This window comes from Drosophila yakuba, chromosome 2L (assembly GCF_016746365.2).
Source record: "Drosophila yakuba strain Tai18E2 chromosome 2L, Prin_Dyak_Tai18E2_2.1, whole genome shotgun sequence".
Lineage (NCBI taxonomy): Eukaryota > Metazoa > Arthropoda > Insecta > Diptera > Drosophilidae > Drosophila > Drosophila yakuba.
Genome location: NC_052527.2, coordinates 14,342,423 through 14,463,842, shown reverse-complemented (window position 1 = coordinate 14,463,842; position 121,420 = coordinate 14,342,423). Strand labels below are relative to the sequence as shown.

The following is a 121,420-nucleotide window of genomic DNA, read 5'->3' as shown; positions in this document are numbered from 1 at the left end:
TTGTGAGCTTGTTTTGGTTTCTTGTTTTCTTGGGGATTGCTTTTCTTATGCTCTAGAAAAGAATGTTCTCACTTTGGAGATATGTTTGAAATAAAATCAGAAAGTAGCAATAAGCAGAAAGTAAAGTATAAGTACAAATGAAAAAGAAGTCTTCATAAAATATATTTTATGTATTTGAATTCTTTTATTTTAAAGAATATGAAGATACATTTCTTTACGTACTATTATATCATTTATATAAAATTTAGTTAGGGATACAGAATCTTCGGATAAGTTCAGTCTCTGCATCGGTTGATTTCTAGTCCCAGCTGTTGGCATTTTGTAAGTTGAATAAACAAAATGTTGTTGTTGCTGCGGCTGCTGGTTGTTTTTTCTGGGTTATACTTCTTTTTTTTTTTGATAAGAACTGAAATGTGCCGCAGAAGATTGCGAGACCCCAAGTCTTTGTCTTGTTGACGCATTATCAGTGGCGACATTAAGTCAAGCCAAAGCAGTTCCGGCTTTATATCAACTTTAGTAATTTATTATGTTATTATTAGGGCTCGTTCGAAAATGAACTGTTGATAACAGAAGCCCAGTTGAGTTAACAGTGCGACTTTTGTGGCAACCTCCCGCAGCGCTGTAAACTAGCATGTTATTTATTTATTTAGGCGCGTTTAAAATTAAAGTCTCCATAACAGCAGCTCTGTTAAGTTAACAGTGCTCAAGCAACAAATTCTCTCATTTACTCTCCAATTATTATTCTCTCTATTCAGTAATGACAAGTTGGCTGGCGGTAACCAGCTAGAAGGCTAATATATTATGAATATTAAGTGAATTTAGTAATAGTCTTTACGTGGAAAACTAAAACAATGTAACACAATATATTTTAAAATAATTCAAAGCGTACTAACTAATAAATCTATATTTTTATAAAATCTATAAATATATTAGTATAAATAACTTTATATTTTAATGTAAAAAAAAGAAAATATTAAATGTAATGAAGATATAAATAAGAATTTACATAGTAACCTTTGCATACATCTAACCCCATAGTAGATATTCAGATTACACAACTTATGTATCATCGAAAACCAAACATAGGTCAGTTTCACGCAGTGCTTCGTTCTTTAGCTTTTGCTTTTACATTTCCCCGCCAGAAACAGGTTTTTTCGCCGCAACGACGCATCTCTGACGCTCGGGGTGCGTTTGCTTTCTGGTTTTGCTTTGCAGCTGCTCCACTCGAATTCGGTTTCTGTTTCTGCCTTTCATTCGGTTCAAATTATCGCGCTTGTGCGGTTGTGCGGAGCGGACGAGTTGGAAAAAACCAGCGAGGTTCAATATTTTCTGTCCGGGCGCATTGTTTGAGGCTCGTTTGGAGAACTGCAGGCGTTCAAAACACGGAATCGAAATCGAATAACATAGCCCCCTCCACAAATCCAATTCAATCCAATTCAAATCGTTCGCGAGTCGAAAGTGAAATTCGTCGCAGCACAACGGTAAATCAAAGGCAGACGCGGTATTTGTTCAATGAATGTTCAATGAAATAGCCAGCTAACACAAATCCCGCTAAAATAATAAAATTCAATTACAATTTATTGTAACCGCTTTAATAATTAGCATTGCAAAGCATCTATGCTAAAGTGTTTAACAGTTTAACAAATAACAGCAATATCGGTGATTTGGTGTGCAATAAGTTGAGAAAACCAGAAACCAAAACAGAGATCCGCTGATTAAAGACGAAAGGAGGTACGAAATATACATACGTATAGCATATGTATGAATGTACATACATATGTATGTATGAATTTGGTCCGTCATAAAGGTATACACATCGTGGAGTTTCTCTTTCCCACCCCTTCGAAAAGCATCAACATCGCGAGAGATGTGAGGGAGTTGTGCAGCATCAAGGATGCCAAGTTGAGAGAGTGTGTGTGCGTGAGAACTTCTGCAATAATGTCCTTGGCAATAAATGGAAGTTGAGAGCGGCAAACGGTTGAAATCTGAGCACAAAAGTGACGGATATCCAAAGAGGAAATTGAATAGTTGTGGGGTTAAAATAAATGAATAGAAGTATAAATGATGTATGAAGTTTGCAGGAAAAGAAGTAACGAAAGCTGTTACATCATGGTCAAAAGCACGTCTTTTTTTTAATTCGATATCAAAACAAATAATATATATTTAAAAAATAGTGCTAAAGCTAGTTAAACATGTGAATACAATTCTGTTACTTAAGCCACAAGCACAGAAATAAACACTTTTGTTTATTTATTATGCTAGTCCACGAGGTATAATCCAAATAGTTTTATTTTAGAATTTTTTGTTTAATAAAAAAATCTACCACAGGGCGCTGAAACACACATAGGAACATATAGGCAAATATACGAGTATTTTGTTATACTTTGTTAGCACGTTGATAATCTTTCGTAGCGATCTCAGCTGATGCTGATTACTCCATTTAAAACAATATAAATTAATTCTGACTTACACACTCGACGAGTACATTGACATTAGGTGTAAATTATCGCTTAAATTAATCGTGTGTTGAATTAAGTATTATATTATTATATCACACTTTTTGACAAATGTTTGCGCTCACGCAAAATCAGCTAATCTCTCTCTTAAAACGCTCTCGAGTGTTTATAAACAAAATTGTAATCCGCCAGCCGGCAGATGAGATTCATTTTTAGAACGAAAAAGTACGTCTGTCCGCACTTATGTGACACCTGTTATCAAATGTGACGAAATCTATACAGCTTTTGCTATTTTGTATAGGTTTTTAAACCTAAAATACCATTAGCATTTTATTCCTAAAAGCAAATATCGATATCGACCTTTTGCCCGGAAAGTCTACTTAAAGATTCTGTTCGAGGATAGACATAAACGGATTTCGTATTCTAATTTTGTTCTATTTTTTGCTTCTGCTTTTCAAAGTCAACATGATTCAAGAACAATCAATAGAGGAATATAAAACAGAGAAGAACACTTGCCAGTAGTAGATTGGTACAAAACGAAGAGCTTCGCAGACCAGACTAATTTATAATGCCAACCAATTTGCGATTGGGCGACCGATAACGATCTGCGGACCTATATGAAGATTAGAACAAGCTGGTTCACATTAAAACTGACCAAACTCGTGGCCCTCACGGAATCGGATTGAGATGCTAAGCGAAAAAATACATGATGCAGAGAAATTTATCGGCAAGCTTATTCGTATCTCTAAGATACTTACCGCAGTCCGGATACTTTTCCCAGATGTATCTTTAAGATACTTTCCTCAGTGGTTGTTGCCCTAGGGCCGGCTAATCAACGTGTGGTTGTCTCAGGTCTCCTAACCATCGCTGTTAATCTTTTCGGTTTTGTTAATCATTTCCAGAGTGTCTGTTCAATTTTTTTTGTTTGTTTGGTTGCCTGGCCTGCATACAATTTGCAACACGTTTCGTGGGCTTTTGTTTTGCTTTAAGCTTTCCATTTCACTAAAGTGATGTTCTGTATTTGCCCGCAGCCCCGAAATATCCGTCCATTCGGGGTTCCGACACTCATCTTTCATTTCCATGAGAAGGTTATCAAATGATCTTTACATTTCAGCATTCGAAAGTTTACGTTGGGTGCTAATTGGATTTGAGAAACGCTATTAATTAAATTCAAATGCTTAAGGCCATGGTGCTGTTTTGTATATAGAAAATTGGTTAGGTATTGCACTTATTTTGAACATTTGACCTCCCTACCAACTGTCTGAGCTATTCCAACTCCAATTTTATATATTTGTAAATATTTACTCCAGCAAGAAGCAAAACTCATCAGCTTATGTAAATTAAGGCTGAAAATTAAATGATTTTTTTGTGCTGGCTGGTTCCGATGAAAGCCTGCTCAGAAATTCTAATGAAATTCACTCACAGTGACACAATTATGCGATGCCCTCAGGTGTGATTCGTTTGTTCCTACGCCAAGTAGCAAAATTTGCATATGGATCTTCATACATTCATATCCCTCACCCGGCCTGGGGTGAAGTGTCATAAAAAAGTAACCCACATTGGCCCACAAGGGGTTTCCTAACGGACCCTAAAATGTTATTATTATAAGTATTTATTTTGTAGTTTTCTTCATTGTTTACCTTGTTTTGCGCAATTTTTTATGAAGTGCGCAAAAGTTTATGCGGCCTCGTCTCAAGAGAAGTCGAGTAAGTTTTGGGTCTGGGCAAATAAACAGCGATAAAGAGCCGTTAGGTGACCCCAACCAACCCTCGAGGGGCCAAACCAATTTGCATGAAATGTGGCAATAAAGAAAAAGAAAAACTATCAAACTGAAAATGCTGAGTGGCTGTTAAGAACGAAGAATATGTGAAGTATGCCAGCTGAGATGTGGGAGGAAATTACTCTAAATAGAAGTGAAGTGATCTCAAAACATAAATACATTGGTTTATCTATCAGTTTATTAGATCAGATTAAATATTTACATAGTTTTATAAGATTCTGCTATGTTTTATACTATTTTTAATGTTGTTTATGTGGAAACGTAAACGGACCTACCCGAAGAATGTTTATTTTTTGGGTCATTGCCTCAATCTAACGCTACCCCCAAACTAAGACGGCTACTTGAAATAATTTAGGTCTCTTAAGTAAACAAGAAAAATTCCGTCCATGGATACTTGACTTTCAAGTACAGACTGTTCAATCTTAACACTTAGACACACATGTCAAATGCCTAAGCATTCACCCTTTTATCAATAGAATAAAATGAACAAACCAAACTGAACCAAAGTACAAAAGTTCCACCTTTCATATAAACATTTTATTGACGGCATTTTGAAAGACTACTGAAATAAACAAAAATGGTTTATTTGTAGTTAAGGAATGATTGAACTCACTGTATCAGATAACCAACGTCTTATCGCCAACAGCGTAGTCGCAATACGACAAAACCCCGATTCCATCTGATGATTCTACGTCATTGATGAGAAATAACATTTGTTATCACGGGGAGTAAACCGGTTAAAGAAAGCTGAAGGCAAAGTCTTTGTAAACTTCTGCCTAAATTCGGTGACAAACTTTATGATTCCAGTGAATTTCGAGATGAATCCCACGAGAAAACCCCACCAAGTTAAGAAATCAAGACCGAAAGAGCAGGTGTCTATGAGAGATGTGCGATCAGCTGATTATTCAACAGAAACTTGTGGGGAGAGACTCACGCAAAATAATAATTGGTTTCCTACACATTAGCTTCTCTATTGTTAAATTTAGCATTGAGCATTGGGAGCGCAGTGCGTCACAGTTCTCTTAGTATTTCCACATGAAATATTTGCTTATAGTAGAATATAGTATATATTGCGCGGCTATGTAGTTATAGGGTTTCATGATCTAGCCTAAGCTCACACTTCTGGAAAGAATCAGCTGATTGTTGCTATACGTCTAAAAACGTGCTACTTAATTCTTATGCTGACTCCCTGCATTTTCTTCCTTCTCTGCCTATTTTTCGCCAGCACTCAATATTCTTATCAGGGTCAATATTATCAGTTCATAGTTTTTCTTTATCTCTGAGCTTGATAGCGATAAAATAAAAAGAAACATTAGTTAATTGCTGTAGCATGTGTCGCTGGGAAGAAATGTGCCTGCAAATATTTTATGCAGAGTGAGAAACTGGATATGTAAATTTAATGCTTGACTTCCATAGAATATCTGGCACTGATTTGATAGATAAACGAACCAGATAACCGTTCGTTAGCAGATAAACTGCTATTAGAGTAAGCAAGTTTGCTGCGGTTTCATTTCACACACTAAACTAATGCATTTTCCGGTCTGAAATAGACACATGACTCTATTAGAGTAGATCTCAGGCAAATAATGAAAATGGCATTTCCTTTAGCACTTGAGTACTTGGTCAAAACAATTAATCACAAATTACTTAGAACAAGATCTTAATTTTCCTATTTTATTTCTATTTGCAGTTTCGGTGAGTCGATCTGTTTGTAATCTGTAACTGTCATTAGGGTTTTGGTGACGGAAGAGTAAGTAGTGGGATTTATCTCGATTGGGTAAGCTTTGAATTAAATCCGAATTAGAATTCTATTTTATTGTCCTAATTTCTGTTAAATGAGGCCCCTTGATTTATCTCTCACTCCACGAAATTCGATCTCTGGGCGAATTTCCATATGGCTAGCAATTAAGTCTGCCTACGTCAGTTTCTATTTCAGTTAGGCCTAGGTTGACACCTTCAATTGAAATTGATTATGGAGACGACATCATCCGCGCACTTATTTAATTAACAAAAGCCTCAGGAAAAAACCAAGACTGTGGCTTGACAACCAATTATGATTTAACACGGTTAAGTGTCTAAATCTCAATGTTACATTTGTATTTTCATAAAAGATTTCTAGGAATTTCCCCCAGTGCTATACCGCAGATAGTTTCGACAAGGGAAAGGAGACCTTCGATGGACTTTCCATGTTAAAGACACATATTTTCGTAGGTGGTACCCCTCAATGAACTACTTCAAGTGCACCGAAGGCAGTGGGCAGAAACATAGGCAAAAGTCCAACGAGATTTGCGTGTTTAAGGCCAGTGTTTTTTTTTAGAAACATATGTGCTCATGTTTGTAGCTTATGTATGTACATACATATAATTGTCGCCAAGATCTTTGCTAGATTTTCTGGCTGCTTTTCAGCCAGCTTCTGCCATTGTAATCGAGACCACGCACAGACATTCAATATGTTGACTCAATGAGAATTCGTTTTCTTTTTGTCATCGAAAATTGGGTCTTGGTCGTGAGAGAAATACGCACGAGGGCGTAACGCACTTGATGAGTACAAGTACACACTTTGGATATTTTGGTTTTCAATTTTATTCAACTCTCGGTTCTCTTCTGACTTAGTCACTCTGTTTGATAAGTGGGTCAAGTCTGAAGCGTTTGTTTTTATTTTTCTGCATTAGAAAAAGTGAAATCGGCAATGTTTTTAAAAGCTGTAATTAACTCTTAATCATCGACGCTCTGTCGACTGCTCTTTGATTTATTTTCCCGTCTCTGCTTCTCTGTCTGCCGTCCTCCCTCTTTCTAATTATCACTTACACTTTTGTCGTAAGATTCTTTGTAATTAGTCGACAATTTTTTCATGTCGGAGCTTGTGATTTGCATTTTCTCCCTGTCAACCGATCAGATGCTGTAATTACTGCTTAATTATTATCTATTTGCAGTTTTTCCTAATGTTAACACCTTGGCAAGCTAGTAATGTTGAGTGACATTGGATTTTGTCTAGACGAGGCGGGAAATATTTTATTAGTTGGGTGAAACTTCTTAGAGTCGTTAAATGTCTGATTCAACCTTAAGATTCTTGCTGGAGGCTTAAATTAATTAAGATACATGAGCTTATGTTGCTTAGACCATTCCTAATTATGTTTTGATTGTCCTTTAAAATACATAATTCATTTTTGCATAAATGTTTCTTTATCTTGAACATCTTTTTAAGATTTCTTGGATTTGTCATATACTTCCTTTAAATTCGCTACCAATTGCAGTCACAGGCCCAAGATTGTTTTGTTTTTAACTTAGCTCAAAAGATTACACAACCAGCTCAAACACACGACGAGGCGTTGTCGATGGAGGAAAACCAGGTGAGGAGGCAGGTGAGCAGTGGTCTGCCCACCAGCAAACAAGAGAGAGACGCCTAATTAAGTTTCCCCCACCTGGTAACGAAATTTGTCAAAGAATATGGAAATCGCAGCAAATTGAAAAACTTGCATATCTCAAGCCGGGCTTGTGGGCTTGCATCGATATGACTGAATTGGATTGAATATGGATTGCATTTCTTGAGCGAGATTCCATAAAGTGTAAATGGTATTTCCAAGCCGCAGAGAAACTTTTTCATGAGTATGACTCAGCATTGTGATTTGATTAGCTGATTGTGTAATTAAACTCCATTCTACTTCGTTATCATCTCGTTTCATAATTAATTGAAATTTTGAATACTGGCTTTTGGGTAGAAAATTAACTTTAATCAAAACTGACGGGAAGGGAAATAATGGTAAGGAAATTAAGTTCCATAGCCAACCCAAACTTTAATTAAAATAACAGGGAATTTTTTTTTAATTTTTCATTTACTGACCGCTTTAAAATTGATTCTCTTTTTACATATGTATAGCAAATGTATATTTTGTAAGTGAAAGCATGCAATCTGAATGATTAAAGTTAAGAATATGAATACTTCTCGTGATACTCTACATATTTATTTTTTCGAGATTTTAACTTTTTCAATTTTTTTTACTAAAACGGGCTGTGTTTTTACCTTCCGCTTCTCGCACACTCCGCCATAAATTTAAGAAAAACGAGTGTTCCGTTAGCTTCTTTTCCAGTGCCCCCTCGCTGTTGACCGCAAATACGATCATCACATTTCATCACCCACAAGAACCAAACCGCTTTCATCTCACTGGAGATCTCTGACTAAGACTTTGGACTTGTATTAATGCCTCGGAGATTATGCCATGACAACAACATCAGTGTATATATCGTTTACCGTTTAAAAAGGCGAAGAGGAAGATGTTTATGCACTTGAACGCCATAACAAAAGTTGCCTCTTCAACCGCAAAATAATGAGTTGCAACAGCACCAAAAAAAAAAGAGGAACAAAGACAAGCCCCGAGAATTTCATCATTTTCTTACCCGCAGACCGGTGTGTCGGAGAAGCGTTTTGGGTCAAGTCAAACCCAGAACCAGAACCAGACCCATACACATACCCAAACTCAAAGCCAAAGCCAAACCGCACCCGTTCGCAAATCGGCTCATTGGACTCCTTGGTCAACCAGGCAGGCCACTTGACGGCTGTCTGCATCCTGTGTGTGCGCTGGGCATATTGAGTTACTTGGGTTTCTGGACCCGGGCTAACAGCTGGGCTGAAAACCAGTTTGCATCTTAGCTTGTACTACGGCAGCTGTAAACAATCAGAGCTAACTGCCTGCCAGGCACTCAGCCATGAAAAATGAATGATGATAATGATGGTCAAGTCAACTGTTTCCAGAGGGGACCCCAAGTTCTCCTCCGACAGTCATTGACCAAAAGGCCCGAGCCTCCTCCGAGGCTCCTGGACTTTTTTCTTCTTTTGGAGCCGGAGAAACTCGATTTTGTATCTACCTCAAAAGTGCGAGTACCTCAAGTCTGGCTCAAGTCTCGGTCGCAGTTCTTAACACTACTGCTGCACAGAGAAAAATGTGCCATGTACTTATGATCTTTTTAATGATTTTGTGTAGAAAATGGTACACCACACCATTCACATTTTTATTTTTGGCTTAAAAAATATACAAATAAACTTAATTTCGCTTGAATATGCAGTCTAAAATTCATTTGAATTGTGTACTTTGCGGCCTGCCCTTTGCAACTCGCTCGTTGGTTTATGGCCTCTCAGGTTGTGCTTTTTCACTATTTGTTTGTTGTCTATATGGAGGAGTAAACCGGTTGCCGGGTTCATAGGAGATGCTTTGTTGGAAGTCGCCTCAGTCTACGCCTATAGCTTTTGTATATATCTCTCTCATTTATTGCTGCACTTCCATCATTGATTTGTCTGTGTTCTTTCCGAGCTACGAATTTTTACTTGCAATTGGTATTGCGGGGGTTATCAGTTAGAGATCGCGGTGCTGAATCGGTTATAACCCGTTCTGAGAGCGGCGTTTATGGTTGCACTTTTTTCGATTGTGGGATGGTTAACCTGATCCAAAGTTTATTGACTTTGCCTTTGCACATGGACTTCTTGAAGAAGATATTTCATTTCAATATCTAAAAATAGAAGTTCATGCTTAAATTATTTCTTTTATCCACGAAAGACCAAGCCACCAAGACAATCATGGTCCATGATCGCAACCTTTGTTTTAGCTGCGGCCTACTCTTTCATTTGGCTGTCAGACAGTTAACGTATTCCTCATTCTGCAAGTTGCCATAAAAAGACTTCAATTGCCAACTGTCAACTAGTGGGGAAACTGGTTAAACTTTTTGCAAAAAAAGAGAGAAAAACTCAGAGGCTAAAATCAAAATTGTTTGACTGTTGCATTTGGTGCACATTTCTGCCGGTTTCTCTTTATGGCCAAGACAAGTTCTTGACACTCATCGAGCGCACGAAATGGTAAAGACGCCCACAGATACTCGGTATACACAAGTGTATCTGTAGGTAAAGTATTGTAGCCATAAGTCGGCTACTTAAGCAAAAACTTGGACTTAAAGAGAGATTTATTGAATCATATATTTGGTTTTTTGGTTGCAGCCGAGTAATTCGACTAACGCAGGAGTAACCAACGAAGCGTGCCACTTGAAAACATGCAATATTGCCAGTCCCACCACAATTCTACTCCTCTTTGGGCCAAAACGCATTCATTATTAGTTTGCCCACATAATAAATGATGTAAAAAGTAGGCGTACTCGCAATACACCACGCCAATAGGCGTCGAAGTGGGTGGAAGTGGCATTGGGGGGGCGCAGAAAAAATTCAAACTTTAAAATAATTAAGTATACAAAAAAAGTTTTCGCTGCGCACCATAATTTTTATTATTTATAAAAATTATACAAATGTGTTTTGTAAATTGCTGAAAGGCAGGCAACAAAATTAGCTATTTCTTTACATTTGGCTTTAGCCTCTTTTGGCAATCTTTGTTCGATTTCGTTGCTTGGCTGATAGTGAGAAATCAAATACTTTGTTATTGAGTGTGTGCATTTTACACACAAAACTTTCCAACCGTTTCTGAAGTTGATTTTGCAAGCGAAAAGTAGCTAAAAGTAGCAAAAACAACCTGTGACAGTAACATTTAAGATAGGATTTAGAAGACAGAGCCTGCAAACATTGCAATCAAAACAGCCAGTTATAAATTGGTCATAATTGCTTTATGTCCCTTTTTACAACTAAATAGCTGGCTTTAAAAACGTGATGCATTTTATTCGCAGATGTTTAGAGCTTGACAAGAGTATTAAAAGTGCTACTGCAGCTTGAAAGCCTTCCCTTACCTTGGCTATCTATCCATCAAAATGGGCAGCATGTTGCACGTGCTCCGAACACCTTAGGATACCTCATAGATGGTAGATTGTATGGCAGCGACAAATTTAACTGCTGCCAGTCGCCGAGCCATAATCGTTTAGATGCTGTTCATTCCTCATAATGATCGTGCTGGCCAGATTTGGGGGATCGGTAGCCGGAGATTGCTATAGATTGCTATAGAGATGGAGGCAGGAGACTACTGTGCGCAGGTAAATCAAGGTGTGCTGTGCAAAAAAAAGGTAAAAAACCTGCCAGTTAAGCTAAGCTCCAAAGTTCCAATCCGCACTTCAAACTCACTCTCAATGGGGGCTGTACAATGTGTCTGGTGTCTTGGCCTAACTGCTTTCGAGTATTTTACGTTAATTTACGCCAAAGCCGTTGAGGAGATTTTCGCAGCAGTTGTTGCATGCTTTCGGTTTCATTATGAGTGGAAAAATCATGCAATGGCCACGGCTTTGGCTTTTGGCTTGGCTTGGCTTTTCTTGGCTTGGCAGTTGCACACTCGGATTGCCAGTTGCAACACCCATTTTGTATCGTTACTCTGCGGTTAATCATATTTCTTTCCATCTGTCTGTTGTTAAATTAGCAGCTGCGCTCAGACAGCAAACATATTGTGTTGTTTGCAGGATATTTCAATACGCAAAATAGCCGAAAGAGATTTGTTTTTATTTTAATTTTATTATTATTATTTAGTTTTTCCCACTGTCCCTGGAACTCTGTAGATAAGTCACGCTTCCCCTCAGACTTTTTTGTAGGGGTCTTTTTGGTTTTACGCGCTTTGCTGACTCTGTGTGATTTTCCTAATTGGATTTTCCGTCTTGGCAAACACTGTTGCCATGTCTGTTTTGAGCTCGCTCTGATTCGGCATTGTCCAAAGTGTCAATTGGATTTGAGAACTGTTTCATAACAGATATCTTTCAGGGCAAGTGTGAAAGTGTCGGCGAGGAATCTTAAGCCAAAATAATAACATATATTTAATGATCTTCACACCGTTGATTACGTCTTCGATTGATGGCAATGATTTATTGTTATTTTTACGACCAACACTTGGAGTATCTTTCAAATTGAATTTATTTGCCTGCCTCACTGTAATCCCGATAAAAATACATTCGGTCCCCCATAAAATAGATTCAAAATCGATGCAAAGTTAAACAGCTGCCGAGATGTTTGACCAGCTGAGCAATATTATTTGGATTGTATTTTTTCTGCCATTTTTTCCTTGCCACTTTCACTTGCCAATTTTTTGTGTCTTTTAAAAGCCCACACTCGCTTATGAGAAAAAACATATAACACATTTTTTCATAATTTTCTTTTATTGTTGAAAGCAATACAAATTTATTCAATCTCTGTTAAATCATAAATAATGTCAGGATATCAAAATTTATTGAGTATATTTTGAAATTCTGAATCGTGTTTTTTGGGGGCTTGGTTTCCTTAGCCAGCTGGATTTGAAACGTAAACAATATGAGGAAACCAAGGATGCTCAGTAAATATAAAATGAAAAATTGCTCAGGCATGCAAATTATTAAAAGAAACAAAACAAAATATATCCAATTGTCGAAGTCATGCAAACAAACATCGGACCCAGTACAATCTGAAGATTTGTTAGCCTTGCAAAATATATCCCAGTCCGTCGACACTTTCGATTTTTTCCGATTAAAAGGTGGGGCGATATCTGCAGTTAAGCTGTTAATTTATTGCTTGTATTTACCTTTTGCATTGCCGCATTCATGTTACTTAATCAGACGTTGATTAACGAATTCATTTAACTTATGTCTAAAAGTTGTAGCCTGGGGTAAAATTATTGTTTATAATACGCATTATATGTCGAAACTTATTGTAATATTTGATTATATGAATAGTCTTGTGATAACAAGCTGGATTCCCGTTTGTTATCAAGCACTGACTCACATACGCCCCCAATTACTGATTAGGCAGGCTGGTTTTCCACAGATTTGATATACCCCTTCGCTTATCAATTAAATATTTACGTTGCAGACACGCACCTCGATAAGGTGGAGATGGAATTAGGTTTACAAATATAAAATATTTCTACTGAATTTATTTCGTTATAAGAATGCGCGGTAATTTTACAATTGTTTATTTTTGTGTATGTTGAGGACAGTAGAACTTCTTAATAGATAAGGTTGGTTTTTTTTTGTGGGAACAGGGTCACTTATAAGTGACATAATTAGGTCGTAAATTTGGGTGGCAAAGAATTAATGATATCTTATTTTTGATTGATTAAACTCTTCTAATGCATATTTATTTCTTATCTTTACAGAAATCTTTATGTTTTATGTAAACATATAGTGAGAAACTAATCAAGACAAATTCAAATAATCTTAGGTAAGATTCTTTTTGATATAATTTTAATTTTTCTTATAACACTTCCCGCATTGGAGTATTTATTTTTTATGCAAATAAACTGTCACACATTGAACTGCTCTACAGGCAGTAAGCGACTAAGCGATAATGATATTCAAATGGGTGCGCAGTGAATAACAAGTGAATCCATTCAGACTAGACTCATTTTTCTCAATCTGTCTTTGTCTTGGTTTTCTAAAATGTATGCATAAATAATTGCAATTTATTGCATTCAAAGATATGAAATTCCTACAAATATTGAATTAAATCGCATTTCTATGACATTACTGGCGTCGCAATATGTTCTATGGCGATAATGTGGAATCACAGCTTTGTTTATTGTTTTTGGGACCATTTCCCGATATCAAATCGTGCATAGTTCAATGTAAACTGCTGAAACAGCTGAATCCATGATAAGGAAAGAATGCCATGGTGTTCCGTCGAATAGAATAGACATTTTTTTTCGCAAAAATGTGTCATGAATATTTCCGAAAATATATTTCCTGAACAGTATAAACTATAAACAGCTGAATTGTCGCTGCAATCAAGAAACGTTAAGAACTGGCACTATAGATAACTTCCTTGTGTCAAACTTCCCATTAAAGTGCCTTCCCCTTGAAACCGCAGATTACATTGTTTCAAACGATACCCCCTTGCGATAAGATGGTTCGTATAACAATACCATATAGCTAAAGAGCACATTCGATGATTAGTGAAACAGCCTTGCTGCTCAGTTGCAAAGCGAAATCGATTTCGAATTACAAAATAATACAGAACTGTAAATGGAGGTAATGAAATGGAATTCGACACGAGACGGACGTTTTCATGATGCGTGAAAGTCAACCTCAGCCTTGTGCGGCTAGGAAGCGAAATAAATCGCAACGAACAAACAAAGTGAAATGTAAACATCGTAAAATACGAATGCGAAGCAACATACAAATGTACAATCTACAAGTGTACATATGTGAGCACAATAAAATCAAGCTTAACAAGAGCATTCAATGAGCCACTTTTCATGCTTGCCGCGCTGAATAAGATCGGTTTAAAAAACGAAAAACATCAAAAATAACACAATTTGAACTTATCTTAGATGGCGCGCTTGGCTCTTTAATTCCTTTTTTGTGGAGTTTTGGCTGTTTGGCTGTGTTTTTGTGTAAAATGCTTTCATGTCAAGTTTGTTGAGCTTTTGTTGGCAAGGTTATTGCACACGAGAAGTGCTCATAAAAGCATATAAGTACATATACATATATGTATAAACAAACCGCAAAAGAATAAATTTTAAGGTAAAACATGCGATAATTAAATATTTGATATGTCAGCTGGTCGGCAAACAACAAAAGGCAGCGAAACCAAGGAGAGGGGATAGGATAGATAGAGTTCCCAGACCGCACCCTGAGTACAGCTGTTCCTTGAGTAAGACTAAACTTCCGTAAATTCCCGGATCGAGAAATATCACATAGATTGCAGTTCCCAGTGGCACTTATGGCCATCGAAACGCAGTCGCTGCATTTTAATCAAGTGCCAAGAAAACACCTCCAGTGCCAAGGCGACTGTTTGGCATTCGCCAGGCATTTGCATTTGTACGCGCTGCATTTTCTTTTTTTGGCCCCCGTCGGAAAAATTCCGAGCCATAGGGGGGAAAATGAGCGAAAGACAATACAAAACCAAACTAGACAAGTGTAAACTATTCCATTCACCAGCGCTGTGGCTAATGGCCGTAATGAATATGAATAATTATCCACGCTAATATCGTGTCTCGAAGGCTTTTCAATATGCATAGCATTTTGTCCGGAAATGGGCATGGCCAAATCATCTTTAAAGAGCTTTCTGGTTTGTTATGCATGGGAGACATACAGAAGCATTTTTGAAAAATTGTTCGAGTAATATATATAACTTTTTAAATTTATACAACATTTTATTGTTACATCACATACCCATTTGAATCAAATTAGTCCAGTCGTTCTCCATTTCTCTATAATCTAATTTTTAAAAATAAGTACAAGTATGTAAATAAGTATAATCTAATTTATAAAAATATGTACATCTCTGGGCGCTTTTGTCATTTGACAAGCCGACACCCTGCATTTACCATAGTCCAACTTTATTGTAAGCCACGCAACGAGACAATGGCCTCATCTCTGGCCCACTCAGAATCGCTGTAGAAGGAAAGAAAGAAAAGGCGAAAAGCCCGTATTTCTACCCCTATCTCACTCCCTCGCACTTAAATTTATTATCATGTAAAACTTTTGTGCAACAATGTGCTTAACAAAAGCTGAAAAAAGCTACTGTGCAGCTGTTCAGCCTCCCTGCGTTTCGAGTTCTCCGCCCCGTCAATTGTTCTAGTTGATAATTTATTTGAATATTTGGCATAATTATTCCGAAGCGAGCAACAAGAAGAAACAAAAGAGTAAAACCCGTTATATAATAGCGAATATTTCACAAGACTGCAAGAGCCCAGCTATTATGTGTATTTGTAAGATACAAAATTGCACTGAGAATTGGGCAAACAGAACTATGATTTGTGAAGTGGCTCAGTCCGGCTTGACTTGACATTGAGACTGAGATAATGACCAGATAACCAGTAATATTTGTTGTATGACTCCACTATCTGATTGCTGACAAATGAAAAATGATTGTCGCTAATTGTGGCTTGAGTTCGACCAGCGCAAAGGAAAGGAAACCAGCTTGCTCTGCTCCTAACTTTAGCCACCGAGGGGAAGATAAATGACTTAGCTCAGCATTGAAGATTGGCCATTTAAGGCACACACACACTAGCCAATCACTTTAAGTCGATTAACTCCATAGCTCCATAGCCAAATGAAAGCCCACACTGAACGCGAATGCGATCGCGATTGCGATCGAGAACTCGATATTCTATATTCTATAATTTTGTTGTTTGCGCCTCTGGCTCTTCTCTTTGCTTTGAGATCTGATCCGTTGCGATCGTCGTGCGTCTCGAATCAAAACGCGCATAAATTTCTATGCTCCATGCTTTTGTAAATCTGAACCGCTCCCCCTTGCCCTGCAGTAGAAACAGTAGCGGCATCCATTAATCAAAAGGCACTACGGTCTAGCCATCGCGAAGATCGCATATTAGTTACACTTTAGCGGGGCGCCCTGAAATCTGATGGCGGGTTATTAGTTCGCCTGAGCTACGATGCAAAGCAGTTGGAGATTGATCGCTTACAAGATGAGTAGATGAGTAGCTATCTGCGAAGTAACTTGAGCTGACACAAGACTTGGGGCTTGGCTGGGTTCAAGGCGATCCAAGCCACGGCTTAAGAACAGACCTCTGATGGGGCTAATGGATTGTGGGAAGTGCTCCACTAAGCCGAGAAAGATTAATACGTAATGTACACATGCGCCAATGCTTTTAAGATTGAGTCATGTTGGTCTGTGAATTATTTGGCTGGGCTTACTGCAAAATAATGGGACTTAAATACATCTAAATGTTTTTATCATTAGCGAAAAATAATCATTTCGATACTATTTCAATTTCTTACTCATGTCTAAGCATAGCCAAAGTGACAGATCATCATAAATCCAAATAGATAGTCGTTTGATTTTAATCTTGAGTTAAGCTTTATGTAATTTTGGGTACCCATAAATATAACCATTTTGCGTTTATGACGGCATTCATTCATACTCTGATTTTCTAGCACAATAAATCCTTTTTTGTGCAAGGCCATAAATAATGGCGGAATAAATTTGTTTGCATTTCTATTCGACTTGGCGTCAACGCTTCACAAACGCGGGAGAAATGTCAACAAAACCAACAGCGCCTCTGCAATTCGTTCGCTCACATTGGCAAATTTATGCAAATTTTTATTTATTAAATAAACACGCAAAGTGCGTGTCATCAGCTGTTACAACAGGGTGGATTGTGGATTGTGGGTGGTGTGGGATTGTCGGTGGTTAGTCCGCCTTTTTGGGGCCAACGAACGACAACGACAACGACGAGGACAACGAGAACGACAACGACAATCGCTGGAAGTTGATTGGCAATTTGTTGTAGTAACTACGCGAGTTTAGTTCAATAGGAGGGGTTCTATGGGTGCTAATGAACTTGAGGTTACAGCTGGAGAAGGGAGAAAGATCTAGTGTGAGTGCGTCATAGAAGTGATAAAGCGAAAGAAATTGTTATGGAGTACATGGAATGGACAATTTAATAGGGCCTTTTGTGTGCTAGTTTAGCTGCTGTGCATATATACAGCTAATTAAGTTAGTTCTTTTATTGTGTTTTCCTCAAGACTAGACATTTTTAAATTAAAATTGTTTATTTCCATCTCGACTACCTTTTAGCTTACTTAAATAGTTACGTTCTCCTTCTATCCCAACCAAGTTGACTGGCACAAAGTTGGCCAACTTTGTCATCAGCTTGCGAAATCCTGTCTGTCCTCGACAAGTTGTGATTGTTGCGATATCAAGTAACCACTTTGGGGCCAAGTTACTTTTACTGTCTGTGTCCCCAACCTCTATCAATTATAAAAGACACTGCGCCACTGAGCATGAAATTAGTCTGCCTTCAGCATGAAACTCCCTGCTTCTCTACGCACATGTGCCTCCCCGTTAATAACCCTGACTTTCATGACAATTTGCAGTAGTTACAAGACTCGTCATCACACTCGATATTATGGACTGCTTTTCCCTTGTTTATCTCTATATTAATTTATGCATTTTTTTTGTTGATAGTTGATTGTCTTGCGTTACAGTTGACAAGTTTTGCTTGGTCGGTGGTGGGTGTACCAGTAATCGGTGGTTGTTGCTGGCACTTTGTTTATGTGGTTCAGGTAGAATAAGTACCACAATTTATTATCTCCTACATGGAATTGCGTTGTAACGCAGCGACTTTGATTAATTTTAATAGCCTGGCTAGAACAAGTTGTCTCGATGACTGTAATTAATAATTATTTTTATTTGATTGGTAATTCTGTCTGGCATTTATCTAACCATGGACTGTGTACTTTTCCTCCTTCTTTTTGCAGACGTCTTGAACTCTTGCGCAAGAGTAAAATTTTTTGTTTTGGACAAGGTGAGTTGAACTTTGGCAGTCTGACTGGAGTGTCATGTTGCCTGAAAGGGAACACAAAAGTAATTAATTGAATTTTGTTGCGAAGCGTATCGAATGCCTGGCTAATAAAGTTCTTGCGCAAGCGATTGTTTCGAAATTCCTCACATGGGTCATTGGTCGCCGAGTCAATAATCTCATCAGCTCATTTAAAATCAAAACCTTATCTAGGCACATACCTCTGCCCCATTTGCTCCACTAACCTAGTGCTACGAAAACGATTGATATGGAATCAGCACACCCACAACTATCGTAAATTCCATGATAAATCCAACGACGACAAAGTGACGCCGTAAAAACACCAAATGCATAATGCAACCCAAAGTGCAACTGCCAACTAGGTTTATCAATATGTGCCACAGAGATACTTTTATAGTGCCGCCTCTTCGGCTTCGGAGTCAACAAATCGGTGACCCACTTCTAAGTGGCAACGACATCGCGACGCGACTCTCTAATCAGCCAGTAACTTTGCGGCTTGATAAATACATGAAACGTAGATGGAAAGCGAATAATAATAATACGAGTAAAACAGAAAACAATTACAAATCAGTGCACTGGCTGACAGAAGCTTTCTGCTAGGGAGTTTAATAACCCCGTGTCGAGTTTTCCCGGCTTCCTGTATGCGATAAAAACAATGAATGCACTCCGATATGTGTCAACTTTATTGTCTGCCTGGCCAACTGGCAGATACTTGCCACAAAACCCATCTTTTGTCCCAGGTCCTTGGCATTTTAAGCCCACACTCGCACCCATTGCGAAAGCTTTAAGGTTTCTGCGAAAAGTTATTCTCTTTATTACACTGGAATATTTTTTCTAATTAAAACTTTTCTGCATTTGGAGCTCAACACTTTGGCCATATTTTGCTATTATTAGTGGCCCACTGACAAGCCAGTTGGAAATTAACTTTCTGATGGACTTAGTGACGGCGGTGCCTTAAACGAAAAACAGGGAAAGCGTCAAGTGGGCGTGAAAAGTGGGAGGCGTGGGTCTGCATATAGACATGATAGCTTCTATGAACTGACGTCTATTCTTCTGACCGCCCCTCTCTATTTTGTTGTATCCAGAGATGGGTTTGATGTGTTTCTTTTGTTATTCCACACAATTCGCGCGTTTAACCTGACAAGAATTTCAATGAGTTCGTTTCCCTTTCTGTAGTTTCAGCCTCTCAGCTTAGAACCCAAACCGATATCTATGGAAACACAACGAAAAAAATGAACAAGTTATAACATCTGCAAAAGTTTAAACAGAACCTGCTTACTCAGACTGAAGCTATCTTAGAAAACGAAGTGATTTAGCCCAGGTTAACTACCTAGATATTGTTTATCTTATCAAAGATTTCCCGCATATTGCCTTGGGTATTTTGTCTGTTTATATGGCCAATATTAAATTTCTTTTATATTAATTTATGAGTTTATGATTATGGCTTTCTATACAATAGATAGCTTCGGTATCTTTATGAGTTAACGATTATTAGTACGCGTTTTGTATTGCCAAAATGAATAGTTCGTTCGTACAATCTTTTATAATATATGTAATTAACTGCCATTCAATTTTCCACTCGATTAGTGGCTTTAAAGTTTCGATTTACTTATCGACTCCGGTGTGCCCATTCAATATCGTCAGCATCTCAAAGTGAAATTTTGGCGCCCCCTCTTCAAAAACTCGTTATCCAAAACGGTGATTTGGTTAGCTAAAAAATGAAAAATGTAGCAAAAAGCTCTACCCTTATTCGGCTAATTGTTATTTAGTGCGACTGAAAGAGCCACCAACACCTAATGTTCTTGACTTGTCCCATGAATAATCAAACGATGAGCCACCGGCCCATATTCATGTTCAGATTCAGTTCAGTTCAGGTTCATATAACTTTCTTACGTCACACACGCTCTTCGACACTTAAGTGATGAGAAAAGTTGTTGACATCCAAGTAAGTGAGCTTGGCCACGTAATCGATTTGCCCTTTTGTAAGGAGTTGCGGTTCCCTGCGTCCATCAAAGGCTATTTTACTATCTTTTTGCGTTTGGCAAAGTTTTATGAGCCAATTACATGCAACACTGGGCACAAGAACGCAGCGCTGAAATATCACATCCATCACATGCTAAGCTCGCATCATGTAGCAACTATTATGTGAGTGCGATTCGGCACTGCCCCACGTCCTTCTTCTTCTCCTTCGAAACCCCCAAACGCAGGCAACCTATGAGTATCGCCGTCTATCATTAAACTGTCGTAAATCACAAGTAATTGACATTATACAACAGCCAAGCGCAACGGATCGGTCAAATGATCAGACGGTTGGCAGGCAAGCATGCAGGCAAATAAGCAACAATTACCCCAAGACAACAAACATTTTGTCTCAAAAGATACACGTAGCAACAATTAAGCTGAAGATATCACATGGAAATCGTCATTGCGCTGAATCCAGAGATAACGAAGCTGAGATGCTCTATGCGTTCGTATCAGCAGTTAAATTAGAAAGATACCCGAAGATAGCTTTTGCTTCTAAGCAAGTGTATTTGGTGTACATATTGTTTTGTAATGAACTTTTTTTTGTAAACAGAGCTATGTATTTTGTTATTTATTAAAGCGAAAATCAAGTCAAAATCACAATAACACACTTTTCATTCCCACAAATTAGTGCCAGTCCACATGGGACGATCTGAAGCGATATAAACGCATTTGTAAAAACAGTTCGACGTTTGGCTCTGGCTCCCACCTGCCCGACCGTCTCTAGATCAATTGGCATAGATCTCTTGAGATTGTAGTGCCCAAATGAAATGCACAATTGAAATGCAGCGAAACAATGAACGAATATATATTTAGACTGACACACTAAGCAAAAAGCAGAAGGCAGAAGGCAAAAGGCAGGAGGCAGAATCGTAACCAACCCAAGTCAACCCACTTTTGTCAGAAGATTACGAAATCCGTTGGCCGATGCTGAGAATGTGCCACGCGTAATTCTATATAGAACAGATGAGACCGAGCGTCACTGGGTTGGATTAGATAAGGCGAAGGCACCAACTATAAATAAATCGAGATATATACCTTTTGCATGCATTAAATTGTTAGCTAATAGCTGCAAAATGACGTTGCGATTGCAGGCGAAGGTCTTCTTTGCTGCCAATTGGTCAAGGCTTTCGATTCTTAAGTCATGACTAGTTGAAAAATACATAAAAACCCACAGCTAATGCGTAATTTTTTTATTGCAATAAACTTATGTTTGTTTATTATTATTGTTTGGATAATAAGCAGGAAATCGCAAATCAAGGCAGGAAAAAGTAACGCTTCATGCTATCAAGTGTTTGCAAACAAAAGGCGCAAAACGCGCTGAATTATTAATAAGCTTTACTATTTGTTATTTTATAAAGAAAATAAGAGAGAACGCTATAGTCGAGTTTCTCGACTATCAAATACCCGTTACAAGTGTTTTTGACATTCTCTTGCCGCCTCACTATTAAATTTTTTATTGAATAGTCTTTAAATCGCTATTACAAAACTGCATAAACCTTGATAGTTGCATGCGCTTCACTGCTCATATAGACGAATCTTAATGAATCTTTATTCCTTTCCTCCCCAATTACAACTTGTAATTTATGCAAATTTCAAATTTTAATACGCTTCAGCAACTTCTAATGACTCTCTACTCGAACTCGAAAGTATTCCTCGTTTTATGGATTTTAGCTAGAAAACCGTTGGTGCTATTATGGTGAAGCATCCGTTCTGGATGTCGTTGAGTAGCATAGAAGGGCGGCTATAATAAATGGTCTAGAGTTTAATATTCTCGCCTTCTTTTTATTGCTGTGAAGGAGTTTTGTGGCCCAGCTGTTCGGGGCCCAACGCTGGTCAGGAATGTAATTACAATGCGCATTAAAATTAAGCAACATAAACTACAGACAACAGCATAAACAAGCTAAAGCAGAACTAATTAACATTCTCCCGGCTTTCGGATCCAATGGAGTTGTGCAGCATGTGGAATGTCCAGAGTTCGGAAGCGCTAAGGGGGTTTTAACTTTTGACAAAATATATTTGAAAGATCGCTTGAATGATACCAAACTTTGGCTACCTTTATTGATTTACAATAAGTTCTTAAAAGTAAAAAATATAAAAGGTACTATAAAATAAAAAAGGTACTACAAACCCATTATTTTTAGTTGTCAAACAAATATTTGCAAAATAAAAGTACTTCCTGTCACAGTAACATAACCCGACGCAATCAAAATTAGATTGAGGAAAGTGAAGCCCCCTTTAGTTTTCCAACCACGTACGCCACTGTTCTGGTGGTCATTTGGTGTCGAAACTGGGGGGGTTGAGAACTGAGAACTGCAGTCAAAACTCCGCTCGTCAAGCCTGAACGGCTCTGACAACTCCCCTCGAGTTGGCTGGAATTTGTTCCAAATAGAAGTCCGTGGTTTCACTTTGGGATGAATAGAATTCGAATGGTTCTCCCCTGTTTGATTGTTATTTCTCTTATGCTTCATTTGTTCCATTTTATTCCATGTTATTTTGTTCTATTGTCTATCGGAAGTTGTGCTTGTTGTTAATTTATGCGTTTTGTGGAAGTTCCCCCTCCCCGGAATCCGACAGGAAATGCAATTAATTTGAGGGGGTTCTGCCCCTGCATTTGGAAATCTTTTTTGTCAGTGTTTTGTGGAGTGTCATAAATTGGCGGCGGTTTTGTTTATGTTTCTGCTTCGGCTGTTGCTGTTGCTGTGTGTGGCCCCAGCGGGGTTTTCTTTTCTTTTTTTTTTGACCCACATGCTGTTTAAGTTCTTTTTGAATGCAAATGTGTTACGAGGCCCTTAAGCAACTTGATGGCATTTTTGACAAATTTGTTGAAAATTTACAACTTGACTACTGCTGATAGATGGAAGTGTTGTCTAAATTTTCGGAGAAATGAAGAAACCATATGGCAGTACTGACCCAAAGGAAGTCGTTGATTTAACAAATCAATTTAAAGAACCAATGGAATTTTTTAAAGTGAAGTCGTTCAAAATTGAAACTGAGAATACTAAAGTAAGCGAAGAGCTAGTTAAAATATTAACTGCTTGGACATAATATAATATATTTTTAAGGCTGATTTGATGGCTTTTTTTTACCAGTAGACATAGCAAACTCCTCTTTAATCTCTTAAATACTTTCAATTGTTGAGTGTTTCTGTTCGCATTCAGTATCTAAAAATATAAAACTTTTTACTTACGTGCCGTTTAAACAATGCCAGGAATTGGCGCGTGAAAATTGTTTCGTTTGATGAAAAAAATTATTTTCAATTGGAAAGCAGTTCAAATAGACAGAAAGAAGCGCTAATTAGCGAATAGAAACCAAAGCAGGCTCGCTGCAAAATAATAAAAAAAAAAATACAAAAAGCAATATTAGCAGTTCGAAGATGCATCTATACAACATCAAGAAAATTTCACTGGGAAAATTATCAAACGTGCACACATCAACGATATCGATTTCACTGCGAAAATAGGAAAGCAAAACAAAACCGGCGGCTGGCAGTCAGGAAAACTGTGGAAAAACCGAAACTCGTTCGCGCGCAGGCGCTTTTCATTTTCAATGCAATGACAATTTGAACGCCAGGGGGCGCCACAGCACCCAGCCAACTGTTCCCATTAATCGCACGTTCTAGATTGGAGATCTCCTCCTCCTTGTGTTATGACCGATCATCGTTCATTATCGTCGAGTTACGTGTTCGTGGGGCACAAACGAAAAGTCTCATAAATTCTTTACACCGCGGGGAATGTGGATTCCTTTCTCCGCCTCGTTTTTAGCCTCATCCTCTCTAGACTAGCATATATCTTGGTCACTGGGTCGGTGGCGTCTGGCTTACATAGTTTATGTGTGGGGCTCGAAATGCCTATCTTTTGGGGGCCACCGCACGATCCCAAGTTCCTAACTCTTTCCTGCTGCTTTTGCCACTCTCGTATTTATTTACTTAGACATCAGGTAACCCCACGCCTCCCGGTTGTTTACTAATTTTTTGCCCTGGAAAATCGAGTCCGTCAGTGGCTTGTATCTATTTATACCTCTTTAGATGCTTCTGCTATTAGTCAATGCAGACGATTCTTTCGATTGAATTGAAGCAATTATACTGATTATTGGGAAATATTAGCTTGTGGTTAACAGGTGGCGGTTTCTAAGTGGGCTAATTGCTGTGGTATGAAACTGTTAAGGAATCTAAAATTGAATTAATTCCGATTTAAAGATAACAAAAAGCAATGGGTAATTCGTTTGCTGTGCTGGATTTAGCAAATGAGTCCAGTTAGATTTTGCAATTTATTAAAAAAAAGCTAGCCTATGCGCTCAGTGACCAAATTCCGCCATCCGCCCACATTTGCATCTAATTGCAATCACAAATCTAAATGTATGCTGTGCTGTCTCAACCAATTCCAACCCCGACGACCCAAAAGAAAAGGTTTATAGGCAAACAAGACCTCAGATGCTATCCAAACTGCCGGAGCAGACAATTATGCATGCCGTGGCCGGAGATCCGAAAGTTTTACGAGTATAATCAGGCGCAGAGCGAAACTTATCGTAGGTCAGAGTCAGTGAATCGAGCCGAAAGCAGGCGTTCAGATAGATGGCTTATAAGATAAATAGATAGATGTGCTCTTTGGGCGGAGGATCGGGGAAAGGGTGAAATGATTCAATGATTGCCAATGATCGGGATCGGAGCAGCGACAACATGAAAACTGTTGGCTGCAGCACGGACTTGAAAAATATCTGCTGCTGGCATAATGAAGCGAGCTCCTTGTTCGACTTAGACTTGGTATGGGTCTTGGTCTTCGAGTGGAGTGGAGTCGAGTGGACGGAATAGGATGGGACTGGATTTCGGCTCTGCTCCACTATGATTACGCTGCGACTTGGAATCGATGATGTCGAGGTGCTGGTCAATGGTCAGCAGCAGTAATAAAAACAAAAACAGAAAAATTGATTGGCCATGGTTGGGGCTGCAGGCAGTGGTTAAATCAAAAGCTTCCAGTTTTTCCATTTTTTTTTTTATTTTCTTTTTGTTTCCATAACTCGATCTTGTGTCTTTTACATTAAAGAGCTGCTTTTGTTATTATGACAACAAGAAAATGGAAAATAAAAAAAGAAACTGGCGGCAATTGATGGGAAATTGGGTTGAGTTGGCTCTTGGTTCGTTGACTTGGCTCAACTGATGCAATTTTAGGATTGATTAAAGTCACGGTTCGTCTTGGTAATTAATGCAGTGATGTAAGACTGACGGATTGACAATGGCAGTTAATATTTAATTGATTAGCTCGCGCCAGTGAATCAATCAATCAATTGGAGTTGAATTACCGAGGAAATGGGCGTGGCTGTCAAATGCGTTGGTTGTTAGTTTGGAAATGAAAAGTGAAAACATTTGTCGCAATCACTGGAAAGTTGCAGTTTGATTTGTAGCGGATACACAGTTAGGAAATCAACTCAAGCGAATGCGAATCTCGCAGTCTCGGTGAGTATCTTTAAGATACTTTTTCGACGGCGCATTACAGACACTGACAGCTGTCAGTGCGTTTCTTTTTGCAAGTGACCAGAAAACACAAATTTATTGCATGCCAAAAAGAACACAAAGCAAAAAAACTATACAACTTGGGCAGAAATACGCACAGGTACTTAAAAATAGCCGTGACGACCCTGGGTGCCCTTAAAATGCCGGCAGTACGCTCTGTTTAGTTTCTCGCATGCTTTCTCAAGTTATGCGGCCAGACAGATAGCCAACTGATAGACGGCATCAGGGAGACAGTTTCGAGATAAAAGATGCAACCGAACAGGAAATGGGCGGAAGTCTATATCTGAACGGGTAATCAATAGAAAGTAGCTAGCAAAGTTACTTCCCAATGATTTCGGTGACGGAAGCGACAAATTCGTTTCAGTGGGAACTTAAAGTAGTGTTCTGAAATTGTTTTCGTATTTATACAATTTAAAACAATTTGAAAACTTGCCATATCACTAATCAAAATTAGTATTATCTTTTATTTTCAGGTAAGCAAAAGAGTGATGAAAACGTGTTATTAAACTGTAGGAATTCTGTAAGTTCGGCAACAATTTAAACTCACGAATGCAGAAACTTTCAGGTTACACGTGCCCCAAAAGATACTTGCCCAGTCATTTTCACCCAACGAAGGGCCTGACAATGCCCCATTAATTCCCTGTTTAGCATCCCCAAGAACCCGAAGTTAACCCTTGGTGGAGTAGCTCGAATGTAACCAAATTACCCGTGCATAAAAAAGAGAATTGTGGCCACAAAAACTACAAAAAAAAAAAACAAAAAAAAAAAACAGAGAGCCATGCGGTTCCAGTTTTTAATTAAAAAACCCGACTTGCGAGCTCCGAGCAACGGAGCTCCCCAGAAGTTTTTCCAGCTCTCTGTCTTGAGTATTAATTAACAACTTCCTCTCGGGTTTCTACGATCTCTTGTCTTTTTTATTGCCATGCGAATGGTAATAATAATTTTTATTCTTTTTCCTTCTTCCTTTGCCGAAAAAACTGTTTGCTTAATATTCTGTGGGCACATTTGACCCAAATCAAGCGGTTGCTGACAGCACTGACCCATTTGGCCACAAAAATCAGAAATAGTTTTATATGCATATAAAATCACGTTTCGGTGGTTTTCTGTGTGTGTTTTGTTTGAATAAATATCAAAAATGTGATGCAAAATTAATGCAAAACAAATTCATTCAAATCGGTGTTTTGCTTACTTTGAAGAGTATAACAAGTTTTATTTTCATAAGAAATTATCTGAGACAAAATCCTAATTTCATATTTAACGGCGAATTATTGAAAATAAATAAACTTATTCGTTGACTATATCTATTAACTTAACTGAGTCCATTTCATACGAACCGCCGTCTCACACTTTTTCATAACAAATTAGTCAGTTGAATAATCTGTCTCCTAAATTAACCATGCAATGTGAGCAAGTGAAAGTGCCGCATTGCATGTGGCGTGTGTCCCACCGGTTAACGTTGCGTATGCGTAATATTTGTCAAAATCAAAAGCCGCGAAAAATGATCATGAGGGAAAACATGAAAACAAGATCCAAAAGCTAATTGATGGCAATTTATGTGCAGAGCCTAACGGATAATTATTATTTACGCATTTATTGGTGCATGAAAATGTAAATTGCGACAAGATCACGAAAGGAGTTGCACTCATAGTAGTAACGCCAAGCACAGCAACCGGGCAACCAAGTTTGGTCAGCAAAGAAGCGACAACGAACTCAAGTGCATTAACCTTAAAAATCTTTAGCCACTTAAGTGCAACGCCAACATTTGCAATAACAAAAACAACAGCAACAACAACAATGAAGGGGCATGCGTTTGGCGACAACAACAAGAGTAACAACAAGTTGTTAGCTCGCTGGACCATGATCTTCAAAAACCTGCATCGAAGACCATGTGAAAGAAGCCAAAGCCTCCGAAGCCAGTTTAGCAAGTTTCGGACCCCAGGAGTTCAGGTCTTCGTCTTTGGCCAGCAACTTGTTAGGGATTTTAGCGGCTTTAGCCTCCCCCTCCCTCCAAGTACAATTAGCAAAACTTTGGCTGATTTAAAAACAGCATGCCAAAGGTTTTCTCCTCGTCTGATTGACAACTTCATAATGAGTTTTCGCCAATAGTTTTGACAGCCATTGACGCTCATTAAGTTTTACGCCCCCTTCCCAATCAATATTCAGTCCTTAGCTTGCACTTTCCGCTGTGGAAATTTGGGTTTTATTGAAAGACTGCCTCTTTCACATTTCCCGACTCATTTACTTTCCATTTTCGTTCGGCTTTTCATTGGTCTGCATTGTACTTTATTTATTCAGCTTTAAATGTGCCAGCGATGAAGAGTTGACAGACCTTGACTTTTAGCCCGCTCTTGTATTTATACTTCCACTTTTCGACTGTTTTTTCCTATGCCAAAGAAAACCTTTCAAATGGAAATTTTGTGACATTTCTTATTTACGAGTTTTCTCATATTTCTTTTGTGAGTTGACTTTGTCGGTGCGGTGCTGTGGTTTTCTGATGATGCTGCACTGCGTTGAGTAGCCCGGCGCTCAAAGTGATATATGGGTTGACTTTAGCCTAAATGGAATGAATAGTTTGCATGCATAATATGTCACTTTCAGGAGTTGTATAACGGAGCTCATCTCGAGTGCCGAGTGCCATAGTACCATAGTGCCATAAGAGTAACAATTGAAGCTAAACCATTTAGGACCGCGCCGAGTAGTTATTATATTTACTTTTTAGTTGCCTAACGGCGATGATCTGCTTAAAAATTTAAACAGCTTTACGGACGCGTTTTAATTACAACTTTGACATTACTTGTACTTTCGAGAATTGCATGTCTAATTGCTTTGCGCTTCGCGAATTTTTGGTACTTGTTTTTAGTTTTTATTGCTTCGGTTTCATGACGATTGCCAATTTTTCATTGTTCGAAAGATGTAAGATGGACGAGAAACTGAAACCCAAACTGCAACTGAAACTGCAAAGTCGAAGCTGACTAAGGCGAGTGAATGGATTTGCCACGGCCTTGGCTGGCAAACAAATCAGAAACAAAGGCAAATCCGAGGTGGGGTTTTTAAGCTGGAGTTTGGTGGCTGGTCATCGGAATAGGAATTGGAATCGGAATTTCAATCGTTATCGGTGCACACCAGGTGCGGGTTATGCAACAGCGATAGCCGTAGAAAAGTTCAAGAAATATTGGCACGAGCTTGACTCACCAGAAAAACTGGGTCAAGTTTTTAATGATTCTCCTCGCACACGAAAAGTAAACAAAGAAATTCGCCTGTTCTCTTGGCGGTTGCATAAAAATAAACCTTGCCCAGCCTCAACGAAAAACTCTCGAAACGGTCCAGATTTAAATAAAATTTAGCCATAAAACCGCGATATAAAAGCGCATTTTAATGGCCACAAGCTCACAAGTCTGCTTGTGTGCGCCGAAAAGTGATCAGAAACAATGGATTCGGGATGCTTAAAATAAAATCCCCTAAAAGCGTTTTTATTTTGTCCCTGAATATTTGAGCACATAAGCTTAGCACACCAGGTGCCTTGAAGAGTGCAATAAAAAACACTCCCCAAATAGTTTTTCGTGCGGGATTTCCTCGACTCAGGTGCCACAGCACTCGAAAAACTGTTTTTCCACCCGAGTGGAAAGCTGTTTTCCCACCCACCACTCTATATGTGCAGTGAATGGGTTTAGTGTGCAAGCCATGCAATTTGTGGCTTCTACTTTGACTGGGAGCTCTTTACAGATGCTCTGCACGTAATCGATGCCTTCGAAGCCGAACAAGATGTGTATCAATTATTTAAGAGCACCAGCACTCAGTTGGATTCTGTGGAAGAACTAGTTGGATTGATCGGCAAACGGGGGAATTCAGACCAGATGCCATCGCTAATTACCCCTCTTTTGCGACCACGCGACAAGCGGTTCAGTTCAGTGAACCTCTAAATTTGGCATTATAAACAAAAGCCGACACACATGATATAATGTTGTTTGTCATCCGGCAAATATGTGTCTTATACGTTTCGAAAATGTAGTAAAGCAAAGCGCAAACTGTGAAAATTAGCAGTAAAAATAGACGAAAGCCAAATAAATACTATTAAATTTGGCCGATTGATGTGTTTATCTTCGTAATGAACTGCCTGTCCGCGAATCGAAAAACTGGTTCAATGCCCACTTTTAGCTAAGCTCACAAAAATCCCCATTCCCAAAAGATGAGACTAATCATGATAGTCGATGGATGACCGCCGCCAATTTGATAATTTTATGAGACGATTTTTGTGTTTTTGTGCACACCCGCCAATTAGTTTTATATTCAAATGTATAATGGTTTTCCTTCTCTTTTTCTGGCAGTTGTCATTCTTGCCATTTCAGTTCACATGCCAAGTGGGAGAATTTTGACCCAAATTCGGCAGGCCTTCTCTCTTATTTTTTTTTGGGGTAGCTGCAAAAATAGTAAACCAAACAGCGTTTTATGTTAAAAATAGTTCCACGGCAATCAAGGCCAGTCCCAGAATTTCCCAATCATTTTTCAAGGCAATTGTGGGCCATGTGTCTCCGTCTCCGTTTCAGTCTCCATATGAAATCGAAAGCAATTTCACTTTGACGCCTAATTGTCAAAAAACCGACAAACGACTGTCAGTCAATCAAATGTCAATTGTTTCTGCCTGCGGTTTGCTTTTTTCCTTACTTGTTTTGTTCAGCTTTCTGCCTCTTTCAATAGGCAGTAACATTAGGATTGAGGCACTAAAGGGAGAGGGTTAAAATCTGTAATTTATCTAGTTCGCAGGCTGGTAAGTCGAGCTGGTTAACTAATCGGCCACAAAAGCAAGTGGCACAGGTAATATAATTTACCGAGTGGTACGAGAAAATGTATCAGTGGATTGGATTGCATGTCACACATACTCGTATATAGGATGGGAAAAAGAAGTATATTTAATTAATAAAAATTATCGTAGAACGAATTAAGCTTATCGATTTTATAGGTCTGAGATCTCATCTTGCCTTTATATAACAATGCTCGCAGAAGCGGTCTGGGTCATAAAGAAACTACAATATGGTTAATTGTGTTGATCGTGCCTTCGCTCTGTCACTCGTGTATGTTGCTCTTAGTAATTGCTTCAATTATTTTCATATTATTAAATGTTAAAATGCTTTTTGTTCGCTTCTCTCGCAAATTGTGGACGAGTCTATGCTTTTCCCATCTCGACTCGACTCGACTTGACTCGTTTCCTCTACTCTCCTCTCCACTCGGCCCGTCTCGTCTCGATCTCATCATAATCATCGCGATGGCAGCAGCCACATCAATTCATTATGCCGTCTTGGAATCAGGCCTGAAATGGACTGGAAAGGGGGCTTGGGCCATGAAAAACTCTCGTCTCGCTTTGGTTAAGAGTGCTCATGTTCATTAACGCCAAAGTTGAGGCAATTGTCGCGAGTCGTCAACGTCGCTCGGCGTTTTCCTGGCCCCAGTCTGCTGTAATCTGAGCACCACTCCGCACCACCCCGCACCACTATGAACCACCCATTGGACCCACCAGCAATTGCTCGAGTATTCCATGGCTCATTGTAAAGCGCCAACGCCAACGCCCCGTGCCCCGCCCCCAAAACTACACACACACACACAGAAAAGGCCGTAGTTTGTAGTTGCTGGGTTTTGGTTTTGGTTGCTTTGGTTTTGTCAGCTGTCAGCAGATTTTTTCTCCGCTTTCTGTATGGAAAGTGTGACATTTTGATTAGTTGATACATTTTTTTCGGTTTTATTTTATTTTGGTCTGCCCTGAGGCATTGTGATTGAACTTGAGGCGTCTGGAGGGTTAATGAACATCAAGGTTGGGCAGACCATTAACGAGAATTGAATTAGTGGCAAAGATTCTTTTTTGGGTGCTATTAAATTTTGCCCAGCACATAGGCAGTCATAATGTGACTGGGGTAATTATTGTCTTGTAAAATTGGGTAATAAAAGGGTGATAATAAGTTGAGGCATTTCATACTCAGCGCTCAAACTGCTTGAATGATTATGGTGTAGTATATTCGACAAGGTTTACTTGTGACAGTTTTACAGAAATTAATTGAAAATGAACAGATTAGTACAGATTACATATAAAAAGTTACTGGATCACCAAGCCCAAAAAGTGGAGCCATACTCCATCTATAATACTCTGCACCGTCTGCCAATCAATCAAAGTCGAAAGGTTACTGGGGATCTCGATCTCCGCCCCAATCTCCACTGCTACGGCTCACTCTCATCATTTTTAACTCTATTTCGAAAACAAATAATCCCCCGTGGCTAATTTCGATTCAGATTGTAACAGTTTTCACTCCGCTTCCTGCATTTTCATCTCGATGTCGACAGACCCATTAACCAAAATCTGCAATGCGCTTGCAGCTGTTACACACAGATACTTGGATGTTTATTACTCAATCTGGAATTACATTCGAAGACTTCCGCGACGAGCTACGAAAAATCAACATTAACATCAACATCAGATGCATCTATATTTGTGCGCTTATTCCTTTTGTATTTTTCATTCCCCATTTGCATTTGTGGGCAAAGAGAGAAATGCAGTCGACTGTCAAATGAGCGAGTCGAAAGAAAATGGAGGAAAACACACGGCTAATTGTCATTTTCCGACAACAAAAGCGACAACTCCGATCCACTTTGTTCCACCCAAAGCGGGCAGTTGCCAGTTGCCACTTTAAGCGATTTTCACGATTGTTGGGATTGTTGGTGCCGCACAGTTGGGGCCAATAAAACATAATGCACAGAAACACGGGCAATAAAATCCGCTAACCCGCTGCACTTGGCCAGTTCCAATCCCCAAAAAGCCCCCTTTCACGCTTTTGTCTTTGTGCATTCGATAGCCGGTCAAAAGTGTTTCTAGAACGGAAGTTATTAAAATGGTTATTGTTTTTTGCCTTTATCTTTCGCTACCAACCAACCGGTGCCCTTTTCCATTTGTCCCCCCAGATTGGAGGTTACGGCTGGGGAGCTTTTCCGATTTAAACAGTGCATTGACCACCATTACACATACGCCGTGTTGGCCCTTCGCAGCTGGGGGTTGCCGATTGTTCGTTTGTTGTACGTTTAGCGTTGTGTTGGGTATTAGGGTTTATATGTCAGGCGCACACCTTGTGGCATCTGTTGCTGCGCTCTTTTTTCTGCCGCTCTGGTTTTTGTATGGGTTGAAATTGTGGCGAGGAATTTACTGGTGTCAGTAATGAAAATAGTTGGAAAATGGAATAGGTTTCTAGAATTCCTAAGAGCTATTAAGTGGATCGGTAAAATATTGGTACCATAATAGAGTGGTTGTTATTTTAACATTTAAATTCAAATTTGTATAAGATATTTGAATCCTTTAAATGAATAAATGGATCAAAGAGCTCTAACAGGCAACGACCTATGCCAACTGTAGCACTGACCACCGAGTGGTTCCCCTCTGGTGACGAAGCACACCAACTGACCAGCCAAATGGAATCGCCGCCACTTCCGCTCCCCAAGCGGACTCCCTCCAGTTGAAATCTATATGGATTTGTTGACGTTTTGCGCCCGGGGTCATTACTTAGGGTTGGGGTTAGTGGGTCAATGGTTTATGGGGTCACATTTAGGGGGCCTGGGCATGGATAGTTGGCTGCTTAATGCCCGGTTGAGAAAGCATTCCGGGGCCCTAACCAAATTAGGTGGCATGCAATTTGTGGCCTGCTTTCGGCGTACGGAAATAAGCGTAATAATGAAAACTAAATGAAATTCACTTATGTTTCATGTCTGCGCGAAATTAAATGAACAAAAATGTTTATAGCATGTCGCCTGGCTGAGCAGGCTCTATTTTATTTTATTTTCTTTTATTTTTTTTTTTGATATATTTATTTTCTATTTTCGTGGGCTGCCTCGCTTTTCTGGGCCACGCGAGGTAATAGTTAGCCGAAATTTAGCTGGTTGACAAATGATGCTTTACGTATTCCTCGTTTCTTGGTGTGCCACATAATTAAATGGAGTAACGCCCATCTGGGTCACGTGTGCCAAATATCCCACCGAATCGAAGTAGCAGCTCTATGTAAACCATTGCGAATTACTTGAAAAATTTGAGCCTAACATGCATGTTGGCGCTGAGCTATAAAAAATGTATAGAAAATTGTTGCGCATTATGATCGGCATGCGAATGGCAAACATGCATGACCTTTTTGAGTGCATTTGTGCAGACTACTGGCAATAATATTAAATTGGCTTTTACGAGTGCTCTTGGATAATGCTTTTGGCTCTAAAAGTTTAATATCCACAATCTAAAAATTATTACAATTGTTATTTTTAAATACGTAACAAACTGACTAACAATTTTATGTTTTTTGAAGCTATAGGTTAATAAAGTAAATTCGTCAATAAAATTCCATTAAAAATTATTTGATCCAATGATTGTGAATGTTTATAAAAGCTTCGAAATTCCACTAATTTTTTTCCATCCGTTTCTAGAATCTCCAGAGATCAAAGCCCCTTAATGTGTTTCTTACCCCCAAAACTTCAAAGTGTCAAAAATTGTTTGGCATTTTTGGGCCAAAGGCAGACAAATCAATAAAATCTGATTGAACAATAGATTCGAGTCGTTTTCGATTTCATGCATGCGCCGCTTGTAAGACTATAAAATAAAAACCCTAGACGTGATGTCTTCAAGTCGCCTTTTGCGGTTCCAGTACTTCTAGCCAGTTCACAATCATGAAATATTTGTAAGAAATATCTTTGAATATTGTATTGCTGTTTTGTATGCACACGGACACGGAATTTTTGGCAGGCGGCACTTGAGCCGTCAAGAAATCAAAAGAAACATTTCAATAAATCAAATCCGACAATGGGGCAAGTTGGCCAACACATTTTTGGACAGCTTATTGACACGTTGAGGCCATCGAGATTCCAAAGCCGAGAGTTGCTAGAATTCCTGCTGGCATTTCGCCGGGGAAGACCAAAGAAGAAGAATCGGTGGCATCCTCTTGTTGACACTGCCCCAAAAACGATGCTTACAAATGGCAGCACTCCTTTAACAATGTCTGACATTTTGCAGCTCCCATCGAAGGTTTTTCCGATGCAAAAATATAAAATGGAAACGGGAAAAAAGAACTTACTTTACATGAAGATCTGTCGAGTTTGCATATAAATCTTCGCTTCGGGTTTACCCAAAATGATTGCAAGTGTCAAAAGTCAACAAGCAAATGTCACGTTTTGTTGTTTTGTTTTTATTTATTTTTTCCCTCGTCATTATTTTCGTTTTGTTTTTCTCGCTGGTGAACTGAGGGGCATAAAAAAATTCACCGCCTCAGTAAGAAATTGACATTTATTAAACCATTAAAGGAGAAATTCACATAAAAATCTCAGCAGACTGCGAATTTGGTTTGCCCATAACTAAATGCAGTTGGTGAGTGCATTCATAATTTTGGGCACTTTTTCGGCTTTTAATGATTGAGATGTTTTTACCGCACTTGTCAAAATAAGTCGCGGTAGTAAATTGTCAAATTATTCACATACATTTCTTGACATTTTTATTGCCACAAAAGTTGCCACGCCATCTCCTCTCTCCGCTCTTCTCAAGATTGTTAATTTCGGAGACAGGCAACGAAATGTTAACTTAGTGCAACTCAATTACTTTGAGTGGCCAATTTTCCTTTTGTTTTGTACTTCTCTCGTTTGCCGACACTTGGCGTAGAAATTTCAAATTAATGGCTTAATATTTTGTTTTTAATGCTTTGGGTCAGCGGAGCGACAGCATCATCATCAAAGGCGAAATTAGTTGAGCGAACTCTGAGTGGATTATGCAATGGGGAGTAATAAAATGGGTGCTTACCAAATTAAAGCGGGTTTCTTTTTCCCCCATCAAGGAGTCAACTTTCGTTGGCTTGACCGGGGAAAATGACCAGGGCAATGGAAATAAATCAATGCGGTATCGCTTTGAATTAAACATTTCGATTTGAAATGCGATCTGATATCGATCTGTCGTTTGGAGGTTTCGCTATTTTGAAATTTGAGTCAACTTGTTCAATGCAAAGACAAAGTCTCAATGCCAAATCAACCCAAACACACTGCCAGGCAAAGACATCTTCGTAAACTCAAGTCGGAAATTCAGCATTGAGTCTGACATTTGAGGCTCAGTGTCATTAATAGAAATTGCAGACTTTGGGTGGGTGTCAAAGCAATGACAAACGATCCCCAGTGATCTTGACGTTTCTCAATTGGCATCAATGCAAAAGCAAAGCAAAAACGGCGTCATAAAATGTCGATAAATGGTTCGATTGCTGGGGCGTGTAATTGTTGGACTCTCTTACAATTGACGGCAGTCGGTTGCCCGGCCATTTTCAATTGATTTGTCATTTAAATCTGGCAGAACAATGCGGACTTGTGACCGTCAGCAACGATACCTTTTCAACGGTCTCTAAATTTAGTCATAATTGTACAACCTTGCCAAGAGCTTAGAGTCTGAAGGAGGGTTCAAAAAACTTTCGCTTATCAAACTTGAAGCAGGCACAACGTGAAACTGGTCCTGACTTTTGATCTTCAAGTCTCACTTGGTTTTCTGCGCAAAACAGTTTAGTTCATTCGAAAAATGCAGAGCCAAAAATTGCATTCAGTGACGGACTGAGTGATTGAGTAGGCATAGACTTCGGCACAACCAAGTGAGCAAAAGAAACAAGTAGAGCTAGCGATTGAACCTGCAGACAACTCCGTAATATATTTTGTGAAGTAGAGCCTCGAACTGAGGCTCCTCCGACTGACTCCTCCAAACTCACTGTAAATGTCAGCTTGACGAAGAAAACGAATGCTGTAAATTATGATTTTATGACAGAAAAGTTTTAAAAGCCAATAAATTTAACTGAGCATGCCGAACCGCTGAAGATACAGGGACGGAGGAAATGGTTAGGAAAATAGGAACTAGTCAAGTGGTTACCACCTGTTTTGTGACCCCAGTCAAGCTGCAGTCAGAGAAATTCTTTATTCATTAAAGGTTGTAAAAATGTTTCCGGAAATATGAAAATCTTTATGTGAGTAGCGTTTTAATCGTAATCACAACTTATTTAATAGATATGAACGCAATGGCCTACTTTGAAATCCGCCGAAAATGTGTTATACTTCATTACAGTGCACTTTGAAAAAACTTTCTTCATTATGCCTCCATTCATAAGGGAACTTACCAAACAAATCCAAGTTCCCGCTGCACTCAGCCGACGAAGGGTTGCTTTCGTCCTTCCCAAAAAGGGTTATGATTATTATGCATATTGAGTGTGAGTTCTAGTTTGGGATACCAAAATGCCCTACAACAAACGTTCAAACTGTCAAATGCACAACGAGCCACAAACACGGGCCAAAGAGAAAAAGGCCAATAATTGGCCATGACTTTGGTTTCCGAGTTTTTATGCCTGTCAGCCAAACCGGCCGTTGCAATTGGGGGAATGGGAACTGCTGAGCTGCGGAACTGGGTAGGGTTTCTTGGAGGGCATACGACTTTGTACGACTGCTTCTTTACGACCCTTGTGGGGAAAATATGAATAAAGTTTTTGGGCCCTTTGATGAGACCGCTTGTCGTCGCCCGCCTTGACAATGAAAACTGCTAACTGGTAACTGACAAGCCGGCATTTTGAGTTAGTTATGGCCCATGCTCTGGGCCATGTCACTGATACTTCGGGGGCGTTGCTGTTTACCATTTAACGTTTTTTTTATGGTGTGCACTTGGAATGCGCATAGCCGGCCGATTCTATATTTTGTATTATTATTATTATATTTCTTTGTTCGCGTTAGTTACCGGAAAAAGGGTTAAAAGTCAAGGGCTTAAAGACCACCTCCTTACTACCAATTCTTATCGTCTTTTACCTCTTTACTTTGCAGTTGGCCCCCAACAAGCAAAACAAATGCAAATGTGCGCCCCAAAGACATATTACCCCGAAAGTGATCAATAATTGTTTGCCGGAAGAGGAGATACAACTCAACCAGTTAAGCACCGGACTCAGGGTGACTACTCTTTTCGGATTCGATTCTCTTTTGGCTAAAACGACAACTCAGCGAAGTCGACACAATGTTGGATCGATGCGAAATGCCGGTAAGTAGATGGGATCGATTCCGTGCGGGCAGTAAACAAATCGTTAACAAGCTGGGATTTCTGTAAATAGGTTTTGTTTGTATCCGTACTATTCAGCATTAGGAAATTTGTATTTTATTTATTTTCTTAAAATCACACATTATATTGGGAATTTACTGTCAAGACTGTATTTGATATATTTGTACATGTAAAATATTCTCACAAGTATAAGAGATCGTGTAAGTTTCAAGAAGACCAATTTACCACAATGAAATGGGGAAAGATACGCAAACGTATTGTAAATAAGGAATTTAGCCAGAAAGTATGCTTGTTTTTGCGCCACGGAGTCACGGGCTATGAGCTTCTGCAATCCGACCTCGTTTGCTGCCCGGGAGTATGCTGCACAATATGATTCCTCATCCGAACTTTACTAATGACCTAACTCCTTATTCCCCCATGCAGATCCAGCTGGACAACGAGAAGTTGCGACGGGATGTCAGGTTGTCGGGCTCTCGACTGGATTTGCCACAGCTCTGCAATGGATCGCGTCGGTTGGATGGCCACAACAACCATGTGGCTGCCAATGAGACCACGGTCACGACGACATCCCTGAATGGAAATGCGAATGGGAACGGCAGTGGCAACAGCAACAACAACATCGGATCGCCCGTCTCCTCATCGACCACAAACAGCAGTAATGGCGGCAACGAGCGCGGCTCCTCCACAAAGTCCAACAGCAGCAGTGGAAGTGGCAGCTCGGGAAACTCGGCCAGCAGCACGGGAAGTGGCGAGCTAAAGTGCAACACGCCCATGACGCCATCTGGTAAGCAGGAACATCACGATTACTCCTTTGATGTCAGCCATTGCTCAATGAGTTCGTCATCATAAAAACAAACCCTTTTTTTGGTTTATGCCTAGATTATTGTTCATAGAGTATTAAAGGAAGGATTTAATTATTTAGTTTCTTGTTTAGTTTTTACGTATATATGGTATATACATATATATATATCTTTGTTTTAGTGTATAGGGTGTTAGTCCTCAGTGGGTTAACATCCCCCTCCATAGGCTTTGGATAGAGAGGATGTCTATTTGGGGCCAGAGCCCAGGGATGCTTTGTGCGTTCGCTGGCTTGCATCGCTGCAGCCCAATGCCAATTAGTTGGGCACACCCTTCAGGCGTTTGGTGGCCACACTCCATCATTCCACAGCTCTCTAATTAATTTTAAATAAATAACAGAAAAAAGCTAGTAAAATGGCATTGAGGTCAGGGTCAATGGGGTTTTAGAGTGTGGCGGTTGCCACATGGGAAAATTTTCAATTACCTGTTCACTTGGTTACTAAATGGGAAAAAGGACGAGTTGTTTCGGTGGAAAGAAGTGAGCACGAAAAAGCTTTTAGCCATGACGGAAATTAAATTGCTGCTGTGGATGAAAATAAAATGGAAACTATGTATTTCACTTACCATACGAGATTATTGGGTTATTTATGCGCAGAAAATTGATTTTTCATTTTCGTTTTTCACAGAGCTGGTGAAGAAGTTCCGCAACTACCTAACCGATCTTGAGTTTGAAGAGCTCAAGGTGTACAAAGAGGTCTGGTATTTTGGCCAGCACGCCAGCAAGAACTACAACAAACCCGCCCCCACAGCCAACACCACAAATCTGGGCTATGACGATGATAATGGCAACTACAAGATCGTAAGTCAAGTGCAGAAACAAGCCAGAGTTTGAATGCAATTCTAAACCCTACATTTTCAGATCGAACACGATCACATAGCCTTTCGTTACGAGATTCTGGAGGTGATTGGCAAGGGCAGTTTTGGCCAGGTCATCAGGGCGCTGGACCACAAGACCAACACACATGTGGCCATCAAGATCATAAGGAACAAGAAGCGCTTCCTCAACCAGGCCGTCGTCGAACTCAATATCCTCGATGAGCTGCGCGAAAAGGACGCGGACGGATCTCACAATGTCATACACATGCTCGATTACACCTATTTCCGCAAGCATTTGTGCATTACTTTTGAGCTTATGAGGTGAGTTGGTTAATATACCTAAAGTATAATGTCTTAACTGCTTCTGACGTCAATGCAGTCGCGCTTAGTTCTGGTGTTGGATTTTGCCAGTCACGGGAAGTCGAGTGAAGTCGTCTTTTACTGTCTTCAATTAAATGCGCATATAACTCGCATTTCTATTAACATTCGACCAATTATTGCTTGCCAACTTCTGTTGCGTGATTCGCAGCCATAAAATTTGGTTATTATTAATTTCCATGTTCCAAGTGCCTAGCACGCATTGCGATTTGAGAAGTTGCTCCCTGTTTTTGCCACTCATATGTGCGTTTGCTGCAGGTTTTTCATTGTCTTCCAGTTAAGTTTTATTTACCGCATGTGTGTGTATGAAATGAATTCGGTTTGCCATTTCATAAGGCCATAAATCCCGCCTATGCCGTAAATGCTCTCTCAAGTGGTATTCATAATTCTTTTTACGACTTTCTCAAATTAAATTATTAATGGGTAACTGTATAGATTCTTTGATATGCTAACCGTAGGGGGTAACCCTATTTTCCCGGTAAATAATGTAAATATCTATTTAATTTCCGGCCCCCGCAATTTACATGCCACAAAAGCGCAAACGACTGACAGACACAGATACAATCGAAACAGCAACAGACCGCAAACGCCGCTCGGCCATCAATTTCAATTTAAATGTTGAATGTTGTGTGGCCTACTTGCAGGCGCAGGAAAATGCATTTCCACGCCCCCGGCTTTTCCACACGTCCACATGCGGGTGTTTTTTGCCCGAAGGAAAACCTGTTGTGTTCTACTGGGGGCTGCTATTTGCAGTGTGTGTATAGGCAGGATTCTAATTGATTGGCAGCATTGAAATCCGCTGAGCTGCTCAGGTGTTGACTATTGTGGAGGATGGTGGGTGGTAGCACGAGGAAGGCATAAAAACCAACTGCATATGTCAAAGTTTAGACAGCAGGCAACGCAAATATGGTAAAAATAAATCGCAAAGAAGGCACGAAAGCGACACGCGATGCAACAGTCAAAGTTGAGAAAGCGACCGTCGAAGGTCGGCGGTCTTGTATGTTAAGTTGCTTCCTTCTACTCCATTCCATTAAGCCCACTCCCAATTGCCTATTCTTCCCATTGAGCTTGACATTTCCGTCAGCCGACGGACGACTAATTTGTCTTAATTGCAGCCAAAAAAAAAAGGAAATGGAAAGTAAAAATACAAGCTAACATTTTTGCGAGTTGACATTTTTGAGAACCGATTTTGGGCCTCCAAATTCAAATGGACTAGTGGCACGCCATCAGAGAAGGGAATCCCTAATGTTCCGGCCTTAGTTAAAAATCGATGGGTAGACAAAATAAAATCGTTTTTAGCCCACTCCAAGGCAGCTACACAAATTTAATTAATTATTTGCTGTGCGACTAATTAGCCGCAAAATTGGTTTTCGGTGCCGTTTCCCGCTTGGAGTGAGCACTTAGTCTTTTAATGTTTTTTCCAGTTCTGAAGAAGTTTTTCCTGCAGCGGACAAACTTTTTCGCCTGCGAGTGACCAGAGGAACGGGGCATTGGGGAACCGCATTGACAACTCAGCGGCAAGTTTTAAAGTTTGTTTTGAACGAGTAAACAAATTGTGTGGCAAGTTTTACGTAATTAAATTTACGTGCACGCAATTTAATTTGCATGCCGTGAGGGGAAAATTTCTTGCGACGAAATGATTTAATTTCTCTGATACGATTAGTAGGGCTTAGATGGAAGCGGAAAGCTTCCTGCATTCCTGCCATTTAATTAATACAAATTGAAAAACTAATTAAATCAGGGGAAAAGCCCATTTCTTTTGAAGCTAGTGGTGCTGCGGAAATGAGGAGAACATTTTCAGTGGCCCCACAATCTGATTAGCTAATTAGCAAAAGGACACCACTGCGGTCCGCAAATATGAAACCTAATCCGTGTCCCTAAAGTGACACACTTATTTCACCTCGACACAGGGACAGGCACAGACACAGACAGAGACACATTCAAGGACTTCATTTCGCAAAAAGGACATAGAGAGCGGCACGAGCATCCTGGGCTGGGTGGAACTAAATTGACGCCGAGTGACACATTTCGCACACACACCGCATACGAACCTCCACATACTTGGGTGACTTCCCACCTTCGACGACCCTGGCAGGTGGCATTTTGAGCCGGTCGGCTGTTTTGGTCTTGTTTTAGCATTATGAGCCACATAATTTACAGCGACAGCGATAAAATGAGTGCTGCCAAAGTGCCAAAGACAGCCAACACATTCCGAGGCCCCATAACTATGCACCATATTGTCCCGGCGAGAATGACGCTGCTTCTTTTTGGCCAAAAGAACAAGCTTCGTGCCCCGTGGTTGTAGCCAAATTCGCCCTGTGTGTGTGCTCTTGTGTCTGCGGGTGTGTGTCAAGCACATAAATTCCAGCTAATGTTGCCCCGGAGAAAAGTGTCCTGCCGCGCCTGGCTCCTCCGCCTCCAATGTCACTGCATTCCTCTCACAACTCGGCGGGTTTTCGCTCTGCAATGTGTCATGATTTAATTTCAATTTTAATGGCTCATAACGAGATCAAGTGGCGATAATCACCCGGGAATTTATTGCTCAAATCAACGAGTGCGTACATTTTATGGGGTATTGCTCATTATAGATAAATATTGATCGATAAGAGGCTAAAAGAAATGAGTTTTTATTTAGTTCATTATGTGCATTAAAACAAAGGAAAGGAAAATGTAATTACAAATTTGAGAGCTTGTGAATTTAAGGTCATTTAAATTGGAGTAATATGTTACCACATATTTTGTCAATCGAGCCAATTTTGGTTTGTCAATCGAGCAAAAAGCAGTTGCTTTTTATAAACCTGGTGACCTCATCCATTTCAAAGCACATCAATGTCGGACAGATGCAGCATGTGGCCGCCTGTCATCGGCCATGTAATTGACTGTTCCAGGACATGCCCGCTGACAACGTGAGAGTGGCATAGAAAAGTGACAGGATGTCGTCGGCATTCCGCCGCCTTTTGCTCATGTGGGATGTGGGGGAAACGGATGGGCCGACAGGACGAAATGATTTTTAATTAAAATGCAACATGCGGCGTGCGGCGTGCGGCGAGCGGAGTGCGTGAGCTGTGGGCGTGGCCATGCAAATGAGCAGGTCCAGCAAGTTTGTTCTTTTTAATTAATTTTTGCACTCAGCGCGTGTAAATCGCAATTAGGAACGGGCGCAAGGACGAGTCGGCGGATTGAGTTACCAGGAGAATAAACACTGGATGGATACCGACGCGGGGCAAAGGAGTGTCGGTGTCAGCTGCTCCGCGGATGTTGATGTAGGTTATTATTATGCCGTACCATGGCACAGTAATTACTGCTAATTGACATTTCCCGAGCATTCAGTTTGTTTTGCTCTACCACTGCACCACTGTGGCACGGTAGGTCGCGGTGGAAGACAGAAGCCAGTTGACATGACCAAGGCCAAGTCATTTATCATCTACTAAAAGGTAAATTCGCCTCTAGTTCCACTCCACTTCTCCGGGCTGTGGCAGGATTTTTCTCTGCATTTCTGAGATTATTTACGGTTCGACTAAGAAGCAAGCTGCCACACAGCTGTCGACTAATTAAAGTGCCGCAAATGCGACGGGCAAAAAAAAGGATATTTGTGAGAAAATTTGCCGGTCCTTGGGCGGATGAAAAGCAAGGTCACAAATGTCCCAGCCAGGGACAGCATTATTAATGGAAAGACAGCTTTTTGGTTAAGCCTCTTAATTCTGCATATTTATAGGCACATTAAGGATTAACGAGAAAATAACGCAATGTATAAGCCTCGCTGTAGTCAAACTTTTTGGCCAGAATCTCATTAGTGCTTCGTAAAAGGTGTCGTGTGCAATCGATACCTGCAAAATTAATTCCGCCTTCAAGATTCTTCACACGGGGGAATTCTCCATGCAAATGAAGACAGGACAGCTTTTCCTCACCACACTCACTTGTCAATCAATGGCACACTCTTTTCGCTCTTTTCGATTTCAGCCAGCAGGGAAACCAATTTAAAATTTATGCAAAAAGTTGGCCGACGGCAACGAAAAAGTTCATTTTTCCTTTCACTCAGAGAAGGTGACACCATTCTCGCCACGGAGCCAAGTTTATTCTTCCAGTGCTTCCAGAACTCTGCCAATTGACAGCCAAGAAAAAATACAATCAAGTGCTGGGTTCTCAACAATTGGGAAATTTATTAAATAAAGTTTAAACCAAGTCTGGGAAATGAAGACCTTCAAATCCGTGTCTCTGTGTGCATTGTTTATTGTGGGCGTCATCCGATTTACCCAGCTTTGTTTATACGAATTCACTTTCACTGGCTTTTTTGGCATTATTGTGTTCCATTTTTGGTGTGCTAAATGCAAGGCATTAGTGGCTCGTTACAATTGCATGTTGCAGTTGCAACGGCGCAGGGGCAAATAATCAATCAAATTACCAAAGGAATTCCGGCATGGAAAAGCGGAACCGAAAATGGCGCCCCAGGCAGCCCCAAAAATGGAATAAAAAACAATTTTCAAGTTCATGGCAGACTCATGGACTTTTGGCATTGGCTCTCCGTCGCCAATTGTGTGGCATGTCATAATGCAGTTATAATATGCAGACTTCTAAGCATACACATGTATTTCGGCCCGATTCGCCGATTGAAATTATGACATTTTGATGATTTTCTTATTGGTTTGTTATAGACTCGTCTGTTTGCCAAAAACTTCACCTCTCCCACAGTAGCTCATCTATTTTGGGTGGCTGTAAAATCGATAACCCCCTGTTCCTTAAAGCCCCTCACTTTAAGGTCTACTATTTCGGCATTTCACCCAGGCGCAAGTTGCAATATGAAAGTCTTCAAATTAAAGGCCCGTGACCTTTGCGGTCCGGTTTGGATGCCTCCTTCTCAATCTGTTCCTGGGATCCTGGCCTGAGTGTTTCCCAGCGCTTTGACAGTCATCCATGCCATGTGGCTTTAGCTGGCTGGGAAAGCCACAAATTCGTCCTTGACACTCTGTTGGCTCAATCAGCTTAGCGCGCTTTTAAGCACTCTTAGCGCTTTTTCTAGAGAGTGTGTGGTGGCTTTTCCATATGCTGACATAAATTTAAATTGGATTACGGCATGTTCAAGTTGTAGAACATGCCTCGAAGCCTCAGAAAGCGATTAAAGTGTTGAAAGTCACACGCAGCAAAAATACAAGAAATTTAAGGACTTTGGAAACCTTTTTCTTTACAGCTCCTTCTTGGAATAAAAAAGTTGTCAGACCTTAGCTGTTTGATATTCCCCTCAGGAAAAAGAATTTTTATACTCCAAGCTTAGGGTATAAAGGTTAAATAATTAATTTTCTAATCATCCAACTTTTTCCGACTGTTTAGATATTCATATGATATTATATAAACAATTCTTCAGCTTGAACAGCGTTAACCTTTAGTCATTCAACTTCCCCCACAGTCCTTTCATGCCAAGCTAGTTATTACTTTTGGCCGTTTACCCACCGTTTTATATAGGTCAAACGTGTCTAAGAAGCCCTCATGAGCAGGCGATAAAGTTATTGATGGCCATGTGATGTGTGTACAGCAGCTTATGGGAAAAACAGAAATGAAAGCGAGTTCAATAAATTGAGATGTATGCGATGATGAAGGGAAGGAAATCTCTTGCTCAGATGGAGCAGGAAGGCAAATATCTTACGAGCTGTCGTTACCGAATAAGTCATCAATCATCGATTCGCCAACACCGCCAACTACAATTGACCAAACTTTTGATAAACTACTATATTACAACCACCGGCTGTAATCTTGGTTTGTTGTGTCTTTTGTAGTTGCATTGACATTGAGGAAATGATACTTCTTTTGTTATCAGTTAATTAATCGAAAGCAGTCGCATAAACTGCGAATGCAAAACATGGCACAGAAATCGCAAAGTAAACAAAAACAGCTAAGGGGTTGACAAAGTAGGGGGACACTTTAGGTTTACTCAAACAGTGGTATATTATACTATTGTATTATAATTATACTAGTGGGTATGACTCAACAATAATTTAGTTTGTATAAAAAACACCCTAGTACGAAATTATTTAAAGATGTTCTATGTATTCAAGAAATCTGTTGCAGGACTTCCTTAAATAGATATTCTTGGCCCACTGTTGCCATAGTTTGGTGGCTCTTTTCGGGTTGATTTGCCACCATTTTCGGATCCTTCTATTGTCGTCTGCCGGCTGACTGCTCATGACTGACATTGTCAATATTGTTGTTGCTGACGTAGAACGTTATCGTTGTATGGCCAAATTCGAGCCCGACATGCAATGGGAATTAATTCAGTGCATGTTGCCGGTAATACGGTAGGATTGTGTAGGAAAGAGTAACTTTAAGCAGCCGGCATTTGACATGACTCCTTGTTTTGTTCTCCGTTCGCCGGAGTGTATCTTGTTTTGTCAACGATTCCCATTCCCTTGAGGTGTTCGTCGCTGACTCATGTTCAAAGGGTTGCACTACTAATAGTCTACTGGCCTCTTGTCTTTACAGCTTGAACCTGTACGAATTGATAAAGAAGAACAACTACAATGGATTCAGCATGAGTCTCATACGACGCTTCTGCAACTCGATTGTGAAGTGCCTGCGTCTGCTCTATAAGGAAAACATTATTCACTGTGATCTCAAGCCGGTAAGTGCATTGCATTCAATTCTTACTCCCTTACTTAGAACCTCTTTTATCGGCAATAGGAAAACATCTTGCTCAAACAGCGTGGTAGCAGCTCCATCAAAGTCATCGACTTTGGCAGCTCATGCTACGTGGATCGCAAAATCTATACGTACATCCAATCGAGGTTCTATCGCTCCCCGGAGGTGATTCTCGGCCTGCAATACGGCACAGCCATCGATATGTGGAGCTTGGGTGAGTGTAAGCTTTTAATTAAAAACATTCTGCCCAGTTGTGTTCCCAAGTGGGCTGGAAAACATGTGCAGGTTGCAATGAAATTTTAAATGCTTGCCCTGCATTTGGCAGGCAGATTTATGGCCCACACACGTTGGCCCAATAAATATAGCAGGTAATGGTTGGACGGATTAAATATTTAACATTTGTGGGTACAAACCGTGTCCACGTGTGAGAAACATATTTGTAGGGCATTCAAGGTATCGAGAAAAATAGGGGAATCACTTACAAACTTTTAAAGAATATATAGGTGTTATGTTGGCTTCCCTTTTCACACAAAAATTTTCCTTAAAGCTTAAAACCTTTTTAATAGGTTTGTGAATGGTTAAAGTTGACCAAATATTTCTTTCGGTAAAGCTACCAAGAGGTTCTTCTTAGAATACTTTCTCTTCTTTTAGTTAAGACTATCCAATTTGTCCGTGCAATTGACCTGGCTCAAAGCGAAAAGCTCAGCCAAGTGTAAGAACACGCACTAGGCCAATTAGTAGCAACAGGCAAAAGCAAAGGCGGAAAAGGTCCTCCTCCAACCGAGCGAACAATGAGATATCGACGACGCCACCGGAGGTGCGGGTCAAGGGGCGCACTCAACAAGTGGCGCCCCACTCGAAGTTTATGTATACAATAATTTTGCCCAGCCCAGTGCGGACTTTTAGCCACTGGCCTCATCGTGCACATCCTTTTAGCGTCCATTTCCGACCACAACCACGTCCGGTCAGCAGCTAAAGCAGCGATGGCAAAATATCGTGAGCTCCACCGACAACAATGGACTCATTAAATGTGCGCACGGACGTGGGGTCCTGCGGTGGCAGGTTGTTATTTCTGGACCCTAATAAAAGGCAGCTCGGTTTATTTTTACCCGCTGTCTTGGGCTTCTTCATATGTGGACCTCCTTATTTGAGCTACTCTGCTCTGAGCATACAGAGTAAGTGCAGGCAATGGAAATGGGTTACGTGTTGAATGATGTGAGCTCTTAACAAACTCAGCTGCCCACAGAATGGGGCATCTGCAATAGATGCGAGTGGGTTTGATTGCTTTGAGCTTCATTAGGTAAATGGGGTCGCAGGCAGAGGGAAAGAGCTAAGATAGTACTTAGTTTCACACAAGTTGAATTGATTATGGCGCACTGAGGCACCAGCTTTAAAGCAACCTTATGGCAAACGAACTGCATTATGTTTTAATGTAAATCAAAACGAAGGCTGAGGCTTACAAGGAAATATCTGTAGAACTATTTAATAAGAATTTATGGACTAGCTTTGATTAAATCGAAGAGGTGACTTGTGGAAGTTTTCTTATAAAAAAGCTTAATCATCTGCCCTTATATGCCATTCAATTCAATTTAGAGACACAATCTGATACGAATCGAGATGAATAGCCACATTTTGCCGAAAACTATTGAGACACAAAGTGTCATTCAAAGGCCTTACTTCGGGCATCTTGCAGTGACATCTTGCCTTGTCCGACCATCGTGCCTCAAAGTCCATTAGAAAGTGCAGTGGGAAATAAATAATGTGGAACACAAGGAAGGGGACACGTGTATGCCACAATGTCAAGGTCGATGCGCCTGTTTGCCTGCCCGAAATGACTGCAGCAATTGCTGACCCCCATCGAGAATCAAAAATCAATACTAATTATATGTCAACCCTTGCCTTTTCAAATTTTTCATAGGCTGCATTCTGGCCGAGCTGTACACGGGATTCCCACTCTTCCCCGGTGAGAACGAGGTGGAGCAGCTCGCCTGCATCATGGAGGTGCTCGGCCTGCCGCCCAAGGTGCTCATATCGGTTGCCAGGCGACGTCGGCTGTTCTTCGATTCCCGTGATGCCCCGCGCTGCATAACTAACACTAAGGGACGCAAACGGTCGCCGGGCAGCAAATCGCTGGCACAGATCTTACACTGCCAGGACCGCTATTTCATCGACTTCCTGCAGCGTTGCTTGGAGTGGGATCCTGCGGAGCGGATGACGCCTGACGAGGCGGCCCACCACGAGTTTCTGCAGCCCTCTGCCTCCAGTCGCCATCGCAGCTGCCGCATGTCGAGCAGTTCGTCCAGCTCCGGACTCAACAGTGTTTCCCAGAAGTCTTCCTGCTACAGCTTTTCGGAGATCTCGCCGGGCACTAACGGTCCCGTGGTGGCCTCGATCACCAGCACCACGGCTGTGCATAATGCTGCGATTGCCACCACAACCAAGTCGAGACAGCAGCCGCCATCTCAGAGTCACGGCCATGCCCAATCTAATGGACACCTTCCCGACATCAAGTTGAGCGCCAGCGATAAGTACAACAGCATGCAGAAGGTGGCGGTGCGCTCGAAGATCACGTCCAGCGTCTCGGACCTGGAGTCCGTGCAGCAGTACTCCCTGCACCGCATCTACGGAGGAGTGGGTAGTGGCAGCACACACCATGTGTCCTCAGCGGCCACCAGGAAGCATCTGCCTGGCACAGGCAGTGGAATTGTGGGTGCCATGTCTTCCAAATACGGCAGCTCAACGTTGGCGCACAACCATCACAATGTGACGCACCACAATGCATCGACGGCCACAATTGCCACGACCACGCACCACCATCACCACCACGGTGGGCAGCAGCAACAGCAGTCGTCGTCGGGAGCATCCACCATGGCCATGTCACACTCACAGTCCACCGGCGATGTTTCCGACAGGGCCATCTTTGGGAGAGCTTGACTTCGGGCAAGGCCCACCAAGTTGGAGCTGAAGAAGTGCAAGCTGGTCAATATGATGGACTTCTGGAGCTAGAAGTGGCGTCCACAGCACTGCGCTGATGTTAAGGAGCGGGACGAGGAGTAGGAGTAGGCGATGGAATAGGGCTCCTCGCACGTAGTTGTAGTAATATTGTTATGTATAAGCTATATAGGAATTATAGACGTGTGTGAATTGTATTTGAATGCGAGCGCATGCTGTTGTACATCCACTTGCTCCTGAAAATCCGTTCCCCACTCGAAATAGTTGCATCTAGCTAGAAGGAAATCCCTTTTCGCAGCACATTGCAGTATTTTCAGTTGCCCTAAACCCTATTTTATTTCGCTACTGCCATAGCTAAAGGTATTCAAAATCGTATTCACACCCACAAACCCTTCCCGAAAAGTATTTTCTTCCCTCCAACTACCAAGGTGTTACAAGTCATCCTTTCACACTGTATTCAAAATGAACAAACCTTCAAAGATAAAAACAAAAGTGTAAGAAACAAAACAGAAGCCAGCTCAAAGGAACAAGATAACCTAGATATAGTTTATTAGATATGGCATATACTATATACTAAACATAGATGTAGACAACATTTGTAACGATTCACCCAACGCATCCACTCACCCGAACTCAAAGATACATACATATTTCTAGGGTTACGACTAAAATCTGTAACAATTTCATACAGCTTCCATGTCTTTTGCAACAGTATCAAGGCTGTTATTAGTTACATATGCGAAATCGAGATGTATCTATATCTTAATTGTAATTGTATGCATAGTTTAAGACCTTGGAGGTTCGTTGGCCAATATCATACATCACACTACAGGAAATCAGCTCTGTAGCCTACCAATGCAATATAAGTTTGAATTCCGCTTGGACACATAAACTTGATCCCATTAAACCAATCCATACGGAATACATGTCATAATTTAATGAAAACTCGTATATTTAAAAACTATAAATCTATTAAAACTAGACGGATTGAGAAAACAAATGGCCAATATCACAACCGAATAATAAACAATCCAATATACAATAATTGTAGTGCGCCACATTTAAGTAAACTGTATTAGTGGCGGCAAACGCAAAAAGAAATCAAATAAAAATGTTTTATTCAAATTAAAGTTTGTGTATTGAAGAAAAAACAAGACGGCAGACAGTTTATTAAGAACTTGTGCTGGGTAAGATTGCTTACCAAATCCAGACTGTAATTTGAACGAAGTTTGTAACCTGTAATCCTGTAAGTTTAGATAACACTGTACACAAATGCAATTTTTGCTCATAACTTTTGAATATATATCACATAGGACTACAATACCTATGCCTATATATACACAGCTGCGATCCTTTGGAGCTTGTTTCGTATTATTTGTAAAAGTTTTCTCTGCCACTCGTCGTAATTATCTCGGATACTTTCTTTATGTTTTTTATTATAAATTTTGACAAAAAAGCAAAACAAATCCAATTGCAAAACTTGATTTACAAAGTGTGTTCGAATTTAACGTTTAGTATTAATTAAATACAATGATAAACTTATAATTATAAAAATATACGTACGGATATATCAATTTTAAATTAATGACGCATATTAATTGTATAGATCAAGAAAAACAACATGTAATCAATTATAATTACAAGAATTTCAAAAAAATAAATGAAAAAGTATGTACTCAAAATCTCCTGTATTTTGATTTTAATCGTGCACTAAAAAGTGTTGCCTCATGGAATTAACTGTTGCCTACTTGTAGGCTGCGTGTAAGATACAAAGTAAGTGGTAAAATGAGTTGACATTTTTAGATCAATCTTTAACTAAATACGATTTTAACTTGGCTCAAAATTCAAAGAAGTAGGCATTTATCTTATTATTTCTCTCAAAGCAAAACTTTAATAGCTAGAAGTCATTTAAGAATTAAATTTATTAATTAAAACGAATTTAAATGCGTTTTATAGTCGCATCTTTATAATACTGTAACAACAATAAGTAATATTTAGGTTATTGTGGTAAGTATAATGAGAAACGAAATACTTGTTCAAAAAAATGTTACACGGTTGAAATTAATGTGCACCCAGGAACTGAGATTGTATCTGCATCTTTGCCTCTCAAATCTGTATCTATGCTACTGATCATCCCGAACGGAAGCGGTTACGGGATACAAAAGCTATTGACTCTGAATTCAGTCTAATTTTGTCAGCCCTGCTTCTTCGCGTTTCTCAATTTTGGTGTTGGGCATAATAACTCCACGTGACACCATTTCAGATTGCCGCAAGGGCTCCCCGATCATTTAGTTTTTGTTATTAATTCATCAAGTCTGGTCGTTCGCATCTATTATGCAATTTCCGACAGCGTCTAAAATGCAACGAAAACGAAGCTGGCAATTTTTTGTGTTAAAAATATTTGTATACTTTGTAGATTAAATGGGGCTCTTACTAATAAATATCTGTTTAAATAGTTAAGTGGACAGTGTCAATAGTTGCTTAATAAATAGACGCCGATTATCCTAAATGACTTGAACAAATGTTTGAGCAGCAAATGCGTACGCCGGTACTGGCCTGTTCCAAAATTTTGACAGCTTCAAATGCCCAAGCGTTTTGTTTTCACTTTTGATTCCCAAGTGCTTGCGTGGGGGTTAACAAGTCGAAAGATTTCGGGGAAAGTAGAATTCTAAGTACGCGCCGCGGATCAACCGCATCTGTATGACTTAATCCCAATGCCCGACCCGTTCTTGAATGAAAAGTAAAAGTTGCCAGCTCACGAACGTTCACACACCAACCAATCTCCACAATTCCCTGTGAGGGTCTGGGATCGAGTGATAAAAGCCCGGGCGACTGTAAGCGTCATTGAGTCAAAGGTTTATTGACGTACGATTGTGGCTTCTTCAGCGCCTGCTGATGATCATGGCCATGATCATGATCGTCGGGTTGCCCACTTGTTGTTGCCAGGTGGAGGCCACTGCAGGTCGGGCTCGGTTTTTCGGTTTCGGGTCCATGGCATCTGGGTATCTCGAAGGCCGCTTCTGCCTCAGCTTGACTGCCTCTTTCTTGGCTTTTTTGCTCTTCCCCTCATATACATTTCTTTCCTTCTTTCTTTCGATCGTACGTCGCAAGGTGAAAGTCTTTCCCCCCGAGCGTTTTGTTGTTGGGTATTTGTAAAGCATTTAGTCTTTTTTCGGTGTTTCAGTTTTTGTTGTTCGTCCGTCTGGCAATGGCTTTTGTTTTTTGTTAATTTCGGGCAGACATATTAACTGTTCGTTGGCTACCCATTCATCAAGGTGTTTAACTAGATTTTATAAGTGCAAACTTTTTTCAATGCTTGGAACTGTTCTGCAGGCACTCATAAAACTATAATATGATTATATTTACGTTGTTGAAAGTAAATAATAAGATTGTTTCCATTTGTGAGGGGTGTTACTGACCAAAAAACTTAGCTGTTAAGTATGCGACATAAAACTGAATTGCAAAAAGGTCAGCAAAAAGGCAAGGCTATAGTAATGAAATACACCCTTGGTAGTCTTTGAACATTAAAGAATAGATAAACTGAAAAGAAATGATGCAATTAAAAGCTTGGAGTCACAACTAATTTGTCGCACCACTTTCAATAAATTGTAATTGATCGAAGACAAGATCGCAACTGCCACTGGGATTGCCCCGTCTCTGACCCTGGTAGTAAACATTAATGGCAAGCCATTAGCAAACAACCAAAATGGCCAATTATTACTCGCAGTTTTCGCCATGTGTGGGAAGTAATTACAGAAACACGAGCACGCCGCGGGATATACAGAGAGAAAGACCGAAATAGCCGAAATAAAAAATAAGTAGATAGAAATTATAGTCCGGTAATTAGAAATTGATTTGACAAGGGGTTAACTTCCTGCTAATATTTTCAACGGATTTTCAACGGATTGTGCAAACATTTCAATCAGCGCAGGTGAAAATATTTTCCACCGATCTTGGGGATAGTGCTGTCTTGTTTCTCACAGGCCGATCGGTCAACAAAGAAAGTCATCAAATAAAATTTAAGCACGCACTTAAAAACATCAGGGGAGAGACGAGTAAGCGGGGGGCCCGATCTTTAGTATCATCGGGGGTCATTATCATTGTCTGTGAATGGAACAAAGAAGCCAAGCCTGATAAGCCGACTGGCGCTTGCCACTTATGCAATCACCACTTAAAGTTACCTGTGGCCGGGTCTTCTAGAATTGCATTTGGACCCCAAATAATTGGCCTTGCGATTGCATTGGTTTTCCTGGGCTTCCGGAAAGTGAAAAGTTATTTATGAAAGCCGGCGATGAAGTGCCTATTTGGGGAGTTGATTGATGGACTTGTTGATTAGTCGCCACCGAAATGCTTGCGACCTGGAAATAATTGAGTGGAAAGCTGGAAATGCAATAATTTGTTGATCGGTCTGGCGTGTTCTCTGATATAAAATGCATTTTATCTTCGTATTTCACAAGAGGAAATAATTTTAACAATTAAAGTTACGCTATCAGTGGGGTGGATCCAAAAAAGTAATGATAAGACAGTGTTTATGTTAAATGTTAAACATTTTGGTTGTTCATAAGGAAACAATTCAGAAATTTAATCTAAAAGCTAAAAGTTTCAACCATTATGTTAAAAAAATTGTGAAACATAACCACGCGTGCCTTTTGTATAGAAAGGACTTTTTTATGGATTTATTGGCTTTTTTTTGAATTCGACATTTGAAAAATGATTAATGTATTTCAATAATCCGATGATCCCTGGCGGACAAGACTCTTCCCTATTTAGATATCAAGTCGAGCGTAATATGTAAATTCACTGCCCAGTGGCTGTGATGTAAGGCATAAGGTGCTGTTCAATGGATCATCTTATGCGATCTCAGTGGGAATTTTAAACACATTACTCAACCGAAGTTCCAGCTCAGTATTAATCATGCCCAAATCATAAAAATGTGAATCAGATTATAGACGCGTTGTTTGTCTAAAGACCGCAATGAACATTGCCGGCTACTGCTGTTACATGGCATAAGATCAGACCCACACGTCTTTGGTTAAACGGTGCAGTGCAATAAAATATTTTTGGGAAAAGCTCAGATTCTTGGACGCCCCCCAACAGAGATTTTATCGCCACTTCCGAGTAAGCTACGTGGTTGTGGCCACTATCGTTTGGCCACATGGAAATAACGATCAAAGATTTAGGTTTCGAGTAAGCCATTTCTGGGTTCGATAAGGCAGTGATTCACGCTAAATTGATAAGGTGATGCAGAAGCAAACCATTTCCTCATGCTGCCAATTCAAAACCCGGCAACACTTTCTCTTTCGGCCAAAAAATCGCGCTCTTTGCTTTCTCTTTGGACAGATTGCTGCCTCTTCGACACGAGCAACATGTTGCCGAGGTGCGCATGTTGCTGGCGTCTTCGTTGCCACTGCGACCGCTTTTTGGCATCTTCGCGGCAAGCTTGGCTTAAATTGTTACCAAACGTTTAATGATCTTCAGTTAAGCTTCGAACTTTTACCAGACAAGTCGTGTCTGCGGCTGCTACCAACGGCAGTCACTTGAAAAGTCCCCAAACGCGGCACAAACGTTAACGGAATTTTAAAACCGAGAGCGAAGAAAACAGAAAACTGCATCATTTGCATAAAGCAAATAGAAAACGTAACGAAAATAACTACGGCCCAAGTTGATTTCGATTTAGTGTTATCATTTCGCGTCGCATAACTGACATTTTTTCGCGCGCCCCCTTTCGTCCTGGGATATTTGCAGCGGTATCGTGTTTGTTTTAAAAGAAAATAGTGCACTGATATCTGATTAGTTGAGAAAACAATAACAGTTAACGGAGGAAATATACCATATCTGGAATTCCCGAGTGAATCATGAGGGTCTCTTTGGCACTTTTGGCCACTTTGTGCCTGTGGGTGGTCGCTGCGAATGCACAAGGATTTATACCACCACCCAATGTCGGGCTTCACAATGGGGTAAGTTGGGAAATACAAAGCGATGGAATTGAGGAAAATAAATTGACCTAAATTGATCAGTTCAATAATTATTTTGTTGTTGCATCAATACCTGGTGTTCCACATTCCAGAAGACAAAGGCAATGCCTCATAAACGTCATCCCAAATATGTGCCAAATAATCATAAAAATAGGGAAAAAATGTTTATCACTTCATTTGCATATCCATTGAACGATATGCAAATATTCATTGTTAAATCTAGCTTTGTCGACTCTTCGTTTGTCCCGACCAAATTGACACAGTTTTCAGATCTTTCAGTCTCGGCCAAAGAAAGTTGCCATGCGTTGGGTAGTACTCGCATAAATATACCAAACGTCCAGAGATTTTTGAGCGCCTATCACAGAAATTCCCCAGACTTGCATAAGACTTTCTACCAATAAGATAAAGATAACCCCCCGAATGATCGCAGTTGGAGTTCGGAAGTTCCAAGTTCCACTGCCTATTTAAAAATTCAATTATTTAAATATTTGTTTTGGGATTTCAATATTAATTGTTGAGACGTTTAGGACCGCAAATGAAAACGAAAACGATTTTCAATGCCTCAATGAACTTTCCCTTTTCACAAAAATATTTTTATCTTTCGCTCAATCGAAGGTGGGGGACTCGATTAAATGAAGATGCAAAGGAGGAGTAAAGCCGTAAAGTCATGGGACAACATTTAAACCTGTTCGCTTGGAGTGGTCAGGAAGCCAAATATAAAATCGAAAACCCATCTTCCAGCATTTTAAAGTTCAGCACAAAATCTGTCAAGTCATTAGGGTTTATAAGAACATGCGTGTATTCGTGCCAAGTTGAAGTTCTCTAGATAATCGATCACCTTTGTTGATGTAATCTGATCATGTTGGCCATCCGTTGTTACAGTTTTCACTTTTACGGCTAAAACCCACAGAGATTCGGCCAAAAGCCACAACGAATTATGATGTGAAATCAACAGCTCTGTTGTCTCTTCTTTTTCCGTCTTTAATCTGTATTTTTGGATGAACTAATGCCTATAATTGAGGTTTGGATTACGTAAAAAGATTTATTTTGCTGTTTTTTGTGCTGCGGGCAATGTTTGGATTTGGGATTATGTTTGAATTGGCAGGCGGATTAAAAGCCCTGATCATCGCCAGTTTTTTGGGAGTGTGAGTGCAGTCAGTAAGTGGCCAAAGGAAGTTAATGTATATTGGGAATTATTTTCTTTTTCGCAATATTTGCTTTGCCCTTAACCTTTTCGTCCATCGATTTACTTGCCAATTTCCTTTTGGGCAACTTGCACAACGTCTCCATAACGTAGTTAAATGTAAAACGTGTTTGAACCAGATTTTTGCCAACATCATATCTCACTATTGACATAAGCTGTGGCAATGGCCTGCGATTGCATCTTAAAATTTTTTACTTTTGGCCAAACAACTAAGCTTGCAGATGAAAAAAGTATCATCATCTTCCTTTTGTCTGGCCATGAACAGGAACTGGTCGATGTTCAAGCTGCATCGGTTGGCCTGGGAGACTTTTGTTGCTCTTCGGGACTTGTCGGCTTATTGGTGGCTGTTGAATTTCTTTTCGGTTGATTTTTTCTTTTTTTTGCTATTGCTTAATTTGAACTTTTATTATTTTGTATATATTGCCTCACGTAGCGCTTGCAGTTGTGTCTTTGTGTCGTGTAAACTTGGCAGCCGGGCAGTCAACTACTCAGTACCATCTGTTGCCCATCGTCCATGTCCATCCGCAAGTTCCACAGTTCACGGCGCAGGCGCAGCAGCAGCAGCAGAAATCCACATCCCGGCAGAAACAGCGATTTGCTGTCTGCGAACATGTTTTTCTGGGCCTGCCAAATTGTTGGTTTCTCGTTATTTTCGTTTTTCTGTTTGTTTTTAGTTAACATATTTATGTGTATTTTACCCGACTTGCTTTCACTTTTGTTGGGGCCAATAAAGTGTACTTCCTAGGTGGTCTAAAGAACACCACCAGAAAAGATTATAGACCCCACTAAAAGGTTGCTATTTCGATGAGCTGGAGGGTAATTTAATTTATTGAAGTTGCTTTTTCACACCTATCACATCGTAAGGCATCACACAATTAGGGAATCTCTTAACGTATCTATAAATTTTTGCTTGTTATGAAACCGCCGCCAAATTGCTGCTCATCAGTTAAACTCACTCTTTATGTTTCGAAGGCAAACAATAAATGCCGGAATTAAGCTTCCCATGGTATCTGCTGCTTTTCATATTCGATAAAATGTAGCCCCGAGCGGGTAATAAATACAGCAGACATTTCTCATTGACTTGCGGCGGGTAATAATTTTATATTTCTGTGACGGGGGCCCTACAACCTGTTCGATTTCGGAGCGGCAACAACATCCAACATCACACAAAAAAATAATAATAATAAAAGCAGCAAAAATCATAATAAGAAGCCGCATTTCATTGTAATTTCTTTTTTGCGGGCTCGTTCTGTTCATTTTCAAGGCATGGAAAGTGGGTCAATCGAGAGATCTTTGTAAAATTGTTGTTGTTCGGCTGCATATTTATCTGAAAGATATTTCGATATCCGAGCGGAGAGGTGACAAACTCTTAATGGATTTAGCTTGAAAAATGAAAGTTGTTTTTGAGGAAGAACAGGAAAGACCAACGAGGGAGAGGCGCGAAAGATGTTAATGCCACTTGCTGGTGCTGAAGAGCTAATCAGGTTCAGGGCCTCAATCATCGCACCTCAATCGCCTTTGATTATAGCCCTCTATTTGTATCCACTTCAGGAAAGTAAATGAGCTGCCATTAGCCTGGCGCCTCTATAAATCGATTCGCATCAAAATAATCCAATTGAGTTCGCTTTTCAGCTGCTAACCACAAACAAATAAAATAATGGAACGCTAATCACACCAGCACAGCGACTGTGCAATTGGATCTGCCTTATTTCTTTATTGTGCCTCTTTTTCTGGTCCGATTTAATTTGATTGGCTTTGCACCCAACTGGTTTCGAACTCATTGAGAATTAAATCAATTTCGGTTTTGAATGAGAGGAAAATTGCCTGAAAAGTGAATGAAACCAAAGTGTCATGCCTGATTGGGCTGTGAAAGGGCTGTTTGAGAAAAAAAACACTGAAAATGTAATAGCATAGCTGATATAAGAGAGATTATGAAATTTTCTTAGCTTCCATTTTCCACCTTGCAACTTGCCGAGCAGGAAAAATTACAGCTTACTGTAGGTATAATGCTATCAATGTAAATTAGTTATTTTCTTCTTGAATGTATTGAGTCTGGACAAACGTTTTTGCAACACGCTGACCTACTTATAAGTTCACTAGAACATAAGCAGGTTGGCGAAAAGTAAAAGGCAAGTTTCTTCCGAAAATTGCGGATCTCCCGCAGTCTGGTAGGGGTTTATGGCATCTTCCGCTTTCTATAGTTCCTCATTACCCTAGCGAACTTCTCAATTATTAAGCCATTAACATGGTCAGTAAACCGCAGGCTTGGTTCCGCATAGTTTCATGGAAACGATCGTCAGAAATTAGCTCAGTGAAAAATAAAAATGCTATTACCTATAAACAATAATTTCACATGCCAACCACTGTTGGGATCGTTAAAACGACGTCTGGGCTGAGGGAAAAGAAAGTAAAAGGGCTCGGCGACATTAATCATCGTTTGATATTGACAGACCATCCGGATGGCTTCTTTTCGGGCAGGTCATTAAAAGTCACTCGGATTGGCCAACCGAAAAAAGCTGGATTGCAGAAAACAAAATGGGATTTGTCCAACCATTTTCTTGCCTAATTGCAAGTGACGACAAATAGGAATTGGATGTGGCACGTTGCAAGGCCCCTGACGAATGCCGCAATTATCTGCGGTATGTGAAGTACATAGTAAATATATCAAGGCAATTTTCACCCACCATCGTCGTACCAATAGTTGCAACAGTACCAACAGTACCGACAGTACCAAGTGCAGCAAGTGTCAACTTCCGCGTTACTCATACGCCACGTGAAACGGGTTTGTTCAGCTGCATCTTCTTTCTCGCCATAACTCAACGCAAATATGGCCAAAAGTCAAACGATCCTCGCCGAGGAACCAACCGCACGTAATGCAATAGCAAAAGCAATAGTAAAGGCTATAGCCAAGCCCAACGGCTTGGTTCAAACTGGGCAACCCGTTGTGGCACATTGTTGTTGCACTTTCGTTTTCTTATTGTTGCTGTGCCTTTGTGTCTGGGGCGAAATGTTTATTGCGCGAAAATGAAGAAGCGTTTGTTGCTGCGGCTGGCTCGCAGTTCCCAAAACAAGATTTTCAACAAGCCGATGGTGATGCATGCTGTACTGCTGCTGCTGCAATGGCATCTGCAACTGGTGGACGGGTCGGGTTGGTCTGCCCGGAGATGTTGCAAGCCAAGCCGACGTGGAGTTGCATAATTTGTGTGTGTTTTTCCTTTTTTTTGGGGGGGCTGTCGAGGTGGGAGTCACAGTGCTATTGAGCCGCCTGCTCTGCCTCAAAGCACCGAAAACTTGTCCATCGATTTGCACTTTATTTTTCAGTTTTTGAGCACTGCAAATGCGCAGCGAAATTATTTAATGACATTTTGCGGTTTGCCGTGGTGTAATGCAAAAGTGCAGATAACGATTTTACTTTTCTCTGGTATGCATGGAAACAACCCTCGGGTTGGGCGGCAAAAGGTTAAAGTTCGTGGGAAATAAGAATCTTCCGGGAATGCAAGGAGCTTAAATCTAGCAAAATGCTTGCTAGATCTTACATTCTGAAAATGTTACAAATTATTAGGAAATTTTTTTAGACGCGCTCCTTTCCCTGTGTCGTTACGCACTCAATCATTGGTCTTCATGATCATGGCAAATATTACACCCAGGGCTGTCATACTTAGCCGCTGCTGATGCAACTCCTTCGGTACTTTCCACCTCCGCGGAGGTTCCCTGGGCAGGAAGTCAAAGCCCTCGGCGAGGGAGATACTCTGCTTAGTACCTGTCAGGTCCGAACACGCCCCCGACTTGCAGCAACCCACTTCGCACTTCAGTTGGCTGCTTCATGCCACATTATCGCCACCGACAGACCGAATACCCCAGTACAGTACACCATGGACTAAACCCTGTGTTGCACTGGAGGCACAACTCCCGCAGCCTCTGTCTGCCACTTTCGGTTCGTTGTCGGTGTGGCATGGAGTGAGGAAAACTGAACAAGAGCTGCAGCAAATGCAGTAAAAGAAAAACACTTTTCGCAAGCTTCGGTGATTTTATGCACCGCAGAAGTTCCATAGCTGGCATTTCAGTTGCATTTCCATTCGCCTCTTCGCGGCACCCAAAGTGCTTCGTTTTGTTGCAAATAATAAATTTTAATTTGCTCGGCGGTTTTTGGATACATTTTCTTCTCATTTCGCTGCGGCTTCGCCTGCGCATTTGAGTGCATCAGTTGGGCATGCAAGCCGAAATGCTTTGAGCTTTCGATTTCTTCGCGAAACAATATATGAAAGAAAAAACCCAAATAGGTCTAGCTGGGGTGTAGAAATGCTTGGAATGCACATCAATTAAAAGGGGACTAAGGGCAGTGGCAGTCCAGAAACTTTCAGAAATCCCGGGAGACTGCTGCCAATCCGCCAGTGAACTCCGCGTGGGGTGACTAACCGCTAAACAATGGTCAGTCGACCGACCAGATGGGTCTTCGGCTTTGTCGCGTTCCGGCCCATCCGGGTAATTGCTAAAAACTGTCACGAACTGCAGCTACACACAGTTTACCGACTCCGGCTACCAGCAATTCCGAGCCGGTGGCAATTTGAAACATTTGCCAGACCAGCGACCATAGACCATAGACCATAGAGCATAGACCAAAGTCCGTAGACCCCGCGACCCTCTGCAATTTGCATGGGCTCTATTCCTCGGAAAGAGTGAGCTGAGCTTGCGTGACCAAAAGCGAGCACGAGACCTAGCAATGTGAGCATTTGGCGAGTCAAGAGCAACGAGCTGGCTGCGATACAATCTGAAAATGACTTAATTGGTTCCTCCGCCTGGTGAAGGTAATTAAAATGGAAAGAACTTCACTTTCGAAACCAGAGTATTCGGCTCTTTCGCACTCCTAACCCACAAATTATGAATTCCAACTGAACTCGAAGTGGGGGAAAATGGAAAATCAAAAGTTGTACCCTGCGAAAACAATGGCTGCCCGTTTGACAAATGATACGTGGGGTGGGGCAGTCTGGTTGCCGGCTCCAAATGCAATCGCATGTCTGGGAATCTAAGGCAATGCTAATATGTAATTAAAGCATTAGACAAGCGTTAAGTTGGATCGCTAGAAAGATCTAAGGCACCAAGAGGACTTGACAGCGGACTGGGAGGTTGGAATGCCTCAGTAGACGGAGTTGAGTGACGGAAGATTACAAGAGCTGCAATATACACGTCAAATTCATTCAAAGGTCTGTCAAAACAGCCACCTAAGCCCATCACGACCTTATAGCCCCACTCTTCTTCCACAATTTGCCAACCTGAATTGTTAACCAAGGTCGCTAGCAGTATAAATAAATAGTCTGCCCATCCGAATATTGGCCTGACCCATATAATTCAAACAAACGCGACAATACCTTAAGACTGTGCATCAATTGAAATCGAGGCGCTCAATTCAAGTGACAGCCCATGGAAATGAGTAGACAAACAATCCCAACTCGATGGCTCTGAAGTCACTAAAGTAAATACAAGTGCGAAGTATGCGGGTTGGCAGAAATACGCGCATTTAAAGCCTTTGTATATTGGCGCCATTGAAATACTCAGTGACGGCTACAAAAACGGAGAAAAATTGCACAAAATTACAAGAGCCTGGGATGATGAGTTCAACAAAGGCCCCGAATCTTTGACGGATGATGAGCGTGGAAAGATTTTTGGGCGTGTGGCGGTACTGTCAATGAAATTTCACGGTGAAGTTGAGTAACGAAATCTGACGAATGCAAATCTCTGGTGCGCCTTTCTTCAAAAACGAAATTGTAATATTTTCCGGCGGTTCTCTTGATTGTTCGCTACCGTCCATCAACAAAGCGGAGTAAATAAATCGTTGAGTCCAACGATGTGGGCGCCAAACTCCTACCTGAAAAATATCTTGGCCATGGCTAAAAGATGGAAAGATATATGGCATGCAATTTACTTTGGTGCGTGCGCCAAATATATTGAATTGGAAAGTAAAAATTGCAGCGTATTTAAATTTATTTCCAACAATAACATAATTTTTAGAGGTTTTTGTTTAATGTCCGACTCGCACGCAATTGCCTTTGATAATTATGAGGATCTTTCAGGCGGTTGTCTGCCAAATAATAAGTGTGTTATGATATTAGTCGGCTGATATTGTGGTTTTGAAATTGAAAGTGTGTTGAGGCTGAAAATTGAGCTGTTTGTTAAAATAGATTGGGCTGCTGATAGTGATTGACTGTGAACCATAATGAACATAAATTACTGTCTGCACTGAAATTAAGAAATTTAAATAGCAATTTACCATTTAAGCTCGCTTTAAATACAAATTGTCACTTTCTATTCAAAGTACGACCTTCCCAGATTTCACGAATAGTCAGCTGTCTTGCAGACCGACATCCGAAAATCATATAAACTATCTGAGCGCACAGTTAAAATTCAGTTCACTGCAATTAGCCATATGAACATGTTAATTACCCAAAAACAGATGGCCCATAAACCCGAATTTTCTCATGCCCCACACCGAGAGCAAAACAAAAAGAAGTGGGTTTATTTAAATTACAATTGCTTAGTTTGGTTTAGTATCTCGCAGATACCCCGCAACCAAGGAAACTGCAGATGCTGCCCCTGGCCATGCTAATGATATAATAAATCTTAGTTGCTCGTAAAAAGTGTCAGACTGTGTCAAATTAACCATATGAACGAGCTTCCATGCACAAACTTTGGCGGAGTGTCGTCAGATGCATTTGGTGGATTTTAGCTACCTGTGCGGGCTGCGTGGGTGTTGATATACAGATACAGATACAGATAGAGATACAAACGCGACTCCAAAAGGAAGTGAATTTGTGCAACACTTGCCATTGGCAAAATGCCTAATTCGCAAATGAGGCTGATGCTTCTTCAATTAAATTAAATTTGTATGCCACTCATGTTTTGAAGTGCCAAGACACTTGCAATCGCATTAACTCACAATTTTGTCTTGCTGCAAGCGATTGCGCAATCCTTGAAGAGCTTTGAGGAAGCCAAGTTTCCAATTAATTGGGATAAACAGTTGTTTGAGTATCAAAGGACGGCAGTAATTACGGAGTTAAATGGTATTGTGATTCTGCTAGTTTATTGCCATTGAGATATTAAAACAGCTGGCTAAGTATGCAGTCAAAATACCAATTCAACGATATTGGAAATTAATTTAAATTCTCAAATATTTTGATCTGTTTTGATGAGTATGCGGTTGTTCACTAAGTATGCAAAGCTAATTTCCAACATAAATTCTGTAAATGATTATATTATGAATTAGAATATATATTCAAGGAATACAGTTTCCCTAATTAAACCGAAATTTACAGCAGTAACTGTGATATGAGCCAGTGGGTATTAAGTACCCAGATAATCAGTGACAAACCGGACAATTTTTATCTCCGTCTGCTAAATTGCCTTATTTGTTTTTCAGTTTTTCAAGTACTTTTTCCTCCGCTTGTAAGAGTGAAGTTTTTGGAGCGATAATATCTGCGGATTTGTACGGAGTAACCGAGCTGACCAAGTTTCTTTTTTTCTTTGCTTGTAGGGCTTTAAAGAAATTGTTAAATAATATTTGTTTTTGCTTCAATTCGGTTGTTTTAACCGCTGGCGAGTTTGCCTGGAATCTTTTCATTGTTGCCGCCCTGTTTTTTGTGGTTCGGACGGGGGCTTCTTTCGCTTTCATGTGATTGCCCCCTTTTCAGGCTAGTTGTAGGTGTTGGCCAAAGACCCGCTTGAGGCGATTTCTTATTTACCTCATTTAATTACACAATTTTATGTAAATTTCACTTTTTGCTTTTGCTGCTGAGGCTATTGTGGCTGGGCATTCTTTTGTGCGGCCACAAATTAATTACTTATTTGCTTAGACGGCTAGCTATTTTGTTGGCAATTAAAATGCCTTTAGGAAATCCACAGAAATATTTTGTTCACCTATTTTTTTTTGGGCCATCTTTGCAAATTGCAGTCATTTCTCGATAGCCCCGAAAAGTGAAAGGGAATTGCCAAATTTTTGGATTGACCAATTCTCAAAGTAAAAAGAAACGAAACGAAGCCGCCACACAAACTAAGCCATCAACTGCCATCAAAAGCTTATTATGCACATTTACTGCCAGGTGGATACTGTCAACAGGGGGATTGCAGGAGGTTATATCTTAAGCTAACCAGTTTTGGCTGGGGCCAAAAAATCGAAACTAAGCACTCTGTTCTGGACTTTATTGATCGAAAAGGCTGATGTGGAAATTATGTGAGCACGATTTTACAGTTTCAACTTAGATCAAGATGCACTCTGATAATAAGTTAGACAAACAATTTAATGAGCCGCAAAATGTGGATGACAGCCCAATAATAAATCAGTTTGAACGATGGTGTGTCCCAGGGTCCTTAAATTTTGAACTATTTTGCAATGTGAAAAAGGTTGCAACTAAGTGATTGGTTACTGAGCCCAAGAGATTTATTTGCTGTGTAATGTTCAATATTAGCTAATGCCAAGCAAATACATTTTAATTGGCCCACTTTTTCACATTGTAATCATTAGTTCGATTCGCCGAATAACCAAAATGTTCTTTGGTTATCCCAAAAACATAGAGCCTCATTAACTGTTAGATGGATGCCCAATCTGACATCTGACATGTGCAGCTCTTTTATGGCAAGAACACAAATTGCACAACATGACTTCAATCGCCTCTGAAAAAAGATCCTCAGATCCGACCAAAAACAACCTTGAAACTCTGTGAATCGCAATAAGTGGTTACCAAAACTCCACTACAAACCGCCAAGAGTGGTAGAAAGAACACACAAAGATCCAGTGCAAAACTGGAAGGCAAATGCATTTGGTGTTTCCTCGGTTGACTGCGGGGCAGGCAGGAAATCCGAAAGGCAATCGGGGAAAACGAGGCCAGCTCGGATGCCATTGGCCATTGACATGACCGAAAAAAACTGGAAAACTTGTAAACTGTGCGACTCTCAAAGCATCTCGCAAAAACCTCAGGCTGTTGCGCAACTCAGGATTTTAAGAATTTACGGCCTCTGATTTTGGGTGACTATTAATGAGCGCACCATTTCTTGGGGCTTGAAGGTCTTGTGGTCTTGCGGTCTTAACTATTAACTTCTAATTAGCATAAACACCTTAAATGCTTACTAAATATCAAGCGGATCACTTTCACTGCGAGACCAAACCAAATCTGAAAAGAAATTTCCAAAATTTCGCTTTCATTTGGTATCTCGTCGGACTGAGGCCTCGTAATACTTACTTGTCTCGACCCCGTGTGTGTGTGTGTGTGTGTGATGAGAAATCAATTATGAATTATTAACAAATTAGCCGGCAGCTGGAGTCATGTAACTGACAGATACATCGTGGATCACAACGCCCCAGCGAACATGTGAAAGATGTTTCTGTAAACTGGTTTCGATCCGGTGGAATGTAGTGACTTCTATCTCATGGCATATCATCTTCAATTAGCATAATGCTCGTTTCATTTGACAGCCCCGAACGGAAAAGTTTACGTAACGAAATGAAGTCGGTTGTGGGAGCTCATCCCCATATGTCTCTCTAATGGAACTTTCCTTGTTTATCTAAGCCAATATTTTAGTTGTTAACAAATTAATGTTGTTTTTGGACCCAGAAACACGAGTTTGATTAGGGGAAACCCAAGCTGTGGTAAGATTGGATCGAAAAGGAGGCACTTACCAAGCCATATAAATTATGTGTTTGTTTACCTAAGTATGAAATTTGAGCTGTCAATAATGTTGGTAGAGTGATTAATGTTTGGCGTCCCCGTTTAGTCACTTTTCTGATTTTTGACGATTGAGTAGCACCCACACTCCAAGCGCCAATCATTTGACATATTTAACCCAGTGGCGAACAGTTGGGTATCAACCACGTGGGTTGCGGTGGCATTTAGTGACAGCTACAGCCACCTGCCAGCAATGGGTTAATGGTAACGCGCATGCGCAGCGTGTTAACGATTGTCCACGGATCGGTGGCGTTTAAAAACGAAAGCGTTTTGCATAGAGGCGCCGTGAAAATGTTGAATGCAGGCAATTTGTAGGGAAAAGTCATCTTCAAAAAGAAAGAAAATTGTGAACGGAGAAAAACAGAAATTGACGATGGAGATGTATCACAAGACATTGGATTTTTTCCGATTACCTTAGGCGGCCTCAAAGTGATTTCACAGAAAATATACCCACCCAAAGAATGACTGAATTTGTAATTAAGTAAGCTTTTATTCCATTATAAGAAAGCGCCTTAACTCCTTCATTCACCTGCATCTCTTCTCCAGTTTAGTCATTGCCCCTCCGATTAGGTTGCATAATCCCACTGCCCCATCCCGCTAGCTTTTGACGGCATCATCGAGCAACAACATCGCGTCATGATGAGGTGCGGCATTAGCGGCAACAACATAATTACCATGCGAAAAGAAAGAGTCAGGGGTCGGTTAGCCTGATAACGCCTCAATCTGGCATCGACAGAGCTCGGCGGGAAAAAAGAAGATTTATGGCCCAGGCAATTAAATTATACATACAGCAGTTTAGCCATAAGACAAAAACTCTGTACATCTACAATAAGCGCGGCTGCCAATGCAGCTTCACCTTCTCTTGTAGATACTGTGTTGGATATCTCTTTTTAACAATTGCCCGACGGCTGACCATTTGCTTGCCCCCTCAATTGGCAATACGTATACGCGGTGTATGACGGCTAGTTCGGCCAGGGCGGTCCTAACTCCAAGATTGTATAAGCAGTTCGCCCGATGAGAGAGAAACTCTAATGACATCTGTAGATGGAAGACAATACAAGTGGGTTACCGAGTGAATAGAGCAACTGCAATTGGGAGGAATCATGAAACTGTGATTACTCAAATTTATGCTTAACTCGGATCTGAAATCAGTGTGCATCATTGGGATTACTCTCTTGTGCAATCACATTTTAGGACCGAGATTACAATCATTTAAATGAGAAAAGCCAGGCAACTGCACTTTCATCTTCCGTAATACGTATTTCTTCGTGGCGCAAACAAGTTTGCCATTTTTTACGGACTTCAACTTGACCGACTGCCCGCCAATAAGGACCCCTAGGCAAACCAGACACACAGTCCAGTTTAGCCTGCAAAAGTGGAGCGGAGTTTGCTATTACAGCCGCCTGTGAAACTGGTTCATGTCTATTTTAGGAGCGTTCACTCATGTTTGACTTATCTTTTAACTGTCGAGGGATCTCGAGCCAAAGCTGGTTTCTGCTCTGGCCGAGATGATGCAATGATCGCCATGGAAAGTTGTAACTCACCTGTTCCCCTCATTGCAGCCGCCCTTTCACAACTCGCAGCGCCGTCAGCTAAATCTGCAGCAGTACAATCAGCAAAACTTTGTCCAGGCGGGCGTGGAGCTGCCCATTCCCCACCGCTCTCAGCACGGTCCCCATCCGCAGCACACGCATCTGCATCACCAGCAGCAGCCGCAGCAGCAGCAACACCGCTTCGGGCAGTTCCCACAGCAGCAGCAGCAGCAGCATCAGCAGCCCCACAGCAATCAGCAGTTCCAACGTTCGACCCAAAACCAACTTCAAACCGCTCCCCAGTTCCCGCAGCAGCAGCAGCAGTTGCCCTCTCCCGCCGCCGGCTTGGATCTGCATCACCAAAACTTCTTGGACTTGCGCAACTTTGCTGGCTCCCAGCAGCAGCAGCCAAATCAGCAGCAACATCAGCAGCGCCATAAGCAATTTGGTGAGCCAAACTCGAGATCTCTTCTGATCTTCAACCTGTTACCCTCTTTGTTGTCTTCTCGCAGATTCCCGCTTGCAATCTACGGCTTTCCCTCCACAACCATCTCCGGAATCCTACCAGCAACAGCAATTGCAGCAGCAGCAGCAGCAGCAGTTTGCCTACCAGCAGCCCCAACAGTTCGGACCCCAGGTTTTGCCTCAGACCACACAGAAGCTGCCCAGCCAGGCGCCCGTGCCCACTTTCCAGACTATTCCCCAGCAGCAGAGCCAGTTTAACTATCAGCCACAGCCACAGTCCAGCCAGCAGCAGTATCAGCTGACTCCCCAGTTGGGATTGCCAGTGCCGCAGATCTTCAGCAATGTTCAGGCCACACCCTTCCCGGAGCCAACCAGAGGAACCTTCCAGCAACAGCAGCAACCGGTGCAGCAGCCTCAGTTCCAGCATCAATTCGTTAATGCTCCATCGCCAATTCAGCCTCAGGCCCAACCAGGTGACCAGGAGTACAAGCAGAAGCTGATCCAGAAGCACGAGCAATTCGTGGCCAAGCAGTACGAGAAGTCGCAGCACAAGGTGCGTCAGCAACACGAGGAGTTCCTTCTGAAGCAGCACCAAATCAAGCAGCACATCCTGCCAACCATCGTGACCCAACACAATGCCAACTACCAGAACTCACCCTATGTTGCAGCACCTGCACGTGGACGACCAGTGGCTCATCCCACGGAGTACAATCAGTTCAACAGTGCCCTGCAACAGTACTACAAGGAGCACCCGACGACGACAACAACCACCACGACAACCACAACAACCACTGAGGCCACAACCACTCCCAAGAAGAACATCTATGCTCAGGTAAAGTCGGAACTGGGGAAGTTCCCAAGTCAGAAGAGCAAGAAACCCGTGAAGACCATTGCCCGGGATGATTTGCTCAAGCAACTGAAGGCAGCCTTGTCCGAAGCACCACAACAACCACTGACGGGAAACAAGACCTACGATGAGATGGACCTGGTTCTGCCCAACGGACAGCGGGTTCAGGTGATTCGCACCACAGATCCCAATTTGGTCCAGGGCCAAAAGGCCTACTCCCAGGAGCAACTGCAAACCCTGTTGGCTCAACAGGCTTTGGGTGGCGAAACCAAGCTTAGTTTGAGTGATGTGGCTCCCAGTAAGAGCAAAGATCTTGAGCTGCCCGGTGGAGGAAAGGTTCAGATTCTGCGATCCCCCGATCCTCAGGAGTCGGACACCCTTCCGTCCGGCTCTCTGCCCGGTGGTGTTGACCTCTCCAGTTTGGCCGCCCTCTACGGCGGTGGGGCCGGTGACATTCAGGGCATCAGCAGTGGAGCCAATAGCATTGCCAGTTCCGCGGTCATAACCTCCGATTCCGACGAACCACCATCCTTGGAGGAGCTGGCCAAGCGCGGACTCATCCCTGATGGCTATGAGATTGAGGGTCTGAGTCCAAAGTCACAGGCACCGGCCACCGCTGCACCACCAACTTTGCCGCCCAAGAAGAAGGCCACCTACGTTTACCTGGAGGAGCAGACCGATGGCAGCTTCAAAATCCAAGGCGTGAAGGCCAACGGCGAGAAGGAGACCAAGCAAACTGGATCCGAAGTGGAAAGCATTCTGGAGCGCATAAGGAGCGGAGAGATTAAGCTGCCGCCCTCCGTTTCCCGCCTGACCTTGCCCAACGATGAGCTGGTGGAGATTAAGAGCGGCAAGATTATCCAAACCACGCGTGCACCCACCACGACCACAAGCACAACTACCACCACCACAACTACTCCCACGCCCTTCATTTCCCGTGGAACACCCAGCAATCACAGGCAGTATCACCCGTCGAGGACCTCAACCACCACCACCACAACCACAACCAGTGCTCCCACAACGGCCCGCCACAATTTGATTTACGAGAGCAGCACCAGCCATGTGAATGCGGCTAGTCTGATTCGCACCACCACAGCTCCCACCTACGGTGGCTCCACGGTGACAGTTTCCCCATATCTGGAAGGTGTATCCACCCACTTGCCGGTGGTGACCGAACGGCTCTCCGATGTGGCGAATAATGCAGAGCTCCTGCCACCTGCTCCTCAATATGACGACGCCCTCGTCCAGGAGACGGAGAACACCGAGAAGGCCGCACAAGCGAATCCCTCAACCAGCTCTGTGCTTTCCAATCCCAGCGAGGATCTCCTGCAAATACTGAAGTCAAACGGACTGTTCGCCATGGCCAAGTATCTGAGGCAGTCGGGTCTGGACAGCATCCTCAACGAAACCGGACCATATACCATCTTTGTTCCCACTGATAAGGCCTTTAAGAATCTCTTGGTGCAGTTGGGAGGACCAGAAAGAGCCGAGGAGAAGTTCCAGTCCAATCCCAGATTGCTGAGCGGGGTATGTTGACCCTAAGCTGGGACATAGATTCAATCTGTTCAACAATCAAAATGTTTGTCATTGTTATTAATGTTATTACTCTTTTTCCCCTACACAGCTCCTGCTCCATCATGTGATTCCAGGGGCTTTCGAAATTGCCACCCTGCAGGACGAGATGACTGGCGTTTCCCTGGCTGGAACACAGCTGCGAGTTAACCAGTACAACATGCACGACCAGGAATGGAACGATGTTACTGTAAGACAGACGCGATATTGCAATAAAATCTCAAAATTTTACATCTAATTTATTCTTTAAGCTCACCACCATAAACGGAGCCATGGTTGTGCTGAACAAGAAGGATATCAAGATACCGCAAGGAGTGGCTCACGCAGTCGATCGCGTGATGTTCCCACTGCCCGTTGGAGATATTCTGCAGACTCTGCAGTCCGATCGTGAGGGTCGCTTCAGCAATTTCCTCAAGATTCTGTACACCTCTGGCCTGTCTGAAAAGCTACAGAGCAAGGGTTAGTTCAAATTGAACCCTAAGCTAAAATAATTTCTAATGAATGTGCATTTTCAGGTGTCAAGACGTACACTGTTTTCGCCCCTGTGGACAAAAGCTTCAGCGAATTGGACTCCGATACACTGGAGAAGCTGTACAATGACAAAGATACCGCCGAACAGTTTGCCATGAAGCACATTGTTCCCGGGGCTCTTTTCTCCGCTGGAATGCGTTTCTACCAGGTTAAAGACTCACTGTCTACTGGCAAAACCGTGATCCTCCAGAAGACTTCTGCGGGCAAGATTAAGGTCAACGATGCGCAGATGGTCACCTCCAACATTCCAGCTACGAATGGAGTGATTCACGCCCTGGATGGAGTCTTGGCGTGAAGAGGTTAAAGCTGCCGGGTCGGAGAATCAAGCAGTTTTTTGTTTAAGCCTTAAGATTAGTTTAAGCGAGGAGGAGTTTCATCAACCACATTCAAAATTGATAGTGAAATCTTGCCAACGTCCTTCGCAGGACTTAAGAAATTATAATCTTTTATAGAACTGGTGCAAATCCATCAAGCATAAGAGATATACGCAACGATTCGGTGCTTACATTAACTGTTCTGTATTTTTCTTTTTCGCCTTCATAAAACAGTCATTACAAATAGTTCAATTTAAGAAAGAAGCTGAGAATATGTAAAAAGAAGCCAAGACAGGTGGAATCTTAATGGTATCTAAGCTAAGTTCACATATATTTATTTTTGGCATTAAATCATGTGCAAATTCATTTGCAAAATTCTGTAAAATAAATAAAAATATAGTTAAGAAATATGTATTAGTTCTTTTATTTATTCAAATTTATCTAAAGACGGACAAAGCATGTACGGTTGTTCTTTTTACAACATGATAACATGATGAACGACGCTATCTAATTTCTATTTCTGGCTGCACTTACTATTGGCCTTTGACGAGGGTAATAGTGCTGTCATTAGGTTATCGAAAAACAAAACAAAGGCGATTGAAACGTAAACTGTACATAAATAGTTGTCACTATTTTCGTGGATTTAGTGAATACAAGAAGCTCAAGATGGTAAGATCGCCTCTGCTGGGTCTAAAAACTTATTTATGTGCTTTGATTTTATAGATCATTCGCTGTATTCTTGTTGTTTTCATTTTGACTGCACTTGAAATAAACATTTCAACAACGCAAAGAAATCCGTGTAAAAGGTTTCCTTACTTACCAATATGTTTGCTAAGAACGACGACCACGACATCCATAACTGATTCTACAACTACGGAGGACATCACGACAACTGAATCTTCTTCAACAGCTGAAGACGTGAAAACCACTCTTACTCCTACAACCACTGAAAATATACCCACCACCACAAATTCACCCACAACGACAGAAGAACCAAGTACAACTGAATCAATCCCGTGTGAAATTTTTCCATTCTTACCAATATGTTTGCTAAGTACGACGACCACAACATCCATAACTGATTCCACAACTACGGAGGACATCACGACAACTGAATCTTCTTCAACAGCTGAAGACGTGACATCAACCACTCTTGCTCCTACAAGCACTGAAAATATACCCACCACAACAACATCCATAACTGATTCCACAACTACGGAGGACATCACGACAACTGAATCTTCTTCAACAGCTGAAGACGTGACATCAACCACTCTTGCTCCTACAAGCACTGAAAATATACCCACCACAACAACATCCATAACTGATTCCACAACTACGGAGGACATCACGACAACTGAATCTTCTTCAACAGCTGAAGACGTGACATCAACTACTCTTGCTCCTACAACCACTGAAAATATACCCACCACAACAACATCCATAACTGATTCCACAACTACGGAGGACATCACGACAACTGAATCTTCTTCAACAGCTGAAGACGTGACATCAACCACTCTTGCTCCTACAAGCACTGAAAATATACCCACCACAACAACATCCATAACTGATTCCACAACTACGGAGGACATCACGACAACTGAATCTTCTTCAACAGCTGAAGACGTGACATCAACTACTCTTGCTCCTACAACCACTGAAAATATACCCACCACAACAACATCCATAACTGATTCCACAACTACGGAGGACATCACGACAACTGAATCTTCTTCAACAGCTGAAGACGTGACATCAACCACTCTTGCTCCTACAAGCACTGAAAATATACCCACCACAACAACATCCATAACTGATTCCACAACTACGGAAGACATCACGACAACTGAATCTTCTTCAACAGCTGAAGACGTGACATCAACTACTCTTGCTCCTACAACCACTGAAAATATACCCACCACAACAACATCCATAACTGATTCCACAACTACGGAGGACATCACGACAACTGAATCTTCTTCAACAGCTGAAGACGTGACATCAACCACTCTTGCTCCTACAAGCACTGAAAATATACCCACCACAACAACATCCATAACTGATTCCACAACTACGGAAGACATCACGACAACTGAATCTTCTTCAACAGCTGAAGACGTGACATCAACTACTCTTGCTCCTACAACCACTGAAAATATACCCACCACAACAACATCCATAACTGATTCCACAACTACGGAGGACATCACGACAACTGAATCTTCTTCAACAGCTGAAGACGTGACAACCACTCTTGCTCCTACAACCACTGAAAATATACCCACCACCACAAATTCACCCACAACGACAGAAGAACCAAGTACAACTGAATCAATTCCGTGTGAAAGTTTTCCATTCTTACCAATATGTTTGCTAAGTACGACGACCACAACATCCATAACTGATTCCACAACTACGGAGGACATCACGACAACTAAATCTTCTTCAACAGCTGACGACGTGACATCAACCACTCTTGCTCCTACAAGCACTGAAAATATACCCACCACAACAACATCCATAACTGATTCCACGACTACGGAGGACATCACGACAACTGAATCTTCTTCAACAGCTGAAGACGTGACATCAACCACTCTTGCTCCTACAACCACTGAAAATATACCCACCACAACAACATCCATAACTGATTCCACAACTACGGAGGACATGACGACAACTGAATCTTCTTCAACAGCTGAAGACGTGACATCAACCACTCTTGCTCCTACAACCACTGAAAATATACCCCCCACAACAACATCCATAACTGATTCCACAACTACGGAGGACATCACGACAACTGAATCTTCTTCAACAGCTGAAGACGTGACATCAACCACTCTTGCTCCTACAAGCACTGAAAATATACCCACCACAACAACATCCATAACTGATTCCACAACTACGGAGGACATCACGACAACTGAATCTTCTTCAACAGCTGAAGACGTGACATCAACCACTTTTGCTCCTACAACCACTGAAAATATACCCACCACCACAAATTCACCCACAACGACAGAAGAACCAAGTACAACTGAATCAATTCCGTGTGAAATTTTTCCATTCTTACCAATATGTTTGCTAAGTACGACGACCACAACATCGATAACTGATTCCACAACTACGGAGGACATCACGACAACAACAGCTTCTTCTACTGTTACAACTGAAGAATTACCAACTACAACTACAGAAAGTCCTACAACGGAATCCTCTTCTACAACATCTGAAGAATCATCGACTACTTTAGCTCCAACAACCACTGAAGAAGTAACAACAACTACATCCGAGGAAGTAACAACAACCACTGAGGCTCCCACTACCACTGAAGAATTAACGACAACAACAATCGCTCCAACAACCACTTTAGCTTCAACAACTACTGAGGAAAACTCAACAATCGCTCCTACAACCACTGAAAAAATAACAACCACAACGACAGCTCCCTCCAACTCCCATGCTCATCACCATCACCATTACCACCACGAAGTGATCGGACCTCCACTTCCACCCCTTCCTCTTCCTGCTTTTCCTCTTCCTGCTCTTCCTTTTCCCCCTCCACTTTTGCCAAACCTTGGATCCTTGCCTGAGGCTGATCATGCTGTAATTGCGATACTACCTATTCCCCCTCTACCTCAGATCCCAGCATTTCCTCCACCACCGCCAAGACCACCACTACCTTTTGGAAATTTGTTTGGAAAATGATGTAGTTCATAAATATATATGAGTACATTTAGTTACAAATAAAACATTGGCTTTGCAACAAATCTTACTGATTTTCTCTATTATATGCCTTTCCCATCTATAGGTGACAGCAAACATTATTGAAATTTTGGCGCCATCTATGTTTGCGCAAGAGTACTAAAACGATGTAGAGATGTGTAAAAATATGTATCTACATGTAGAACACATATTGCTCATATGCATCAGAATCAGAAAAACATTTTAATCAAAATTATGTTTATAAAGTTAACCAAAGTTTAAGCTATTGGTAGTCCTTTAAATTTGGAAGTATTTATTTAATTTTTTTAATGTTGATGTATCGGACTAGTACTGATTTTGTGATTTTTGCACACAGCATTTTGCTTTGTGGTGACGAGTACACCTATCATATAAACATATATATGTATTTGCGGCTGCTAAGCTGTTTCTATAAAATGGTTGTTTATAATACAAATTATAAATGTATATACTTATAATTTATATATTTTATATATATAATGTTTGTTTTTTTAAACGTCATTTTTCGAAACAGAAATATACGAAATATTAAATTCAGATAAATCAGCAGTTTACCATGAGAAAATTCTAGAGTAAAAGTCGAAACTTGTCGTTACTTTCATTTTTACCCATTTCATTTGGATTGATAACATTAAGTTCTGCCAGAAGTAAGCCCCAATAAATATTCAAGCAATTGTAATGTACATATAATTCTCATAAATTCTTTATTAATTCGATTTTTAAAATGTCTTGTTTCATTTGTGTTGCCCTCGTGTTAGTTTAATTAGTTTACTCTTCAATGCAAATGCCACACATTACATTATATTTAAGTATTCCGTATAAATATTTCTCCTGCAAGCCATCAAGTTCGTTTGGAGTATTTATGTTGGTTTAGTCATAATTATTTGTGGTTAAATAATTTTAGCAATTAATTTATATAATTAAATTCTATAATTTGCCTTGCATAGCGGATCTCCATGTCGTTCTGCACACTCATACATACCAATGTTCCATGTGTTTCTATGAGTTTGTGTAAGTGTTTCTTATTTTAACATGCACATTTATATTTGCAAAAAACATGAAATGCTATTTTGTATTTAAATATTTTATTCCGTATCTATTCAATAATCGAAGGTGAGTAAAAAGCAACAGTTAAACTTAAATGTCTCAGAATAAAAACTTTAAAATTATATACACCTAATAAAAATGAAATAAGATAAAAACTCAGATGATGGTAATCGAGAACAATTAATCCTGGAACAGTATACAAATGTAATTTCTAAACTTTAAATACACATTTACCAACATCTATGCCTTACCTCATTTCCATAAATTTTTTTTACATTTTCATTAATTAATTTTTAGCTTATGCATTGTAATAATTTCTCAAAGTATCACCCTGTGTTTTCTCATAGTTTTACGATTTTTTTTGTTTTGTTTTGTTTTTCTTCTTTTTCCATTTTCTTAAAATTTACAACAATACTTTAACTTATTTATCATATTTAAATTTTTCAACAAATCGCGCATCTTAAAAACCGGCCCAGAATCTGCGGCTATCCAAAGGATGAAAGTCCAAAAAAATGCGATAATAAAAGTTGAACAAAATGAATGCGAGTGTTTGTGTATGGCTATTGTAGGTTTACTTTTAGTAGACACTGTAGTACGTTGAACTGCTGCTTGGCTTTATTTTATTAGAGCCGCGTTGGTATCTGAAATGCTCTAATCTTAGTCGTATTGAAGGAATTAGTTCAAATAGAAAAGTCGAATGGAAGTTTAAGAGAATCTACTGAAACCATCCCTAGAGTGGATATGCTTTAATGTCTATGGAAACCGAAGTTGAATGCTGGGAAAATATCGAATTGAGCTCAGTACCAAGCAGCTCTACTATTTTACTGTTGTGATATTTGCAATATTTCTTTTGGTTTTTGTTTATCGTTAAGTTCTATTTTAAATATGCTGTACGTAGTTGGAGGAAAAAACACTTAAAATGTTTTATTTGAACGAACTTCTTTAACTACATATGGATCTGCCTTGCATCCTGTGAGAAAGTGTTAGTCGTCTCTGTTTTGCGCTATATGGTTTGACTATTTTCGCTTAGTTTGGCTTTTGTGTGTGATTCTTTCGTTTGCAGTGTGTGTAATTCATTTTAAATTTAATTTAAAATAGGAACAACCCCCCTCGCCCCTACGGCCAAGCCTACTGCTGCTGGACGAGCAGCTGCTCCACCTGGTCGGCGGTGCGGAGCAGGAAGGCGGCGCTTTCGCGGTAAGCGGATATCACCTGCCGGGCGGCCGTCACCTCGTTGGCGCTCAGCTTGTGCGGCAGGATGGGCGGCGCTCGAACGGACTGGCCGTCCATGCCGCCGCCGCCGGCCACCAGCAGTTGTTGTTGCTGCTGTTGTTGCTGCTGCTGCTGTTGTTGCTGCTGCTGTTGCTGCTGCAGCTGCTGCAACTGCTGGGTGGCGGTCACCAGTGCGTTGTTGTTGCTCGCATTGCTCAGGCTGGCCAGATTGGCGGCGCTCAGCTGCGAGTTGATGTTGCCGGTCACGGAGCTGTTGCTGTTGTTGTTGGTGACCATGTTGCCGCCAAGGCCGCTGGTCGGTTTCATCGAGAGATCGGTGGGCGTAACTGGAAAGCAAGGCAGGAATATGATTAGCCATAGGTTGTACGATGTAAAGAAAGTATCACACGGTGTGGTACTTCTGCATAACTACATATGTATATTTGATAATTTCGCATAATGTCGCATTGTTTACTCACCATTTCCCAGGCCAGCCACTGCGGGGAAATATCCGGGATAGCTGGGGGCTCTGCCGGCGGCCACGGCTGCAGCTGCCGCGACAAAAGGTGAGGCCGTCGAGGGGGAACTGAAGTCCGTGGTGTACGGACTGCTGGCAGGGAGACCAGCTCCGTTGGAGGCGCCTGCTCCATTGGCGAGGGTCAATCCGGTGACACTGGCACCGCCACTAACGCTGGCATTCGAACTGAGGGCCAGGGGAGAGCTGCGCGCCGAGCTCATACCGCCCCCGCCTCCACCGGCGGCGCCACCGCCTCCACTGCCACCCGCGTTGCCCGCGCCTCCAAAGGGCAGCACATCCGCGTGCTCCGAGTTCGGCGTGGAGCGGGCGAAGCCGACGGCGCTGACGAACGGAAGAGCTGCGGCTGCCGCGCTGGTCAGTCCGGTGGCATCCCCCACGCCGCCCATGCCGCAGGTAGCAGTGGCATTGCCGGCGGCAGTGGTGCTGGTCCCGCCGGCAGTGGAACTTGTGGCAGCCACTACAGCTGCGGCCGCAGCCGCGGCTGCTGCAGCAGCCACCGCACTTCCAGGAGCGGGAACCGCGTGCGTGATGGGCTCCAGGCCAATGCGCATTCGTTTGGCGTTCATGGATTCGTTCTCGCAGGCGATGGCCAGGATTTGCTCCGCCTGCACGGATGTCAGATGAGCGGGAGTGGGTCGGGTCTGCAAAAGTTGAAAGCGGGTTTAGTTTGTGGCCTGTCTTCTGTGTCAAACTCTTGATATATTTATGAATGGTGGGCAAGAGGTAAGTCCGAGATAATTTCGAAATGCATGGAGAATCGGACTTATATGTACTTGGACTTTAATTGTACACTTTTTTCTAAGTTGGAACTTACCGTATTCTCCCATCCGTCGCGAGTCTTCTTGTTGCGCCGACACGACTTCAGATAGGTGCGGATGCGTTTGCGGGATCGGTCGCTGAACTCCGGGAACTGTCGGGCACAAGAGTCGATGATGGCCTGAATCTTCTCCTTGGGCTGCTTCGAGATGGGAATGATGCGATCGAGATTCTCATCAACAAACAGCCGCACAAACATCTGAAAGGAAGGAGTGGACGTTGTAGTAACCCGTTGGGCTGACGTGACCAGATGTCTGGCGAATCTTTGGCAACGCTTGGCTTTACATTCGCCGTTCACTCACAGCTCACGCTTTACTCACATTGAAGGCTTTGAGCCGCTCGGGATCGTGTGTGGTGGCCAGTTTCTCGTCCAGCTTGTCATCGGAGTCATCCTCGGAGACCTCGTCCTCCTCCTTCTGGCCGGAGGAGTTAGTCTCGTCCTGCGTCTCCATGGGCGAGTGGGCATCCTGGCGCGGCACCGGCGACAGCGAACTGTCCATCTTGCCACTGGCCGCCGCCGCAGCTGCCGCGTTTTGGGCCAGAGCGTTCTGGTACTGCGCCCACAGACCACCAACCACACTCAGATCGGGGCCCTCGGTTCCATTTCGCACCGCCGTCGAGTTCTGGTAGTTCCAGGCCAGTAGCATCAGCTTCAGCTTGTCCGCATCCTTCATCAGGCCGGCATAGGCTTCGGATTCGTTGACGAGGCCGCCGCCCAGTCCACTGACCACATCGCCCAGCAGTCCGCCAGTGCCACCTGCTCCGCCTCCTGCGCCAGTTGCCGCCCCTCCTCCACCGAGGCCGCCTACGCCCACACCAACCACGCTGGCTGTGTCGGTGCTCACAACCGGTGTTGCCGGAATGGTTTCCTGAAAGGCAGAAATGAGGATATTGTTCGATTATCTTATGTCCAATATAAATAACAATTTATTACACATTTCTGTATTGTTTATGTGATTAACTATAATTTCAAGTAGGTAAAAGGTCGCAAGAGTCAGTTACAATTGACTGCAATCAGTTGGCAAATATTAAATTTGTTAAACAAAAGTAAGTTCTCTGTAGAGAATTTCTACTTCCGCCTTTTTAAGATTTCTGAGCTTTTACAAAAATTTTATGAGCGAATTTTAGAGACCGCACAAAGTTCCTGGAAGCAGTTCGATATGCCAAATCCCGATGATTAGAAGTAGAACCGGTTGGAAGTTCGTTCGACCATTTGAAAGAATGCAAAAAGGAACGAAACGTCAAAGAAAGCAGCCCAAAACCCCAGACCGGGCTTCTTGGGGAAAGTTTTACAGACTTTCATCTTCAGGGCAGCTCACCCTCCATCTGCTCCTTTTTCCTGGTTGCCCATGCTTGGGGTTGCCTTTTTTCACTGTCCGCCTTCTGTGCACTGAAAATTAGTCGGCTTGGTGGCCGGGTCGGGTTGGAATCCTGTCCTGCCCCTTTGCGGCCAACATGGCTCTAATGAAACATTTCGCCCAAGACGTTGTGCGTCCGGCACACAAGCATTTTTCCTCCGCACTCTTTAGGTTTTGTGGTTGAAGGACACTGCTAAGGTGGGGCCGTGGTGTTGGGGTTCTGAGATTGGGGATTGGCACTGGTAATGGCAGCACAAATGAAGCTGTGTTCCGTGTGGATGGCCATCGAGATTGAGGCTTCCTTCTTTTTCCCTTCAAACGTGAACGGACTCAGAGTCTTAATTAACATTAATTTGCTCGATCTCTGGGGTGAAGGGATAGGTGGCTCCAGGAAATAAATTGTGCAATTTTTGGGGGAACAAAAGTTTCGTTTTGAGTTAAAATTGTTTTCTAAATATGACAATATTTAAAGTTGTCGTATATTTTCTTGGGTTTTTTTTTCTGGTAACTGTGCCTGATCTCTTTTATCTCTGAAAATTTTTTATTTATAAGTTAGTTAACATAAGACCCATATCGCCACTCCATACTCTTCAATTTGAGTTTAAAGAAATATTTTGTAGTTTATTGCCAAAAAGTGAAACAAATATTTGATTTCTTACCTACAGCATTTCATGTTTGTACATATACATGTATATCATACGGTTCAATAAATAGAAACAAACACACACACATCATGTGCAATTTCTTTTAATTTCTTCAGCACGATTGCGTAGTTGGGTTTCGAATTTGAATTCTCATTAGACTAAGTTGTCGGGCCACAGCTCGAGACCGACTCGAGACTGACAGTTCGCCCCACTCCCTAAGAACCACCCAGTTCCAAAGCTTGTCTCAAGCATCGTCGCTCGCACCGCCCCCGAAAACCGATGTCGTAACCACAAAAACTTTGGAGTTACCCCAAGCCTCCAAACACACACACACACACACACACACACACACACACACAACCACTCACACGTGAAAGGGGTGTGGGACCGAGACAAAAACTAATGCATATGTTTAGGCATTTTAATTTATATACACACACTCACTGGCACACGGGGGAGAAGTTCTAAGAAAGCTCACACACACTAACCCCCACCCCCATCCCCACCCATTCCCAATCCGAAACCCTAAGCCCCCAGACCACCTTCTTCGCCGTTGATAAAAGCAACTTCCATTTCATTTAAACTACAATTTCCTTGACAGTGCACAGAGGCAACCCCTGGCAGGGATGTTGCTTCTTCTGGGTTGGGATAGGATGGGTTGGGATGGGATGGTAAGGGGAGGTATGGGATGGGATGGCGACTGGGACTCAGGTCCTGGCAACCCTTTCACGCACTTATGAGTTAAACGCAAATTTTCTTAGCTGCCTTTTAGGCGCCGCTCGGCGGGAGGGGAATGGCAGCCTCTGTCTGGAGAAATATGTCATCGGCAGTTGGTGGCGAGGGAAGTGGAAAGTGGGAAAGAGGGAAAGTGGAAGTGGGACGAAGGATGAAGGACGAAGTACGAAGTACGATTCCTGCCTGGGTGGTAATTCATTATGCGTGTGCTTAGAGGTTGCCGGCATTGTAGTGGTGTGCTCCAGACGCATTCGAAGTCAAAGCCTGCTTTTAGGCTGGCAGCCAGCAACGGCACATGTTTATCCTTCCCCTGTCACCTCATCGGTTGTTAGTTTTGGGGGCTGCCTTTTGCATTGAACTCTGCCCCTTCCCCTCACGTTCCCCCTTCCGATCCCGACCCCGTTGCTTTGCCTTTGCCTTAACTAGTAAGATGCCACAAGCCCGCATATTTCTGATATTTAGAGGGGCTTCCTGCCATCCCCCACACACTAGGATCGCTGCCGAAAAAGGGCTACAAAATTGTGTGAGCGACTTCAAAAGCAACGCCTCCCATCTCGCAGGCGAGACTCGAAATGGAAGTAAATGCTAGGATTTATGGCCACTGCTCCTGCGAGTGCGTGTGTTTCCTGCTTGGCAGGTGTTACTCATACGCCTCGTGGGCTGCTGTCAGGCCCAAAACAAATTACTTGCCGAGAGGGGACAGCCCCTCATCTTTGGCCTGCGGCTGCTGGCAAAGTCAAGGTTGCTCGGGATGAGCTCAAGTCGTGTGCATGAGTAGCTAGAGGAGAATCCGTAAGTAGAATCCGAACATCGGCCCACATGCAGTCACACAGACTCCCGACGGAGTTGTTCCGGTTCCGTCTCAGCCTTGGACTTTGAACATTTTTGCAAGTAGTCTAACCTCAAGTCTTTGTCCATTCAGAGTCCCGTCCCCAATTTCAGTTTCGTTTTAATTAATGGAAAATGTGTACACTTTCTTCTTGTGGCTTGCTCTTCAATAGTGAAGTATGTGGGGGCAGGTTTTCAGGGAACTTGATTGGCAAAAGAAATGGAAAGATATTGCCTTTGCTGGGCTGTGCTTGATTTGAAAGTTTTCTACTAGGAGTTGTACTTCCCAAACATGGTACAAAATATAGGAAAGACCCTTGGAAGAGTCTGGAACGGGCATTGGAATCGGCCACTGCAGCCACATAGCTTCCAATAGAACGATTCTATTCCAGTGCAGCACAGCAGTTTTTTCTCATATAGGTGCATTCCATTCCGGTTAAAAATCCAGCTGCAACCCTCGAATGCATTAAGTGCATGTACTGCGCAATAGAATATATATACATATATATATATATATATAAAATATATATATAAAATAATATTCTCGCTGGTCAAAGCAATTACAAACAGTGAGCGGCCAAACATGGGAACTGCATTCAACGTGACGGAGCCAGTGCACCAAAATAAAAAACAAATAGGGAATATAGAAAAAATCGGTGAATGGGGTGGGCAGGATACGCCAGGACAGTTTCAAATTAGTTACCAGCCACGGTTTTAGCCGACGGCTGGGTGGTCAAAATGGGTGGGGAGCGTAACAACTCACAACAAATACCCTGCCGTATATGCCGTATATATGAAATATTGAAAGCGATATACATAAGCGATATGTGTGCATTTACGTAGGATGTATGTGACTCTGATATTTGTGTAGGGCGGCAAGTTATTTATTTGTTTAGGGCCCGAAAAAGTGTCAAAGGGCGCGTTATGAAACAAGTAATAACAGGCTTAGCTTAATAGTTCAAAATGGGGATTATGGCTTGGTAAGCTGTGCATTGATTTGTAAGTGTCGGTAGATGGTTTAAAAACAATCCTTGTCCTCACATGAAAAGCGCGAAAATAAAAAATAAGTTAGTTAACATTTTGTGTTCTTTACTGCACAATATTGTTATAAATTTTCGGCTAATGAGCAGAAATCTCCCAGCTGACCCTAATCAGAATATAAGGGAATGCCACATATATAGTCCATTCCTCCCAAATCATCTGCGTATTTGGAGCCCGAGTGTCGCCGTGGCAACTGCCAGCACTCATACGCCCGGTGTGCGCTCTATGAAATTTTCTATTTTATTTTTTGCACCACACGCACAAAAGCAAAGAGAATGCGGGTCCAGTGGAAACTATTTTCACAACTTGTTTAGCTCTTGTTTGTGAAACACGCAGTGGTTGGCAGTGCTGGATGTGAAGGTGCAGTAGCATCCGAAGAAGAAAGAAGCACAGTGGCAATCAGAACAGTTCCTAAATTGTAATTAGATATGAAAAATTGTATATTTATGTTCCTAATATTATAATACCGAAAACAAATGAAACGAAATCCGTTAAGAGAAAAAGTACATTATTAACTGCAGTGTATAGCCGACAAAGGAGGCATTGCATCCAGGCTTAGTACCGAATGCATTTGTGCACAAATCGTGGGTGGGCAACGAGTGCAGCTTTGAACCACCCCAAAGCGCAGCCCCTGGCTTTTCCGCCCTTCCGTCCTCCATCCTCTGCGTTTTACGGCATTGATGATGTTTTGCTTTTCCATTTGCCACCCACTGGTAGGCAACATTATTTAGCAAATAAAAAAGGAGCGAACAAAAATTGGGAAAAGCGTTCCCTTTGCGAACTTGATTTGATTTTTTTCCGCCCAACCCGTTTCAACTCTCGCAGTTGGCCACAAAACGGGTCAAAGTTACTCACAACAGATCGCCTTTTTTGTGTGGGTGGCGGCAAAAGGGAGTCGTGTAATCGTTGCGCCGGCTGCATACATTTCGGGGGCACTGTAACTAACTCTACATGCCATGCCACTCAATCGCCCAATAACAAAGGCACGAGCCGTCGCTTTTTATGCAGCACGCGAATATTATTTGTCCAGCTCCATAAAGTATGCAACATTTTGTTGACCAACGCGAAGTTATCCGCTGAAAGCATGGAGTCCTTTTAGAATCGAACGCGAACGCGAACGGGTACCGCTCCTTCCCTGTCTGGCCTGATTAGTTTATGATGTGGTTAGGACGACACAGCCGGTTGACTGGATCGAATAATGGGATTGGGCTAAAAACTATGGCTTTTACATTTTACCTCTCCTAGTTTAATAGCTGATGTTTAGTGCTAGTTTCAGAAGGGATACGTATGTATTTAATAGTAGTGCTATCTTCAAGTTGAGCAAACCGCAAAAGCATAGTTTTTGGTCAAAATTTAAGCCAAAGCTATTCCTAAACGATTATATATTGTCTGATGATGACAAGTGATAAATTCCAAAAAAAGTTTCTCTGAATAAATTTCTGACTATTTCTGTATTGTTATTTTCCGAACTATATATTTGTATATTCATTTAATTTTGTTTCTTCCTGCCCGTTGTTGCTCGTCTATTTTAATCATTGAGTCAAATTTCTCGCGCTGACAGCCAAAATCGTTATCCGCAACTCCCTTTGAAGCGGCTCATTTGTAATTTATCCCATGTCCCTATATATCGTTTTTTACACGCCCCCCATCGCCGCATCACGTTCCGAAATTGAAACATAATATTGTCAGACATTGATGCCCGTTTCCTTCAACGACCGCAACCGCACGAGCTCTCTCTCCTCCTGGCCACTTAACCACATCGACCATCCTCCCCATATTCCTCGCCCAGCCACCCAAAGCCCCACTACGCCCACACTCCAGGAATCTGTCGCAGAGGTGCGTAAATAAAATACAAAAAAGAACGCCTACAAGTATGTAAAGAATACCCCACATATGCTCGGGGATGCCCCATATGGACCAGTTAACCGAAGCCACTAGAGGAGAAAAACATTTCTTCGGCCAGGCGGTTGACGGTCGTTTTTTAACGCCTTTTTGCACTTGCCATTTGTGTAACGGCCTTCCCAACTTTTTCCCTTATTTGTTCTCCCATTTACAACAACACTCACTGCGAGTGGGTGGTGTCCGGTGGTTAGTGGCTGGTGGGGATGTGGGTACGTGGTGAATGGGGGAGTGGGTAGTGGGTAGTGGGTGGTGCATCCCGCTTATCAGCGATTGCAGGCTGCGTGCGTTATGCGTGAGAGGAAAAAGGAGAAAAAAGACAGAGACACAAATGGCAATTGGTGCGCACACATTTTTAAAGGCGGAGCTTTTTTGGTCCTTTTTCACGCACGCACACACACACAGACGCACTCTCGCCGCTCACTGGACGGCATCGGCGGTAGGCTCCATTGCATCAGTGTTGGCGTGTAAAAATATTACGCATGCAGAAATATATACACATATAAAAAGGAGAAAAAAGCGCGTAGCCAGCCGACGTGAGACGAGCGATGCAACGAATGCACCAGCGCGCGTTGGTAAAAAGAAAAAAATGGGAAGGATATGGGGTTAATGCAGCGGGGGGGCCTTATTATCAATGAGGGGGCCATGGAACCGATTTCCCGCAGCGGCGCGGGGCGGTGGAAAAAATGCTGGCTCACATACAAGGAAATCTACTTACTCATCTGCCCAGGCTTTGAGCCCAGCCAGACATCACAATTAATGCCCACCACGCAAATGCACGCACACTGGCTGCAACGCGTTGCAACGTTGTAGGCTCGCTGGCTGTAGGTTGTTGGCCAGTTAATGCCACCCACAGTGGGTGCTTCCACCCTGCGTCCTGCGTCCGCCGTCCTGCATCCTGACACACACAATCCGCCCCGCCCCGCCCCGCCTTGCAATAATTTCAACACCCTCTCCCCCTTTTGGACGGCAAACAAAAATTGCATTTTATTTTCGGTTTTTGCGCCTGATGGCGGACGCATTCCAGTGCTATTTTTTTGTCCTGCCCCTACAAATCACAATCCCCACCATCACCCCTAAGTTGCACGCATGATGTGCCCGTTAGTCGATGCATTAGCTGAACAAGCCCAGCTGGATGCAGCCGGAAAATGGAGGTGCAACAGTAGGGTGCTGACAGGTGGTGGGCAGCGGGACTGAGGGGATGGAATGTGTGAGTGAAGCGCCCAAAAGTGGGCACATGTTCTGCCCGCGCAAATAGGTGGAAAATGTTTTTGTATTTTTATGCGGAATGTTTTCTATCATGCTCTGGCAAAGCCAAAGGGTAATAAATTGTAAAAGTAACATTCATTGGATATAATATAATTATATGCAGTCAAAGTTTTTGGCATCGTACTAGCAAGAACAGAATGAAATATACACAGTTTAGGCAATTAACCTCTTTTAAAGAAGGGTTAAAACAATACTAGATCTGAAATTCCCATTCATGTGTTTTATTTCTACTTTACCATTATCAAACGTTGCAGTAAACAAAGATAATAGCTTTAAAGGGCTGCGATTCCTGGTTTAAGACTTCTGATGCGGTTCTGGCGCATTAGTGATTAATGATTTGCATATTCTGCAGAATGGCACATTAACTGAGGCTTATTGTTTACTGAGCTATTTAGTTGGTATGTTGTGTCGCTTAGCTTTCTTGAGTCCTCTTTAAAACCACTTCGAAATTCTTCGAGCCCTCAGCTCAAAGGCAACTAGCTATACGGCTGATGATGATGATGAGCCCAAGTTTCTACGCTGATTTGCGCTTTGGATTAGCATATGAATTCTCATCATCATGATGGTATGAAGATGGCGATGTGCAGAATCCTGTCGACGACACCTGCACGTCGGCACTGCGTTGCAGTTAAGTGAAATCTATAGCCCAGTGCTTCCACACCTCACGCACATTCCGCATACGCCATGTGTGCAGCAGGCCAACAGCGTCGTTTTCGGCAAACGAGATGGCGAGACTTTGTCACTTCAGGTGAGAGGGAAAGCCAAACGGAAGGCTAGATAGACCCAAACCCCAACCCCAACCCCAACCCCAACCCAAATCCAAATCCAAAGTCATGCCCATGGGTGTTTTGGTGCTTGGATGCTTGGGTGCTTGGGAAATGCGAGAGGGACGCCGATCGACTACACTTAAGCTGACTTAAAGGGTTGGCCCATGACAATGGAGGAGCATTGTGTAACGTGACCCATCTTGGGCTTATTATCATAATCCGAGTAGGGGAAGACAGAACCATTTTGGTTAGCTAATACATAAGCGAATATGTTATCGCTTACCGCTTCGGTAAAATATTTTACCATTAATTCAATTATGCTTATGAATACATCTATTAATTGGTCCCTATTTTCGATGAGAAGTGTAAACATTTCCATGGCATTTAATTTGAAAATGTTTTATTAAATATGTGTGGCTTTTCCCTATCAGTTCCCATATAGTTGCCAACAATCGGGAAATCGGATGGTTAAGAAGCCATTTCAAATTAGCTTAAGCTTATGGACAATTATTGCTGCTTGCATACCTCCACTTCCCTCTCTCTCTCACTTGAATAGAATAATGGGTATTTAATGGACGAGACAGTCGCCTTTATCGTTCGGATTTGTAGGTAATAGATTTATATTGTATTTCTTCGGCAATAGATGTCCGGGAAGGTTGTTTATTAATGCCGAACGGGATATTTTTTCGCTCCTTTGATTACATTATTCATGTATATACCCCGCTGAATGCACGATTACACAAAGCGAAAAAATGTAATGACATCCTTATATTTTGTATAATCTAAAATATTTATAAATCACTAGGCTTCACTGTATCATTTTATATACTAAATAGTTCCAATTTTATTTAGTTTTAAATATTTTTCTGAGCAACTCACTTGGCCAAAATTCTTTCTCTGTATGTACGAGTATGCTTGATAAAAAATTATTTGAATATGCAAATGGCTGGAAAAGAATCGCCTGGTCAAACATTTAAATTTTTTTCCCAAGCGATCCTTTTTAATATTTCTTTTAGTTTTATTGATGTGGTTTTCGTTTTTGTATTGCGTAGTGGGGATAAAAAATGACAAATAATACATCGACTTATGTAACCAACTGTACAATGAAATAGTGCTCTGTACGCCTCTATTAAATATTAAATACATAAAATATTAAACCAAACTAAATGTGTGTGCAGCCGAAAAATCATAACAAATAAAAATTCAAAATTAAACAAAATCAAAATAACTAAACATGAAAACAAAATTTGGCGTATATAAATATGTGCATAAATATACAGAGAATATTTTTCAATGGCGGGACGCAGTGCTGATTGATGCGGCTTGTGCTTTGAAATTTGGAAATTTTTTATCAGCATTTTGCATTAAATATATTTGTTTAAACTAAAAAATATAATGACGCTCTCAAATACTGTCTAACAAAATTGAAGTGCCAATATTTATGGTGTATAAATACGGCAGTTTTTTGACAAAGACACATAGCAGGTTAGAAAGCATTTTAACCTTTATGCAGACAGTATTAACGCTAGAATCCGGATCGTTTCTCTATTAAAACAAAACCTCGTTAGGGAAATCCATTAAAGCGCTGAGAAGACTCCTCCGCCATGAATTGGACGTATTCCATTCGGCACGGGCATCCTCTGCGAATGCCAAGCAATGTGAGAAATCAAATTCAGCTTCAGCCATCACGATTTTCATTGCAAACGGATGTGGAGGAGTCCCCTTACTAGTGCCCCCCGTACCCCATACCCCATACCCCATACCTCATACCCCAACATAGACATCGCCTTCGATCGAAACAAATCATAATCAAATCGAATTTCAGTTGATTTTCACTCGCAAAGACAGTCGCAGTGGCTCAGTGGCCTTCTCCCTAAACTTAAGCCCGTGGAAGGCGACTCATTTCCAGGAAAACTAGGGGATGCTGCAGAGGTCGGGGGAAATGGGTCTCGAAATAAAGCAGAACCGAGAGGAAAGCGCAAACAAAAAGAAAAAGAGAGCAAAAAAAAAATGGCACATAAAATTGATGATAAACCATTCCAAATAATATTTTCCTCTTTGACGCTCTGCGGGCGAGGAAATGCGAGGTGGAAACTTCTTGGCACAAGGCTGCGCCGTGGCATTCCTAACTCCTCGGCTCAGGATTTTGGGCAGAGGAAATACTGTGAAGTCTGAAGGCAAAATGATGAATTATTTGCTGCCTCTTTCGTTAGGCGTCAAAGTTTCCCCAGTTGCGGGGGCCTTGGGTTTGGGCGATGGGCGGCTGGCTTTGAGTATTGGATGAGCAAAAACATAAAAATGAATGCGCAGCCCAAGCAAACGTTTCACGGAAGGTGGAGCCCATAGACCCAAACGCAACCCATCACCCATCACCCATCCCACATCCCCCATGCAATCCATTCGAGGCAAACGGTTTTTGACACAATTTGCGCCACTGTCTGAATTTTTGGGCCCTGACAGGGACGAAGTGGGCGGGCCAGTTGGATTGGGTTTTGGTGGTGTCTGCTGCTTGAATGATTTTTAAACGAGGCAAGAAATCCCAAAAGATGCGGCAAACGCTTTGCTGGCATGAGCTCACGTGGTCCCCCCGCTCCGTATTCCTCTTTGCGCCACGCCTTCCCCTTGGGTCTTACGAATATCCCTTTTTTTGCTGGTGATATTTTCCGTAAAAATGGGCGTCCTTTATGGGCAGTTCCCAACCCCCCAACACCCCCATCCAACCTCCCAAGGCCTCATCCTCCCCGCGGGCAGCAGATAATACAACAAACATTTTGGCAAAAACTTTTTTATTATTTGGCCCCACCATGGCTGTAAGAGTGGTGGCTGCACAAGGGTGATGGGTTCCCTGGTTTAGGTCTGAGACTTCATTTGAAAGAGAGTTTCGGCGTTGGTTTTTTCTGCAGTGCCAGGAGTGAGGGTGGTTACTAGATCGCAGATAAATGCCCGGAAAGGGTTATTTTTCGAGAATTCATTTGCCAAAAGGGTCTGTTGGGGCACTTTTGTGGGGTATGGGGTATGGATGGCGGAAAACTCAGGGTCACATACTGTACCGAAGTCCCAAATCTATAGGTAAAGCGGGTTTTTGTTTTGCAATTAAAATAAAAGCGTACTTCTGTTAAATATTTAAATTATAAAAGGGCTTAAGAAAATTATGGAAACTGAATGTGCACTTTTCGTTGCATATAAGACTTTCAGTATTCCATAGTCCTTATATTTAATGAATGCTTTTCCAGGCAGCAGGAATTCGGCTTAAATTATCTTTCGATGTCAAAAATCGTTCAGATGCGCTCTCTCAGCCTTTCAATCAACCACGCTCCTGTACTCTCGGAATTTAGGTCCTGTCTGCAGAAGCAGAAGCAGAAGCTGAGGATAAACCACGACCCCGCCAAACTTTCGTCTCTCCAGGCGGCGCTGGGTGGCCGGCGCCAACATAATCAACAACGCCTCCAACTCGGCATGGGATGGTTCCCGCTCTTCAGCTGGCTCCCACTCCAGACAACCCTCGCCACCCACCACCCCACACCACACACAACACAGCACCCCACCCCCTTAAACCCAATCCCCGAAGCGCACTTGAGTTCGGAGCAAAAGCGACTGAAAGTTGGCAGCACAAAATTTCCAGCAGCGACGGCGTTGGCGGTTTTACAACCTTCGCGTGTCCTCCTACTCCTCGTCGGGCTCTTGTCGAGATGGGGCCGGTCTCGTCCTTTTTGGCGCCCCCCCCTGCCCACGCCACCCGCTGTGAGTTTAGCACACCTAGCCGGGGCGTCCTCAGTCCTCGGTTCTCGTCATCGTCGTCTAGCAGCGGCAACCTTCGCAAATGGTAACAATTTCAATTTCTCTGTCGCCTTATCGCACCCGCGCACATATGTGTGCAGGGGGGAACGGAAGACGGGAGACGGAGACCCAAGTCCAGACCCGAACTGAAACTCCGGCTCGAATCCGAAACCCTCTCGACCCGCCTCCAAAGTTTCCAGCTCAAAGTTACCGATTTGCGCTTGGGTGCAAAAAAAAAAGGGAAAAGGGAAAAATGCGACCGACGAGGACGAAATTATTACAAGCTCGAAGGAGTGGCAGGGGCGGGTGCGACGGGAGTGGCACGGCAAAAATGCGTAGCAGATTAGCGATTTAGGGATGTGGAAAATTCGTACGTCTGCCACCCCCGGCCGTCGCTCCTGGTCCGACCCCTCAGCCTTCTCTCATCAAAACAGGCAGCGAAGAAGGGTTCCCGAGTTTCGAGGGTCTTGCAACGGGCTGCAAACAAAGTGAAACCCGTTAAGCTGCTGCTGCTGCTGCTCTTGCTGCCATAATGCCAACATTTTTCGCTGCATTATAATCCTTAACAATCAACTCGCCGGCTGGCGAACAAAAAAGTGTAGCCTGAACTGAGACAGATCTACTTATTTATAATTTCAGTGACTCCAAAAGGAGTCGGGACCTCTTTAACAATTAAGAAGTTCCACTGCCCAATAAAGAGAGCATTTAATGATCAGCAAAACTGTTCTGGTCAAATATGATTACGTTTGATAAACAGATACCGAGGTAGTCGTAAGTCAAATGGGATATATTTATTGAATACATTCAGACTCGACGCCATCATAAGTAGCGCCTGAGTGTAGGGGTTTTGTAGCCCAGGGTGGGGCACTCCATTCACGGAGTAGTTGTGGCAGCCTCCTAATGCAGCTTTGATTAAAAACGCAGCAGTTTTTAATTTGTGGCAATGCAGGGCGCTCTCGCCGCATAACCGCGTGCCCCACTCTTTGGCCGCTCCACTTGGCGATCCTTTGGCGGAGACAAAGGCTGCCAATGATTGAAGTGTATATCCTAGTTTTCAATTGCCCCAGCCTTGGAGGCTGCCCCCGCTCCGCTGGCTACCCTCTGCCTGCTGCCAGCTGCCAGCTTGTCTGTCACTGTTTGCTGGGGCACGCCTCCGTGGCAACCACCGCCGCCGCCCGCTGCCCACGCCCACGCCCAACGCCCACCGCACTTGCCACCGCACGACTATAATTTTTATGTTACCCATGCACTCGCCTACCAATTAAAATGTCTGCAATGGCATCGGACGAGGCAGCGTCGGATGTGCTTATGTCGCTAATAAACCGTATTATTAAGTGCTCGTTGGGTGGGGGGTGTGGGGTGTGGGGCAGGGGGTTTCAAGGGCCGCAAATAGGGGTGGGGCCTTGAGGTTAGACTGCAAGTTGCACCCCTACTGGCTGAATGGGTGCCGCGGCTGCCACTTTCAACTTCCGCCGGCAAATGTATAATTCTATGCCGGCGCACTAAAGTTTTTTTCCCTCTTTTCTGTACGGCCACACGAAACCATCGGTTTCAGTTCCACTTTCAGACCAAAGCTGGTTCCTCGTGCAACACCCATGGCCATGTGAATTAATTTTAAGCTGCTTAAGGTGGGAGAACATTTTTCATTTTGATTTTGTATGGCGCGTGGGAAAACTTCGTTTCATCGTCATGGAGCTTGCTGCCTGCCGCCTGCATCTCTGCTAAATTTTGGGCTGCAATTGTTGCTCTAAACGTGAAAGTTGCCCCAGGATGGGGTGCGTGGAGCATGTACCATTTTGGGCTTATCAAAACCAGCACAGACAATGGGAGCTGTTTTAAATTGTAATGTACTTACAACCGAGTCGGCACTCGTACTATTTTGTGTGGAAAGGACTTGTTTTTGCAATGCTTACCTGCAAAGAGAAGATGAGTAAATGTTTGAAAATTAGTTGGAAGATAATTGTTAGTTTTTTCTTCAAACTTATATATTTTTTCTAAATGCTAATGCGGTTCATACTGAAGCAAATGCGATTCATACATCTACAGTGTTTTTAACGAATCAAAAATGATTTCAAGGCCATTTTTTACACTGACTAGAACTGTACAATTACAAGCTTATTTCTTTATAGAGAACGACTACTGTTGCAGACTAGACTACCATGCACCTGCAAGCGGAATTTGCAGAGTTTGAAAATGTTTAATATTTGCAAGATCAATTCATACGTTAAGAATGCATAACCATCTGCTTCAATCCACTTAGAAGAATAATTTAGTTTCAGGCGCTTCCGAAACTTAGTTCGTTTGCCTCCAATTCATCATTATCGGCAGTTTTACAGTCTCATCCCCGTCGTGACCCCTTCCACCCACCGATTGCTCCTCACTTATAGAGGTCAAAAGTAAGACAAACAAGCGGTCGAGTTGGGGATTCTTCTTCGTTTTTATTTTTTTGGCTTAAACTGGAACTGGCGTACGATGGCAGCAGACAAACGCGCTGATAAACTTTCGACCCATGCCGCAAAAAAGTCGGACGCCAAAAGGGGAGGGGTTTCCTAGGGGGGCGGGGCACGGAATTTATGTGGGTAGCTCGCCGGCGATGCAAAACTTTTGCATTGAATTTGAGCGGGGCGAACCTTTTTCTATTTTTTCTATTTTATTTGCCTTTTTGCAAGTAGTTTTTGGGTTTGCTTTTTTTATGCACGGCTTGGCGAGGAGTGGGGGCTCGGAAAACAAAAGGATTTTGCAGCTAAAGCGAACGGATTTTTAGTTAGTTGTTATTATTTTATATGGCCAGAGCCCGGCGACTCGGACAACTGCAACTTTTCCCGAGCAATCGTTGCGTCCATCCTTCAGCTTCTCTAACCCTGCCCCAGCTACCCACCCGGTAGTCCTGGCAACGCGGAGGTTGGGAGGATGGGAAGATGGGAGGTGGAGCCACTGCTGAGGCCGCAACTGGCGGAGGGGTTCAGCTTTTCCATTTTCCCTCCCTCATTCGCTCCTCCTGCCGGAATGTGCGCCAAAGCATAATAATAAAAGCGCACGGAGTGGGCTCCGAAGGGGGGAAATCGTTGGCCAGGCAAGGAGTAACATGCTCGTTAGTCCCAGCTAGAGAAAATTGGAGGACGGGCGCAGGATGTGGGGGTAACGAAAAAATAGAAGGAACATTGGACAGCGAGCGGCAAGGAATAATCTAAAAAATGGAAACCCAAACGAAACGCAAGACAAACTTTGCTGCCAGCGTGGGTACAAAATAAATGAGGGCCAGGCCCCCAGTTCGTTTGGCGGATGGGTGGTTTGGTGTATAGTTGGTTGTGTGTGTGTGTGGTTGGGGGTGGTTGGAGGTGGTTGGGGTGGTTGGAGGACCTGAGGAGCTGAAGGACTCGGCGCTGGATGAGTGCCACGGGCAGGACTCGAACTTAAAATGGACAAGCGCGGCGTGGGAAGGCAGCGTGGGCAGGCGGTGGTGCGGTGAGCCTAGGACTGGGGCTGAAGAAGCCTGATGAGCAAGGACGAGCCAGCCAGTGCCACGAGGAGCGGTTCCTTTCTCCGCTACCAAGAGACTCTCTCGAAAGGAGGGCTCTGCTCCGCTCCACACCCCCAAAGTGCTGTACATAGAAGTAGCGGGCGTCGAAGCAGGAGATGGGCAAAAAATTTTGTATAAAAAGTGCGCTGGCAAAGTAAGCAAACGGCAGACGTCCTAGGGTAGCAAGAAGGGAGTGGCCTCCTGCTGCGGCGGTGGTGGGAGGGGGGGTTTTTAATGGAGAGGGGGCGGAGGACCAGAGGACTAGGAAAGGGATGGCCAAGCAAAAGGGTTAGGCTAAGGTTGTCTGTGTGTTGGTGTGGGAGTGGGTGTGTGTGCGGGTCTAGCTGTAATTCCGATGCGATGGTGTGCGTGAGGGACAAGGGATCGCTGGCAGGGGCTCCGGAGATAGTCCTGCTTGAGGAAAGAGTGGCCGCGTGGTGGAATAAAAACTCTGTGTCAGCATCGAGCTTCAAAGACGGGATGGGGCCGTACCGAAAGAATACAGTGTTCAAAGAAGTTAATCCTTCTTTAAAAAAAATACTTCATTAGTATTCTTTATAAAAATTGTTTTGATTATTCGACTTAGTTTACAACCACCCTCAATACACTTTTTTTGTTAAATAGCTTAATACTTTTTCTTATTTTCCAACGTATTATATTACTGAATCGAATAGCTTGCAGTTTTTTCATTCAATCGAGTTCATTCCACTGTACAGAGCAGCGGTGTTCAAGGATGCCCCGTCCACGGTTTGCCGACTAGGGTGTCCAATCCAGAGCCCTTCGTCTTCGACGTCTTCGCAGTGGAAAATAAAGCGCACGTTCTCATAAAAGCCCCTGTAGGATAGACCTTCCCCTTATCGTTTCTATTTCTATTTTTTTCGGAAAGCCTGGTCCGTGTGGGACGTTCAAAGGGTAGGAAGGTGGTGGGCTGGGGGCGGAGGACTGAAGGACTGAAGGAGTGGCAATGGTGCGATACCAGAGCGTTGAAAGGGTACAAGACAGCGTTCTGGGCAGAGCAGCTGAAATGTTGCTGACTTGCGCTAGTTGGGGTCCAACTCAGGGACTTGAGTAATTCGATAAGGGGGCACAAGAGGCGCGAGTCAGCGTTCAACGTTCAACGTTTGGTTGCTCGACGAGAAGGTTGCAGGCCACGTTACGTGGCGTATTTCATTAGCAGTTGCGATATCAGAGTGGCCTCCTTGGGTGGCTGGCCCACTTTGGAGTAGGTGCGACTTGGGCTTAATTGTCTATTTCAGTTGGCTAGACGAGGGCTGATATGATTAGCCCCTGCTAGAATGACGGAGAGAACATTTTAAAGTCGACTCGTTGCCGCAATTCTTTCCTATAAATTTTCATTTTTCTTATTTCTTATTTCTTTCTTCATTCGCCATTTCCTCATTCATTCATTACGTTGGGGGCTATGCATAAATTTTTTTCCAATATCTTGTGCCTCGAAACTTTTGCCCACGAGTCCGGCCCCAGAGTTCTCTAATTTGTGTTTGAGTTTCATCTCTGTCCAAAGGAAGTGAGGAACATTGGCGCAACCGGAAACCTTTTTTCCCCCCTTTTATATCCTCTTTCTGAAAACGGAGACAGGACCAGACCGTTGGCATCGCTGTGAGCCAACAGCGAGGAGTGGATCTCTTACTGTGCCCTCTACTTCCCCGCCACCCCAGGCATCCCAAAATCTTACCCGGCAAAAAATAGAAGGCCCAAGCCCAAGTTGGTAAAAAGAAAATACAATGAAGACGAGCGCTTTGGCTAAGCGGAAAGATGGTTGCTATAGGATGGTTGGGCTGAGGGCCGAGGGTCCTGCGGACTCCGACTTTGGACTTTGGGCTGGGTGTCGCCCGAAAGCAAGCGAAGATGAATCGTTTCGTGTTGGCGTTTTGAGCACTCAAGTGGGCGAAGTCCTGGCCAGAAGTTGGGCAAAGGTTATTGCCTGGTCGACGAAGACGCTGGGTGTGCTGGTGTGTGCTTGTGTGTGTTTCAACTGCACATCAATCGTGAGGCCATTGCCGGACCAAGGAGCTGGGCCCCTCGCTCGTTTTCATTAAGCCAAAAACCCCACGGAATGGGTGTGTTAGTGGGGGAGGGTGGGATCCCAAGTAATAAATGTAAAATGTTGCTGATGAAACCCAGCACAAAGACGGAGCGAAAGAGAGCAGAAAAATTTGTAGATGCTGGCTTAGCTCATCAGCAGCCACAGAATCAGGGGAAGAGCAGCAGCAGCAGCAGCAGGAGCAGCAGCAGCATCAGCAGCAAAATGGAAAATAATGAAGGGTAAGCCGGCGCAGGGATAAGGATGGGTCTTTTTGGGGGGATCGGAGCAGGACTCTGCAACAACATGACGTGGGTTCCATTCGAATGCTGCCTGGCGGCGACAGGCGGGCAACGGGGAAGCGACTCTGTGGGAGTGGGTTGACTCCTGTTCCAGGATAACGAGTGTATGTGTGTATGTGTGTGTGAGTGAGTGCCGGCACCCCTTTAAGATGTCTCGGGTCTCGGGTCTCGAGACCCCCGCACTAAAAACCATCAGAAACTAACTAAACACGAGTGGGGGTGAAAGCGGAGCGCATGTGAATGTGTGTGGTGGCTTTTAAGCAAACGTCTTTCACAAGTGAAAGGCCCGAGGGGTGGATCTCCGGAGGTTAGGAGGGGGCGGCATAAAAGGAGCTGGCATCAGTGGTAAAAGCCAAAAACGTAACCTAAAACTGCAAGAAAATTAACCAAAAATACTAAGCCAAAGTCGAAGACGCAAACACACACTCGCACACCCGCACACGGGCGCAAGGGTTGGTTGTTCGGGGGTTTTGTGCCTACGAAAAGTGTAGCATACAATTTGGGGCAAAAATAAGGGAAAAGTGGAAGGAAGGCAGGCGTGGGGGTTCATGCATGCCAAGGCAAAGTCTTTGGCTTGGCAACATTGAGAGGCAGTCCGGAATGAAGGTGAGGTCGAGGCGCTTGTGTAGAAACTTTTGGCATTGTTTTTGTGCCACTGCGAGTGTGTCTGAGTGTACGTACGTATTGAAGGCGGCGTCGCTATGTGTATGTGTGTGTGTGGGATGTGGCACTCATTTCTCTTTCTCTTTCCGTCCCTGCGTCTCTATCTCTGCAGCTGGGGATGAGCCAAGTCTGGCATCAGCATCAGCATCAGCCCTACCCGAAGACCAACCGTCCTCCTGCCATCTTGTGAAGCAACTTTGATTGTGGCTGAAGCTGAAATACATCGTTGCCTTCTTCATTTCCTTCTCCTTCCTCTTCATTTTGCTCCTCTTTTTTGGCCAAGATGGAGTTGAGTTGGCAGATTGCTTGTGCGACTCGTTCTAGCTCTGTGCCTGTGTGTGTGTGTGTGTATGTGTGTGTGTGTCTTAGTGTGGATGGGTACGTGTGGAGGTGGGCGTAAAGGTTGCCCGGCTTGTCTGTTTTGCTTTAGGTGGGAGGCAAACTTGGTTTTTTTTTCATTTTGGGATTTCTGGGGGAAGGAGAGGGCTTCAAGGTGGTCCTAAGCTGATGGCTCATACTTTCGAGAGTGTGGAGGAGCCACTGAGAAAAACGTGGATATGGGGATATTAAATAAGAACCTATATCATCTTTCAATAACGCAAAGTGTTATTTTATGAGATATGTAATCAGCAATTTTTTTCTAAGTAACAATCGGATGTGTCATAAGTATCAATCCAATATTTATTAGGAACAGTTAACAGAAAATTCTTCAACTGAATTATTTTTTTCACATTCAATATAAAAATTGGTTAATGTAAATGAAGCATAGAGGGAAATGATGGCCTGAGTTAATAACTCTTCTGCATAAACTTGATGGCTATTATTGATTAATAAGATTCGCTACTGTTTCGCTTTCAGTGTTTTATTCCTGGAACCAATGTTATCCCGTCGAGTTTGCCGTTGCCGTTGCCGTTGCCCTTAGCCAAAGTCGTTGTCGCAATCGAGACCCACTTCCCGCCCCATCGGCACTGGCCCAACCACCCAGTGTCCCTTGCCTTGTCGTCTTTGGTGTTCTTGTCATCTATTTCTATTTTGGAGCAATGGCTGAGCAGATGAGGGTCTTGGGCTGTCTAACTTGTCTGTTTGTATGATGGCATATCACACACACCACCTCCACCTCCAATCCCAACAACCAAGTCCAATTCCATCCATTCTCCATTCATGTGTGTGCTACCCAGTGTGTGTGTGTGTGCCTGTGTGTGAGTGTGTTCAAAAAACCGTAAGCAATTTTCCGTAACATCTAACCGAGGTGGAGACCCAGAGCCAGCCAAGACAGTCGAACGACGTCTTAAAAGATGCTGCTCCATCTGCCGCCCCCGACTCGCAGTGTTCCTTTTTGCAGGTCCGTCTCCATCTCCGTCTCCATCTCCACCTCCACCTCCAATCTGGGGTCCGCTCCCCAGACTGTTGTTGATGACATTGACTGGTTTTCCTAGCGCATCTCCCTCGAATTCCGCACCCATCCTTGGCGTCAGCCTCGATTCGCCTGGCACGTTGTCTGCCTGCGACACTAATGCTGAGATGTGTAACGGTGGCACAGCACAGCCAGCGCAGCCAGCACTTGGATCAGGATCAGGAGCGGAATCAGGAGTGGAACGCAGAGCCAGTGGTACGCCATACCCCATCGATACGAAAAGTTCGATGATGGGCTGATGACTGACTACCATTTTGGCTGTACCAAATCATGTTTGATTACAGCTGAGCAGCATAACAAGTTGTGTCCGTAGTGTGGGTGCCGCTGAAGGAATCTTCAAACTTTCCACAAAGTCTTTAACTTATCCCCCGGAAATTTTGAGCCTCAAATTAAACACAAAGACGTTCTGTTCCTTTTGGACACACACCATGTCCTGCGGCGGCTTATGTGCGCTTAGGCGCAAATCTTGACCCACCCACCCACAAAGGGTTGATGGGCTCCCATTTGGAGTGGGTGCGAATGGGTGGCATGAGGGGTTTCCTTTGACAAACACAAGCACATACGTGGTGATTCAACTATTTATGTACAAATGGCGCTGACTATATACAAAAGTCAATGCTTTTGTTGCCTTCACCGGCCACAGTGGGTTTACGCGATGACGAGTTGGTTCCCATTGGAGGAAGGGCACTGGATCGCCCAATAAACGAGCAAGAAATGCGGGAATTAGTTCGGATCAAACGAAGCCTGGGTGCCCTTTGCCAAAGTTTTGTGTACAGCGACAAATAAAACTACTTAGAATTATTGCAATAAAATTCAAAACGAACTTAGTGTGCTCCGGAGTTGGTAGAGTTAATAAATTAGAGGCACAAACATATTGAAGTCCTTTTTCAACGCCTCGCATTAGGTAAACAAAAACGTAATTTTAAGATTTATTGCGCCCGAAACTTAATTAGGAAAATAATCATATTGATTCAATCTATCCCATTGAAGCAAGTTTCCTGCACTTCCTTGAGCCACTTTTCGCAACCCTTACATGAAAGGCATGGGACCCCGACCGCCAGAATTCGGATTCGTTCACCCCTCGCACACACGCAAAGAAAGTTTACCGGAGGGCTGGTCAGTCGCCGGACTCGCTTTGTGTGTCTGCCGTTCTCGGGTGTGTTTGAGTTTCTGTGTGTGTGTTATGTGGTGTGTGGTGTGTGTGTGTGTGTGTGAGTGTATTTGTGTCTTGCGGGTGGCGTATTGGGATGCGGTGGCTTCGGGTGGGGGAGGAGTCGTCGAGCGAGGGGTTACACCCAAGAAGCAACTTCTTTTGTGGCGCCCCAAGTAAGCCCGCAATCCTCGCACCCATTTTCCACTTCTGTTGCCTGTGCCTGTGCCTCCGTCTGCGTCTTCGTCATTTGATGAATTACCGAGCAGAGCAAGTGTGCGCCCTTTGGTGTGAGTGGGTGGGCTACGATTGTGGGTGGGTGGAGAGATTAGGGCGACGTGGGCATGGGTGGCATGAGTGGCATGGTGGGTGCGGGTGTGGATGTTTTGTCGACTGAATGTGTGAGTGTGCGCTTCGTTTCATTTTCGGAGGCTAGCCCCCTGCCGCAATCCCTACCCCTGAGCGAGACATCCCCATGTCGTTACTTGACTGCCCTTGCCACCTTCCTCCCATAATACACACACACACACACTTTACTCCCCCGCGTCGTCTTCGTTACCGTCGCCACTCGCGATTCTATGTACCAAGGAGCATTCACGTATGTGGAGAGGAGACCTGCACTGGGATAGCGCCGTATATCATTAGAGTGCCCCATCTCCGCCTAAATGGCACACACCCCAACCTTCTAGCCACCTTTTTTATCCGAAAAGGCATTATGAGCAGGTTTTTCTTTTGCGATTGCTGCCTACGCGGCGTATTAGCAATATTTTTGCAACTGTCTACGTTGCTTCCGTTCCTTTTGCCGCTCCTACCATGCCCTCCACATATATTTTTTCGAACTGTTTATTTTGTGGCTGGGTAAATGTGTCTGGTCTGCGGTGAGTCTCGGAATGGGAATGTGTGGGCTGGGGGCAAATTGATTTCATATTGGACTACTTGCTGAAAGCGGGCAAAAAAGGCGAAAAGAATGTCTATATAGGATGGCTGTAAGGCGGAAGAGCCTTTGAAGCCCGTGACAGAAGTGGAAGGAGCTGTATCGATGATTGAGGTGAGACCCCTTGAATGACTGATACATTGCGGCTCCCTGGTGGCGAACCCCGTTGATGAATGAATCATGAAGTTTGCCATTATCCAATTATTCGGGCTATACCTTTTCTCGCTCAATCAGGTCATGGATTTTATTTCCCCTAAAGTTCCTACGATATTTGGTATGAATTTCTCATGAAGGGAAATAGCTTTATCCTAAACAATTTTTATGAAAATTATTATCTGTTCGTTTCATTTTTTTTAAACAATTTTCTCCCTATAACACACTATTTACGAGTGGAAACTTAAGGCAATATGAAGCATTAGTTTTCTGGCTAAAATATTCATATTGAGTGCACGCAAAACGAAAGAGTTCAATTGCCGTTCGTGGGTAGTGCTCTATGGTGTGTTATATTTAGGAAACAAGCGCAGGGCAGAAGCAACTATCCAAGGACTTTTCAGGAGATCCAAACTCACCTTGTGCAGCAACACCGAGGCTTTTCTTTTAGATGCCATCTTCGTGCTGGTGGTGGCGCCTCCGCCAGCACCTCCCCCACCGCCACCGGTTGCCGATGCGGTACGTGTCGATGTTTTTGGTGTTTTCCTCGGATTCTTCGGAATTTTGGCAGTTTTTTTGATGTCCTGCGTGGAGTGAGCTGTTCGCCCGAAGACCAGACAATTGAACTGAAGCAGGCGCTGCCAAAATGCGACAATATCAAAGTTGCAGCTTAATATGCAACTCGACTCGCTGGTATCTTTAGCACTGAACACACTTGTAACACTTGTGCGGATTGGGTTCGCTGCAACGTTTTGGCACTTGTCTAAATTTTTGGCGGGTTTTTCCTTTTGCTAAGTAGCTCGCACAGTTCACTATATTAGCACAGTTTTGAGTTTCAATAACCCAGTGGCGAACGCGATTTGGCACACTTTCGGCAAGAATTTTCCGGGGGTAAGCTCTGTACTCAGCAGCAAACACTATTCAAAACTCTATTTCCAATTTCAGAGTGCGTTTTAATTTTATTTTTGGGCTTTGGGCATTGGGTTTTGCGATTTGGTTTGTTTTGTTTTGGTTTGATTTGATTTATTGAAAGCTCCAAGCGCTTCTTCGGCGAACCAAACACGACGCAAGCCAACTGCTGACTGACCAAAACAGAGATGGCCAAGTGGGTTTTGAGCCGAGCCGGAGCCGGAGCCGCCCGCCTGTCGTCCTGCGTCGACGTCGGCAGCGAAAGAGAGGCGCGAGAGTGAGAGGACCTTAGGTGGCAGCGCCTGCGCAGCAAGGACGAAACTTGAATGTGGGACGCCGCCAAAAGCGGAAAGTGCGTGTGCAGGCGAAACGCCGAAAAGTGTGCAACACTCTACCGAGCCCCCTCTTCCCCTCTTCCCTGCCACCCTTCCCCCTTCGCTGCCACTCACCAGGCGACGGCGCCTCTGTGTGGCCCCCCTCCCCCGGACCGCACTCCACGTTGTGAGAGAGCAGAGGGATATGAGTACAAAAACAGAGAAACGCCGATAACGCGACGCTGGACGTCAACGAACCACGCTGTCCATGGCCGTAGACGACGGCCTCAGAGGGGGGCGAAGGGGTGGCGGGTCAGCCGAGGAGAGAGCGCGAGTGGGTGGGTGGCGGCGGGTGAGGTCGCTGGGCGGTGGGCGAAATCAGCCGGATGGCGGCGCGGCAGATGAGTTGACAAACAGCTGAGTGCCGACGCTTTTGTGAATGGGATGGGTGCTCGCAAAGGGGGAGTGGGGAGTGGGGGAGTGGGGGAGAGAGAGAGAGTGGGGCGGCAATTATTTTTGTTTTTCCCTTTTTTTTCTTTGCCAAGTGTAAGTGGGGTGGGGTGGGCACATGGGGTTTGATGGCTGTTGCTTTTGTTGTCTTTCGCCGGCATGGCGCAAAAAAAAAGGCCGGCTGGATCGACGCCAGGGGTGGGAAAGGGAAAGCCCGCTGGAATGGGGTAGGTGATGGCCGTGGGTTTTTGGCTTGGGCGCGGATGTTGGTTTGTGGAGTGTTGGGGTGATGGGTGGCGTGGCGTGGAGTGGAGTGGGTGGTGGGCGGTGGTTGTCGGCGTTTCGGATATGAAAAACGCACAAAAAATATTGGGAGTGGGTCCGGGAAAAATAAATGAGAAAAATATATATGAGCCGGCTACGTTGTTGCTGTTGGCATGGACAGCATGAATTCCGAAATGCTCTCCCCTCTCTCTCTATCGCCTTCGTCCTTTTCCCGTCGCTGGCTTGCCGTCTCGCTCTCGGGGGGAGTTGGGGTGTTGCGAAAGTGGACAACGTTGTTGTCGCTTGTCTGCCTGAACGGCAAAGAAGGACGATGGCTGGGTGGGTCGTTGGTGGTGGTTGGAGGGTGGAGAGTGGAGGGTGGAGGATGGAGGGTGGTCATGGGCAGCGTAAAGTTTTCGAAAAGAATAAAGGCGAAAAATGCGGTGGGGGAATGTTTTTCGATTTCGTGGGTTGAGTGCAAAAAGGGTCAAGAGCGTTGGCCACCTTGCGTGAGTTGCGGGGGTCACTTGGATCCGATGGGGTTTGTTTGAACAGGAAGAGAGATCCGACGCTCGACGTCATTGCCGTCGCTATTTCGATTATTTTCGATGGTTTCCACTCGGCGATCATTAAACTTGACTGATATATCGAGCGGGCTGATTTTTGATGAAGGTTAAGAAAGCATTTTGTGAATCAGTTCAGGTGTTGGGATACTGAACGAAAATGTGGTTATATGTTCCGACATAAAACACTTAGACGTTTTCTCTCAAATTGTATGTTCAAAGTAAAATAGCTTGATACGCACCCATACATCCATTAAACCAAAATGTAAGCTGGTACTTAACATTAATAAAGAAAGGAATTCATTTAAGGTAGAAAGAATTGTTTATTTGGTCTTAAACTTGCATGTAATATTGCATTTTAAATAGTTACTTTACTTTGTTTTGCTTATAAGAATTTTAAGGATAGCCAAAGAAATATAGGTAATGGATTGCAGCTTAGCAATATCAATAGAAGCTTTAATAAAAATTGTAACACATCATAAAATTCCTATTTTATCATTTTATTTGAGGTTAATTTGGCAATTATGGTGGTAGCTTCTCGGTATATGGAATGATTCTAATCAATCTGACCTCAACAACACAAATCCTTGAAAATTCTTTAAATATTTTATAAACTTTGTTGAATAATTTGGAGTCAGCATTCCTCTTTATCTTTTTTGTAACTAAAAGCCTAATTATAGTTCCTGATCAATCTAGAAGTTAGTCAGTATCTAAATTCCGCATAAAGATCTACCTGCCCCACTTTCGGCTTATAAACCGTAGTTATCCGGTGTGCTAAGTCACGAAAGTCAAAGTGTTAACGTAAACTGGCCATTTGGATTATGCATAATTAAAGCTCGCACACTTGCTGGTGGAGCAGTCTTTGTCTGGGTAAATAGGTTCAATGTGATGGTTCTCGATTTTCTCATTATTTGTCGGAATGCTCATTAACATTCATATATATATATATTTATGTTAGGCTCATTGACATCTACTTGGCTTGTGGATAATAATTAAGGCAACGAAATAGTCGGGCTTCCCTTTCTCCAAGAAACTGAGAGGAAGTCTATTGATCACAACTACTAGACACGTACTAAAAATACATATTCCAATGTATAAAAACAGTTTTGGCATGCCATAATTAAACGGTTGTATTTGTTTTAAGAAGCCGAAAAAATTAAATCAAGGAATGATTTGGAAGCATTGTGGAATTTTTCCTTATTTACTATTTGCCTTTTAGTGCATATGAAAATATAAAATAAATTAAGTTTGGCACGCATTATATGGAATGACAATAAAGTTGATGGAAATTGGACTAGCTATATGATAACTAAATGAAGCGAGTCGGTAATTGATGTGATTCGCCATCAGCACACCCTCGTCTCACCTTTAATTGTTTTGATTCGAATGGGAAAGAGTAGGCAAATCAAAACGCATTTATGAAATAATAAACCCTATGGCCAGAATCGCTTTGTAAATGCCGTAAATCTTTTAAAACTGCCAGCTACTGACTACCGCATAAATTCAAGCGATTTCACCTCTGCTCGCTGTTCAGCAGGATAAAAAATAAGAATGAAAAAATTGTCATAAAATTAGTTGCACAAAATCCAAAAACTATTTCATCAAAAATGCATAAAATAATAATAAAATCGTACGCGAAAAAAATAGACAACCGAAAATAGAAAAAGTTGAATTAATGAAATATTTATATAGCGCACAAAATGAAAGCGGCGAATGGGGAAAAAAATGTGAATCAGCTAAAAAAATATGCTATGTGTAAAATAAATAATATATAAAATATTTATATAAATTGCAAAAATGCGCAGCTCTGCATAAAAAATAAAACCAGCGTAAAATGTGAAATGCGCAGTCGCCTCTATTTTTCTATTGTGAGGGGTCTACAGTTCCTATATGTGCACATGCATATATGCATCGGCGGATATATAATGGAATATGTATAAAATGTCAAATGATTTGTTTGCTCGCTTCTTTCTGCCCCACTCGCGGCTGCAGCTGGCAAAAAACTAATGCAAAAAACAAATGGTTAGTAATATGCTAAAAAAATCTGAAACCGAGGGGGTTTCGTTTTCAACTTTGGGTGTGAGGCTCTAGCAGCAGCCGCTGCAGCCAATTCAATTAAAAATCTGCCACTTAAGCCCTCCAGAAAAAAGGATTGGAAACAGGACTGCACAGGCCAGGAGTGCATGTTTGCGTTTAGCTGAAGCCTGAGTTATGAAAGGAATGATTTCAATAGAGAATGGTGTCCTACTTGCTCTATAATTATCTAACATATCTTGCCCCCGAAGCAATTATTATATTTACAAAGAAATATACAAATTAGTTACCACCGAGTTTTTCGACAGTTCCAATTGATTTCGAAAAATAAAATACTTAACTTCCCTGCCTGTGTGGAGCATAGTAACTATACTATTATTTTCGGATGCAGCTAGGCTGTAAGCCGGCTTGGTCGAACGGACATCGCATCCCTTTTATGGAACCTCCAACAGAGCAGCAAACTAGAATGCAACACCCATACTCACACCCATACCCACACAGATTGCACTCGCACACAGACGGCTTGTTGTATATAACAAAAATTTTATTCGAATTTATTTTAAGTGTTTTTTTCGCATTTTCCCTGAAGGGGAGTGAGGGCAGGAGGGTTCACGGTAGGTGCAATGCATTTTGTTTATATTTTTTTGGTCGCGACTACTACAACACTAAACTGCAACGATACATGCAAGCGTGTGTGTGCATGTGTGTGTGTGTGATGTTCGTGTGTGTGGTCATAATAAATAATAAAATAGAGGCGCACACGTGCACACAAAAAATAGGGTAACCTGGCAGGAGGAGAATGGGCAACTATGCTACAAAAAAAAGGGGAAAAAAAGGCTCATGCTGTTTGAATTTTGCGCACATTTTACGCCTGATCGAAATATTTTGCGCCATCCAGGCGATGAGGCCATAGAAAAAGTCATACGCCGCTGCGTTGAGCGGGAAGGACCTCGTCCTGCCGAAAATTCCACATCCCAGGCAATCCTCCTATGCACGCGCCTACAAAACTTTTATTGTGTCCGTCGCTGTTTTTTCTGCTTTGACGCTTCGACCAAAAATTGCCAATGGGCTTTGTACGAATGGGACGAACAGGGGTTAAGGTTTTTTCGATTGGGGTCGGGCTGGGTGGTGAGGGGGTGGTGCACTGCGGTGCATTGTGGTGCAGTGGTCCCCGCTTAGACCACGGTTATGGTTATGATTGTGGTGTGATGGCCCGCTTGCGTTCCATTGGCTGGTCTGTTGCTTGTTTTGGCCCGTTTTGTTGAGGTAGGCTAAGCAGCTGAATGCGGTATATATTCACTTCCACTGTGCATGCATGTGCATTCGAATGCTTTGTTAATCAGTTTAAAGAGCCACATGTGGGTGTGGTCTAAATTTAAAGGTGGCACAAGTGCAATTCGGCAGAGGCTTGCCAAACATAAATACCTTTATAAGTGCGTTTACATAAGTACAGATGGTACTTTGCGGGATTCTTGCAATACACATATTAGCTAATATTGACTAATTTTTAGTCAGTCATTAGGAACATTTTAGGTGATTAAAAAGTTAAGTCAAAAATCGCCTCTTTCAAATTTCTTCGATTCACAGTTCATACAGAGATTATTTAACTACTTCTTACTGTAATTAGAAATCTTTCACCGCATCAGTGCGGTTGATTTCATTGCGAGTCGCCACTCTTGCGAGCCACCAGTAAGTATATAAAAAATCCAATTTCATTTATTTGCCTCAATCAATTTTAATCAAGTCCAGTGGCAGGATGAATGCGCAGACGAGGAGACAAGCTCCGAAAATACAAGGACATGGACGACATCTTAAACTTCGCACACTCATCGCATCTTACACACGTCCCCTGCCTGAACGGGGCAGGTGTGGGTTTATCTCGAGGTTATTACCGCTGAGTGTTGCCACACAAAATAATGCATTAAAGACGACAGGGGGTGGTCGCAGGACTCAGGACTCTGCACCCGAAACAGGACAACGACAGCAGCAGTTGCAGTAGCAGCGATTGCAGCTACATTTGTGGGGGGCTTTGGGGGGGGGGGGGGGGGGCGGCGGGTTATTGCAAGTGCCACCCCCCACAAGAGCTCATCCCCCGACCTTGCAAAGTGCATTCACTTCCACAAGCACCCAAACCTGAGCATGCTCGGTGATTGTCCAACTAAGCCCGACTCTTTGGAAATTTATGATGGCCGGGTGTGGGTTTTCTTGGGCCTTTTCGGCCAATACATGGCCATATGCACGCCTATTGCCCAATACTTATGTACAACAAAAATGCCAAGTTGTCTTAAAATTTAATGAAACTCGTTGCCGAGAAACAGAGCGAGAAAGAGAGAGACCAGAGTCCGGACTCCGGACTCCGGAACTCCTCTTGCCAACCAGATTCTTAGGCCTACTTGGAAGCCAAATCTTTTTATGTACATGCTACACGTACGTGTGTGTGTGCATGAGTGTGTGTGTGCGTGTAACTGTGTGGTGAGATGCAGAGTGCGCCTATGTTGTAGTTGCTTTTTGTGCTTGTCAGAGCCTGCAATAATAAGTTTTCCATGCACTTAATGTCAAGTAAACAGAACGGCACCCCATCCGGCCCCCAAAGAGTTCTTCGACTGCATTTTCGGCAGCTTTTCGGGCCCAGGCACACGTACACGCACACGCACACACTCACCCACACTCATAAAACAACAGGCCGACTTTTGCATAGTTTTAGGCGCCTTCCAACACATTACGCATACGCACGGTTGACCTGAGACACCCCCCAAGTTGCTGCTGCTTGTTGTTGTGTTGCAACGACAGCTACAGCTACAGCTACAACTACAACTACAAGGACTGCAATTGCAGCTGCATCTTCGAATTTCTTGTGCAATTTCTTAAGATCCTGCCAGAATATGCCGCTCTGCTCGCACAGCTTGGCTTACCTTCTCGCTTGCACCAACGGCTAGCTATCCGGACATTGCAACGTCTTTTTGGGATTGGAAAATTTGTTGCTGCTGCATTTTCTTAAAATTTTGTTCAAATATGTGAATAATTGCAAAAGGTTCAGGAGCCGGGCCTGCCTATGTGCCTGCCATTTAATTTTCCGACTCGTGCGGAGGAGGGCACTTTCTTGGGATATCTTCAATACATAATGTGGAGAATATATTTCGAGATACGATTTCTGCCTTGCTCTGTCAACCCGCTTGAGATTTACATAAATAACTAAAATTTTAATATATGTTTATTAAAGCTCCACTTTTAAGAAGGCCTCTCCCTGCAAAAAGCATTTATACTAATTGCCTTGAACATTTGATTGGTCGGCCATTGATTGTGCAAAGTATTTTCTTGCCTTCCGCCTTGTGGGGCAGCATTAAATTTGCAACTGCAGTTGATCACTCAACAGATCTGCCTGATTTTCGGCAAATCAGTGCACATTAGACAGCGATATTTCGGCAATGGAAATTTGACCCACCGGGTGTTGAAAATTAGAAATTAATATTTAAGTTTGGGGAGATGCTCAAAAATTAAGATGGTACTCAACAAAATAGAATACTTTTTAGTAATTACTAATAGAGAAAACGAAACGAATCCTATTTTCTGGACAACTAAGTACGACACTATTATATTCGCCGTAGAAGAAAATGTATTTATGTAGCACCCTTCTTCTTTTTCTTAATGCGGATTAAAAAGTCTGAAAAATTCTGCACATATTCTTCTTAGCAGAAATCTTGAACTTTTATTCATCGTGCTGTATGAATAGACATTAGTTCGCGAAACTTGAAACACTAATGCATTCGTTGAGCCAGCAATAAAACTTCGATTAAACAAATTTCTATATGTGCTACTTTGATATATAACTTTGAAAACTCAATTTCTTTGATATTTTACTCACTCGTAGGGTCACTAAACTGATAAAAATTGCTGATAAAAATTCGGATCACAAAATAAAAACGTCTTGTGATGGAAAAAATAATTTATACTAATTAAGTTCAAGTTTTGATTTGTCGGGCATGGCTTGCGCAAAGTAGATTCTGTGTATGATGTTAGCATTAAGTTCAATACTTGATCGCTGATCCGATCGATTGAGAATTAAAAGTGAATATGCTTAGCAGTTAGCGGTAAGACTTATAGTTATAAATCAGTAAGCTAAGGAAGTGGATTCGTTTTTCATTCAGAATAATCGAATTGTTTGGTCTTCTAACTACCAGAAAGGTAAACTGGTTCCGCACATATTTCCAAGCCCTCAGATTCTAGCCATAGAACCAACAAAAAGCGACCGGAGTGAAATATAAGTATAAATTGCGTGCGGCAAGGGAAAGGAAGGAGAACAAAATTCGAAACATTTAATGGCGTAAGACATATCCCTCGAAAATCTTCCAGCCAGTCAAGACGATGCGAGGAAGACCCACGGAGTGAGTAAGGGACAGGGAGTATGGAGTATGGAGTATGGGATTTGGAGAAGGAGCCGAACAGAATGGACCTGAACAGGATGAGCCGGAATGGGACACATGCGCTGGGGCACCCTAAAACCCATCAAATCTAATCTCGGAGCGTGGCTGCTGATGCTCGCTGGGCACTGGACATTGGACGTTGGACAGTGGACATTGGTTGCCTTGGATTCTGACCCTCCTGGCCTTTTTTTTCGTTGCTGTCCCACCAAATCCCTTTCCCCACCCGCGCTGAGTGTTCGAAAAACGAAGCGGACAGCTTTCTTGGAATGCTTCTTGCCCTTCTCTTCCTGCGGCCAGAACGAAAATTGATGACCAGCCGGGGTCTGCTGGTCGTCGTGTTTTTAGGTTGGAGGCAAAGTTTGGGCACGGGGGGTTACCCCATCCAAGGTGCGGGGTGTTTGCCAGATTCGGTTTGGTCATTGGCGCTGCGGCCAAAAGAAGTAATTCATCTTATTTTTTCCCCTCGCTCTGGGTCCTTCTAGTCCTTTTACCCATCCTCCCCACGTTTTTGGCTTTATTCTGCTTTCCTTTCCCCTCGCCCACTGCGGGGACCTTTTTTCCCTGCGCCTTGGCGACGGCTTCTCAAGACGCCCACATGAGCCAGGGCAAGGATACGCCAATAGGATAATGAAAGCAACGGCAGAACTTTGCAATAGAATGGGGCTAGGTCGGCGCTGGCGAAGGGGATCCCAGGACCTGGACCCAAGCGTTGAACTTAAGTGAACTCAAACAATGGGAGCTGGCGACTCGGGGGTGCTCCTGCAGAAAAGGACGCAGGACCTCACCGAGCTGATCCCTCAAATATACACACACACACACACATATATAGACACAGTGGTGGCTGCCTCCAGGCATCATTACATCAAATGTCCTTCGCATTTCAGCAAAACAACAAGATGGCGGTTCCCAGCCAGAGGACGAAAAGGCATCCGAAGAAAAAACCCAAAAGCAGTCAGCACAGGAATCGGAATGGAAAGGGAGGTTACCCAGAAGGATTGGTGAACGAAAACGGAATCGTGGGGCTAAGGATATCGCCATGGTCGCGCCGGAGACAAAAGGGGCGAAATTGGCGCCCCAAACGCTAAGGCGAAAGGACTAAGCCCGAATGGAAGTGAAAATGGAAATGGACGGAGTGGGAAAGGATGGTGCCAAAGGAGAGCCAGCTCATTGGCGCAAGCAATAAACGTTAAATTTTTTCTTGCTCCTGTAGCATAATGGCAAAAAGGACGGGAGTACGAGCCAGCCGAGCATCGGCATCGGAGTCCGCACTCCCGGGCAGCAGGAGAAGTCCTGTTGAGCGGTCCAAAAAGTCTGACGTGCAATAAAAGACCAAAAATCCTTTTCCATTGCGCTAAGCTCGGAAAATGTTCGGTGGGTCGAGTGAAACGGCGACGGCAGGACGAAAGCACTAGCTGAGTTTTCGGCAGGAGAAAAGTTTCTGGGTTGGGGTATAAATGCTATAAAAATAATCGTCATAAGAGGACGGTAGGGCGTGAGGGTGTGAGGGGTTACTTAGGGGAGGGGTTGCTACTAAAGGTTGCTGGGCGGATGGCTATCGTACTGGCACCGTGGGGACAGTAAATTATTGGGTGCTCACTGTTCTGTACTAAGTAAATATATGATACATTAATAAGGCTCAGACCTCAATTTAAATATGAAAAAAAAACTCTTATTTTTAAATGTCTTTTAAGTATGAACGTAAATGGTGTAGCTAAATGAGTATTCAAAATTGAAGTGTTGATGTAACATACGTACATACTAGTACGTTTCGTGTGCTTTTCGAAAAAGTTTTCATTTAGAATGATTTGTAAAAATATCGTCAGTATCTGAGATTCGAATACTGAGCATAAGATACAACGAGTTATCAATTACATAATTAAACACGCCCCATCGATAACTCAGATGTCGTTAACCAAGATTTAATTGGGTTATTTCGATCGGGTGCATGGCACTTCCACAGTTCCTCCTTACAGGACTCCCACTGACAAAATACAGAGTGGCGCTTGGGCGAAGAGAGACCCCATTCCCGAAAGGGACGATCTGTGTTATTAAGGTGGTGCCATGGGCAACTCTTTCCCATCAGGTCCCCTCCTGTCTCTACCTTGGCTTCTGGCCAACGTCCCCCGAAAACCAGATACCATTCCCTGTGTTGCATTAATTTTTACCGTTTGCTCTTTGTGCTGCAGCGTACATTCTCCCCCCGTTTTCTGTTCGTTATTTTTTCAGTCCGCTTCGCTTTTGGTGGGGGATATTTCTCCTTTGGGTGCCTAGTTTTTGGTGCCCCATGCCAACTCGATTCTTTTGCGTTGCCCAGTTGCAATGTTTGACCAGGGCTTTGTTTCAACCTATTCCCAAATAACCCTAGGCCATTAAATTATTGCCCGCACCCACACAACCAAAAGCGAGCTGGCTTCCTTCAACAAACACACTCACACAAAGGATAACTATGTTAGTTAGAGCCGACGGCCATGAGTCCTCGCACATCCCATACTCATACCCATACCGCACATCAAAACTCATTTCATGGAACGCGCATTATGCTTTCCACGGCATTTCGCGTCCACTAACTGACAGTTGATGGATTGGAGGTACAGCCCCCGATGTCCTCCAGCCCCCCTGCCTTTGGTCAAAGTTGTATTTGATATACATAAAGCATTTGAAATCGGTACAGCTTTTTAAAGCTACATTCGGGGGTTCGCGCGCAAGGCAAAGGCGCTGGGTTTAGGACAGCCACCCAGAAATTCCATTTATATTGTAACTGACTGCCGCGCCCCGAAGTTGGTCTCCTTTGTGGGCCACCCACACCCACACACCCACATCCATAGCCAAGTCCACACACCCGAACGCACACACATGGGTTAAGCCACAATTTGATATGTCCATTGTGTCTTATCAGGCGACATGGTTACCGCAGCGAACCCCCAGCGAACGCTCCGAGCTGCCAGCGGGTCTCTACTCGAAGTAACACTCTGTTGGCCGGCGTCCCCTGGCAGATCCTTGCGGCCTTGCCCAAAAAAAAAACACCCCCTTCCAACGCTTCTAGCTTGAGTGAACAAAAATAAAAAAAGGGAAAATGAAAAGCACTCCAAGAAATAGGGAAATTCTATCATGATATTGGGCGAAAATAAAATAGTCGAAGTGAGAGCTGGCTGGAGGCCAATAAGCAAGGGCAGATCACATGTCCAATTAGGTAAAAATTTTGAACTGCACAACTATTAACTTACTGCACAGGAAACTTTTCTTCAAATACTGCTTTGCTTCAGATATTAAATATTAAATGCAGCTAAAAATTGGGCAGGTTCAAGTATACAGGACTATACCCTGTTTTCCTCAGTGCCGGACCGCACTCTCACCAGTCTGAAAACGCGCACTCGTCAGTCAGCCAGTTCCCTTTTCCCTTCGGAGTGGAAAGGAACGTAAAGGACGAAAGGACGGAAAAGGAAAGCCAAGGCGGGCCAGGGCCCAGCCCACGTCAGAGGAGTCTTCGTCTAGCACACTGGCACACCGCCTTTTTTCCAGAGAATCCCCGTCCGCCCTATGCCACATTCTGAATCCCCAAGACCATCCGAAACTCAGGCAAACCACCCCGTCCCCGGCTCTGGCTCGTTTCCTGCTCAACAAATGCCAAGAAAAAGTTTTTTTCGACATCGCTCCCCCGCAGAAACCCGCCCAGCTCTGTCCTCATCATCATTGTCGTTGAATTTGAAACGTTGTTGCAGCCACTGGGATGGGTGGGAGTGTCGGTCTGTGAGGGGGTCACTCGACGTCCTCAACACCCTCGTCTTCGTCTTCGTTTTCGTTTTCGTCCTGGCACTCGTGTCCTCCGCCCCCACCACCACCTTTTGGCAGGAGCAGCGCCACATGGCTGGCCAAAGCCAAAGCCAAACCAAAGGCAAAGGCAACACATTTGAAGAGGGTCGCATACATCGCCCGAGTTTGAGGCATGGGGTAAGCAAAGAAATGGGAAACTAAAATGAAAGAAATCCGGGAACAGGAACAGTCTGCACTGTGGTTTAATTCGCCAGTTGGTTTTAAGAAAAAAAATATTATACAACTATTTAATTAATCTATAAAAGTCCATAACCCAGAAGCTGAACGTATTAAATATATTTTTTGTTAAGAAAATGTTTGGACTGCTTATTACTTAAAGAGTAGTACACTTTTCGCGCAGTGTAGGGGCGGGGTTATTGGACTCGGACCCGGGTACATGTGCTCCCCAGCTCCAGCTGTGTACGTCTGCTCGTTTGTTCTTCGATTTAATGAAGGATATGCCGCATGGCTCACCTCTAAGCACCCAATCCCAAGCCCCAGACCATTTATTGAACTTTTTTTATATATTTCATAACTTTGCCTGCTTACATGAAAAAAGTTCGGTTTTAGGCCTGAAATGTGGAATGAAGCCACCCCTCGTTGCTGGTCCGTTTTTCATGAGGATTTTGGGTTCAGTTTTTCTTACCCTTACCTTTACCTTTTCCTCAAATATTTCGCCAGCTGCTTTGCATAAAATGACGGTATCGTTTGAGAAAAAAAGAGTTCCGATGGGGTTCAACCCACCTTGGTAAAGACGCGATAAATTGGCAAGGGTGCTTTTTTCCTAGAATGCCAAAGATGATGCCAAAATTAGGGCTACAAATGCGAGCGAAAATGTAAGTAAGACATGAAATAAATATCAGAACAGCAGGGTTGAAAGCAGACGGATATTTCAGGCTATCTGAAATATGATTGTCATCAAAAAAGTCTTCAATGACTTCTAACTTCTATTAAGATTTTCCAGCCTTTAAGCTGCCCATATGAAACTTGAATCTCCTGCCACTTAGGCTTACCAATATTTCACATACTTAGCACACAACCGAATGCTTACTTCTAAGTCCACTGTCAGAACATATAGTAGTCAATAAAAAGGAAAGAGGGGAGACCCCAGTGAGATGAAGCTCCCTCTCAGGATATTGTCAAAAAGTAATTAGATTCGATGTTATTACAGAAGCACAAACGGGCGTCCAAAATTGGGAACACTCACACACAACGAGACGATTCGAGGGGTGTTGTTTGGGTCAAGGGAGGAGGGCCTCATTCCGTTTGTGGTTGTGAGGGTGAAGCTCTGCCCATTTTTATTTCGTTTTTGGGCTCGAAAAATGTGAAACAAAGTAATAAACGGTGACGTAGCCTCGTCCTCTGCGTTGGTCCTTATACTAACTCCCTGAAAGCCACCCAACCGCACTCCCTCGTCCATTCGCATCCTCGTCGTCGCAGGCAACAAATTAAATGCGGAAAATAATACAAAGACATCCTCCCTCCTGGCGGCGCTAACGATTCTGGTGACGCGAGCTCAGTTTACGCTTAGCGTGGAAACTTACGGCAAATGGCACTGGATGATGAGCATGGAGCTGGGCTGGGATGTGGATATGGATGTGGGTGATGGGCGGAGATGGGTGGAGATGGTTGGAGATGAGTGGTGGGTGGCTGGCGCCCCTTCGTCTTCGCCGTCATGGCAACAAGGCGCACAATCTTCCAAAACAACTCGGAGGTAGAGGTTCTGCCATTCGGGAGGGACTCTACTTCGGGGATAAGTTTGTGCGCTGAAGTTTGATGATGATGGGGGGCCATACAATGGGTGGTGCACCCCCTTTCCGAGCTCTAGATACGGTACCAACGTCAGTTTCTCTCTTGATTTCCGGCCCTCTTCTGTTTCGGGCGTTCCTAATCAAAAATACATTTCACTTTCTAAAACCAAGTTACGACGGGAAAAGGACAGAACCAAAAAAACTAGAAGACCTCTTGAAAAGTCGACTTGTAAATACCTTTATTTTGTACTTTTCGAATCTTCTAAGCTGTAGACTTGTGTCAAAACTTGCACAAGAATCGTAAAATGTTGCACTAATAACTTTAATGTTGACCAACCAATGTTTAAATGTATTAAACGTTAGTTTAAATCATTTATAATTTAATTACTGTAATATTTTCAGGCGCAAGAAGTTTTAAATCCAAAATGCAATGTGCTCTCTTGAAGAGTATACAACAAGATCTCTATAAAAACTGTCGCACTTTTACCTCACATTGGATTTGAAATTTCTTATTTTGGGTAGGAAAATGTGTCTGATTTGCATTTGGGTTGCCGTGACAGAAAAGGGTTCGGTCCTGCTTCGGTTAAGGGGTGACAAAGTGATTAAAAAGTGTGCAAAGGGGTTGGAGATGGGGTTGAGGAAAACCAAGATGCAGGTGAACCTTCAAGGAAGGGTGCAGGGATAAAGAGCTAGGAGAAAGGCCCAAGGTTGGGGTAAGTGATGGAACGGTGGCAGACCCGGCGAGGGTTGCTCGGTCTGAGATTGTGCCTAGTTTAATTTCAGTTAATTGTGTTTGGCTTTCGAGTGAAGCATTCGAGTATTTGATGGAAATAATGCTGGAAAAGCGGTGAAATTTCTCGATCCGGTGGTGGGAAAAGCCACGGGGGTGGCCCGTAAAAGGGTTGAGCTGAAGGGAACATGCTCTTCTTGAAAGTATGTAGCTATATACATATGTACGGAAGTAGTTTGTGCCAAGTCATTTGTAAATCACATGGTAATGTAAATCAGAAAGCAGCTAAGAACTTTGGGGAGTATGATTGGGGTGTGCTATTACCTTAAATACAGAAATTAATTTCAGTTAAATAGTCGCAGTTATGCTGATTATTTCACAGCAACCGAAACCATACAAAAAACAAAAGAGAACGATGTAGTCGAGTTCCCCGACTATCAGATACCAGTTAGTCAGCGAACGAAAAATTTGAACATTTTCTCGATTATCGGTAGAAATTGGAAAAAATGAATAAAGTGAACCAAATTTGGACGTTAGATGGGCGTAACCAAAATGTGTTTAGTATACAGAAAGGAAATAGCAATACAAATAATGAAGCAAAAAGAAATCAAAACATTTTTAGGCGGCTTGCTGGCTTTAGAGTGTGCGTGGGAAAAATGTATATGTTATTAGTTATAAGAAATTAAAAATAAAGCTAGAAATTTTTGAAACCTGTGGGCGTGACAGTTTTGAGCGCTTTGTGTGCCTTAAACGCACCATTTACAAACAAATTTGTACCGCGAATATATTCTTGGAATCTGCATGTCTAATGCCAATTGTCCAGCTTTCATAGTTTCCGAGATTTCGACGTTTATACGGACGGACAGACGGACATGGCCAAATCGACTCGGCGATTGAACCGGATCAAGAATATACTTGTATATACCTTGGTCCTGTGGTCGGAAATGCTTTCTTTTACCTTTTCAACTAATCTAGTATACTAGTATAATTACAATCTCCATTGGACTTACTCTCCCCGTTTATATTTGCAAAAAAAGAATAATATTTAAATGTGTGAAATAAAATAATTTAAATAAATTACATGTGTAAGAACCTATTCCGAAATTAAAATAATGTTAGGAAATGCACACACAGCCAGGTGTAATTGATTTCCCTATGAATAACCGGTTTGAATATAATTAAAATGCATTTGCATCAGGTGCTGTGCTCTGCTGCTTCTGCAGAACACCGATCTGTTTGATCTACCACTTCACACGCCATTAATCATATTAAGCGCATATCATACGATATCACAATAATAACTCACAAAGTTTGTGAACCCTTTTACCGCATCATCTTTCCCAATAATTCCTAGAAGCAGAGCATGAAAAATCTCTTGCTGCGGTCATATTGAAAGTTAATTGAAAATCAAGTTAATGCGTTTAATTGAATAGCCGTATAGGCATATGTGCAGTCAGGGTTCCATCGCTAAAAACCTGTACACAGAAATGCAATAAAAACATTATACATCCAGCGAAAAAAGAATCGAGTACACAAACATAAAGCACACATAATTGCTCGCACACACACTCACACACACACATGCCCGCAAACGCACACAAACAGCGGGTGGGAAAACCAGAGGGGGGAAAACCGAACGGATGTTCTGTCGATGCGTGGAGGAGACAGAGAGACAGAGGCCCATGTGCATATTTATATGTGGAAAATTATATACAAACACAAGCACCCACGCCCTCACTGCCCGCCGCTCACACAATATATAGAAAATCATAATGACGACGATGCATCATCGCAGAACAAAGGCGACACGCACAGGCCCAGAACCAGAACCAGAACGACTTCCCTAACCCTCGTCCAGCCTGGCCGAGCCCCACAGGACCCCACAGGACCACACAGGACAAGCCTTTGTAAACAGGTGTGAGTTACGCACTATTTTGGGCGAGGGAAACGGGAGTATGCCCGCCTGTCCCAATCAGACAATCGAAGGAGGCTCCTTGCCGCCAAAGGGGTCCACAATCATTACCATATTATGTCGAAAACATGACAGATAAAATGACACCTTCAGCTGGGGCATATCCTCCTTACGAGTCATTATTCGGGAGCCTTCTTCTCGAAAAATCCAGCAGGCCTGCAATCTTAAGGCCTAAAAGCAGGCAAAGCTATCGATTTGTAGGCCTTGTTGCTTCAGCCGTCATCTCACTTACACACACACACACACACACTCAGCCACGCACACACCCACGCTCAAGGGGGAAATCCATTTTTCTTAAGATAAATTTTGATTAAAATTTTCGACCAACACACGTGCGATTTTTCGGTCTCTTTCTAGCCTTCAATCTCTCTCGCTCGCTCTCTATGTATCACTTTTCAATTCGAGGTGTGGGAGGTTTTGTATCAGGGATATTGTGGTCCTTGCAAATGTCTTAAGATCTTGCAACGAAAATATAAATGCAACTCATTGGGCGCTTGGGGTGTGGCATCTTCTATACATAAATGAGCAATTTACGTGTTTTTTGATAGGCGCTTTTCATAGTATTTATGCGAAGTTTTCCATTAATTTGCATTTCGCCAGAAGTTTTTACCCAATTGAACAGAAATTTATTGAAAGACTTGGCTGTACTATGGAAAGAGATATACGCTTAATGGTTGGATTAGAATGGCAAAACATAATGTAAGACATTAAGATGTTTTAGTTTAAGCGAGAAAATGAAAATTGCTTAGATACGCATATTCTTAGGGGTTGTGTTCCTTCTGTCCATCCTCGATGGCCTTCACAATTGGGATAACAATTAAATGCGGTAAGGAAAGGAGAAAAAAATGGGATTTTGTTGTGCCCAGTCAGCAATTGATGCACATAACACCCAAACCAGGTCTTGAATCATTATGCCCGGCACCCAAAAACTTTAGTGCACTTTCTTCGTACCTATGGCTGTCTCGCTCTGGCCTCGGCCTTCGCACACACTTGCACTCGCTCTCCCTCTCACTTGCTCAATAATAAGAAATTAGACCCTCTCGCTCTGGCAATCCGCATGCCGACTCTGTCTAGAGCAAAATGCAAAAATGTGCATTAGGCAAAGTCCAAGAAGGCAAAACGAAAACTTTTCGGGCGGCCAAATGGGGTGGTGAACGGAAGCTGTTGCAGCTGCATGCGGTTTGCCGTAGTGTGTGGGTGTACGTGTGTGTGTGTGCAAGTGCGAGTGTGCATGGGTGGGTGTTGCATATGCACTTGTGGGTGCGATGGGTGTAAGTGTGCGGTCAGCTTCTTAAAATACAAGCATACAGCTGCACGACGAGTCCCCGAAAATTCTTACAAGCAAAAGTGCAAATCTCTCTCTTTCTATATAACTGGCAATGTGTGCGTGTGTGTGCCTGTGTGTGCATGTGTGTGCGTGCGTATGTGGTCAACTGATGTATGGGAAACTCTTTGGTCAGTTTTCTTGCAAGAAAATCTAATCAACACACACACGCGCGCAGAAACACTTGGCCCACAGTAGTGTGTTACGTATACGCAATGTTGGACGAACGTCGTTTGTGCATAATTCGTTTGAGTGTGGAAAGGGTTGGTAGGGTGGTGAGGGGTAAGGGGTAAGGAGCGTAATTTCTCCCAAGGGGTCGCCCACAAACACACACATATATAAATGCTTTTAATTTGCACAGGACACACAAAAGGATCCAGGCAGAGCAAAATTTTGAAGAAAATTCAGCAGCACATGTCGGTAGTTGAGTAGTTGGGTAGTTGGGCAGCTGGGTAGTTGGGTAGCTTGGCAATCCAGGAGTCGTAGTGGAAAAGCCTTTCCACTGACTGGGAAAATCTTACGACATTTGGCCAGCTGCAGAGCATGGGGCGATGCGAGAGAAACGGAGATGGAAGTCTGCATAGTGCTGTCTTATCTTTTTACTTGAAAGCCACCGCACCTCCTCTGGCAGTGCGTTGGATCAAAGGACTGGGTTCGGGGCAGAGTTATGCACCCACAGTTGAGTTTTGGGCTTTACGCATGCATAATCAATGCATTTTCTTCGAAATGTCTGCGCCAGCGAAGGAGTGAGCGAGTAAGTGAGAGACTAAGAGAGAGACAGAACGAATAGGTCGGAGGAGGAGATGCGTTCAGTTTATAAATTAGTTGCAAAATATAATTCAAGTTTTGGTCTCTATGCATTCGTCTTTGTGCGTGTGGCATCTTTGGGGGAATGTTCAATGCTTTTTCCTTTGCAAAAACAAAATCTCAAAGAAAATCGATTGAAGAGTGCAGACTCTAGTTATTTTGATCTTTATTTTGGGATTAAAGGCAATTAGCTAAGCCATTTTAATTGCACGCTTTTTGGAGCGGGTTGCAAACATGATATTTACTTATTCATTCGTTTCGAGATAAGTACAGCGAAAGAGTTTAAAGAATTCCATGGTACAGAATAGCTTAATAAATAATTTCGAATTATAGGTTTATCAGTAAAAATATGAAAATTTTAAAGGAACTTTTTTTAGTAGAGAGTTAAACTAGTACGAAAACACAATCTTTTAATCTATAAATCTTCCTATTTCGAACTCGCAGT

The 121,420-nt window shown here is 42.7% G+C and overlaps 4 protein-coding genes across 8 annotated transcripts; 3 read left to right on the top strand and 1 right to left on the bottom strand.

Annotated features, from left to right (window-relative positions):
• Positions 1-1,242: 1,242 nt before the first annotated feature.
• On the top strand, positions 1,243-50,751 carry LOC6528216 (dual specificity tyrosine-phosphorylation-regulated kinase 2). 5 transcript variants are annotated; one of them, XM_039371819.2, is made up of 11 exons: positions 1,243-1,731; positions 5,927-5,931; positions 13,269-13,333; positions 18,337-18,383; positions 37,762-37,972; positions 38,414-38,774; positions 39,475-39,647; positions 39,708-39,985; positions 46,514-46,652; positions 46,712-46,883; positions 48,588-50,751. In XM_039371819.2, exons 5-11 carry the CDS (start codon positions 37,949-37,951, stop codon positions 49,601-49,603), a joined length of 2,163 nt encoding a protein of 720 aa, XP_039227753.1. In that variant the 5' UTR covers positions 1,243-1,731; positions 5,927-5,931; positions 13,269-13,333; positions 18,337-18,383; positions 37,762-37,948; the 3' UTR covers positions 49,604-50,751. The 5 variants fall into 5 exon arrangements, with proteins under 5 accessions (XP_039227753.1, XP_039227754.1, XP_002089278.3 ...); XM_039371820.2 differs by lacking the exon at positions 5,927-5,931; XM_002089242.4 differs by lacking the exon at positions 18,337-18,383.
• A 4,349-nt stretch (positions 50,752-55,100) lies between these two features.
• Positions 55,101-72,181, top strand: LOC6528215 (mediator of RNA polymerase II transcription subunit 15). Its single transcript, XM_002089241.3, has 6 exons — positions 55,101-55,578; positions 68,073-68,490; positions 68,555-70,881; positions 70,979-71,116; positions 71,178-71,385; positions 71,442-72,181. The coding sequence occupies exons 1-6, from the start codon at positions 55,477-55,479 to the stop codon at positions 71,750-71,752; spliced, it is 3,504 nt and encodes a 1,167-aa protein (XP_002089277.1). The 5' UTR covers positions 55,101-55,476; the 3' UTR covers positions 71,753-72,181.
• Positions 72,125-75,507, top strand: LOC26534997 (mucin-2). Its single transcript, XM_039371809.1, has 3 exons — positions 72,125-72,150; positions 72,419-72,440; positions 72,495-75,507. The coding sequence occupies exons 1-3, from the start codon at positions 72,125-72,127 to the stop codon at positions 75,483-75,485; spliced, it is 3,039 nt and encodes a 1,012-aa protein (XP_039227743.1). The 3' UTR covers positions 75,486-75,507.
• Positions 75,508-76,194: 687 nt separating this feature from the next.
• Positions 76,195-102,712, bottom strand: LOC6528213 (glycine, alanine and asparagine-rich protein). Its single transcript, XM_002089239.3, has 5 exons — positions 102,046-102,712; positions 79,455-80,003; positions 79,133-79,333; positions 78,260-78,959; positions 76,195-78,127 (listed from the first exon to the last, which is right to left on the bottom strand). Exons 1-5 carry the CDS (start codon positions 102,082-102,084, stop codon positions 77,697-77,699), a joined length of 1,920 nt encoding a protein of 639 aa, XP_002089275.2. The 5' UTR covers positions 102,085-102,712; the 3' UTR covers positions 76,195-77,696.
• Positions 102,713-121,420: the final 18,708 nt, after the last annotated feature.

Coding starts and splice junctions, on each gene's coding strand:
- LOC6528213 (XM_002089239.3), bottom strand. CDS start 102,084: ATGGCATCTAAAAGAAAAGCCTCGGTGTTGCTGCACAAG. Junction 79,334..79,454: donor AGCGGCTCAAAGCCTTCAAT/GTGAGTAAAGCG, acceptor CCTTCCTTTCAG/ATGTTTGTGCGGCTGTTTGT. Junction 78,128..78,259: donor AGTGGCTGGCCTGGGAAATG/GTGAGTAAACAA, acceptor CTTGCTTTCCAG/TTACGCCCACCGATCTCTCG.
- LOC6528215 (XM_002089241.3), top strand. CDS start 55,477: ATGAGGGTCTCTTTGGCACTTTTGGCCACTTTGTGCCTGTGGGTGGTC. Junction 55,579..68,072: donor ATGTCGGGCTTCACAATGGG/GTAAGTTGGGAA, acceptor CCCTCATTGCAG/CCGCCCTTTCACAACTCGCA. Junction 70,882..70,978: donor ATCCCAGATTGCTGAGCGGG/GTATGTTGACCC, acceptor TCCCCTACACAG/CTCCTGCTCCATCATGTGAT.
- LOC6528216 (XM_039371818.2), top strand. CDS start 38,220: ATGAAATGGGGAAAGATACGCAAACGTATTGTAAATAAGGAATTTAGC. Junction 38,775..39,474: donor CACGCCCATGACGCCATCTG/GTAAGCAGGAAC, acceptor CGTTTTTCACAG/AGCTGGTGAAGAAGTTCCGC. Junction 39,986..46,513: donor ATTACTTTTGAGCTTATGAG/GTGAGTTGGTTA, acceptor TTGTCTTTACAG/CTTGAACCTGTACGAATTGA.
- LOC26534997 (XM_039371809.1), top strand. CDS start 72,125: ATGTGCAAATTCATTTGCAAAATTCT. Junction 72,151..72,418: donor AAATTCATTTGCAAAATTCT/GTAAAATAAATA, acceptor TCGTGGATTTAG/TGAATACAAGAAGCTCAAGA. Junction 72,441..72,494: donor AATACAAGAAGCTCAAGATG/GTAAGATCGCCT, acceptor TTGATTTTATAG/ATCATTCGCTGTATTCTTGT.